At 36.9% G+C, this 144,179-nt stretch overlaps 1 protein-coding gene across 1 annotated transcript; it reads left to right on the forward strand.

Annotated features, from left to right (window-relative positions):
• The first annotated feature begins 9,678 nt into the window (after positions 1 to 9,678).
• FOXO1 (forkhead box O1) lies at positions 9,679 to 112,175 on the forward strand. The gene is made up of 3 exons (XM_051987394.1): positions 9,679 to 10,437; positions 106,559 to 107,904; positions 108,355 to 112,175. The coding sequence occupies exons 1-2, from the start codon at positions 9,766 to 9,768 to the stop codon at positions 107,888 to 107,890; spliced, it is 2,004 nt and encodes a 667-aa protein (XP_051843354.1). The 5' UTR covers positions 9,679 to 9,765; the 3' UTR covers positions 107,891 to 107,904; positions 108,355 to 112,175.
• The last annotated feature ends 32,004 nt before the right edge of the window (positions 112,176 to 144,179 follow it).

The following is a 144,179-nucleotide window of genomic DNA, read 5'->3' on the forward strand; positions in this document are numbered from 1 at the left end:
AGAGTGCTGGGTTTTGAGTCAGGAGAGGTAGGTTCCTGTATTTTACTTTGGACACTTGTGTGGTCATCTGTAAACTCCAATCTCATCCATAAAATGTGAATGATAACGTTTTTATTTCAGCAGGCGGCTAAAGAAAGTTTGGGCATAGTTCCAAACTGCTCTCCAAAATGGTTGATCAGTTCACAACTCTACCAAGAATGTATCAGTGTTCCAGTTTTCCCACATCCCCTCCAACATTTGTTATTATCTTTTCCTGTCATCTTAGCCAACCTGAGAGGGATGTAATAGTACTTCAGCGTTGTCTTAATTTGCATTTCTCTGATCAATGGTGATTTAGAACATTTTTATATGACTAGGAATCTTTTAATATGCTATAAAATATGAGCTGTTATCATGACTTTTTTTTAATGTAGTGATTGGAATTTTTAAATGACCTTTTTGGGCTATATGAAATAGAGTAAAAATTAGTTGGCAAATTCCTTATGAGAATTTGATTCAGAGTTCAGTTGTAAATGAAGAATTTCTTTAGAGTGATCAATTGAAATGATACCCTGGTCTCTTGGCTTTTTATGCCACATAGAAACGAAGCTGGAAAAAGATGCAAATGTGGTGGGGAAATGAAATAATCCAAGATTTTTTCTTTATAATTGCCTATAACTGACTGAAACTTTTTCTTCTCTATAATCTAGTTTGGCCACATATATAGTCTAATACAAGCTAATAAGAGAAAGAATTTATGAATTTTAAAAGAGACTCTAAATAATACATAAGAGATGTATTGGCAATAAATCCCTTAAAAAAAACAAAAACCTGGTTATGTTTGTGGCAGCCCTCTTTGTAGTGACCAGGAACTGGAAACTGAGTGGATGCCCAGTGATTGGAGAATGGCTGAATTGTGGTATATGAATATTATGGAATATTGTTGTAAGAAATGACCAGCAGGATGATTTCAGAAAGGCTTGGAGAGACTTAAATGAACTGATGCTGAGTGAAGTGAGCAGAACTAGGAGATCATTATATACTTTAACAACAATACTATTTGATGATCAATTCTGATGAACGTGGCCCTCTTCAAGAATGAGATGAACCAAATCAGTTCCAGTGGAGCAGTAATGAACTGAACCAGCTATACCCAGGGAAAGAACTCTGGGAGATGACTATGAACCACTTCATAGAATTCCCAATCCCTCTATTTTTGCCCACCTGCATTTTTGATTTCCTTCACAGGCTAATAGTACACTATTTCAAAGTCCAACTCTTTTTATGCAGCAACATAACTGTTTGGACATGTATACATATATTGTATTTAACTTATACTTTAACATATTTAACATGTATTGGTCAACCTGCCATCTGGGGGAAGGGGTGGGAGGGAAGGAGGGAAAAAGTTGGAACAAAAAGATTTGCAACTGTCAATGCTGAAAAATTACCTATGCATATATTTTGTAAATAAAAAGCTATAATAATAATAAAAACCTGATTGATTTCTAGTCATATAAAAATGTTCGAAATCACTATTGATCTGAGATACCACTACATACCTCTCAGATTGGCTAAGATGACAGGAAAAGATAATGATAAATGTTGGAGGGGTTGTGGGAAAACTGGAACACTAATACATTATTGGTGGAGTTGTGAACTGATCTAACCATTCTGGAGAGCTGTTTGGAACTATGCCCAAAGGGCTATCAAACTCTGCATACTCTTTGATCCAGCAGTGTCTCTATTGGATCTGAATCCCAAAGATAAAAAAGGGAAAAGGCCTCACATATGCAAAAATGTTTGTAGCAGCCCTTTTTGTAGTGGCAAGGAACTGGGAGCTAAATGGATACCCATTAGTGGAGAATGGCTGAATAAGTTATAGTATATAAATGTTTTTTAAAAGCTTTTTATTTTCAAAACATATGCCAGATAATTTTTCAACATTGACCCTTGCTTAGCCTTGTGTTTCAGATTTTCCCTTCCTTCCCCTCGATAGCAAGCAATCCAATATGTTATACATGTTAAAATTATATGTTAAATCCAATATGTATAAATATATTTATACAATTCTCTTGCTGCAATCAAAGAAATCATCAGATCAAAAAGGAAAGAAAATGAATAAGAAAGCAAAATGCAAGAGAACAACAACAAAAAGAATGAGAATGCTATGTTATGATCCACATTCAGCAAATGATCAGCAAAAGGATTTCAGAGAGGCCTGGGGAGACTCACATGAACTGATGCTAAGTGAAATGAGCAGAACTAGGAGATCATTGTGCACAGTAACATCAAATATTATCCAACGATCAATTCTGATAGATGTGACTCTTTCCAACAATGAGATGATTGAGGCCAGTTCCAATGATCTTGTGTTGAAGAGAGCCATCTACACAGAGGACTGTGGGAACTAAATGTGTATCACAACATAATATTTTCACCTTTTTTTCGTTGTTGTATGATTGTTTTTTGTTTTCTTTCTCATTTTTTTTTCCTGATTTGAGCTGATTTTTCTTGTGCAGCATGATAAATATGGAAATATGTATAGAAGAACTGCACATATTGAATTTATCTTGGATTACTTGCTGTCTAAGGAAGGGTGGGGGGAAGGGAGAGAGAAAAATTTGGGACACAAAGTTTTGCAAGGGTGAATGTTAAAACTAATTTTCATATATTTTGAAAATAAAAAGATGTTATTAAAAAAATCTTGATCAATGCCATTTTAAATGCTTCAACATCCAAGAAAGAAAACATTTTGCTATTTCATTTTCTTCACCAAGCAGATAATTCTTTATATATCTTGTGTCTTTCATTCCCACATCTACTCTCTGATCTTGGACAAAATCATCTGATTTCTTTGGACCTTATTTTCCTCATCTGTCAAAATAAATAAATAAATAAAAGAAGTTGGACTGGATCATCTGTGATGATTTCCAAATCTAAATAAATCTATGATAATTTCTTCTCCTTAGGCCTACTTACTTTATTTTTAGTGAATCTTAATTAGGAATGAAGTTGTTTAGCTCTCCCGATTACATTTCTTTGAAATTCAGGAAATTAGATTTTAAGTCAAAACTCATTGTGCTACGTTCTAGAAAAAATTGGAAAAAAAAAGATTTATCAACAGTTAAAAAATTAAAACAAGGTCTAATTCACTATATGTAAATAACATCATAACATCTAGTTCTTTTACAAAATAATAATGATGTTATGAATAATTATATTTATATAACTAAGAAATGATTTCTCATTATGTAGGAGCTAATGTATAGAAGGGGGTTATTTACCCCATTAGATGATAAACTTAAATGGAGGAACTATATTTTGTTTATTTTTGAATTTTCTTCAGCACCTAGAAGAATGCATTTCCCTAAGAGTAACTTTAGAAACATTTGTTATATGACTGAATGAGAAGAATGTTAGAGGAAGGTACTGAGTGCCTGGCCCAAAATGGAGCATATGGGGACACATAAAAAAATTTGCTTATTTCACACTTTTGCCTAAGGTCAGTCCTCATATAGAAGCAAAGAAAAAGAAGAAAGTCTGTCATTTGAGACATGATGCAAGAGATAGAGAACTCTGAGAAATTGTCTCTTAGTAGTAATGGGGTGACACTGGGATCATAGAGATCAACCCAAGTCAAACTTCTATATTTGAGGAAAACTATCAAAACTACCTAGAGATGTATTAAAAAAAAAAGAAAGAAAGAAAGAAAGAAAGAAAGAAAGAAAGAAAGAAAGAAAGAAAGAAAAGATTCAGACACAGTTTTGTCCAAAAGGAGATTGCCTAGCAGATCTCAGACTCAAATTATGGGTAGTGAAGAAGTAGAGTTTTAGGTTCACTTAGATAGGTAGATGCAGAAAATGAGAACCAATGTGGATAAATGATTTGCCCCACCTCATAGTGAATTGCTGGCAGAATCAACACCGGGAGATTTTCACTCAACATAATAACTTTTTCAAAGGGTTGCAAATCACTTTGCATACATTATCTGATTTGAGCCTTGCAATGATTCTGTGAGCTAGGTTCTATTGGTTTAATTCTCCTCCACTTTAATGATAATTAAATGGAAGTTTTAAGTGATTTGCCAGTTGGTCCCACTGCTAATTAAAGTCAGGGTCAAGATTCAAATCTGGGACCTTTCTGACTTCAAACACGGAATATCAACTATTACATCGTTACCTCTCTAGCAGGCCAGAGGCCTCGGAGCACTTGTAGGTAATATTTTCTTGAAAATCTTGTTTGCTCATCTGTATGGCTAGTAATCAAGACAGTAATTGGAGGGGACTTGGATTTACTGTGTCAACGCCAGGTGCAATGTCTTGGGTTACTGGGTGCCCCCTGGTGGCCCTGTGGACAAGTATTCAAAGGTATACTATTCCATACAGGGAAAAGGAAGACCAGGATATGTGTGTGTGTGTGTGTGTGTGTGTGTGTGTGTGTGTGTGTGTGTGTGTGTGTGAAGTAGATTATGGATTTTGCCTTTTATCCAGAGAATTTCAGGTGTTTTTTTTTTTTTTTTTAAGCATTGGTAATAAGATTTTCCCTTTATGTATCATTAACATTACTCACCCCCAAAGAAGTAACAAATAAGTATATTTTACTATAATTCTGAAGGTAAGTGACAAGAACCTTTCTAATATTCAGGAAGAACAAAACCAAGGCTCCCTTGGATGAAGGGGGATAGGGCATTACAGGAAATTTTCAATTAACAACTAGAGTGAGATGAATATTATTTATGTTTTATTTAAGCTTTGTATTTTTCCCAGTGCCTAGTATAATGTCCTGGATACAGTAGGAGTTTAGTAAATATTTATTGATTTGAATTGACTTTGGTTGTATCATAGTTTCAGAGATAGACTAGAACCTAGAGATTGTCTTCAGCATCCTTCCTGAACAGATTAGGGGGAAAATGATTTGGCAATATTTTAAAAATTAAAGTCTGTTGGTCTAATTTTATTATATAGAGGTTAGGCAGTTTGCATAACTAGTAGGGACAGGTAAAGTGGCTAAGTGGATACAGTGCCAGGCTCTGAGTTTGAAAGGCCTCAGTTCAAATCAGGTCTCAAACATTAACTAGCTATGTGATCCTCCCAAGTCATTTAATTCTGCCTCAGTTTCCTCATCTATAAAATGAGCTGGAGAAAGAAATGGCAAGTCATTCCTGTATCTTTGCCAAGAAAACTCCAAATGGAGTTACAAAGAGTTGTACACAACTAAAAAACGACTGAACAACAACAACAAATACAATTTGTAGTGATAGAATAGAGACTATTCTCTGAATCTTCTGGATCCTAAGCCATTGTACTTTACATGGGCCACTATTTCTAAGGGGTAGTGGGGTAAGAGGAATATTTGAAGGTGACAAAATATGAAATGTAATAAAACCTCAAAACTTTTCACAAGCCAGTTGGGAGTCACCAAATCCTATAAACACCTGGGCATAAGAATTTTGAGAACTGGTGTTGACTATATATTTTTAAAAATTTTATATTTTACTATTAATTAACAAATGACAAATATGAGTGTTTCATTGTACAATAAAAACAGCACTGTATATAAAATTGTTAATTATTCTAGGTGTATGTTAAATTCAACCTGAGTAATAAAACTTCATTGATTGTGCTCCCTTGAACTTCCTTATGTTCTCTTCTGCATATTTTAAATGTTTCTTTGAAAATCCTTTTTTCCTTTTTGTATCATTAACACAATTTGTCAATTTACCCTTAAAGAAGTAACAAATAAATATATTTTACTATAATTCTTCCTTGTGCTTTCTCTATTTTCTACTAACGCCATCCATATAAAGTATTTTATACACATACACATATGTATTGTATATACACACATATATAATAGATATATATAAACACCAACTATATACAGTACATTGTGGATTGCTACAAATAAGTATCATACCTAGTATCTGCACCTAAGAAACTTACAGAACAGTTGGGGAAGTAAGGAGTACCAGTTTGAAAATATAATATATACAAGAGTTAAATGGCAAAAAAGCAAACAACAGTGTAAGTGATGTCACAAGGCAGTACTATTTATAATTAAGTGCTAAATGACAGGCAGTGGAACAGGAAATCAGGGCCATGAGTTCAAAGGGAAGAGAGGTCACCACGGACTAAAGTTTTCAGGAAGTCTTCCTGAGTTTTGATCTAGGCCTCAAAGAATAGATACAAATTTGAAAGGTGGAAAGAAGGAAAAGTTCATTTTAGATATGAGTAAGAAATTAAATACAAAGTGACAAAGCACCAAGAATTAGTATTATTCAGAGGAGAATGCATGAGTACTTCAGATATTCTAAAGTGAACTTATATTAAGGATGATGAAAATAGGATAGACCAAGATTGTCCTTGAAAACCAGAGAGAGAAATTAAGATATGAAATATAGTTAATTTGGGCAGAGGGAGTGATATGATGAAAATGGTATCTTATTCTGGAAAACATCAAGAGAATGACTTGGAATGTGAAGAGATCAGGTTAAGTGAATTCAATAATGGGCTATCGCAAATAATATAGGTATGAGGTGATTGGAGTCTCCAATAGGGTGGAGGCAATAATAATGGAAATGAAAAGATGGACATGAGATTTTTATTTTAGTCTGCAAAAAAGAACCACAACATTCTAACCCTTTACTAGTTTCATAATTATTGGTAGGAAGAAAGGAGATTGTCTAGAATTGGCAGCTGTCAATTTAGACATGATATTAAAAAAAAAAGCCCAACCCAGCTGCTCATCTTCTATGTTAAGTGATTCTGTCTCTCTGGAAGGAAATGTCTTCCACACCCCCTCCTTTAAAAAAAAAAAAAAAAAAAAAAAACTTAAATAGAAATCTATTTCTCCTGCTCCCTGAGACACAAGGTCCATTGTCTTTCTACTTCTGGCCCCATTCACCCTCTACAGGACTTCCTGGACCTGTTACCCCGCTTGGGGAGAGGGGAAAAAGAGGAGAGTCATAATTTGATTGGCCTAGAAGACAAGAGGTCTTGTTACAGCCTAAGGGTCCTGAGGGTGGGGGGTTGGGGTGAGGGGGACTGAGACTGGATAGTAGGAGCCACAGAGATTTGACTATATTACCCATCTCAAACAAAACACTCAAAACTCAAACATTTTTAGCCTATTTAATTGGGACATCAGCAGAATGTTAGACCGTGAGAGCTGGAGACCTCGGAGATCATCGCGTCTGGCACCCTCATTTTGCAGATGAGGAAAGGGTTCAGAGAAGGGATTTTCCCAATCGGAGTGAGAGACCAGGATTGAGAACCCCAGCCTTCTGGCTCCCAAGTCAAAGCTCTTCCTAGCACACCGGCTGTCTCCAGAAAAGGTTAACCATTGAAAGCTAGAGCAAGTACTCCCGGAGCGTTAGTGCTGATAACATACTTTCTTTACCATCCCTCCTTCTATTTTCCATACCCGTTAGGCATTTCTTGACTTTCAATTTCGCTCTCAGGTAGAATTTCCCTCCCAAGTAAGAGAGTCCTCTCAGAACACGGCTGGAATTCCTTGCAGCCAACTGTTAATGAAACAGGGGAGAGAAAGGTTCTAGTTGATATTAAACAAATTATTCTGCTTCTTTGAGAAGGTGGGATAGGAATTTATTATTTCCTTTTCTTTTCTGTGACCAATCTCAGATTTTTAGGTGAGAGGATTGCGGCCCATCTCATCTACTTTCTTTCTACACTCTGTTCTGCCTATTCCTGCCTGGTAGGTGGAAGGGGCAGTAGAGACTGTGCTGAGCCAACCTGACCCCGGGTTTGACAGGATTCCGGCAGTCCTCCAGAATTTCTGCTTAGGTTGCAGTTGCCAGGTGGGTGGTTAGGTTCCTGGAGGAAAAAGAACGGAGTTAGTGAGAGGGAGGAAAGCAGAAAAGGGGAGGAGGGGAGGCTGGTCCTGGTAAATGGAGCTGTCAGTCAGTTCTCTGCACCAAGGCTAAGAGTTGGAGTTCTGCACGTGGCCCGGGTAGGGGGCGGAGGAGCTTGTAGAAGCAGTGACAGGCTGAGAGAAGGAAGGGAGGCAAGAAAGGGAGAAAGGGAGGGAGGGAGGGGAGAGGGAAAGAGAGAGAAGAGAGAGAGAGAGAGAGAGAGAGGAGAGAGAAGAGAGAGAGAGAGAGAGAGAGAGAGAGAGAGGAGAGAGAGAGAGAGAGAGGAGAGAGAGAGAGAGAAAGAGAAGAGAGAAGAGAAGAGAGAGAAGAGAGAGAGAGAGAAGAGAGAGAAGAGAAGAGAGAGAGAGAGAGAGAGAGAGAGAGAGAGAGAGAGAGAAGAGAGAGAGAAGAGAGAGAGAAGAGAGAGAGAGAGAGAGAGAGGAGAGAGAAGAGAGAGAGAGAGAGAGAGAGAGAGAGAGAGAGAGAGAGAGAGAGAGAGAGAGAGCCAGCCTAGTGCTCGCGGGAACATAGTCAACACTAGTGAGGTTTGTCACGAGGATCAGGGAATCAGCAACCCGAGCTGGCTTTTTCTCACTCAAACACGGAACATTAGGGAGGGAGGGGGAGACAGACAGACACACAGACACACAGAGGGACCGAGAAAGGCCTGACTTCATATCCCACCGCAAATAAATTCCGCGGGGGGCTGAAAGTAAGTGATTGGGTAGAAATCCACGAGCGAGGTTTTATTACCCCTTTTCCCAACACGTTTTACTAAAGCGCTTAGAATTCCTGTGGGTCTTGCACATCAAGGATCTTTCCACGTTATCATGTTCCCCCCCCCCCCGTTCCCCATCTTCCCCGAACCCCCAAAACGAAGAGGCGCTGGGGGGTGTGTCGAGGACCCCGGGGGAGGCTGCAAAATGAGTTCTAGAGCTCCACATCTCGAAGTCTTCGGATTCCTCCCAGGCTTCTCCGGTCCTCCGTAGTAAACAAACTACTGTCGCCGCCTCCACGCTGGTTTGCCTCACAAAAATCAAAACACTGAGTCTCATAGAAACACACTAGAGAATTACCAGAAAATAATGATCCAAAAAAAAAAAAAAAGAGAGAGAAACCACGAAAACCTCCCACTTCCCACCTCCCCCGCCCCCCCCAAACTAAACCACCGCCTCCTCCTCCCCTTGGAAAACTGGCCCCGCGAAATTGACAAGCAAGTCGTTTCCTAAGCAGCGCGCGCGCTCTCATTGGCTGAGGCGGTGCAGTCAATCAGCCCCGGGGGGCGGGAGCTGGTCCGGACTCACCGCCCCGCGGCTGGGTGGTGGTAGTAGATCCCGTAAGTCTGGTGTGGGCCGGTGAGTTGCTGCTGCTCACTCAGCCAGCCGCCGCCACATTCAACAGGCAGCAGGAGCCCGAGCAGCAGCAGCAGCAGCAGCAGTAGCAGCAGCCGCCGCCGCCACCACCGCCTCCGCACAACCGTACAAGTAGTGAAGGCACAGTCGCAGCAGCCGGACAGCCACAGCCTTCCGCGCTCACTATCTGGATACCTTTGCCGTGGATTCTGTCCCTTTTTCTTTCGCGGCCGAATCGAACCTGCTGTCCGGCGGCCACTGCCATTGCCATTGCCACTGCGGTCGCCGGAGCAGCAGCAACAGCAGCAAGTCGCCACCGTCGCTACAACTCGGGGGAAGCTTAGGCATTTATTAATAAGCCCACGAAGTTAAGTTCTGGTTTCTCTCTCCTCCGGCCCCTAGCTTCTCTTCTACCCCCCCTCCCCCTTTCCTACCCCCCGTTTTCCCCTCCCCCACCCCCAGCCCAGTATTTAAATCCCGAGAAGTCCCCTCCCCCACTCCCTTCCTCTGGTTTCTCTCTTTTTCGCTCTCTTGTGGCCGGGGGGAGGGGAGGGGGTCACCATGGCCGAAGCGCCTCAGGTAGTGGAGATCGACCCGGACTTCGAGCCACTGCCCCGGCCTCGGTCGTGCACTTGGCCCCTTCCCAGACCGGAGTTTAACCAGTCGACTTCGGCCACCTCCAGTCCGGCCCCCTCCGGAGGCGGCGGCGGCGGTGGCGGCGGCGGGACAGGGAATCCCGGGGATGCCGCGTCCGCCGCCTCGGCCGCTGTCAGCTCGGACTTCATCAGCAATCTGAGCCTCCTGGAGGAGAGCGAGGACTTCGAACAGCCCTCGGGTCCCGTGGCGGCGGCGGCGGCGGCCGTGGCTGCTGCTGCTGCGGCTGCGGCTGCTGCTGCGGCGGCGGCAGGATTGTGTGCGGACTTTCAGTGTCAGGAGACCACCTGCTTGCAGCAGCCCCAGCAGCAACCCCAGCAGCCCCAGCAGCCCGGGCCCCTCCAGCAGCACCCGCCCGTCCCTCCGGCCTCGGCAGGGCCCCTGGCCGGGCAGCCCCGCAAGAGCAGCTCGTCCCGGCGCAACGCCTGGGGCAACCTGTCCTACGCCGACCTGATCACCAAGGCCATCGAGAGCTCCGCCGAGAAGCGGCTCACTCTGTCCCAGATCTATGAGTGGATGGTGAAGAGCGTTCCCTACTTCAAGGATAAGGGGGACAGCAACAGCTCTGCTGGCTGGAAGGTGAGGTCGCCCAAGCCTGCACCCCCTGGAGCGGGAGGGAGGGGGCGTCTGCTCCTTGGGAGGGGGGAAACGAAGGCACCGGGAGGCCACGACGGTGAGAAAAGGCTTCTGTGGTCACTACCACATAGGGGTGTGAGAAGAAGGGGGAAGCTATAGGGATCTAGGCGTGCAGGTTTGTACCTACGAGGGGGCAGCTGTAGAACTAGCTGTCGTTCCCCAATGTCCGGCCCTTATTTGCCGGGAACTCAGTGGTAGTGCATGTAAAAGAAGTCTGAGATTTGCAGGAAGTGTGTGTCTGTGTGTGTACGTGTGTCTCTTTTGGCTGGGGGGGCTGCGTCAAGTGGGTCCTTTGGGGATTAAAGACGGGTGCGTAATGCAGTGATGATATACGCGGAGTGGGCGCTGGGACAGGACCAAGGAAAGAGGAGAAGGCTTGATTCCCATAGCCTCAGATTCGGCACCAGGCCCATTTCCTTGTTATGGGATCTTAAATTCAGAGCTGAAAGGGACCGTAGAGATCCAATTCCCTCGTTTTTATGACGGTGAAACTCAAAAGTTGCGCAGGTAATAAAGAGGGAGAGGCGGGAATTGAACCCATGTCCTGAATACAAATCCAAAGATTCGTTCCCTAAAATTGACAGGGAAGTGCAGGGTCAGAGTCTGGAAACCCCGGGTGGAAGCTCTGCTGGTGGGTAGGCTACAAATTGATGCCGAACCGTGATGCCATTTCCCCTGAAACTTAGAGGGGCAGCAAAATTAGGGGTTGTGTGTGTGTGTGTGTGTGTGTGTGTGTGTGTGTGTGTGTGTGTGTGCGCGCGCGCGTGTCTGCGTGCTGGGCTTCGGAGAGAGTGGGACCAGCAGGTGGAGGAAAAGAAGCCTGAGGAAGCTGATTTGGTGCGGGCCTTCCAGTTTTCTTAGAGGATCCAACACTTGTTTTGTTTTGATTTATCTGAACTGACCCCGGGTTCAGGGGGCTGGGCACTAGCTAAAAGAGCCCGGGATAACTCATCCGACACGTGCAAAGGGGCGGCCACAGCTGGCGGGGTTTACGGGCGCTGGGCTGCTTTAGCTGAGTTAAAGTTCAAGTGTGACACTTTGAGGGGGTGGGGTGAGAGGGAGGGGACCTCAGGGGTGGTTGCCTGGAGAGGGACCGAGCTAAGAAAGCCAGCATATTTAAAGGGCCAGTGCCTTTTCCCTGAGATCTAACATATCCTGTGGGTTAAATGCAGTTTTCGGGCCTGTGAGTTTGCCTTGGTGGGAAAAGATAGAAGATCTGTGTGGATGAGAAGGGCTTCCGGACTTGCACTGGCCGCATGCATAAATCTTTTAATTAAGAAGTGAGATTTTAAATTAGTTCATCTTGGGTTATACAACATCGAAGTGTGGTGTCAGGGACCTTTCTGTTATATACAATTTGGAGATCAGGTAGAGAGATAAATTAATTAACATGAAAAAATGGTCTGAAGTTTTTTCTCCAAAGAAGAATGGGTTTAACTATATCTTAAGCTATACTGTTATGGAGACTCAAGAAGAGATTAATTTACCTACTACATCTAGCTTCTGAAATAAAAGGTTGGCAGCTTTTGAAGAAGCAAAGGGTTGAATCTCAGAAATCTGCAGGGACCGTCTCTGTGGTGGTCCTTCCGGTCCTGTTTTCACAACTGAGTTCTAATGGCATCATACAGATTGAAAACATTTTAATTGTTCACTAGTTTGATCATAATTCTCTTTTGAGTCTACTCCCCCTTCCCCAGTTTGAAGTTTACGGCATAACTAAATCTAAGACTTGTCGAGCAATTGTTACAGCAAAGTTGTTTTATATAAAAGGGCATACCCGTAGTTAATTAATGTGTGACCAAAAGGTCGAACTACTTAATATTATTTTGAAGCTCTTCCTCAAGTAACTAGTTTTGTTTCCTTAACAATTTTCATTGTGTTGGATTTCAAAGTAATCACACCCCTTAAAAACTACTTGAAAGTGTATTCTGCATCGTTTTACTACCTCATATGTAACTATTCCTTTCATAAGAAAGTTATGAAAGACTAATGTTCTTTTAAATTAAAATAATCTGGATTACCCTCCAAAAGCATATACATTTTTTGTGTGCTCACATAAAAATCTTACTTGAATATCAGACGCTCTTGTCATTTATAACATTTATAGTTATTAAAAAAAAAAAACCCAAGGCCTATTATGCTGACATTCAAAGCACCGTGTGTACTTAAATCCACTCTTTTTAGACCTTGAGAATAGAAACAACCTATTTAAAACTATTATAGTACCATTCTATAGTAGAGTAGGACTTTATTTTGGATTTAAATATATTTAGTCTCACAGAACTTTTATTAAAACAGTTTCTGGGGATAAAGTATGTATTTTTATCTTTTACTAGAGCTAGAAAATGTATATGTGCTTTCATTAAGGAAATCATCTATGAAATACATGCTCTAAGAAACTAGTTCTTTTAGTTGGTTCAAGGTAGGCCATCATTTTCAAATGACTAAACCTTTCAGGTGTCACCAAAGTCAGTTGGTAGAAGTGAGATTACATCTAGTGCATTTTCAGTTTGAGTAAAAGGGTATTTTAGCAGCAAAGAAACAACTTTTCTCCCCCTCTTTCATAAATGTGTTACTTGTTAAAACCAAGCTTCCCTCAGATCTGAAAGACTCTCCTGTTCTCAAGGTCTATAAAGTGAAGTAATTTTGTTCCCCTTAGATTATAGACTTGTTCCAAAAAGACAAGCAACCTCAAACTTATTAAGTGATTGGATGCTTTAGGATTGCTGATAATATGTTGGAAATAAATATTTGACATAATATAATACTCAGCCCTGGCATTAACATGTCTCAATGTGATTTATTGATTTTTATGCACAAGGTTTCCCCTGAGCCCAAGTTAAATTCCATATAATCATTTTCATTAGTTGGAAAGTTGTTAAGCATTAATAATAATAATAATAATAATGTGAATAGTGATACTTTGACCTTTCTTATTTCTTACCAAAATAATGCTGCTTACATTTGTATCATCTCAAATACTTGTCATCTTTGTGAGATTATAGGCTTTTCATGTGTGTTGATAGAGTCTGTTTTATAACTTATTTTGCCCTATCATAGGATTTGTACCACAGTTAAAATTAATGCCTTTAGGAAGAAAGAGTTGTATTTGTTTTGTGGTGGGTAGGCTTTATGATATTTGGACTGAAAGCTTTGGTGTGTTGATTAAAAAAGCATTATCAATTTTTAAATTTACCTTTGAAAATTTTCATAAATTTTGCTACTGAAATTTTTAATATTAGGCTGTTAGTGGCTCTCAGAAGGATGGATTAACTTGCTGCAGAATATATGCCCTGTCCCAAAAGTCTCAGGGTAGATAAAAACTTAAGTAGCTTAAGTCTTCACTAAGACTTTTGAGATACCCTGTATTTGATTTGTAGTGTTAATCCTGATGAGAATGACTTAGATGGTTTGAGACACCTTCCCTATTTCTAGTTTGCATAAAGATATAATTATTTTAAGTAAAATAAGGTAGAGGAACAAGTTTTGCAGTATTTTTCAATCTTCAAAAACTTTTGTCTTCCTTTGGGTTGGGAGGCCAGAATAATACATCCTAACATTTGCCTGAGTTTGGAAATTCATTTGATGGATCTCTGGAGTGATAAATGGGGCTGGTTGTTCTGATGACACAGCGGGGATTTGAGTCTACATGAAAGGATTGAAAATAATGTACTTAGGAAAAGAACTTTATTGCATTTGAGCCATTATGTTTTCTGTGGATGTAGTTGTGTTGACTTTTTATCAAGAAATGTAATTTGGTTTCAGTGATGCTTAGAATTTTTAACATGTCCTTTTAAAAAAATAAAATTTTTGAACAATAAAAATTTGACACATAATTTCTTTCAATAGCATTTCATAAAAATTAAGATCTATTGTATAGCTATTAGGAACTTTTATTTCTTGGTGGCTGTACAGGATTAAGCATTGATGACTTTTAACTAGGTCAAGAATAATATTGAAGATTAGTATATAGGAAATTTCAGGGGTTTGGATAGGGGTAGAGAGTGGTGGGAGAAGTTGACTATCCAGTAGTGGGATCCTTAGATCCTATAGTAAGTTGAAAATGGTTTCCTTACTCCATGACTAACTCTTAAACTCTGCCAAATGGTAAATTACCCTAAAGAGCAGCCGGGCATTTGCCCAGTGGTTTGTTAGTCTCCTCTGTACTTTTAGCACTTTCAGGGTGAAATATGCAGCACCAAAGGCCTGTATGTTTCTGGAAATTGCCTAGAAACTTGCATCATCAGGCTATTTTCCTGGCCTACTTTTTGGAGAGGACCCTGTGATTTTACAGTATCAGGGATGGTTTTAATTTGTTTCAATTTAACAAACATTTGTCGGATATATATACTATGCTATGCTTGGTGCTATAATTGAATAAGCTTTTAAGGAGTTTATATTATGATATGGGGGACATATATACAAATAACTCTTAAGACCATATAGTCCATGAAGAGATGTAAATAGTGCACCAAGTTCCTTTGGCTCTGTGGGCGGAAGTAATCCAGAAAGGCTTCTTGGAGGAGGATGGGGACCTTGAGCAGCCGATTTGTCAGGTCAGGATTCTATGGTGATGGCCCAGAGGGGTTTGGAGGGAGGAACGCAGTGGCCTTGTTGAGGTCCGGTTGGGCAGGAACAATGGACGTTCTCTAGGGCAGGTATTATAGTGTTCTGGCTGGCTGTCACGATACTGTTGAGAACTAGGAAACGCCTGCAATGGTGTAGGGCCTGGACTGGATCCCTGAGATGCTGAGAGTGCTTGCAGGGACTTAATTGTGCCACCAGAGGGACCTCCTCTGGGTTTTAGGGCCTGCTCAGAACCAATGCATCATTTCTACAGCAGCTCCCCTTTCTTGGGCTGCTACTAGCCCTAGCCAAGGATGGAGGGAAGATGGAACGCAAGAAAATTCGTCCTTCTTTCTTTTCCTTTTTTCTTTCTTTCTTCTATTCTCAAAGGATCAAAGGCAAATGTGGGGCTGACAGATTCTCTTAGATATACTTAGAGTGGGAAACAACACTAGTCTTACTGGAAATTATACTGCTACTAAGAGTTTGTCAATCTGGATTTAAGTTCTTGTTCCACTATTTACAATCTGTAACTAACCCATAGCAAGTTATTTAACTTTTTATGTCTCAGTTTTCTCATCCATAGGGATCATAGACATTTGCTATTGCAGGTGTGGAAAGGATTTTGAATAAACCTTAAAGCATGATAGAAATGATTTATTATGTTGTCTCTGTATCATCCCTTCAACTTGAATCGCCTGGTTTCTTGAACAGTCAGACAAAATTGTCAGTGGCAGATAACTCCTTGTAGATAAATATTACTTTATATTCATTATCCTTTTCTCCTAAAGAATTCAGAATGTTAGATTTTCTTAGCAGTCCTAGTTTATTCAGTGTAGGAGGCAGAGGTAACAAGGACAATCAAGCTTTGGACTATTCATATATGGGTAAAAAGAAAATATCTAGTATTATTTTACTTTTAGCATTTTCATAATGCATTTTTCCCGAGGAACGCAAAATGTGGGATTTATTTAGTTTATCCAGCATACGAGGCAGCAGTAAGTAACAAGGACTATCAGATTTTAAACTATTCATTTGTGGATAATAGGAAAAGATCTACTGTTGCTTTACTTTATATTCAAAATACTTTTCTCCTCAGGAGCTCAAAATGCTGCATTCTCTTAGTAGCCCTTGTCACATATCCAGTGTGAAGCTTTGGATTTTCATTATCTTACTATGGATTCTTCCTTTGTGGTTAATTATAATACACTACTAATTTTAAATTCTAGGCTAACTTAACACTTGACATGGGAATACTTTCTTCATCATCAGGTAATGGATGTAGTTTTAGGATTAGTTTAAGTCACTTATACTGGACATACCTATCTTCCTTTCCAAGAAGCCATGATTCAGGAGTTGAATTATAAAGCCATCATATTTGGAGCTGGAAGTTACTGTAGAGATCACATCTAATCCAATTTTATTTTTATAAAGGAGGAAATTTAAAACCAAGGCTGTTAAATAATTTGTTCAATATCACAAAATGATTCCAACTTTGCTCTCCGCCTTCCAAATCTTGTGCTCTTTCCATTGTAACAGACATATTTAGAAGATTAGAAATGTCAAATCAAGTCTCTTAAAACCTGGAGTCAAGTTTACCAAGTCACTGCACGCGCATTAGGGATTTTGGAAAGCTATTTCCCAGACATTTAGGTTCTTGCCTTTTTATACTCCATTTTTTTTTTTTAATAGGAACAATGTTAAGTTTCCAGGTTGGAACACAAACACTTAGCTCATAATGAACCTGAAAAATAGTATTTTGGGCCTTAAGCATGACATATAACAGTGTATTTGTGGGAAAGTGTTCATAATGTGAACTTGGGAAACCAGGAACACGTCAGATGTCCAATGTTCATTGAATTGAATCAGATTCCCCTTGTGGTGAGTCTCCCTTCCATTGTTTGGGGGGTGTTTTCTGGGGCTTGCAGCATCTGCTAGGGAAAGGGATGAAGGCTATCTTGGGTCTGAGCCATGGAGGGTGGCTCTGGAGTTAAGGGGTCTTAGATGAGATAAGGCCAGAGTTTTGGTCAGGAGATTTGGAGGAGGTTTTGAGTAGTGAGAGACAGGGGAAAAGTTTCAGAGTTTGGGGAGTGAGGAGTATGAAGGATCTTCCTGCCAGGTAAACCTGTGGAGATATGTCCTGGTCTTGAACTGGTCAGTTCTTAGCATCAGAGATTTCTGTTGATGTTGCTTTTAAAGAGGGTTTGTTTCCTGGATCACTGCAGTTAAAAAAAAAAAAATGCAGTGTTATGCACCTTGTCCAAATTCTAATGTCCTTGAAGGAAACTGCTTTTCAGTTTTTTTTTTTTTTTTTTTTTAAGATTTTTTGCTGGTTTGTAGTTACAGTGAAGATAAGAAGCATCTCTTATGAAAAATCTCATTTATGTCTCATTTCTCAGATTTCCCTCTTCTCTTCTTCCTCTATTCCCTTTAGACATTATATACACTGAGGTTCTTAGCCTGGGATCCAAGGATATGTAAACCTCTGAATTCAGATGAGGAAAAAATATATCTCTATAATCTTGATTTTCATTATTTTGAGAAAGAGTCCATAGGCTTTATTAGACTGCCGGGAAAGGATAAGAAGCTGTGCTATAGAGAAAGACAAGGTTAAATTCATCTGTATTTCAGATAATAACCCAGATGCAGGCCAGCCTGAGGCATAACCTAAGTAGGAACTCCAGTGGAGAGTAAGACAACTTACAGCTTAAGGGGAGTGTGTGTGTGTGTGTGTGTGTGTGTGTATGTGATGATTTAAAATTAGTAGTATATAATTAGTCCACAAATTAGTCCCTAGTATTGATTTTACTTGATCCCGGCCTTCTACATCCTCTAATAATTGTGAAGGCTTTTTAGAGAAGTCACGATTTCCAATTTCTTTGAAGAAAGATACTCTGGATATATGTGTGATTGTGGGGTGAGACAGGATTTGGGGTCTGCTAAGGAACTGATGCTGAAGCTAAAGAATCAGACTGAAGGGAGTGCACTTAGGGAATAACCTTTATCTCTTTTCTCTTGACTTTTCCAACCACTAAAGACCTCACCCTGGCCCTGGACAAGGTAAGAAAGAGGACTTCGGTGGAAGTTACAGTTGAGAAACTGAGGAGCACTGGGGTATGCAGAGACTAGAGGGGTAGGGAGGCCGATCCCAAGGATATTCTGTTCTTGAGTGGCCACCAATAAGCCACTGATTGAAGAAAAACTGGCTGGCCACTTATGAGGAAGTTGGATATCCATAAGTTAGAGCCTGCCTATAATTAGGAATTGAAATACGAAACCCAAATTTCCCATGCCAGTGTTTCTTCATCACATTCATTTACTAAATTTTCACTTAATTTTTTTTTAAACTAGGAAATGTTCAATAGGTATCCTCTGTTTTAAGCATTTTCATTACTTAGAAAAATTAAGAAGGTGCTGAGAGTCAGAACTTGTGATGGTGATAGGAAGTGTAATGTGTAATCCTCTGGTTCTGACTTGGAGCCATCCTACTGAAATTACACCCTAGAAGGCCTTCGTCATAAACTCCTGTGATCTCTTGACTCTTCTGCAGGATTTGTTACTGCTAACCACCTTTTTCTTCTTAAAGCATCCACTGTCCAGGTTTCTTTAATGTTCTTCTGTGCTTCTTTTCTTCCTTTAATCAGTTAACAAGGCTCATTCTCCTGACTCTTTTTGCTTGGTTCTTCCCCTCCATCAAAATTTTCCTCCTTCAGAAAATTCATTCATTCCAATGACTTTGATTATCTCCTCTATACAGATGAATCCCAAATCTCAGATTTGCTTTAGTTTTACATTTGTTTGTTATGTTTAAATAGCTGCATAATGTAGTAGTGTAGTAGTAGCCTTGAAGCCAGAAAGAGCTGAGTTTAGTTCCCATCTCTTAACATATACTAACTGGCTTTGTCACCCTGGTGGTCAGTTGACTTCTTAGGACATTAGGAAACTCTCGAAGACTTAAGTTTTAGAGAAGGTTCAGACATGCATTGGTGGAGGGAATTTCTTCAGCTAAGGATTACGGGCATTGATGAAATCATGATTCTAGGCTCTATCCCTGTTCTGCTTTTACCTTGGAAGTCACTTCCTTTCAAAACTGGCTCCAATTCTCAACTGCACCGTTTTTGTCAATGTTCGCCATCATCTTCCAGTCACCTCAGAGACATGGCCATGTGATAAATGTTTGTTCTATTCTTTGAACTTGTTTCTTCTTTTCCCCTCGCTAAATTCAAGAGATCTGCCCCTGTTGTTTCATGAAGGTTCTCTCACCCATTTCCCACTCCTGTCACCTTAGTTTCATTTCCCCCATTTAAACTTTATCTCTTCTTTCCCCTGCCCCTTGTCTCTCTACTTCCATTCAGGAATTTCTTCTTCCTCCATTCCTGGTTGCCTAACTCAGGACACACTTTTTAAAGCTTTCCCTCCCCACTCCCCAAAGCTCCCCAAAGCTCTCTCCCCTATTTGAAGTCCTTGGGGCCTATCGTTTTGTAGTCTATTTTAACTTGTGTGCACACGTCTTGTCTCAACTAGATTGTAAGTATTTCAAAGGCAGGAGTAGTGCAGAGCATCGTGGAAGAAAAATCAGGGCAGGAGTCAGGAGACCTGGCTCTGTTCTGCCACTTACCAGGTGTGGGATGGAAAGAGCCCTGGGTCTGGAGTCCAGAACGCCTGAATTCAAATTTGAGTGCAGACACTAGTTGTGTGACCCTGGGCAAGTCACTTAATCCTGTCTCCCTCAGTTCCTCATCTGTAAAATGTGCTGGAGAAAGCAATGGCAATACCTTTGCCAAGAAAACCTCAAAGAGAGGTCAAGAAGAGTCCAGTAGGACTGAAAAACAACATTGTGTAATCATGGGTCTTTCACCTCACTTTTCTGAACCTCAATTTCCTCACTGGGAAAATGAGGATAATAATGTTTGCCTTGCCTACCTCATGGGGTTGTTATGAGGAAAAAGCTCTTTGTAAACTCTAAAACCATACATACAAAAACATTTATTATTGTTAGGCTGTATGTCATGCCGACAGTGTGCCTGGACAGTGTCTTTATAAGGGAGAAATTAAAGTGAACAGTGACTTTAAAATCACCTGGCTTAAATTTGGTTAGTAGAATTTGTTTGACTAATAAAAGTGCCTTACATGTATTCATCAACAAGAATAAGCACCTATTGTCTATAGAGCACCTTGCTAGGTTCTGGAGGAAGTTGAAAAGTTTAAATAAGACCAGGTCCTTTTTCTCAAGAAGGTAAAAGCAGGAGAATAAGATGTGCCAGCACAAATAGCTAGCTATACATCTTAGGCAGCAATTTGTTATTTAACAATAATATGGAAGACTGCATTGTTTTCTTTCTTTGTAAGACGGTGTTCAGCCTTAATAAAATCCTTTATCTGAAAATTGTTTAAGTAGTAGCCTTAATAATTTCATCAGAAATTTAATGTTTTTCTTCAGTACCAAAATGTATTAAATTTTGTATTCTTTAATTATTCCACTTCATAAACAAAAATACTTCTGTGAAAATACATATTTTTATAATATATCAGTGAAAAAATAGGATTTGATATATACGTTTTCCTTAGTTTTTCAGGAAACTTCTATTAAATTAAGAGGTGTTTATAAAGTCATTCAAAAGTTGAGTATTTCACACAAATATATGCTAATTTGCTGTATAGTTTACATTACCTGAAGACTTATAATCATAGAATTGATTTTTACTTTGTTAGTTCCAGAATATTGAAGTTTGTACTTAATTCCAGACCCGTATTTCTCCCTTTTATAAAGGAAACTTATAAATGCACTTTTCTTTGAAAAGAAAATAAATCCAGAATTTGAATATTAAGAAATGTTGAATTTTTCATGAATTTTATGCCAGATGTAAGTCAAATACATTATTACAAAATTAAATGTCACTGTAAACTTAACTTTTTTTATATGTTTCTGTAGAGACTAATATGATCATTACTAAATGTTAGATTTTGTGGTCATTTAGTCTCTTTAGGGAAGGAATTCCTATTTTGGCATCTATAAACTATTAAAAATGTTGATAACTTTTTTCAATATAATTTGTTATCTTTCCAATCCTATATATTTATTGTTTAAAAAAATTTTTTTTTATTCTTAAAAGGGGTCTGTAGGCTTCAGCAAACAGCTGAGGACCACATTGCAATAAAGTTAAGAATTCTTGCTTTTATAATTTATACTTATTAGCATAGGAATAAAAAGCAAGTTTCAGCCAACCAAAAGAAACTAAATTTGCAAGATCTGAACCCAAGTTTGATACCAAATAAAAGTGATTATTTGGGGAATAATCGGAATAATCATGATTAACTCATCATATACTATAAGACTACATATAAAGAAAATTCTAGGGTGTGGTTTTTCAGAAGCCACAAACACAGATTCTTAAATAGCCTGGAGCCATTTAGAAGTAACATGCAGTGAAGTGTGTATAATAATTGTTAAGTAAAGCTTTGCTACTGGTATGTTCAATACCTGTAGTAACAGACCATTATTTCATAAAAATAACCTCTGCTGAAAAAAAAATTAAAAATAGGTCGAATAGCTCACTACTTGAGGTTTTAACAAACATGTAATTAACTTCTACATGAAGAAAATAGCGTTTGAACCAAAATATCACACCTGCATGACTGTGGTTGGTACCAGCTCAGACTAGTCACGCTAACCTGTACAGTATGTTCAATCTGAAAGCAACCAATCTTCAATTTTCCCCATTTTTCATGGTTTGTGGATTGCAATTGTAGCTCTCTGTGTCTCCTCTCCCCTATCCATTCCTATTCCCTCTTGGGCAAATTGCCATCTTGGTAAGGAATGTCTTATGGAATAGGTGCTATTTAAATGTTCAGTGAAGTCTAAGATTACACTTTGATAACATCAGCTTGTCAGGTGTTCCTACACCATCCTTCGAGAAAGAAATCAAGAAATCAGAATGTGGGAGTATTCTTTTTTCAGTTTCTCTCATTAACCTTTTAGTTCTGATTTTGAAGTCAGTCAGGAAGTTGTGCCATCTTCCTGAGGAAGGCCCTGTGTGAACATTGGTGGGTGCACCCTCCCTCTGGCAATGAAGGGTGCCTCGGGTTCCTTAATTTTTCAGGGACTACTGTACTTCATTTTGACCTCTTCAGAAGAGCTGTCCTGTCCTTCTCTGCCTCCCAGGATATCTGGGTTTTTGTGGCTCCCTAGCCTGCACAGGAAGTGGTGATTATCTCTGGCCAGCCCTGTTCTTCTGACACACCTCCTCTGTGCATGGAAATTCCAAGGTTGCCTCCTTCACCTCCACTTATCTCTGTGCATCTTGAAGGCTTGATTGAGTTTTTAAGTTTTGAAAAGAAATCTTACTGTTTCTGACTTGATATTTTGCTAGATGATGTTTAATTACAGTGGTACTTGGTTGTTGCTTCTGTTGCAGGTCTGATCGTAATGATATACACAAGACCTTAACAGCTGCAAAGATGCTATTCTGGTTAATCAGATTAGAGAAAATCTATGATGGGGGAAGAGGATGTGGAAGAGAATAGAATGAAAAATCTTTATTTTTTTTGCATAATTTGGTTGTAAATAATTTCTTGCATAACCAAAGGTTTCTTTGTTGTTGACAAATCTGTTAAAAAGGTTATGATTTTGTGATGTTTTAACTGAATTCAATGTGTGTATATGATGAACATCAAGGTTAAACTGCTTATCTGCTTTCTCTAAAAAATTATAATTTGTTAGACTTGAAGCACATTGTTTCAATATTGTCTTTGGTCGAAGAGGAGACCGTAATGTTGGTTTATCCCATTTGTCCACTTAGAAGGAAAATAACATTCTCTCCGTCAATCAAGATTCCAGGGTGAGGGTAAAGATGGTCCGACACAGTTGTACAGAACAGGGAGGGGGCCTTTCCATCTCCTGGCTTTGAAGGCCGGGTTCTTCTTTCCTGGTATCTTTATGAGGTTCCCCTCTGAGTGAAGCTTTTTTTTTTTCTTTTTGCTTTTTCTAACGTCCATGCCAGCTTTTTTCCTTTATAAGAGGTCACAAGCTCTCAAGCTGTAACTGTCCTAGGGAACTGTATCCTTCTACTTGTGTTTGAAGTGCTTTCTCTGCTGCAGGGCACTATCTTTTTGAAAGATTCTATTTCTAGCCTCTGAGATGTCTAGTGGATCTTCCCTTGTCCGTTTTCCTGGTCATGTCACCTTGGTCTGCTTATTCATTTAAGATCAGGAAAGGAAGCAGGTGACTTGGGCCCAAGGATACGTGGTGACCAGTGAGAAGGAAGGCAGCTGCCCTTTATCCACCCTGAAGTTCACCGGAGTTCTCCCTTATTCCCCAGAAAGGAAAAGAAGCAAAAAAGAATATTAAAAGGGCAGGTCATATTTGTATAATGACCTCTCAGCTCCAGCTTGGCAAGTTATTAGCCATTAGACCTTCTAGTTCCTCAGCCAATCTGTGAGCTTTGTCATTACACAGTATTGACTCTTCAATCCCCTGCAGCCAGAAGTAGCCTTTCCAAGCTTCTTCATATGGAATTGGAGTGATTAGGGAATATCAGTGTATGTGCTATATAATCCATTGGGAAGGGTAGATTAGAGCATGCCCCAAGGATTTGGACCCTCCTTAGCTGCTTCTTTATTTACTTTATTTGCATTTTTAAAATCTGGAAAATAGGATGCAAATCCTTTCTGTTTGGAGATTATGGCAACGCCCTCTTTCAGAAATAAGTTTTACTTTGGAGAAGTGAAGCAGAAAATGTAGTGTAAACACCCCTAGATTTGGAATCAGAGAACCTGGGTTCAGATTTTAATTCTGCAGTTCATTATCTATGTAACCTTGATGAAGGTATTTCTCAGAGCCTTAGTTTACCTATCTGTAAAATGTGTGTGAATTGTTAGAATCTTCTTAAAGGACCTATAAGTTTTCTTTTCAGTCCCATACCTATGATCTTGTGAAAAGGGAAGGAATATAGTTGTTGAAAAGATAGATAATTTAGTGGCTTGCTAGGTAATAGAATACCTACCTGACATTCTAGAGAGATGCTGTACCTGACATTCTGCCTCCCTAAAAGGAAGTTCATTTGGATTACCTTTCACTCCCTTTGAGGAAGAAGTAAAGCAGCACTGTATTGCCTGACTCTAAAACTTTCTTCTATCTTCCTTATTCCCCCTAAATAGAATTATCAACTAAATGTTTGGGAATAATTTATGTGCTTTTGGGCATGATTTTGATAATTTGAATGCTTAGAAGCTGGGTTGAATGAAATAATTTGCATATGGTTTAACTAGAGGCTTATACTTCTGTCAGTGGAAAGGTAGTTGCATATTCTGAGTATGGTTTGCATTGTTTTAAAACAATTTAGCAATCATTGGATAGAAAATGCAATTTTCTATTTTGTGTTCTGTACAATTGTTTATCATATTAAATTTGTTGTCCGTATCACAAAATATAAAAATTAAACACACATTTAACAGCTTTTTGGCAGCCATCATTTTGTACCAATGATGATGTAGCTTAATGGTGTTCGTAGTTTCTTTTAATTTGGCAAAAGCCAGCAATTTAATATGATCCCACCAATATCAGTAAGTGATGTGACTGTAAAAAATAGAGAAATCATATAAGATTAGAAGAATAATGTTAAAATATCTTACATTCAGTTTATACATAAATGTTGGCTTTACTGTACAAAGATACTGTTATTTATTGATCCTGAGTTGAACTAAGGATTTAGAGTTAGGAAGAGCTGACTTCAGATTCTGCCTCAAGTACTGAAATGCTGTGTGACCCTGCATAAGCCACTTCCCCTCTTCCAGGCTCAGTTTCCTTATCTGTAACAAGGAGATAAAGATAATAATAGCACCTAATTCCTAGGTTGTTGTGATATTCAAATCAGTTAACATGTAAAAAGCCTTTGTAAATCTTAAAGTGATATATGTGCTTGTTATTATTATTATTACCATCACCATATCATTAATCATCATCATCATTATTCTGGGACTTCTATGTACCTTTGGCTTGTATTTGTGGTTTGACTATAAAAGTTTATGTGAAGATTGTGTTTGGTGAAGTATTTTTCATTTCGTCATTATATCAAATTAAAATGGATATCTTTTGTTTTTATATTATCTTTATTTCTGTATACATCTATTCTCTCCACTTCCCCCCTCCTTCAACAAAAGGGAAATCATTCTAACAAAGAATAAAAAAGAAAGGGGGAAATGTAAAAACCAACACATCAACTAAGTACTACATATGATCTAGAAAATATTCCATACAGTCTCCCCTTTCTGTTAGGGAGGCAGAGAGGCAGCTTTCAGGTTCAGTTGTGTTTCCATATTGTTGTATATATTGTTTCAGGCATAATAGAGTGAACAGAAAGAACACTTTCTTCTGAATCAAGGACCTGGTATTTATGCCAGTGTGGTCTTGGGTCTCAGTTGCCTTATCTGCTCATATCTGATCATAGAGCTCTGATCTCAGTAATGTTCTCATTTTTCTCTGAATTCTTTAGATTGTTTGTTTCTATTGTGAAGTATTATTTCATTACATTTATGTAAAACTGTTTAGTGGAAAGAGTGTTTGGTAAAGAATCAGAATGTTGGGTTCAAATTCTGGCTTTCCATTTCATAGGTATGTGATTATGGATAGGTTATTGGATTTCAGTGTATCTCATTTTCGTCCTCTGTACAAGGTTGACTAGGACTATATACCTTTTGATTTAATTGAGATTTATTAAGCAACTACTTCGTGCCAGACTCATTTAAGAACTGGGAATAATAAGAAAGGCAAAAGACAGTTTCTGCTTTCAAGGAGCTTAGTTTAATGGGGGAAATAGCTCTCTAGCTCTAAGTCCATATTCCTCTTATTCTTTGTTGTATTTCCCCAATAAAATATGGTCTTGTTGAGGACCAGGATTATTTCATTTTGTCTTTGTATTTCTTGTAATTCTTACAACTTGCTTGGTAAAGTGCTTAGGAAGTGTTTGTTTTTTAAAAATCTCCTTTAGTTATTTATGATATATACAAAATGTAGCAATTTACATATAATTTCTTCAACTCATCCACCTTAGCAATCAACATTTATCAGCTGAAAGGGAACAGTACTGCATTTTTTTTTTAGATATTGTTTCCAAATCTTTATGATTTTTTATTTGTATTTCTTGAAGAGCCCAGTTAGGCCCTGTGATGTTAGCTCTTAGCTCTATGAAAAAGCTTTTTTTTTTTTTTTTTTTTAATTACAGCTGAATTTAGATGAAAAAGAATTACAAAAAGCATGACAGCCACCATCTGCAGCAAGTGTATTTTGACACCAGATTGGTGCTAATATCATCAAAGCTCATTCATTCATTTATTCAACAAACATTAAATATCTACTATGCACAAAACCCTGTGCTTGATGAGGGGAAAGGAAAGAACAGATACAAAGGTATTAACTAAGAGAATCTCTGATCTTATGGAGTCAAATTTAATAAGCAGTTGATCTTATCAAATGAGGTGATGTATATAAAGCTTTTTAAACCTTAAAACTCTCTATAGAAATCAGCTATAATTATAATTACAATGATAAGATCTCTAATTTTGGATGTTTGGTTTCATGTAGCCTATTTTTGTCATATTCAAGATGGTGCCATGATCCTCCAGTGACTTGATCTTCCTCTTTACTTTTCCAGTGAGAGCTCTAATTTTTGCTCTCAAACCAAAAGTAAATATTCTAGAAGATCTTCTGTTCAGGCTGGTTGAGTTTTAAACTGCTTAATAATAAGTGGTTTGAATATTAAAGGTTGTATCATTGCATTCCTTAAGGTAACTTTGCTCCCTTGGCATGGGATTGAAAATAGGGTAATTTGTAATTAATGGGAGGGAATATAATGTAGAAACAAAGTTGTAGTGGTTATTCTCAATCTTTTTACTGTCCCTCCCCCCCCATTGTTTTTCTTAAACAACACTTTGATTGATGCAAATTTGGAATCATTAATTACAATTATTGGAGTAAATATGGGTAAATTTGAGTACTTCATGCTTTCTCTTTCTAAGATACCTTTTATTAAATACTGACAATGATTGGGTGGCCACTTTTTACCAATAAGAGTAGTTTTGGTCCTGGGAAAAAATGCACACTGAATGTATTCATACAAACAACAAATCCTTAATTTCCTTTTTAGTCAAAATATGCACACAATTAAAAGACAAGCATTTGAAAGTCATGATTCCCAGATTAACTGTAACTGCTGCATGTATTTGTGTAAAACATGAGAAAAGGATAAAACTCTGTTTAGTCATGTAAATGCATGAGTGCAGATTCTCTTGGTTTTGATTGGCTAATTCTGCCATCTTAAGTTAATGCTGTATTTTAAGTTTTTCATTCGTATTTCCATTTGTGTTTCAAACTACAAAAAAAAAAAAAAAAGAGGGGATGGTAAAAAATATAAAAAATGAAATAACTTTCTGGTCCTTTGGGAATACATTTATTATTTTCATAAAACTAAATCCATTGTGATACTTAACTGCTCAGAAAGCATCTTGAAATTTTTTGGAACTGAGAAATGTTTTTTCTTTACTCTCCCTTGCATTCGAGTTTCTAATTACTGGCTGGTTTCAGAATGCTACCTTTCTGACTACAGTTGCTGAAAAAGGTGCATTGATTTTTATCATGTAAACTTTTCAAGTGCATATATACGTATATATTCTTCCATTATTTTAAACATAAAATTCCAGCAATGACAATGAGTTTCAGCAGTCCTTGATAAATTATTCTTTCTAACAACAATTTACCAGATGCTCCCATACTCTAGTCTCTAAGCAGATAATGGGTGGAGTTGCCCATCACTGACGGTTTAAACTCTACAGACTGATAAGACTTCTAGTGAGTTGTTAGACCACATTTATTGTGCAAATGAGCTTACATCCTGAAAGAACTGCAGAAATGTTGAGACTTAGCATCATTGAATTTTAATAGCCTTTCTCTCTGATAATGAAGTGAAGTCCTTAGATTTATGAGTACCTATCCTGTCTATAAATATGTTAATAGTATTTCTGTCCCCAAAAGAGAGTTTGCCCTGCCAAACATGGGGCTTGCCCTTTGCTATCCAGCAGGCCCCACCAGGGAATTTGACATCCTTCAATTTGGAATTCCCTTGTTTTGCTTCCTGTGATAGCATGGAATGGGAATTTTGGCTCATTCATCCAGTGTTGAGGGAAGACAGGAAAAAGTCATATTGGAATGTGAGATTAGGAATATACAAAGGAGTTTTTAGTTCTTTGATTGCTGTTAGATATGGTCAAATAGGCTTGCATCTAAAAAGACTTGATTCTCAAAAACTGTTTAGTGAGTTTAAAAAAAAGTGTTAAGAGAATATTGTAATGGATTGCTTGGATTCATAGTCTTCCATCTGTATTTATTATATCTATATTTATACTAGTTTATTCTTTGGAGGCTTTTGAATTCTTTTCTTTTGTTTTTAATGGAAAAGGCTGGGGTAACTCAACATTTCTTTTCCTATCTAATCTTTTGGGATGACTTCTAGCCCTGAAAGGTATGTAAAAGAATTATTCCTTCACACCTTTGCTCCCACATCTCATCCCTTCTCTTATATCCTGCCACACCCCACCCCACACCTCCCCAAAAAGAGGAAAAGAAATAAACAAAAGGAGCTGCTGAATTGGTGTGGATATCTATAGCACTACCAACATTTGGCTTCTGTTCATGATTGTTGTATTTAGCACCACCATCAATAATTCTCACTTTTTGATTTGTTACAGAATTTGTTTGAAAAACCCAGAATTTGAAAAATTGGGAAGTTTGCTTCAGCTGTTGCTTAAAAAAAGTTCTTATTTTAAATATTTTAGAAAGAAAATGGATTTAAAATAAAGGAAATCATCCTATTTTGTGGGCTTTTTATTGATTAATTTCTCATTTGCTTATAAAGTTTTACCCTTAGGACAAATCAGTTGAATATATAGAGAGTACAGGAAGTTTCTTCTAGTCTCCATTAGTGGTAGTCAGTGAAGAATGCCACTGCAGTCTTAGAAATTGGCTAAGGTTACAGTTTTTATTTAAACAAGTGACTCCTACTAAAGAGATACTTTTCCCCCCCTCTATTCAAATTACATACTCTAGTTTCCTTCTGTATTAACTTTTTTTAACTTATAATATAATAGGGGGAGATTTAGGATGAAAATTTACTTTTTACATCCCTATTTATGTTTGCCTATTATAAGCATGCTACCCCCTACTTCTCTATTCCTTATTGATTATATTAGCTGTAACTATTTTTATGTCTTTTTTTAAAAATTGTTTTTGTGTTCAATGTTGACTTTAGAAATTAGACCAAAGTGGTTTGGTCTAATTATGGATTCAGGAAATAAATATATGGATTCAGGAAATGGAATTCAAATCCTAACCCAGACATGAGTTAGCTTCGTGATTGAGAGAAAGTCCCTTAATTTAGGAGATTGGGAGGTTGGATGTGATGACCTCTAAAGTTTCTTGCTGCTCTAAGTCTGTGATCCTATCAATCTGTTATTTCTCCACATTCTAGAAACCCTAGAGTCATCTCTTGAAATATACAAACTTAAGACAGGTATTTTATAAAATGAACTATTTTTGTGATATGAGGTGTTTTATTTGAAGTCTGGGTTTTGGTTACAGGTCTTTTTAAAATGAATTAAGATTCATTGTAATAGATTGATGAATTTCTACCTTTCCTTTATTGGATTGTAATACTTGTTTATTACTATACGTAATTTGGAGTCCCTGGAGTGAAAAATACATCTTATTTTGCTGTTGTAAGCATATTGAGCCATGTTCAAAGTATTGTGTCAACAAAGTGTATTGCTAGCTTTTCAGGAGAGCTTGGAGAGAGAGAGGGATAGGTAAAAGGGGAATCTTTGTCAATAAAAAACCAGGTTCATAGAGAGGAATTATAAGAGAATACATAAAGGAGACACCAAATTAAACTTAAAACTATACACTACACAATTACATAATTACTTTATTTTGGAATGTTGAACATTTTGGGGAGGGGTATAAATTTTTATTAATATAATTTATCTCCATATCTCCATCACCTTCATTTCAATCAGTCAACATTTATTTACTTTCTACTGTGTTCTCTTCACTGGGCTAGATACTAGGGATACTAAAGAGGAAAAAAAAAAAAAAACATCCTTTGCCCTCTAATGGGAGAGACAATGTACAAATGTATACAAAGTAGGCTTTACACAGGATGAAGTATGTGCTGAATCTTACTCTGACCTAGAGTACCTTTCTATCTTTCTAACAAAGAATATAAAAGAAAGAGGAATCAGTTTAGTAAAGCTAACCACATCAACTCAGTGTACATGCATTATTTCACAGCTGCTCCATAGGCCTTTATTTCTGTAAAGAAGGGAAGGAGGGAGTTTCATGTCAATTCTTTACAAGGTCAAGTTTGACCATTATTACTACACAGTGGTGAGTTTTTTTTCCCACCTTCAATATTACTATTCATTTTTTGTTCATATTCACCAAATTTCTGGACAGCTTAGAGTTGTTTTGATTAATGTTTCTCTAATTATAAGTGATTTGGAGCAATTTTTCTAAGATCATTAATAGTATATAGTTCTTTTCCTTTGATTACTTTTCATTGGGGAATTACTGGTCTTAGATATTTGTGTTAGTACTCTATATATCTATCTTCAAGATTGAACCTTTGTCAGAGATACTTGATGCAAAGATTTTTCCTTTCTGTAAGGAATATACTAATTTTATTCATGAAGAATCTTCCCAATTTCATGTAATCAAATTATCTTTTGTGATTGCCTATTTTTTTGATGTTGTTTGAAAACTGTCCCTTATACAGTTTTGAAATGTACCTGATCTGGTTCTCTTCTCATTCTTTTAATAGTATAACCTTTAATTTGTAGGTTTCATAGTTTATCTTGAATTTATACAATTTATAGACCTTTAAGTGATTTTTGCCAAACTAAGTTCTTGTCAAACAGTGAGATCTTCTCTAAAAAATTTAATACAATTAGTTTAAGACCATTTTTTAATGGTGTTCTGAGATTGTTCATTTGAAGAGACGGTTCATAGCTGCATTGGTAAAGGAAGGTTTCTTCATGAAAGTTCCCAGTAACCTCACAACTCTGGGAGGTAGTATTGGGACATTACTGCGGAGGACACTGAGGCAGGTGGAGATTAGGTGACCTCCTCTGGTCCCACAGCTAGTAACCGTCTCAGCTGGACCTGGACTCACCTTTCTGACTCCGGGCCAGGGCTGGAGGCTGCTGTACTCCCTCTGTGTTTCTGAGACAGGCCTGGGACCTGTAATTCCAAGTAAAGGGAGACTCTTTGGACAGCTCGGAACAGTGCAGACTCAGACTTTCCCTGCATCTCTGGAGAATCAAAGACCCCCCTCCCTCTCCCCCAGCATCAAACAGCTGATTCCAGGCTGGGCTGGCTCGAGGCCTTGTCAGTGTCCCTGAGGCACCCTGCCTCTGCTCCCATATTGCCATGGTGTGTGTGCAGAATACAAAATGCTTTCCACTTAGTCTTCCAAACTATTCCTGTGTGTGGGCAATGTACATTTTAAGATACCCCAGAAATCTGACCACACCTAGGAAGCCAGGATGATTTCTGAAATGCCATTTGGTATATATATAGCACCGTATTTGCATATTCAACAGGGAGGGGTCTTGTGTGACGGCCAGACAGCTTCCCCATGGGTGCCTATTAATTCCTGTCTGTTTCTTTATGAATCTTACTTCTCTGTTCTCTGCCTCTAGCCTCATTATTGCTCTCCCCCTCCCAGCCTTTAAAACACCAGGAAAAAATGTTCATCTTTGCTTCATTTAATAAAAGATTAGGATGTGTTAGTTTGTGAAAGAAGTCTTTTGAAGTCCTATACTTCTCTTTTTCACTGGTTATAGAAGAGAAGTTTATCACTAGTTGTGGGAGGGAAGCTTTTCTCCACTTATTTGTGCCCCAATTTTCTCATCGGTGTATGGGGAATGATAATGATACAACCATGGTAGAACTGTGTTTATAAAACATTCTTGGAGAACCTTTAATGAAAGGTGCTTTGCAGGATACCCATTATTAAATCATTCTGGGAGGGCAGAATGTCGAGGTCTGATATCCTGGTTCTGTGTCACAAGGATGTTCCAAAATTAAAACTGGTGTCATTGAGAAAGGTGAGGTGGAGTGGTGGGTAATGAGTGCTGGGGCAAGAAACTACAGGATACTTGGCAGTGGAAGCCAGGTGAAATGGTGGATGAAGAATTGAGTGGGCCAAAAAGGGAAGTATAAAGGAAGACATTGGGAGGAGTTTGATACTTCACATTCCAGCCCTTCTATCCTAAGGCAGGGGAGACTGAAGGAGGTAGTCTTAGTTAATTGAGTTAGCAACATGTTGATGATAAAGATAGGGAGATTCTCTAGATTGAGGATCTCCATGTAATTATGAAGAATTATACATTTTAACCTTAAATTCCATTGTGTATTTTAACAAATATTTTTATTCATTAATTAATATATTTACTTATTAATCTGGGGAATAATTTATTAACATAATATATTGACATATAAAATAAGTATTTATAAATAAAGCCATAGTTTAGGAAAACTAACAGTATGTGGTTTGCATTTTATAAGAGGCACTAGTACATTGAACAGGCATTTTACAATCACCTGTGTGGTATGTACTATACTACAAAATTAGTTTTTGCCCTCAAGGAACTTCCATTCTGTTGGAAATGACTTATTGTGAGAACAAGGGAAAAGAATCTGGCAAACAGACCAGAATGGAAATATTAAATCTATTGCGGTTTTGATGCTTTATTCACCTAAAAAGTTTGGAAATACTTTCCAGAAAACTTAGTCTAGTGTACTGGCCACAAATCCATTTGAAATTGAGGTTACTTCTCACATAAATTCCAGAATGCGTCTTATTGCAGCACTAAGTAATGAGATGATGGCAGTCAGCTTTTAGTTTGGATTTGTGAAATTGAAGAGATTAGGGGAAAAGATTACAAGATTATAAAGAAGATCTCAAGAGAGGAGCTGCCTTTGTAGAGTGGCTGAGAAGAGGCTGTTAGATTTGGAACCAAGATAGACAGAAGATTAATAAATGGGTTATTATAGGATGATAATGGATACGAATCTAGCTACGAAGTTTTTTGTTCGGAATTTAAAGTGTGGCATTTGCACTTCCCCTACACATCCTATCAGTTCTCAGGTGTTTGAGAAGTATGGAGAGTTCATTGGACATTTCCATCCCCATGCTTCTTTTGAAACCATTTAGAATATTAATGACTTGTGTCAGAAGAAGAATGAACTTGTTCAGCTATAATTAGGACTTAATTTTCTTTTTTGAGAAGCTGACTACAAGGGGCTAGCATAAACAAATCTGCAATTATCATAGCCTGCATGAACCTAAAAGCACAAAAATACTTATTCAGTGGAAATTAAGGTGCTAGCATGCACATGCACTATTATATTAATTTTAATTGTAGTCTTGCTGGCTTGACCGGTTGGTTAACTAGCTTTAAGAAGGTGACAAATCCAGAGGATGATAAGTATTTGGTTTAGTGAGTTTTCCTTAAGTACACTGTGGAGAAGTGTAGCGCATTTATGAGGATGATTAATGAGTGATAATGAGTGACTGGGAGAAACACAGCCTTGGGCCACTACTGTAGAATACAGAGGAAGTGTGGTCCAGGATGTGCTCACGTGGATGGATATGCTACTATTAACCTTCCTTCTCTGTCACTTGTAACCTTAAATAAACCATTCAAAAACTTCCTCCATTAAGTCCTTTGCAAAAAATCCCACAAACGCCCTCCCAGAACAAAAACAGAACCCCAAATCTAACAATCTCAAAGCAAAACAAAACCGAACAGGGAACCTGCGTCCCTGGCGTTGTGCTGGGATTGCTAGAAGAATCGCGAGAACTAATCCAGTCGGAAAGTTTGTCCTTAGGGATTAGTTCAACTCACTTTGTCCAGGCTTTGCTGGAAATGAAACTCCTAATCCCCCTGTTACTGTTAATTTGCGGTAAATGCCTTTGCATTTGAAGGTCAGCCCGGAAGCTAAGACGTGAACTGACACAGGTAAGCTCAGGTACAGCTGCTACCCTAGCCGCCTTGGGGCTTGGCTCCTCCCCCAAGATCCGTTCTAGTTCCCCGGAGGAGGAGGAGGAGGCTTCTCCTGAATCTTAGCTTAGAGAGGGAAGGGACGCTTCTCTGCCCGCGGGAGGAGCGGCTGGTGACTCGTAGGTCACCCAGTGAGACAGTTTCACGTGGTGCACTTTCCTCTTCTGAAGCTGCTCCTCCCGGGCTCCACCCTCCGCTGCCGCCCTTCTCTCCCCGCTTCCTCCTGTCGGGACGAGCCTTTGGAGGGTCCTCTCCCTCCCCCCCTCCGGGAGGTTAAAATCCCTCCCCTCCCCTTCAGCCCCCTCCCTCCCCCCAAGGCCTCTCCGTTAGTCCGGCCCGCTGCAGCCCGCCTCCGAGTTCCTCCGCTTTCTCCGGGTCGCTGCTGTGGCCCAGACCGGCCCGCTCCTTTTCCTGAGGCTTCCCCAGCCGGACTAAAGGTCTCTAGAGGACAGGGATTTGTGCCCTTTACTTCTGGATTCCTCCCGCTGGTGCCGGGCACCCGGTGATGGTGTAGAACATTTAAGCGGATTGAAGAGAAGTTACAGAATTGAAACAGCAGGCAAAGGAGCACAATGGATATAGTGTGGGGAAGACCTGAGTTCTGATGTTACCAAGGACACTTAGTAGCTCTGTGATTTGTAGCAAGCTACTCAGCCTAGGATAATAGCACTCCCACATTTTAAAGCAGCAAAGAAACGCTAGCTGCTGCTGGTGCGCCTCTTACTACCGTAGCCGCTGGCAGTCTCCCACTACTCCAATTCTTAACTCTTCCTCCTCCCACCACCACTCCTCCTCCTCCTCCTCCTCCTCCTCCTCCTTCTCTTCCTCTTCTTCCTTCTTCTCCTCCTCCTCCTCTTCCTCCTCCTCCTCCTCCTCCCACCACCACCACCACCACTCCTCCTCCTCCCACCACCACCACCACTCCTCCTCCTCCTCTTCCTCCTCTTCCTTCTCCTTCTCCTCCTCCTCCTCCTCCTCTTCCTCCTCCTCCTCCTCCTCCAACTACTACTACTAACACAACTACTACTACTACTCCAACTACTACTACTACTACAGTTACTACTGTCATCTTAGTGAGTGTCAGCTAGATTTGCAGAACTGGCTCTGGAGGAAGAAAGGATAAAAAAATGTAAAGGGCTGTATATTCTCATTTCAGAAATTCACTCAGTCATCTTTCTGACACTTTCAAGCCGCCCTTCTAATCTCAGTTCTTTTCTAAACTCTTGGCAGTAGTTGGAGCAAATGTCAGGTAATTCTTAACTTTATTCTTATTGTTCTTTCTTATCAACACCTTAAGTTCTAGCATCATTTAGAAGGCTTTATACTTTCCGAAAACGACATTAGATCTATTCTTTGGGACTCTCAGGGCAGGTTAAATTGTAAACCTCTGGATTTGATCCTTTTTATTCTCTTGTGACTCATTAAGGCGGGCATGTTATGTTTATAAGGCGGGTTATAATTATGTTGAGCCAGTGTCATTCTTTTTTTTTTTTTTTTTTTACAATTTATTTTTTATTTTATTTATTTTTTTAAATTTAATTTTATTTAATAATAACTTTGTATTGACAGAACCCATGCCAGGATAATTTTTACACAGCATTATCCCTTGCAATCACTTATGTTTCGTTTTTTCCCCTCCCTCCCCCCCCCCCAAGATGGCAAGCAGTCCTATATATGTTAAATATGTTGCAGTATATCCTAGATACAATACATATTTGCAGAACCGAACAGTTCTCCCGCTGCACAGGGAGAATTGGATTCAGAAGGTAAAAATAACTCAGGAAGAAAATCAAAAATCAAATAGTTCACATTCATTTCCCAGTGTTCCTTCTTTGGGTGTAGCTGTTTCTGTCCATCATTTATCCAATGAAACTCAGTTAAGTCTCTTTGTCAGAGAAATCCACTTCCATCAGAATACATCCTCATACAGTATCGTTGTCGAAGTGTATAATGATCTCCTGGTTCTGCTCATCTCACTTAGCATCAGTCCATGTAGGTCTCTCCAAGCCTCTCTGTATTCATCCTGCTGGTCATTCCTTACAGAGCAATAATATTCCATAACATTCATATACCACAATTTACCCAGCCATTCTCCAATTGATGGGCATCCATTCATTTTCCAGTTTCTAGCCACTACAAACAGGGCTGCTACAAACATTTTGAGCCAGTGTCATTCTAATGAAAGTGTAACATCCTTGAAGGTAGGTACTGTACCTTGTATTTTGGATATACATGTATGTGTTTGACATTTCCATCATACTGGGCATACTGTAGACACAAATATTTGAAGTAACTTGGAAATGAGGTTAAAATTCCACCTGCTTGCAAATGAGATTAAATCCCTCCCAAATTAGCACCCTGTTAGTGAAAGGTGATTTTCACTAATTCTAATGAGTAATAATAGTTTATTTTGGATATGGCCTTTGATGGTTTTCAAAACAGTTTCTTACATGATCTCATTTAATCTTGGCATTAATATGAGGCAGGTAAAGCAGGACTAATAACATAGTTACCACTCCTAGAGGCAGCTATTGGTGACTTTTCCAGTGTAATCAGAATACTTGAGAGCCCCAGGGCCTGCACAAGTAGGACAGTTCTTAATAAATGCTTATTGAATTTGTTGAATCCTTGCGTTTTACAGATGAAGATGCCTAGTCTCTGAGAGATTGTGACTGGCTTATGGTCACGTGGCTAGCAGGTATCTGAAGTACTGAAATCCATTTATATGCCATAGCTTGTTCCCGCCCTTCCCAAATTGATAGGGATTTCCTCAGTTTCCAATTTTTGGTTGTCACAAAAAGAGCTACTATAAATGTGTTAGTATATGTGGATCCTTTCCCTTTTTGTAGGGTCTCTTTGGGATACAGATCTAGTAGTGGTGTTGTTGGACCTGGGTCTAGACTGATTGTCCTTTTTTACTTATGGCTTTTACTCCTGTCTCCAGGAAATTCAAATGACTTTTTATTTTCCTAGTGCAGACAAAATAATAGGCCAGGAAGAAAATATGTATTGGGCCAAAAAAAAAAAAATTCCCAAGCAATTGGAGCAGTGGGGGTAGTAAAATGTAGGGATGTATAAAGGTGAAAATGTGTAGATTTAGTAACACCTTTGACTGTGAAAATAGGAAAAAAGGAGCTGACTGTTCTTGATGACCCAGCTGATGTCTCCTAAGCTGATAACAATTAATGCGAGCTGGGAGTAAGTGCATGTAATTTGGGAACGAAATTTAGAGTTTCCTTTCCTTCCTTTCCTTCCTTTTCATCCTTTCCTTTCCCTTCCTTCCTCCCTTCCTCCCTCCCTCCCTCCCTTCCTCCCTTCCTTCCTTCCTTCCTCCCTCCCTTCCTCCCTTCCTTTATCCATCCATCCATTTATTAATTTGTTTGTTTATTTATTAATTAGAAGTTTAGGTCCCTTATTTTCGTAGCCTCTTATTCTATTTCTCTTTACTCAAGTTTTTTCTTGGATGTGTTGATTGTTCTTAGAGGTTTTTTTTTTTTATATTACTTTTATAAAAGCAGATGGAAAAATAAAATGTCAGTTGCTCATATTAAAAATTATTTGAGAAAATGTTTGATTTTTTTTTTTTTACATTTTCTTACATATTTTCCCATGCTTATTGGACATGGGTATCAATATTTTAAAGTGAAACAAGTAACTTTCTTTTTCTTTTTATCTTAAAATGAACAAACAAACAAAACAAAACAAAAAAAAAACCCACTTCAGTCTGAATACCAGTTAAAATGTGGCCTGAAGTTACAACACTCTTGGTTTTTAAAAAATTTTAATAGTGTTTTATTTTGCCAATGACATGTAAAGGTAGTTTTAACATTCATTTTTGTAAGATTTTTGAGTTCCACTTTTTTTTCTCCTTTCTTCCCTTACGTTCCCCCTCCCCAAGGCAGCAAGCTCTCTGAAATAGGTTATACATGTATAATTTTTTAAACATTTCCATATTAGTCATGTAAAAGAAAAATCAGAACAAAAAGGCAAAACCACAAGAAAGGAAAAAAAAAAGCACACACTAAAAAGGTGAAAGTATGCTTGGATCCAGGTTCAGATTCCATAGTGCTCTCTCTGGATGCAGATGACATTTTCTATCCCATGGACTGGTGTTTTGTGTGAGCATGTGTTTATGTTCCTGTGCATTCCCTTTGATCCAGCAGTGTCTCTTCTGAGTCTGTATCCCAAAGAAATCATAAAAAAGGGAGAAGATCCCTATGCAAAAATGTTTGTGGCAGCCCTTTTTGTAGTGGCAAGAAATTGTAAACTGAATAGACGCTCATCAATTGTAGAATGGATGAATAAGTACGAATGTTATGCAATATTATTGTTCTGAAGGAAACGACAAATAGGATGATTTCAGAGAGGCCTGGAGAGACTTACATGAACTGATGCTGCGTAAAAGCAGAACCAGGAGATCATTATACATGAGAACTCTGGGGACTGAATATGGATCACAAAATAGCATTTTCACCTTTGTTGTTGTTTGCTTGCTTGTATTTTTTTCTCTCATTTTTTCCTTCCCTTTTTGATTTGGTTTTTCTTGTGCAGCAGTTTAAATGTGGAAATATGTTTAGAAGACTTGCTCGTGTTTGACCTACTTAGGGAGGTGGGCAGGGAGGAAGAAATAATTTAGAACATAAGTTTTTATAAGGGAAAATGTGGAAAGCTTTGAATTTATTTTGAAAAATAAAAAGCTATTAAAAAAAAGGTTTGATTCTTTCAGTTAAGCTTGTTTTTTTTTTTTTTCTTTTGACAACTTTGACATTTCAGTTTTGATGCCCATTAGTATATTATGTGGATGAAGTATTTAGCAGAAGGTGGTTCTTTGCTTTTCACCAAGATCTTGACCTCAGGGAGGTGATGCAGTGAAATGGAAGTGAGTTGGATTTAAGGGAAGGAGGGCTACATAAAGTCATCAGGCTTATTCTCCAGAGCCATCTGGGTCTAGCAGGAAGCTGTACTATCAGGTTGACTGTCAATGATTTTTCTGCATTTATTGAGATGATCATATGGGTTTTTTTTTTAGTTTGATTATTGATGTAGTCAATTATGCTAATAGTTTTCCTAATATTGAACCACCCCTGCATTCCTGGTATAAATCCTACTTGGTCATAGTGTATTATCCTGGGGATGGTTTTCTGTAATCGTTTTGCTAATATTTTATTTAAGATTTTAGCATCAATATATCAGGTTGACTCTCAAAAGGGTCGTTTTGCTAATATTTTATTTAAGATTTTAGCCTCAATATATCAGGTTGACTCTCAAAAGGGTCATAGCAGCAACACGGGTTTTGAAGTCAGAGGCCCTGTGCCTACTTCTGCCTCTACCTGTGTTACTTTTAGAGAAAATACTTCCCTTCTCTGTCCTTTGGACTCCTAATCCATAAAAGGAGAAGGCTGGACTAGATGCATTTAACCTTTGAGGGGCCTTCCAATTCTAGTTCTCTGATCTTATGATTTAATTTTCAGAGAGCAGGAACGAGAAGAGAACATTTCCAGCCCTTGAAAGGCATTCCATAAAAGACTAGGCTGTTCTGGGGTTTGAATATGTATTTAAGGGAGCTTTTGTGTACTCGTCAAGACCTTAGATTAGAGCTGATAATCAGTTCTATACAAAGGTGGACTTAATTTTTCTGAATAAACTGAAATTTTTGCTTTTTAGAAACAAAAATCTTCTGTGATGAATTCTTGTTCTTACCATGATAATCTTTATCTCTGGGTCATTTATAACTCTTTCCCTCTACCCCCCTTCCCAATGGTCTTACTCTGCCTGGCAGATCCAACAGACTTGGATAAAAGGATCATTTGCCGGCATTCTTAGTTAGTTGTTGCTCCTTATTTTCTTCAGGCATTTGTATTTGTCTATCCCCAAACAGCCTTAATCCCAGAATTAGTGGCTGTGACTCAATTAGAGAAGGATAATTTGGTTCTTCAGTTGCCATTTTATAAAATCTTGGTTCTGCAGTGGGAAAAAAATAAAATAAAAATAAAATAAAATCTCTGGTTTCTGGATAGTATTTTTAAAATACATATTTTTATTGCTATCTTTTGTCTTTATATCACCCATGTTTCCCAATGTATCTCTTTCCATCCTCCCAGATAACTACTTCCTATAATAATGAATAAAAAGATAATTAAAAAGCTCAGTAAAACTAATCAATAGATTAAAATAATTTGATAGCATATGCAGTGTTCCATACCCATAGTCGTGTATGTCTTCAAAGAAGCAGGGAATAGTAGCTTTTCGTGAAGCGTGGTCATTATAATTTTGTATTAAATCTTGCATTAGCATTTTAAATGACTAACTTGTGGTCTGCTTTGTAAGTTCCAAGTCCTTATAGCTGAAGTCCCCAACTCATTGGTATAGGACTCTCAGCACCCAATACTTTGCACCTGTTTGAGGGGTTGATTTTCACCAATGAGGAGAGTCCTATATCAATGGACTTTAGGATTCAGGTTATCTACTAATAATTGCACCTCTAGTATTTCTTTAGAAGTCCTGCATGAGGACTGGAAGCCTCCTTGTTGATATTTCTTAAATTTAGTTGGGGAGGCCGGGAAGAGAAGGAGTGAGGAAAATAAGACACTGATGAGTTGTGGGGGTTTCCAGGGGTGAGAGGAGGTAAATAAGTGAGTGAAAACATTTAAAATCCACTGGCTTAGAATTAAAGTTATCAATATTTATGAGTAGAGGTAGAAACAGCATGGCATTTTGGTGGGAAAGAAACAAAGACAGACAGGAAGAATACTGAGTTCAAATCCCATTTCTAGCACGTTACTGTCAATATGACTGGGAAAATCATTCAGCTTCTCAAGCAACTAGGATCTCTATTGGTAGAGGAAGTTTTTCACTGGAGCTCCTTCTCCTGATAGAATTACCAGTAATATCAAAAAAAGCAGACCAGTAAGAAGCTGATAGGCATATGGAGAAACAGATTCAATTGATTCCGTGTTTCTAGTTGTCAAGATGATAAAGAAATAGGTACTTTTGGCCCCATTTATAATTTTAAAATGCTTTTTTGTGATTCTTCTGGATTTTGATTAAATACTTGTTAATTCTAGTATCTGAGGGACCAGCCTTTTTGCACAATAATTTGATATAATAGCAAGTTTATGAGAAATCAAAGAGTTATGTCAGAATAGAGCAAGATTTCTCTTTATCAGGTGTTCTGTTTCCGACAGTGACTGATGATTGAAGACCCAAAGGAAAGCTCTGCCTTTTAAAGGACAGTTGTGCAATCCTCCAAGATAGATGACTCTTCTAAGGGGAGATTTGCTTATCACTTTGTGCTTTGAAGGAGGAGGTTTGATAAAGGAGTAATTCTTCTTATCTTAGTCTGCTAGCTTAACCACAGATAATATTCTTACTTTAGTGTTTAATCCTCTTTTGATAGGTCTTTTTGCCTCCATAATAATTTTTGAATAGAAAAGTTCCAAATTTTGTGTAATGTATTTCTTTTTTTGCTTGTTTTCAAAGAGCAGTTGCCCAAACCCCACTTGCTTTTGTCTGATGAAGGGGCAAAGAAAACAGGTTCTTGTGATTTCCCTTTTATCACTAACTGTTTAATTTTTTTCTGTAATTTTACCCTCTTCTCTGTGTCATTCTCTTCCTCTGTCCCCCAATCCCTTTGCAAGAAGTATTTGCTTGGATTTCCTTTTAGGTCATTGATCCCTTAACAATATTATTATTTGTTATAATCATGTTTTAACTAGCCTTAAATTAAACCCTCTCTTTCAGTATTAGTGAAAGCAATACAAATGGCTAGTCATCTAAACATTTGTTTCCTCGTGCAACCTTATTTCAAAAGTTAGAAAAGCTTTCAACTACTTTTAAAATTGTAAGAATACATATAGTTGTAAGGAGTGGTATTTTTACATACATGTAGATATCTGAAATATATACGAATATCATACAGGCAGAGGTTTTGATTAGTAATAACAATGTTGTTTTAACTTGAAAGTTGTCCAAGAATCCGTGATTGCACAACTAGGCTGATATGTAAATAATATGTAAACCACAGGTAAATATTAATTTTAAATTATCATGGCTTTGATAATCTGAACCGTGTGTTATCATTTTAATTATGAATCCAATAGAACATTGTTTTTTCTTTGGGGTCATGTAACATGGTGTCATTAACACAGGCAGTGGATAGTCTATGAATACTTGTTGGCTAAATGAGTGAATTTACATCTAGCTCCTTAGGAGGTAAAGTTTGGCAGGAAGAGATTGTGTCTTTTGGTTTCCTCCACACAACTTAATAGCATTCTGGGCAAAGAGTAGGTATTCTATAAGAACTGCTAAGGGGATTTTGTTAGCCAGGATTGTGTTGGAGAGCATGGGGAGAGTGAATTCAATTTTGGCCCAACGGAATTTAATGTGATGGTGGGACGCTATGTGGAGACGGGGGACTTCAGCTGGAGTAGGAGGTTGGGTCTAATTTAGAAATCATCTATGTTGAGAAGATGGTTGAAGTCTTGAATCAGGTACTACTAGTATTAAATACACTGGTACATAATAAATATTTGTTATAGAATGGTGCTAATGAGACCAGTATCAAAGATTCATTCTCATTATTGACTGGCTGCTAAGCTCTTTTACTTTGTGGCCATGGACTCTAATAGACTTTCCAATGAAAGTTTTTGTCTCTAGAATTATCACTTTTAAATAAATAGTGGGTTACTAGTATCATACACATAGTAAACAAAGGACCAGAACAATAATCTGTAGAGGCAAGTGATCAATAAATGGTTGACTTGGATAACAATTTTTCAATTACTGTTCAGATAATCCTTCTAAAAATAATATAAATATGGAAACACTGCTGTAAATAAATGTAAAAAAAAAACATCATCATAGGGTGATTTTTTTTTTTTAAATGCTGAGAAATGGGCTTACGTACAGGCAAAGCATAGCTATAGTTAGATGAAACTCTGTTACTAAGGGTAGTAAGTTCCATCAGAATAGTCATCACTTGGCTCACTATTCAGGGCTTCTTCTCCTGGCACTTCACTCAGTTTACATTTACATTGTGATTGAGACTTCAGATTACTTACAGTCAGAATTCAGGTCTTTCTGATTGGCAGCATTGCTTCCACTGAGCACCACCTAGCTATGGAAGGGATGGCAAAATGTGAGGGGAGATGGCTATCCTCCAGAAGTATTAATAATTAATTATAGCATTGCTAAACATTGTTAGGGACACTGTTAGGGTAGGTATGTCGGCATTCACAGCAGTTACAAACCTGAATTAGTATTCAGTACTGTGTGATAAGAAGAAAATGAAACAGTATAAAAATGAAACTGATTTTTTACAATCCCAAGAAACATGAGATTTTTTTTTCCCACCTCTGAAGTATTAATATGGAAAGTGAATCTTTAAAAATTTGCTCTTTCATGTTTTTAGTAATCTTAATAGTAATTTAAAATTTCATATTTTCTCTGAAATATAAAGAAGTTTGTCTTCAGGGACCAATAAATAAACATTAGAAAATTATTTGCTCTCAAAAATGCATCATTTAAATCTTTGTCTTTTCCTTCACCTCCTCCCTATTCTTTTTTTTTTTTTTTTCTCTCATTTTCAGGCAATATATCAGTATTAAGCAGCATTAAGATCTGTGATGTTTTTCTTTTGAAAGATTCTCTCTATATAAGTTTTGAAGGTCATCATTGTATAATGCTATACATGTAAGAACGTGTTTAATGTTGTAGGAACAGATGTTTCATATAAATTGTCAGAGGACAGTTAGAATACATTATCAACATTGGCTTGAGTTGTCTAGTTAAATTCCATTGAATAATGCTTGTAAAGTGCCTAGTTTTAGAGGACCCTGAGAAATAAGGATTAATTGGATAGTTTCATAATAACCAGAGTCAGGTTTATATGTTAGTAAGCCTGGGAGAATGAAAATATCTGTTCTATCCTGTAATTTCTTAGGATTGTGTCCCTTTTGTGTTTAGTTTATCATACTTTGGTCTGTTTCCTGGGCATGTTATGGTATTATTTTGCCATTGTTTCAATGAGATTTTGTTTTCACAATTCCAGTGGTATGTTGATTTATATAGTAGTTTTATTAGGAAAGGATGTATACATCTGAACCTTAATCAGAGAGTTCTAAATAGTCCTGTAATTTTATAAAAACAATCTGGGAAGGAGAGAAGTTTTGAAAATGCCAAAGAATTTTATTGAAAATACGTGCTTTCTTTCAATTTCCTCTGTATCATTGTATGGTAGATGAAATCTGAAATTCATATATCATCTTATACATATGTCTGTTATGTGGGCAGAGAGGTTTGTTACATGAGTCCTAGATTATAAAGCTGCTTATTAAGAGGGGTGGTGGCTGTGAATTAGTTATGAGTTATCTGTCTTTAGGAGTTTCCAACTTTGATGCTCTAAAGTTTAAAGGATATTATACTTTTACAAAACTTCCTTTTTTATGTCCCTGAGTAGTCTGCTGAAATAAGTACAATGTGGCCTTGGAGGGCAAAAAGAGAAGCAAAGGGTAGATGTTTCAGAAAAGTAGCACTTAGATCGATGGTAAGAAAAAATTGTTAACTTTAAATTCAATTATGTTCAATGAGTGATTCCTCATCATTGATGGTTTTAAGCAGAGGGTTGGTAACCATTTGGGTGGTATTCTATAGAAGGTATTCCTCCTCAGCTATCATTGAACTAGTAACTTCCTCCAGTTCTTCTAAACTTGAGATTTATGAATCTGTTTAGAGTGGCAGCAGTAAATGATGAAAGACCTCTAGAGTTCTGGATTCAAATCATACTTCTTAACATTTATTAGCTTTGTGAGGCTGAACTATTTCATGAGATTTTTGTGTGAAAAAAAAATTTTTTTGTAAACTTAAAGGAGCTTTTCTTTACTTGAGTTATGTCTATCAAAAGATTTTGTGTTAGAATTGAAAGCTGATAAATTATTAAAATAATTATTAATTCATTAAAAAATAATAAACCCTTTCATGTTGACCCTGCATTTTAGGCAACTCTAAAGTCTGTTCTCAGTTGGAGAAGAGGTGCTGTTCTGCATTGGTTGTAGAGTTCCCTATATCAATCTAAGTGCTTCTAGACCCTTTTTTCTCCCCCATGTAGTGATGGTAGAAGTGATGTCTCTACCACTGGTGATTGAATAAGCTGTAGAGGCACCTAGATGACAATTATTGCATAAAAAATAAGCTCATTTTTCTGGTTGCACTTTCAAGATGTTTCTCAGAGGAGCCTCTGTCTTTTTCTAGTACATCTAAACTGAATGCCTTAGCTGTTTGAATGTTTTAACCTCTTGGGTTTGAATATCAGTCAATCAATCAAAATATTTTAAAAGCATTTACTTTGTGCTAAGTTCCAGGGAAACCAAGAAACAGAAGTCCACAGTCCCTGCTCTCAGGGAGCCCCAAATTCTTTGCCAATCTCACTCCAATTGCCTTTTCTTTCTTTCTTTTTTTTTGGGGGAGGGGGCGGAGAGGGGCTGAGGCAATTAGGGTTTAGTGACTTGCCCAGGGCCATATTTGAACTCAGATCTTCCTGACTTCAGGGCTGGTACTTTTATCTACTGCACCACTGCCCTCTCTAACTGCCTTTCATCCAGGCATCTCTAACTGGATGTATCTGCCTAAGACCCCTTATCCTCAGGATTTCTTTAGTGTTTTCCCCATTCCTTTCCTTCCTCCCTTCCTATTAATGTAAAGGGGCAGCACCAGCAGGTTAGTAACCTGGCAGTCATCCTGGATTCCTCACTGTCCCCCCACCCCCATTCATTTTGTGCCCCCTCTCTACCCATGGGAGGCCTCTAGGAGCCAAATCTTTTTAGCATTCCAAGTCCTTTACCCCTTCAGCCCTTCCTCTTTTTTTGTTTTTTACACCTTACTCTACCACAGACTCCTATCACCAGGACACAGGCCTCCTGGCTGTGTCCTGGACCTAGACACTGCATCTCTTGGCTCTGGGCATTTTCTCTGGCTTGGAACACTCTGTTCTCTGCTCCCCTCTTAGCTCCAGACCTGCCTGATTTGCTCAAATAACAATGAAGTGCCGACTAAAATCCCACCTTCTACAGAAAGTCTTCCCCAATTCTGTTGAATTTTAGTACCTCCCTCAGTTAATTGTCTCCCTATTTTATTCTGCATTATATTTACTTTGTATATATGTTTGTGCCATCTAATAATAGCAGTGCTGCTAAATAGCTGACATTTATATAGTGCTTTGCAAAGTTTACAAAATACAGTACTTTTAATTTTTCTTTTTTAAAAAATGAACTTAGTAATCGACAACAAACATGAACCTGAACATAGAAAGAACAAAAAAGAATTGTATATGCAACTATAAAGTTAACATAATTAAACTTACATTTAATAAATTAACTGTACTTATTTAACATAAAGTATATATTAAATTAACTTGTTAGTAAAAATTTTTGTTTTATTTAGGTTCTTCCTAAAGTTCTTTTTTTGGTGTGTGTTTTAAGAATATTTTATTGATTTCCCTTCCCCCCCCTTCATTTTCCTCATCCCTGCATGTGTGGACTGATTTTTCCCTTCCCCAAATAAAAGACCTCACTTATATCAAATAAGTGTAGTTGATTAAAACATCCAGATGTTGACTGTATTTGAAAAAGTGTGTCTCCTTCCCACCTGTAGCCCATCACTTCACTGCCAAGAAATAGGGGTGTACACTTCAGTCTCATTTTTCTGAAATGATGACAATGGATAACTTTATTTTCCTTTTGCTAATTATCCCCCTTTTTGTTATTTTCTTCAGGGTTTCAGTTCCTCTTGCTACTAAAGTAGGACTGTAATACAATTTTTTTGAACTTTGCATTTTGACAGAACTAATGCTCTTTCTACCTTTGGTGGGAGTGGAGGTGGAAAATTGGAGGAAGACTCCCTTCCACACTTGCAAATGATGCTTACTCAGTGTGTAAGCCATAAAGCAGTAAAACCCAAAGTCACTGAGTAATTGGGGTTTTTCACAGAACGATAGGTACTTCTGCCAGTATTTGGGAAGCCCAAGCTCTCAGGATGAGGAAAGCCCAGGGCAGGCCACCCAGAGTGGCCAGCTAACTGCCAAGGCCCTGGTTTGGCTAATAGGGCTTTCCTTCTTCCACCTTTTAGTTTCCAGGTGGTGCCTTGCCCCCCACCCCCTCCTGCCATTCCTTTCTGTTATCCCCAGCCACCCGGTCTTTTCAGATTTGATTCCAGAACCTTTCTGACTGCCTGGAACACTCTGCTTTTAGTTTGTCGGACCTGATCTCCATACACTCCACCCCCTCAAGCTCACCTTTCCCCCTAGATCTCATGTCCCAGGTAGGAGTGTCAACGGTGCAGCTAAAGAATTCCCTTAAGGTTTTCTCTCGGATTATTATATTCATGTTTGTGAAATAGGAAGACCTTAAAGGAATGGTCCCTAAAAACAAAATTTTGAGTAGACTTTGCACATGCTTGCATAAGCTTTGGATGCAGGCTCTTCTGGGGGAATTGGAGTCATTGTCACCTTTTGGACGCAGGGTTGCTATTATTTAGTGGTTTTAACTTCCCATTTTCCATCGTCATTAACTAGATTCTCCAGCCCGTTCTGCTGGCCATCTGTGCTCAGGTCCCTGTAGTTGGCCACATCATGCTAATTTTTAACAAGGCCTACCATGGCCTACCAGAAGGGGCCAGAGAGCCGGCTCCTCCCGGCAAAGTCCCAGACTACGTCTGAAGTTGGTAAAAGGGGCCCAAGGGAAGCAAAGAGAGGGGAGAGATCCCCACAATAAGGGCAGAGTAGCAGAAACCAAGAAGCTTGTTCCAGAGAAAAAGTTGGGGTTTGAGATGGCTTGGGCAAACCACTTCATCTCGTTAGACCGGTTTCTTCATCCTTGAAATGAAAGGATGAAGTTTAGGGAATCGTTTGCAGTTTAAACATTTTCTTATTCTAGGAATTCTTGACTCCTGAATTTCCATATGGGGCAGCTAGGTGGCATAGTGGTTAAAGCACTGGGTTGGAGTCAGGGAGACCCGAGTTCAGATTCAGACCCTAACTGTGTGACCTTGGGCAAGTATCTTAATTTCTTTGTGACGGTTTTATCAGCTACCAAGCAGGGATAATAACATTTACCTCACAGGGTTGTTTTGAGGATTAAATAAAACCGTATTGGTAAATCACTTAAAACAGCATCTGGTAATTGCTTAACACAGTGTAGGCACTATATAAATGCTTATTTATTCCCTTCCCTTTTCCTATAGGGTAGCTATAGTTATTGTTCTACTCTCTGCTTTCAATTAAAGTTCATCCCTTTTTTATCATTTGGAGTCCTAGGAAAGCAACATTTGTATGCTTTTTTGATTCCTTTCACGCAGTATGACACCAGTTCTGGAGTCTCTCTAGTTTGCAGGTCACACCTTTTAGAAAAATGTTGCGTGCGCACAGTCAGAATCACCAGAAGTTTGAGGTCCAGAGGCAAGTTCTGAGCTCATAGGAGTTATTAGCAAAAAAAAAAAAAAAACTGTTCAGAGGGCCCCTATGTCATGTGTCCACAGTCCTGCTGGTAGCTAGTGACCTTTTAAGTCTGTATTGTGAAAATTCTGTTCTTTGGATGCAATCAGTAAATGCTGATGTAATATGGGGAGTAAAATGTGGAAAGGGAGTTCAGTGAGTTTGTATGTGGGTGTCTATGCAAACGGTTATCATTAGTCAGTTAACCTCTTAGGCCAGGTGAATAAAGGACAACAATCCAATTGAATTAAAACTCTATCCAACAATAAAAATATAGCAAATAGCTCATATTGTGGTTGCTTATGCACTTCAGATAGACAATTCACAGATATTGGGAGCTTCCCTTGATCTGCATAGTAAATATGTTATAGTAGATAGATGATAGATAAAAAGAAAAGAAGGAAGTAAGGAAGGAAGAAATAACTTATTGGGATCATTCTTATTATGAGATTAAAAAAATTCAAGTACATCTGGTTATGAATTCATTTAAAAATCATTGATTTTATTATTCAAAAACTTTGCAGTTGTGTTGATCTTAGATATCTCCTGGTGGTAAGATAGCTTATAGAAATACATATCACATGTTGCATAAGCATAACTTTGGACAATGTGATTTTGAACACATGGGACCACTTCATACTAATTGAGAGGAACCAGCTTCAGTATCTATTGCATTTTAGCCTAGACATGAAAACTGGTCTCCAATTCTGGAAAATGCCTAGTGAGTATACATTAAACTACTGTGATTGCTGACAGAACTGACTTTATGTAATTCCTCCCTTTCCTCAATTGCTTGGTCCCTTTGCCAGAGGAACTTGTTTATTTTTTCTTTCCATGTTTTTACAAAGGAGAAGGCAGCATGAATGAGAGGAAAGAGAAGTGGATTCCAAGTGAGAGCTGCAGGGTTCAAATTCTGGCTCGGCTTCTTAGCAGTTACGTGATCTTGGTCAGGTCACTAAATCTCTTTGGGTCATGATTTCCTCATTTGTCAAATGGAGGAGTTAGATGGGCTGATTTAGTCTCTTTCAACTCAAATCTCATGAGAATGCTTCTGTAAACTGGCTCATTCCCAGTACTTTATATTTTATAGCTCTTTCCTCTGTTCCCTATGGCATTCTTCCTGTATGATGATCTTTGAATTACTTAGCGACATTATCATAGTTCTTTATCACCTTGTTCTTCCCCCACACCCCCTTGTCTCTAAATATGTTGTTTGGTAGCTTTTATTCCTGATTCTTACACAGCCCATCCCCATTGTCTTTGCCTAAAAACGCAGTAAGATTTTTGGGATGCCCTGTGCACTTCATTTTCCCAGCTCTTAGGGATTGTTCTGGTGGGCTCACAGCCAATCTCTCCAGGAAGGTAACCTGTCTGTTGAGACATGGGAGGGTTTACAGGCACTGGTTAATTTTGTTAACTTTATCTCAGAGCACCTCAAAAGTACGAGGCCCTTATTAAATATTTGTTGAACTTCCTAAATATTTGTTGAACTGAGGATGAAGCTAATTGTTGATTTTAATCCTCACCTTTCACTTTCTTCATGAGGGAAAAGGACTTTCAAATCAGAGCTTATGGATGAGACAGCTCTGCTCTTTCTTTTCCATTGAGGGAATAGACCTTGATTTTTCTTCAGTGTTAAACCATTCAATGAAAATAATAATGCCAAAGAGATGCATTCAGAGTGGTTGCCTTCACTGTTTTATTCTTCTTGCATTCAGTTAAAATTTTTTTTAAATATATACCTATGTTCTAAACTCAGTGTTTTAAAATAATCATTTCTCCACTGTATGGTTATTCTCTCTAAAAAAATTAATAAATATAATATTTTGATATTTGCAGAGTTCTTTACAATTATTTTTTCATTTGGTCCTCAAAACAACGGAGGCTAAATGACTTGCTTTGAATCATACAACTATTGCTGTATTTTTTGTTTGTTTGTTTGTTTTACAGGTGGTTAAATAGGTTATTGATATTTAAATTGCTGCTACTACTGTTATCATTCATATTACTTCTTGGTAAAGGAAAGCCATTTTGGTGTTAAAAAAAACAGGCATGAGTTTTGTTGCATGGCCCAGCCTGCTGCGAGGTATGTTAGAATAAAATCCTTGTAGTATTTTGTACTTTCTGTTTTTAAAAATTCTGCAAGTCAGGACAGGGACCTAACAAGTATTTTTCATTTGTTAATTACTTAGGCTATAGAAATAAAATAGTTGTTGCTTAATATTACTTCATATTTATTAGCGTTTATGATATTTAATTTTATTTAATAATGTAATATTAAACAGCATGATTATGCCCTAAGGCATTCAGTTATTTAACAGAAATTTATTTTCTTACTGTATAATGGTTGTATGAAAATATATCAATAATGTTAATTCCAATAATCTTTGAATATGGAAGGATCTTAGTAGTAATTCCTATCTAGGAAAAAAACCAAATCTACCTTTCAGAAGTTAAAGGCACTCAAATACCAACAGTAATTTTTAACCTTCCACTAATTTCCATTAAGTGCTATCCCTTATTTACAGGGAAAGTTGTGTGGGACCTCTAATCAGGAAGACCTGAGTTCCATTCAGACTTAGACAATTACTATACTAGTTGTGTGATTCTGGGCAAGTCCTTAGTTTTTTTTTTGCCTCTGTCTCCACAACTGCAAAATGAACATGGTAATAGTACTTACCTCTTAGTATTGTTGTGAGCATCAGTTGCGATAATATGTGTATAATCCCTAGCACAGTATATAGCTGGTACTTATTAAAATTTAGTAAATCCTCCATTTCTCCTTTCCTCTCTCCCTCTTCCTCCTTCCCTCCTTCCTTTCATTTCTCTTTTCCTCCCTTCTCTCCTTCCTCTCTTATACCAATAATAGTAAATAGAGGAGATGAATTTTAGCTTGTTTCTCTATACTCCTAAGTCTTTCAGTCTTTACCTAGAAGTGAAATCTTCACTAGATGCAGATACAAATAGATAGAAGCATACTGAAAAACACCCAACTCAAAGGAAGATTAGTGTTTTGACAGACAGTGTGTGATGTAAGGGAAAGACATTGGACTTTAAGGTCACAGATCAAGGTCTTAGTCCCATGAATTCTGTCATTAATTCTGGCTGACCTTGGGCTCAAGCCATTTTATTCTTTGTCCCTCAGTTTCATGTAAAATATGAACTAAATAGTCTCATCTCCAAAAATGGAATTTATCCATGATTAAACCCACAAGAATTCATAGTTAACTCTTTTCTCTCCTGCTTTCCCTACTCCTTGGCTGATTTTTGGTCTTACTAATTTTAGTCTTTCTAATTAGTCATATATTTGGAGAACTTTTTTTAAAAATTTAGAATGAGATATAAAAGTCTTTTATGGATTAGATTGACACTACAGAAAGAAATTCAAGGACATTAACCAAAACATAAATCATTATGTAAACTTTTATAATAGTGGAAAGTGACCTTCTGAAAGAGGATGTAAACATTTAATATGCAATGTTAGTTTTAAAAGTGCTTCACAGAGGCTAAGAATTGGAAGTTGAGGGAATGCCCATCATTTGGGGAATGATTGAACAAGTTGTGATATATGATTATAATGAAATATTACTGTCCTATAAGATATGACAAGCAAGATGATTTCAGAAAAACCTGGAAAGACTCGTACAAATGGATGTAAAGTGAATGACCAGAACCAGCGAAATGTCCACAGTAACAGCAACATTATACATTGAAGAATTGTGAATGATTTACTATTTTCAGCAATTCAGTGATTCAAGACAATGCCAAAGGACCCATGATGAAAGATGCTATCCACCAGAGAGAGAACTGATATCTGAATACAGGGTGAAACATACTATTTCTTCCTTCCTTCCTTCTTTCCTTCCTTCCTTCCTTGCTTCCTTCCTTCCTTCCTTCCTTCCTTCCTTCCTTCCTTCCTTCCTTCCTTCCTTCCTTCCTGTTTCTTTGCACAAAATCATTAATATGGATATGTTTTATATGATTGCATACATATAACCTATATTAGATACTTTATCATCTCAGGGAGGGAAAAGGAGGAAAGGAGGGAGGGAAAAAAACACCAATGTTAAAAATAGTTTTTATGTATAATTGGGGAAAAACAAAATGTACTTTGAAAGCGAACAACAGTCCTCCACAGGAGTCATTGTCAAGTGTGGCTTCTTTTCCCTTTGATGAAGAAAGCATGGAATAGAGTGGCTATATATGTGACTTGTCCAGTGTCGTGTGTGTGTGTGTGTATGTGTGTGTGTGTGTGTGTGTGTGTGTGTGTGTGTTCGTTTGTGTACTTACTGATAGAGATGTAGGATTAAAAAAGTTTGAAGAACATGCTGTAGTATAAAACATTTAACTTTTTGTGCAAGGAGACAAAAGGAAGGAAAGAAGGGAAGGAGGGAGGGAGGACACATTTAGACACATTATACATATACATTAAGTCTGATGTATAGTCATAAGTGCATCTTTTATTTTGTTATTTAAAGTTAAATGTGAAATTATTATCATTTATATTATTTTTGTTTTAAAGGCTTATTTCCCTACTAGGACCAAAGGACCACACACTGCTAGCTGTTTGTATGTGAAGGTGGAACTAAGCTTATCCGAGTACCTACCATAGCAGGGGTCTGCCACATGCTTGTTGTTGAGTGATTGAATGAATGAATGAATAAACTGGCCCATGGAAGGAGGTGATTTGAGCATTTGGTTGAAATGAAATTACTTGAATTGCTGAAAGCCAAATGCATTTTGCTACCTTAATTCAAAAGGAGTGAGAACTTGTCACATAAGGCACTGGGGCTTTTGCTAGAGCATATCTAAAATCAGTAAGATTTTATCCTGTAAATTTGGTGTATAACAATAATTTTAACCAGCTATTTTAGTAGCCTTCCTATTCTATCCCTGTTGACTCTTTATCTTATTTCCTCATTCCTTAAGCTCTCAACTATACCCTATGACCCACACTTCTAGAAAAAATGACAACTACCTAATACACCCAGAAAATTGAAGCCATGGGGCCACTTTTCTCCACCTCTCTCTCTCCCAACCCTCAAAAATGATCAAGATCCTCTTCCATGCATTTATTTCTTTTCCCTCTTATTTAATTACAAAATTAGACAAACTTTTCTCAAAGGACATTCTTGGCTTCCAGCCCAACAAATCCAATGACTTTTTCCCCCCTTCAAACCTCATTCCCCTTCATCTAATTGTTAGGTATTTCTTGCTATCCCAAAGGGCTGTGGAAATCCTTGGATTTTTCAGGTTGCATTCAATACAAACCTTGACTCTGAATCATTTCTAGCTTACAAATTGCAGATCACGGGTTCTTAACCTGGACTAGGGACTTTGTTTTTGAAAAAATATTTTGAAATTTATATTTCAGTATGATTGACTTCCTTTATAATCTTATATATTTTATTTTATGTATTTAAAAATAATTTTCCTGAGAACAGTTTCATAGGCTTCCCCAGACTGGATTAAGAATCCATGTACTATGGAGACATGTAGGAAGCATAGAGACAATAACTTAAGAATCCAGGACAGACCAACTTTGAGAAGCAGTGGAGATCTGGCAAGGAAGAACTTTTATTAAAAATGATCATTGTGAGGACTATATAGCTCTGTGTTGATTGCCTGGGACTTTTCAGAGTTTTAGTCCTGGGGTTAAATTTGCATATATTTTTGAACCAAAGTAGCCACTGAAAGCAGGAACTAGAGGGGCTGGGAAATACCTTTGGAAATCACTGAAGGGAACATGGCTATGGTTAGAACTGGCTTAATAATAATGATAACTAGCATTTGTGAAATACTTTTAAGGTTTTCAAAGTGCTTTATATATAGGTCATCTCATTTGATTATCTCAGCATTCCTGTGAATTATTTGCTGTTGTTATTCCTATTTTGCAAATGGGGAAAGGCTAAGAGAAGTTAATTGGTTTGTCCTGGATCATTGGACATAGACTCAGTATCTGTGCTAAGATTTGAACTCAAGTCTTATTAATCAGCACTTTGTAGGGAGAACTGTGTGGCTCAGTGGATAGAGCGAAGGGGCCCAAAGTCAGGAAGACCTGAGTTTTAAATGTGGCCCCAGACACTTACTAACTGGATCACCTTGGGGAAGTCATTTAATCTGGGAATTAAGATGGAGATAATCATAACTCCTACAACTCAGAGTTGTTATGAGGATATCATGAGATAAGAACTTACACAGCCTGGTACATAGTAGATTTTATATAAATGGTAGCCATGATGATGATGATGATGAGGATGAGGATGAGATAAGAACTTATATAGCCTGGCACATAGTAGGCTTTTTATAAATGGTAGCCATGATGATGATGAGATAAGAGCTTATGCAGCCTGGCACATAGTAGGCTCTTCATAAATGTGAGTCATGATGGTGATGACATAAGCTCTTATACAGCCTGGCACATAGTAGGCTCTATATAAATGAAAGCTATTATTATTATAATACCATTTTATATATTGTAATTAAAAAGGAAGATAATTGGTTCATGATCATTTCTGACATTAACCAAGAAGTGAACCACTGAAATGACAGTTGGATAGATCCCACATTCTCTTCCCCTGGCATTTGGCATTCCTCTGGCATGTTATACTTAGAGAAGGGCAGAGCAGTAAGAGAAAATCCGTAGCTCAGTGTGTGTAGCTGACACCAGCCCGAGTTCATGTGCATTCAGATAATTTGTGGGAGCTTCCTCTTGGGAGACCTGCTTTAGAGGCTGGTGCTCCTTCTCTGTAGTGGGACTGCTCTTCCCCAGTGCCGTCAGGAAGTTCACTGACTTGGCCACACTGCCCACATCTCAAGGCCCCAAATCTGAGAGAATACCCTATACAGGAGCTTTAAACTCGCAGAGCTCAGTGGCTGTTGCTGTGGAAACTGCAACTTTGAAGTTCCAGACTTTGATGTGATTCAAGTTATTTCAGCCCTCCAGTCTGTGGTGTGCACACGTGTGTTCTTCCAAACCCAAAATAAAAATTGATTTAGATTTCAAGGTGTTAAGGGGAGACACCTCATTTGTAGCAAACAGTGATTGGCTTCCTATCACATCTTTATGGATCTAGGCAAGGAGAAGAATGGAGCTCACCGCTGATTTCTTTACATCTTTTAGCCCTCCCCAAGGGAAAAAAGAAACTCTGGATTTGATGACTCTCAGAATGTTTATGTGATCCAGTCAGTGGCAGCCCCCCCACGGAGAATAACTGTCTTGTTAGGTGTTCTTATTTTAGAAAGGCTTTAAATTTGAACATTTGAAGCAAATAACAGTTCTTTTAAAAAAATGACTTGATGAATGAGTGCTTCTCATAACATAGTTCTTCTCAAGTGGGAAATTCTCACATGCCTCAGTTGTTTAGTATGCTTTGCTGATAACAACAGGGGAAAGGGAAAGCCAGACTTAGGATGGTACTTTTTCTTCTTTTTTTTTTTTTTTCTCTAGATAGTTATTGCATTTTACTTTTCAAATATATGTAAAGAGGGTTTCCATTTTTCTTTTCTTTTTTTTTTTTTTTTTTTGCTGAGGCAATTGGGTTAACCCCAATTGTGACTTGGTCAGCGTCACACAGCTAGTAAGTGTTAGTGTCTGAGACCACATTTGAACTCAGGTCTTTCTGATTTCAGGGCTGGTGCTCTATCCACTGAGCCATCTACTGGCCTCTTCCAACATTTATTTTTGTAAGATTTTGTGTTCCAAATTTTTCTTCTCCCTTCCTTATCTCTCCCCTTCCTCAAGACACCAAGCAATCTGATATAGGTTAAACATGTACAAGGATGTTTCTACTCAAAGGTTGTTTGCACTTAGAATTAATGCTGGAATCAGCAAATAGACTAAAATTATTTGACTTTAAAAAATAGAGGGTTTTTTGGAGCTTTAAAGTGACATGTGTCTTTATTTTTCTGGATTTTTTTTTTTTTTTGTAAACAGTTGAATGGACATATATTTCTCAGTTTTAAGTTGGAGAACTTAAATATATGGCTATTCTCAAAGTGCTAGGATAGAATATAAGAATCCCACATTCACATCTTATGTCCTTTTGCTTTATGAGTGGTAAGATCTGTAGTCAGTTTCTTTTTTAGCATTATTAATAAAGAATAGAAGAAAAGTCAAAAGAAAGGTCCTGAAGGTGTGTTGAAGCATTAACCAGACTATTAAAAGTTTTCCTTGACTGTTTTTGTGCCCTTTCCTTTTTCTGTCAACCACTGATGATGGCCTTTGATTTTCAGAGTTACTCTTGCTATCTTAGTAATTTTTTTAGGAACCTTGAGAAAGTCTCATTTATCTTTTCAGACTTGTGATTTTTCTGTTGATTTTGTTTTGGGGCATAGAAAAGGAGCAGGTAAAGAGGAAGATTCTTGGTATTAGCATACTTTCTGGCACCTAGAAAGGTAGTTTGCAAATCTTTGCCAATTGATTAACTCAATTGAATACAGCATATGGAAATCTCTAGTCATACATTCAGCAAGTGCTTCTCTTAGACTCCTGCTTTGTAAACTGTGGTTTGAACCCCATATGGGATCCCATAACTGAATGTGGTATCAAAGATAGTTGTAAATTGGATAGTAGTCTTTAAGGAAAGCTTGAGATAAATGGACACCATATATTATATTTGTATTAATTTTGGAAATAGTGAATGGCTGTGATTTTTCTTTTTAAGATGACTCCTGTGTGCCAAGAACTATGCTAAATATTGGGGATACAAAAATAGTCAGAAGACAGCTTCTGCCCTTAATAAGCTTATTGTTTAATGGTGGAGACTTTGTGCAAATAAGTATATATGAAGCAAGATATATACGGATTAAATAAGAAATAATTTACACAGATAAGGCACTATAATTAAGAGCTATTGGGAAAGGTTTCCGGTAAAAAGGTGGGATTTTTGGTGGCTGGAGATGTGGAAGGAGAGCAGTTCAAACTTGTGGAGCAGCCAGAGAAAATGTTCAGAGCTGAGAGATGGAGTGTCTTGTTCCTAAGCTCCTTGACAGAAGGGACTACCCAAATCTTTTTGTATTCCTAATAATTAGCAAAGTGCCTGGCACATAGTAGTTTCTTAATAAAAGTTTATTAATTGAGTGGAATAGGCAGGAATTGATCATTGGCTCGATGAGTGCATGGCCAGGAGTAAGGTATGAGAATCCTCCCTCTTTGGTTTGCACTTTGCTTCTGGATATGCAGAACCCTCCTTGAATCCAGTTATAGGTTGTAGTGTTGTCCATGATCTTGAAGTTTATGTGATTTATAGCATAAATTTTTTTTATTGTTTGTAACTATTAAATTCTCCCATAATATATGTGTTTATTAGGTTATTTCTAAAGATAGATGGCAAGCAAATATTAAGGTGTCTAAAAATTCTTACTTAGAGAAGTACAGCTTTATGTGTCTTCTGCATAATACTTAATTCCAATGAGAAGCTGTGACTTATTGTCTAAGGTTCAAAATTTCAAACACACCTGCACACACACAGACACACACAACTTTGTGAAACAAAATGAGTCATTTTGGTGGTCTTTTAAATGTTATCAACTGTCTAGCAATAGACTTGGACAGAATTCTGCTCATTTCAATAGATAAGAGTAGACTTAATTGGTTATCTTGGCAAACTGAAGTATATGACTAGTAGAATATTATGACTTGTCAGGATATTTATTGTTCATAAACTCAATTTTCTTTGAGTGTTTACATAATTTTTCTTTTCTAGCTATTACTAGAGTATTGTTTTGTTTTCTATGTGAAAAACATGTGTTTTTTTTTCTTTTAGAAATTGATTGTAGTAAGGAACTTTGTTAATTAAAAAATATGAACAGTAAGAGAGAATGAGCTGGTTATTTTTACATTTTCCTGTAAAAACAGTCTCAGTTAAGTGAGCCACAATGAGCCATGATGTATTTCCTCCATCAGGACGGAAAATAAGCCATTTATTATTTCAGTTCTGACTCACAGTGAACCTGCTGACACTGGGATGTTTTAAAATCATAATCATAAGGAACAGGTTAGGGCAGAAACTTGGACGCTGGGCTGAGGATTACCTGCTTATTACACTGTTTTACAACTTGGATGCTTTGGGTTTTCTGGCAGAAAGTCTTAAACCTCATACACTAAACACTACCTTGTTGTACAATTGCTGTTTGCAGGTTTTAGGTGGTGCCATGGACAGATGCCTCATCATAATTACCATTTCTTAATTTCAATGTTACAGACATACAAGAAAAAAAAATGGATGTTATCTGCTCCCCCCCTTCAACTCACTCATCTTTCTCTCTACCAATGAAAAAGAGAGACTGAGACAAAAATGCAAAGAGAGAGAGAGAAAGAGAGACAGAGAGAGAGAGAGAGAGAGAGAGAGAGAGAGAGAGAGAGAGAGAGAGAGAGAGAGAGAAAGAGAAAGATTCCTGTGTATCATCAGTAGTTATAACTGGAACCAGAACATATTTTTAGAAGGGCATACTAAAGAATGATTGCTATAGTATATGGTACACATGTCTTCATTAGATTTTTGGTGTCTTATTTTTTATATTTGGGGAGAATGCAAATAGAAATGTAAAAATCCCATAGAATCATGGTATCCCTGTTTTAGATTTGTAGAAAATGTAAGTAGAAATAGAAAAATTCTATTACAACTTTAAAGTAATGAAATTACACTCTACAATACCATAGATGTTATCTACCATTCTGGCCAAACTCTAACTGGATAATTATGCCCTGACTACCCTCCATGACCAATGGAGAAATTGGCCTTTTTTTTTTTTTCCCCCCTTAGAAAGACTCTGGCTCTTTGAGCGTTCTTGGGATATCTGTCCCAAACCTGTATTTTTTGTGGAACTGAGTAATGCAGTATGTGTGTGAGTATAGCTACACCTTCATGCTAAGATTAGTACAGTGTTGCACTTATATGTATTATGTGATATGTTTATTTGATATTTAATAGCAAAATATAGAAACTCACAAGTTTAATAGCCCCCTACCTTTTTTTTTTTTTTAAACATTTGTAACGCTTTGTAATTGCTTCACCAGAGGTAGAAAAACTTTGTGTATTCCCCATGGGACAACAGATATATAAACATGAAAGATTGATAAGGGGTTTCATAGGTGGTTTAGTAGATAAGAGTGCTGGACCTGGAATTAGAAGGGACAGGACCCTCTCCTATTGTTATAGTGAAGATCAAATGAAATAATATCTGTAAAGCATTTAGTTTAGTAGTAGGTACTTAAATTGATACTTGTTCTTTCCTTCTGCCTATTATGGTCTTTTGTTAACTTTGAAATACTACAGTGATGTCTCCTTAGTAATAGTTTATCAATTCAATAAACAGAAGTTATTGATGGACTTAAAGCTGAAGGTCTTGGGGATACAGAGACAAAAATGGAAATAGGTCTTGCCTTGTAGTTGACCCTCCTGTAAGGGAGGGATAGGGGATTAAGGCAGGAATAATAATAAGAACAGGGAAACTTGAGGATGGAGAGAGCACCAGCAGTTGGGGAGGTGGACTTTTGTGGGGGAGTTGGCTCTGAATTAGTTCCTGAAGAAATGCAGTGTTAGTGAGGAACAAGTGTGTTCTAGTCATGAGGAATGGTCTGTGAGGATTCTTGGAGGGGAAGACAGAACATTGAGTTCACAGAATGGCTAGTAGTCCAGTGTACTTGGAACGTAGAGTTTGTGAAAGGGACTATTATGAAATAGTCTGGAAAGTTAGGGGGAGACAGACTATGGCAGGCCTCAAATGCCAGGCTAAGGAGCTTGGCTTTTGTCCTAGATTTACTAAGAGGGATGGAAGGCATTTTGAGCAGAGATTTGACATGGTCAGAGGTGTAACTTCAGAATATTCTTTTGGTTGTTGTGTAGGGTGGATTGGAGAAGAGAAGCATGAGCCCAGAAATGGGGAGATAAAATAGAAAGTTATCACTGTAGTCCAGACAAGAAGTGTGGCCTTATAAGAGTGTTTGAGAGGAAGGAGTGATGGTCAACAGTATCAAAAGCTGGAAGGTCAGAGAACAAAGCCTGGGGAATAGCCCTTGGCTTTTGTAGTTCCACTATTTCCCCATCTTGTCTGTCCAGATGGGGACTGATTTTGTTGAGTTATCACATTGCAAGGAAACATGTCCCTCAAGACTTAATCTGAATAAGATCATATAAGGAAGCACAGTAGAAAAGCTTGGGTTAGAAGTCAAGAGACCTGGTTTCACATTAATAGCAAATAGCTTATGTTCTCTGGGTCTCAATGTATTTGTCATTAAAATGAAGGATTGATTTAGGGGGTCACCAATGTGCCTCTTGAGTATAAAAACCCTATTATCCTGTCTGTATACTTATAACTTCTTATATTATGAAGGAAAGGCAGAATGGAAAATTGAAATGATTTAAGGGGAACTAGGAATCTTTGAAAAGATGAAAACAGTGAATGTGTTAATTTAATTAATGGTAGTTTGCCATGCTTTTGGGAGCACGAAGCTCATTTCCAAACTGGCCATGTTTCTAGTATGATTCTGATAACAATCTCATTGTAGGATTAACCAAAGAAGTTTGGAGTTGTGCATCATTTAAAGATTGATTCCTGGGAGATGATTTTTGTTGCTTCCATAGGCAGACATACCTCTTTTGAAGTATGAAAAGGGCATGGAACTTTGGTCTAATTTAAAATTACTTAGCTTGGGATAATAAGTATTATGGTAGGAACAGTGCCATGAAATGAAGAAGCTAGAAATAGAATCTTTTTGAAGGAAGAAAAAAAAAAGCCAACTAGGAAGGCTTTCAACTAGTATAAATAACTCCCAAGAAAAGAGTATTGAAATCTTCTTTATTTTATAATTTTCTTGAGTAATTCTTATGACTGTTCTTCTGTCATTACTTTGATCTTATTCATACAATAACAGTTATCTAGAAACCCTAGGTTGTGAGTGGCAAAAATGCACCCAGATCCATTTTCAGAGATCTAGAGCCTTCCCTCTTTTCCCTTTATTCCGCTCATTGTGAAACCATGCAGTCACATGCCACAATAATCATAGGTCCTTGATATAATGTGCAAAGCACCAAGTTAGGTGATAGGTGGTAGGATGCAAAGATAACAAAGACATGTTTTTGCCCACATGCAGTTTATATGATTGATATCTAATGCTTGAATTGATGTGAAAACATGATAGAACTCCATTTCTACAAAGTAAAAGCTTACACACATTAGTGAAACCCTCTTAATCACTGAAAGAAATCACATTGGCTTTGAGCTCTATTTTCACCATTTACTTTTGTCTCTTATTGGTCATGACCTTAATTTTTTTCTCTGTAAGTTTTTAGGATTTTGACTAAATGGGAGAGGTAGCAGCAAGTGCCACAACATTATTAGGATTTTTTTTTTAAGTGCTTAGAGTATATGGTTTGTTTAAATAACTCAGAATATATGGTTTGCTGGCCAGGGTTCAATTATGTGTTATTATGAGTATCTTAGTACAGTGGTTATTTTCTAAAGTAGTTAAATAATACTGGTTATTTGTTTTATCATTTCCATCATGGTTTTATAGTAACATACCTAAACATATTCTTAGCTCCATACTTTTATTGTGATGGTAATTTTATCAACTGACATAGGAAAGCTTGATTGATATTGTTTAGAGATAGAGTAAGAAGACTTGGGGATTAGTCCCAACTTTTGCTTTCTAGATTCTACATTTGGTACAAAGTAACAGTCTCCCATAGCCTCAATTTTTTAAATTGGAACAACAGGGAATAATAATTCTTATATTAACTACTAACTACTTCAGGGGTTGTTAAGAAGAAAAATCTTCAAAGTTGTATGTACATGTGTATATATAAAGGTGTAATACACATGTGTATATATGTACATAGTCATGCAATGCATATTTGCAAGTGAAATTATTGTATTTTTGTTCTGCCTTCATATAAGTTTTACATCAAGGAAAGTAGCATATCTTTCTCTAGTGTTATTCTGTTGCTTTATTGGCCATATATCCATATCTGTCATAACCTTTTTCTGCCTTATTGATGGATTAGCTCCTAATAGCTATCCATAGTAATTAGGATGTTCTATATATATCCTGTATATGTCTGTATATATCACTGATGAAAAGAAGACTGGATTTGGGATCAGGAGCCTGAATTTCTCTTGGGTTGGTTATTTTACTTTACCACTTTATGATTTTGGGAAAATAACTTGAATACCTCTTAAGGTCTCAGTTTTTTCATCTTTTGAGATGAGGGGATTGGAGTAGGTCATGAAACACAAAAAGTATTCTCCTACGCCTGTTCAGAGTGGAATTACTTATTTAAGAGTATTTTTCCCTGAGTGATTCTTTGGAGTTTTATTTTTCTATTTAATTATTTACTTCTCTAAATATTCATTTTTAAATTGGACTTAATATTTTCTTCTGCCTAAAATGTGTTTGATTTCCATCATTAGAAAGGTCTGGTGAGTTTTTTTTTTAATTACTTTTTTTTAGCTTTGCAAATGCATATGTCTAAAATATTCAAGTTATAAATCTTTTTAAACATGAGGGAAAGTATATTCAACATTTTTTAATATTGACATAATTAGCAAAAATTACTTTTAGAAATGCCTTTTTGTAAGGAAATGGGGACATGAATATATTAAAAAATAGCTGTTCTCTTTTTTAATAAAAAGTAAACCAAGTAATACATGCTGCTCTTAAATTATGAAAACATGGGTTTTTCTTTTCCATAGCATTTACCAAATGAGAAAATTAGTAGCAAAATTTTTGTCCCTGAGATGGTCCAGGATCCAAGAAAGGGTTTATTTTATTGCTTAGGAACTTATCAGTTTTTACAATGGAGAACTAACACATGATTCTAGAATAGCTATTTGTCTCCCCACATAGATAACAGTTTTAGTATTTGCTTGAAAAACGAGTACTTTCTAACAGAGAGACATATGTATAGTTGTTATTTTAAGGAGGATAGTTTAGGGATGAGACTTTTTATGACAACATGAATGAATATCGAATTCTGTGTGTACTGTTTATAAGCCAGATTTTTCGTTTATGGAGCTGATGAAACTGGGGTGCAGTGTCTTTGGAAAAGTACTATGCTGATTTGGAATCAAGGATTTTATATTCCTGGTTTCTGTTCTGATTCTATGCTTTATATTACTTCTATGAACTTTTTTGCAAAGTTACCTAATTTCTTTGAGCCTCAGTTTACTTACCTGTAAGATAAAGGGACTGGACTATGTGGTCTATAAGGTTTTTTACAGTTCTCAAGTCTCTCAGGACTCTGTGTTTCAAGGAAAGTTTCCAGGTTTTTGGTTATTCTAATTACTTTAGGAAAAGTTTGTGATTATAGTAGTCAGCTATTGGTTATAGTCTTTATGGGTCATAGCTAAGTTTGAGATTCTCCCCACCTCCAGTCTCTACACATCAAGCACATGAGAATTTGGTTACAGCTTAATACCTAGATGATGTATTAGAAAGTTCTGGTGTCAGAAATTCCTGCATTTGAGCTTTACTACCTGAATGATCAAGAAACCTAATTTTCCTCGGCTCCAATTTCTTCTCCATAAAACGAGAGGGCCAGAACTAGCTGTCCTCCGAAGGCCTTTCCAACTCATTATTTCTGATCCTATAAATTTCATTTTCATATTTGTGTTATTAGTAAAATATAATTAGGAAGGCAAATGTGCTAAAAAACATTTCGTAACCCAGTAGAAATGAATCGGGAGGTATCTGTGCTGTATTAGTGAGGTAGTAGAGAGCCAATACGCAGAAACATGTGAGTATATAAATAAATGAGTTCCTCTATAAATATTTGAGCCCTGTACACAGATAGCGACATCACAAATCCCAGGTCGCTAGGTGGCATGTTGGCTAGCTTGCTGGACTTGGAGTCAGGATGATGGGAATTTGCATCCTGCCTCAAGGCACTTGACCTCTGTTTGTTTCAGTTTCTTCATCTGTAAAATGGGGAGAATAATAAGCACCTACCTTCCCTGAGGTCATTGTGAGGATCAAATGACATCATTTTGTAAAATGCTTTGCAAACTTTCAAGTACTGAAAGGGCAGCTGCTGTTTTATTGTTTTGGAGCTGCTAAGCTCCAGTGCATAGCCCTGGCAAGAGTGCGGGGTCTCTGACCTTAGTAGCCAGGTGCCCCGCGGGTCTTCCTGCCATTAGGGCCGGCTCTCTATCCTTCCTACCTTTCTGCCACCACTGACCAAGTTGTTATTGTTCTTGAAGGAATCCTTTAGATTTGTCCAATAGCTCCCTGGGGTGCGCCCCCTGGCCAAGCCTCTGCTGATTTCCCTTTCCCTTTTTGGGGGGTGGGAGTGGGGAAGTGGTCTCAGGGAAAGGATATGTGTTCCATGACCGATTGGAGCCGTCAATTTACATGGATGGTGGCCTTGAATGTATAACTGAAAAGGACTTTAGAGGTGCTGTTGCTAGGTAGAGATAAAACACGGAAATGATGTCATTTAAGAGGTCTTCTTCTTCCTAAAAATAGTAGTAGCTCTGTGCTCTTCTGTGTGTCCAAAGGCAGGGCAGTATGTAAATCAGCTTCCCTTCTCCTCCCTATCAACATACACAGTTAGAATTAGAACTGTCAGCAATTGATGTCAGATGCTAAATGCCATAAGCAAGCGGTCCTGTGTATAAATTATGGAGAAATGGGGGGTTGACACGCCATGTCTTTTTCCTTATTTCAAGTAACTGAGCTAGCAAGTTCACAGCGGGTTTGGGATTTTGGCTTTAATCACGCGTATCAGCTGAAAAGGGCATTGATAGTGGGAGCCCGGGGGGAGCCTCTCATGGGCTCTGGTGGCGCTCCTTGCTAAGGGAGTTGTAAAATGGCCGGTCGTCTGTGACAGAGGCGGGATGGGTAATCACGCCCGGCTTACAGTAGGGCCATTATGCTGGGCTGGATGGGGACTATGGCCTTCACCAAAAAGAATTCTCCAGAGGATCTTGGGCAGGGAGACTTGGGAATTAATGGGGCTATGGCGGCCAAAAATGTCTCTTTCTGTTATGGCTGTTTGGCCCAGTGTCTCCCTCTCCCTTCTTTCTCCCTTTCCCTTTCTCTGTCTCTCTCACTGTATCTGTCTGCCTCCATCTGTCTCTGTCTATCTGTCTGTCTCCAACTGTCTCTTTTTCTCTCTCTGTCTCCATCTGCCTCTCTCTCTCTCTGTGTCTGTCTCACCCTCTTGCTGTCTCTGTTTTCCCCTCTCTCCTTCCCTTTCTCCCTCCCTCCCTCCCTCCCCCTTCTCTCTGTCTCTCTCTGTCTCTGTGTCTCTCTGTGTGTCTGTTAATTCCATTTTCATTCTAGTTTTGATTGAACAAATACTCTGCTTACGTCATCTTTCTTCCCCACCTCAGAAACATGTGTTAATGGGCTTGATACTTTGAACTTTTATACTTCTTATTCTGGGAATGGTTTGACAATTGAGAGAGACTTTCATATTCTTCTGTTAAGCCTTTCTTCATCCATCTCTTTCAGTAGCTTCTTAGCATCCATAGTGGAGTTATTATTTTGTCTAAAGCACTGTTTGATCACAAAATACATCCATGTTAACTCTGGCTCTTGGCTACATATGTCCCAGTTTCTACAATCAGACTCATCTTCAAAAACATGTTTAATAAATTAAGGCAAGGGCCTAATGTGCCTTTAAAGTTGTAGGGAACTAATGACGAATTTTGCTTTAGTTTTTAGTGTCTTGCATTTTATTTGAAAGCTAATTTGGTCCTACTATGGTAGGATGATCGAAAGAAAATAAATGAAAAGAGAAATCTTTATCTCTTAGAAAGGGTTTGCAGACATTTCTTTGGGTAGTATCTCAGCTCTGAAAGCCTCACATCATTTACATTAAGAATGAAATAGGAAGAAGTATGTCACTAGAGAAGGACTGGGATGGAAAGGGAGCCAAGCTCTGATTCCAGTTTGTAGGGTCAGACCCAGAATGGAGACACTCTGTTCATAACTCTCAGCAGCTTCTTTGCAATTTGTGGTTTTAAAGAATTGCCCAGGGCACTGAAAGTTTCAGAGTCTTGCCTATGGTCACAGGTAACATGTGTCCAAGGCAGGACCATTTGTTCAGATGTTCCTGACTCCCAGGGAAACCTTGAATCATACTGGGCCATGCCATCATTATTATAATTATTTTTTCATTTTTTATTTTTGCAAAGCAATTGGGGTTAAGTGGATTGCTCAGGATCACAAAGCTAGGAAGTTAAGTATCTGAGTCCATATTTGAACTCAGGAACTCCTGACTTCAGGGCTTATGCTCTATCTACTATGTCACCTTGCTGCTTCCTTTATTGATTATATAGTACCATGTTAATTCTTTTAAAAGGATTTCAGATATCTGAAAACTTAAATGAATTTGCTATAAGGATTTAAATTATCATTCATTAATAGATTTGGAGTGATTAAGGTCCTTTCCTTTCTCTTGGAATGCTTAGTGTTTTCTTCTCCTACTTAATGATTTGCCCAACCAACTGAGCTGATATTTGCACCATGATACACTCCCTCCCTCTCTGACTCCAGATCCAGGGCTTTTTCTCCTACTGAAACCTATCTTCATCTTTCTCTGCAGATTCTAGGTTGAAAGTATTGGTTGGGCAGGTGTGTAGGAGGGATCCTTTTCACTGCTTGCTTCTATATTAAATAGCAGTAGAAAAATGAAAGGGCTTTTGTAGGACTCTTGTGATGAATCAGGAAGGAGAAGCTCTGGTTGTAGTTGTACATTGTAAGTTGTAGTCTTGAAAGGGGAAGCAGATGGACCCATTTCCTGGGCTTAAGGAAGGAAGAGTGACTGGGGAAGAAGCTGGGGTGAGGAAATGATATAGAACTTTTTACTCTGAGAAGCTCCAATCCCAAGTTGCCTCTCATACTCTAATTCCTTGGAATCTACTTTCCTGCTCCTCATCCCATTTGCTTCTGCTGGTACCTAATTGGGCCAGCTAGATGGCTCAGTAGATAGAGTGCTGGGCCTGGAGTCAGAACGGCTCCCCTTTATTGAGTTCAGATCTGGCTTCAGATGCTTATTAGCTGTGCAAACCTGGGATTCACTCTGGGATTTTTTACCTCAATTTCCTCATCTGTAAAATTATCAAGAAGGAAATGAAAAACTCCATCAATATCCCTGCCGAGGATACCCTAAATGGGATCATGAAGAGTCAAACAGGACTGAAAAATGACCAAATAACAACATGTACCTAATTAAGTACTAACTGTCTTAACTGAATGCAATTTGTATAAAAGAGGGTATGAGGTTAATTATTTCAGAAATATAACTACTTGTAGGTATAGAGCATTTCAACTTGCTTTGAAATACAACTTGCTTCTTGTCACAGAACCTGTTTGGAAAACCCTCAGTAGTAATCAGTTCCAATTTGTAATCTCCTTTGCTGAATCTTTGACAAGTAAGCATAAGGCTCAGTGGATAGAATGAATGCTGTCAGTAAGACCTGAGTTAAACTCCTGCCTCAGATCCTTATTTGCTCTGTGATTTGAGCAAGTCATTTAGCCACTGTCTGCCTCAGTTTCCTCACCTGTAAACTTGAAGTAATAATAGCACCTACCTCCCAGCATTGTTGTGATAATAAAATGAGATGGTATTTGTAATTTGTTGCTGTTGCTATTGAGTCATTTCAATCATATCTAACCCTCTGTGACCCCATTTGGGTTTTCTTGGCAGAGATACTGGAGTGATTTGCCATTTCCTTCTTCAACTCATTTTATGTTTGAGGAAACTGAGGAGAACAAAGTTAAGTGACTCGTTTGCTTTACAGCAAATGAGTGTGTAAGGTCAAATTTGAATTTAGGTCCTTATGATTCCAGAACCAGTGCTCTATCAAACATTATATAAATAATAGCTGTAACTCTCAATAGTAATTATCATCATTGTTAGCATTATTATTTTTATCATCCTAGGCAATCCATTCCACACTTGGTTAGCTCTCATGGTGAGAAAGTTTTTGCTTAGATTAGCAGCCTTGCTTGTCCTGCCCTTGTCCCTGGGCTAAGAATAAGTGTTTCTACAGGGCAGTCCTATGGAGTTTGAAGACAGGTGCCCTGGGATGGAGCTTGTAGGCTCCATTGCCTAGTCCATTGCCTTCATTTTGCTGAGGAAAACCCTGAGGCCCAGGGAAGTTCAAGAGACCCTAAGGTCACAGCCAACAGGTGTGGCAGGGGTTCAGAGCTGAACAGGGGCATACAGGGGGGCTGTCCAATCCCATACCATCTGTTATGTGTCTGTTAATTCAGTCTCAGATTGCATTAGCTCTTTTAGTGGCCACATCACACTGTTGATTCCTATTAAAAATCCGGTCCACGAAAACCTATAGGATTTTTTCTCATGAATTCTAGCTGTAGTCTCCCCAATTCTATCCTTGGATAAGTGGTTTTTTGGATCTTAAGTATTAGGACTCTGGATGTCTTCCTTTAAGAAGGAGTCATCCTAGTTTTAGTTCATTTTAGTCCTTAATTCCAGCCTGTGAAGATCCTTTTGGATGCAGATTCTCTCGTCCAGGATGGTGGTGAGTTCTGCCTGTTGTTTGCAGGTTTCCTAAGCCTTTCATCGGTGGGTTCTTAGCAGTCAGACATCAGCGTTGGACTGCACAGTTTTAGAAATCCCTGGGACACCTTGCACCAAAGAGTTCTCTCCTGGGTGCCATCACCACATGTTGAACCACTTCTGATTTCTAGGTAACTGGATGATCATCTGGCCTCTCTTCCCTTTTCATCTAGTTCATGAGGACAGAATAAGAGACTTTATTAAGTGTTCAAATCCAGCGAGGCTGTGTCTGCTCTGGTCCAAATGTAAAATCAGAATTCATCTAGCCTGACCCCATTGTTTTACAGATGGGAAGGCTTTGAACATATGTCCTGATGACCTATCAGGGAACCACCCCATCAAAAAATGGAGAAACTTATCAATGCTAAGTTGGCCACCAGGTGACAAATTCTTTGGACATAGTAATAAAAATAACCTGAAACTGTCTGATATATTATCTTCTACATAGCTCAAACATGCCTGCATATATTATCAATCCTATTCAGATATGTTACTATATCATAGGTTTATAAGCTTCAGTTTTTGTTTACTACTACTATTACATCATCATCATCATCATCATCATCATCATCATCATCATCATCATCTCACTGATAGATGTAATAGTGGAAGGTTATTAACATCTGCATTTTTACAGGGTGCAGGATACTAGGAAGCTTTTGGTAGGAGATGGGACCAAAGCAGAGTCTTGGCCACGTGAAGGGAGACGCAGCCTTTAGAGCTAGAAGGGGAGAGTCTCTGAAATAATGTAATTCAATCCCTTCATTTTGGGGATGTGGAAGATTGCAACCTACAAAACTTAAGTGACTTGCCCAGTCACATTGTAGTAAATAACAAAATTCGTCTTTCAGTATAGGAATTGCAACTCCAAATTCAGCACTTTTCCTTTAAGTCTGTATTGGTGATATGCAAATAGTTAGATTCTCCCATTTTATAAGCTATTTGCTAGGAATAAATTACATAGTTTGGCAGCAGCATTAATTCTTAGAGGATGCTAGGGTACTATTTAGTATGCTCAAACATTCATTTACAAAGTTTAGTGTACTGAAGTAATAATTTCTTAAGTGGTACCTTGAAGAAGCTGCAAAGAGTTAATGGTGCTTCCGGAGTGCCCTACATTTCCTGGGACACACTGAATCAGCATTTGCAATTATTGGACCAAAACAATCAACTGTTTAGAGAATGTGTCCAATAGGGCGTGTTTCTATCTTTATACCATCTTGGTTTTCCTCCTGCCTCTCTACCCTTTCCTTCTTCATCCCTTTTATGATTTCTTCTTTCTTCTCTTGATCCCATGTTTTGGCATATTGATTCTTCAATTTTCTTTCCTAATTTTTTCTTCTATGGAGATTTTAATATATCTCATGGCTTCAACTATTTCATCTATTAGATGTGTCCCCAAAGTACATTTTCAGTTCTGACCTTTATACCCCCAATATCATAGTTGTTTGGGTATCTTTTTTGGATGCCTTATTGTTCATTTTAAACTTAATGTGTTTAAAGCTGAATTTATCTTCTTCTTTCTTGACTTCCTTTTTCTACTAATGCTAAGTCTTCAAACCTTATCTCTGATTCCAGATTTTCTCTTGGTCACCCATATGTAATCAATTATTTTAGATTCGTTAATTCTTTCTTTGCAAACTACTTAATTTTCATTTCTGCAGTTTTTTTTTTTTTTTTTTAGTTCATTTGTTCTAAGCCAAATTTTACCCATCCTTCAAGAACCAACTCTTAATGATATAGTACTTTTAAATTCTTTCCTAACCACCTGGACCTTTACCTCTTCCCAAATCCTATGGCAGTTATTGTCCATAAAGTACACATGACATTAAATAATAAAGCAGTACCTCATAGCATCTATTTATACATCTTGAATGCATCTTTTATGATTTAACCTTTAATGTGTATATCTTATTTCCCCGTATATAGACTAATCTTTCCAAAATACTTAATTATGCCAGCTAACATCTTTCTTGGAGCATGTAACTAATTAATGTGTTGATTTATTGATTTGTTTGGGGGCACTTAACATAATTTGGGGTCCTTATTCAAGAAATTTGATTATTAGTAATGATGCTATAAGACAATGTCCCAGCCAACTTGTAATTGATTTCAAAATAAATTCCTGTGGAAAAAATAATTAACATACCAAGTAAGGACTTTTTGGTCTTTTGAAAAAATATATATATATATGTATATATACATATATATATATATATATATATATATATATATATATATATATATATATATATATATATATATATATATATATATATATTCATGTGTGTATGCATATATATCAATCAATTTAAGATGAAATATTTTATGTAAAGGAATGTATTATAAGTCTTTTGGTTATTGAGCATTCATAAACATTCTCCTAACAAATTTCTTTCTCCACCTTTTAAAGATGCTAGAAATATTAGAAGATGATTTGCATATTAGAATACTGAGTCTATTGTATTGTCTATAAATGCTGGATTAACTGCTTAGTTGACACTTTCATGAAAAAATGTTTTAAAAGAAGTTTTGTACAATATAGAATACCATGCCAATATCAAAATGAATTATGAGAATTTGCAGTTTACATGCCCAGATGGATTTCTGTGACTTTGTAAAATCTCAGAAAGCAATAAAACCACTTAATCTGATGAAATGAAGTTTTCTTATTGTGCTCTCCATAAGGTACTTTTCCTCCCCAATTCTGTATATATTGCAAGGTCGCTCAGTTCCTCTATTCTTTCATTCTTGTGGGCAACTTATCCATACCTTAATTTAATAGGCATTTTTTTGTATTATTTGTAGTCAAAAGAATTCATCACTTGGTGGCCTTCTGGTGATGAGCCTTCTCTGAAATATGGTAGGCTGGTCCTTGGAGGGTGCGTATACACACACAGACATATAGACACACACTGGGAGGGTGCATATACACACACAGACACATAGACACATACATTCTTTGTCTCTGTCTCTTTTATGAAGGTTTCCTTTTAAGATGAAAGAGAGGATTACTATCTGCATTGTTGAAGGGAGCATTCACACCCACAGAAATCAAGGCTCCTTAATATGAAAGTAAATAATCACACAAGAATTCCATCAACTCTTCTTTATAACCACTGGTAATAATAGATTTTTACAATAAGGGTCTGGAAAAGACAGAATAATTTTGTAGAAGCTGTCTGTCTGTCTCCCCTCCCTTTCTTTTAAAAGAGGGATATTCAGATCTAATAGGCTCATGTGATCCTAAACAAGTCATGTAGCCACTCAGTGTTCTAGACAAGCCTATTAAGATTGCAGACTGAAGGCCCTGACCCGGAATGACAGGAGATTCTTTTTGGAACTCCCTATGTCACTGAAAACATAAGTTCCATTCCTATCCTTAATTTCTTTTCTTTGGAACTAGAGATTATTAGTATTTTTTTGTTTGTTTTATTTTAGTTCATTGTTCTCCTTTGACCACACACATATTATATATACACATATGTATATATACATATGTATCTATGCAAACATGTATGCACTATATATTTTAATATATGCATATATGTATGAGCATGTGAAGAATACACACAAATTATGTCCTGTATTATTATATATTATATGTATCATGCATTATATGTATATGTATTTATATATCTATATATCTTTCTGTCTGTCTGTCTGTCTTATATTTTCCCTGGCTGAAGGTTGACTTATCCTTTCACCAATAATTTGACTTGTGGCTTAGTCAGTTAACAAGTATTTATTAATCATTTCCTATTCACTAGGCCTTCTGCTAAGGGCTGGGGATCCAGAGAAACACAAAATCGTGGCCTTGCCCTCAAGGAGCCAATGGCAGACACTACTTGTTAACAGGTAGCTACTCTAAGGTATAAGGGCTGTAAATGTGAGGTCATCTGAGGGGGTGGGGTGGGGAATGGAGCCCGAGGATGAGAGAACAAGTCCATCTGTCAGTGCTCTGGAGCTTTTTCCTCCTCTGCAGTCAGGCCTCTCAGTCCCTTCCTTTCTGTTTGAGGCCTGAAGTCCTAGACGTTTAGATGATTAAATTACTTAATGAAGATTTTCTAACACACCTAATGTCTTTCAAAAGGCCCTTTCAGCTGAGGAAGGTTCTGTGGGCTGGGAGAGAGAGGAGCTTTCACGCCTCTGAACAGAGCCCCTTAGATACTGGCTGTGTTTGTAGGGAGCCTTCCATGGCCCTCTGCTGTTTACTTTTTGTCCCTGAATCAGCAGAAGAGACTCATCCGGGTTCTGGGCAAAACCCTTCCCAGCACAAGCTCCCTTCATCTGAAGGGGAAAAAATAAGATTTTCGTCCGGGAGATAGCCAGGCAATCTCTACTTGGACAAAAGTGATCCTTTAAATTCTGATGCTTAAATCTGATAGAGTTGTTCCTTTCCTGGGGGCTTGGAAAAGACCCGGCATTTATTAAGGGGTGATACTTTTCTCCTGGGGAAGCTTGCAGTATCTAATTGTGTCCTCCTTACTCATGATGTCAGAAACTAGAATTTAGCTGGTTTTGCTGTCTTTCGAAGTTCATAGGCCTGGAGTCATCCTGATGGCTTCATTAGGAATCATTTGAATGTTTTTTTATACCTGATTTAGAGACTCATAAAGCACACCAAAGTGAATGTGTCTGTCCACAGTAAATTGTTCTGCCCTCTGATGCTTCAAACCCGTTTTGAGGGAGTGGGGATGGGCTATAGGGAGATCAGCACTAATCCATCCCCATGGAGAAAGTTGGCCATTGTGTGTGTGTGTATGTGTGTTTGTGTGTGTGAGTGTGAGAGATTATCTATCTGTATGTATGTGTGTGTGTATATATGTGTGTGTGTGTGTGTGTGTGTGTGTGTGTGTGTAGAGAGAAAGAGAGACAGACAGACAGACAGAGACAGAGAGACAGAGACACCGACTCTTCCAGTCTATATAGGAACATTGTTCTTTTTAAAATATGGTATTCTGTGTTCAGGCTAGTCTGGGGGCACTTTATGAAGAATTTGAGCAGATGAGAGAGAGATTTTGTAAATAGGGTTGGAATCTATGGTGGAAATGAAGAAGAGGAGACCAAAAATTTGGAGCAGACTAATAGGTGAACAAAAATTGATTTAAAAAGTTATCAGTGACAAAAATGTGATTTCAGTATGTTAAAAGGCAGTAAGGAAAAGCTGTGAAGATTAACATTGTGTCCTACTTGATGGACTTGAAGGCAAAAAAACCTTATCTTGGTATTTCTAGTATTGGTCAATCTAGTGGCTTGAGTCTGCATTCTGCACTTTTAGCTTTTTATGGTGGACATTAAGAGTATATGAGTATGAGAGTGTGAGAGTTCAAATAAATATCAAGGAAGCTCTTCACACTTTTTTCCTTGCTTAAAAAACTAAGCCATTTGAAAGCTATATTTTCCTTTTCTCTGAAGGGGTCATATCCAGGTGAAGGATGGGGACTGGGGGAGAGAGAGATTTTATTTAGAGCTCAATCCAGCCTTAGATACCTGTAGCAAGTCATATAATTTGAGGATAATAATAGCACAGTTGCTTGTTGATTGTTGATTGTGAGAATCAAATGTGATAAGATTTGTAAAGTGCTTAGCACTGTGCCTGGCACATAGTAGGTGCTATGTAAATTTTTTTCCCTTGTTTTTCCTTTCTTCTTCCGCTTCCTTAAATTTCAAACCAGTTTTGATTTTCTTTTACCCATTTGTAAAATGAAATTGTAACCAGGTTTTTTTTTTTTTTTTTCTGGTGACTCTCAGTTGCTTATATCAAAATCATAGTACTGTAAATCCTAAAGGTACCATTTTTTATGCAAATATCATTGAGGATTGGGTTGTTAGCCAAATGGTTATTCCTTCCCTCACACATTATCCTGTCCTTCATTCTATATTCTGTTTTTGAGTAGAGGAGAACAGAAAGAGAGGGAGAGATATTCCTTAAGGGTCTAAGTTTGCACCTCCATATATTGACTCTTGCTAGAAAGTGCAATGGGTAAGTGCAGGATGCTGGAATCAGAAAGACTTGAATTCAATATCCTTTCTCAGACTTTCTCTAGTTGTGTGATCGTGGGCAAGCTACTTCTTAATCTTTGCTTTAGTTTCCTAATTTGTAAAATGGGGAGAATTTAGCATTTCATAGGTTTGTTGTGAATAGCAAATGAGATAGCACAACATTTTGCAAACATAAAAGCATTATATAAATACTAGTTATTGTCATCATTGTTATTATTATCTATCTGTGCAAAGGGGCAAGTAGATAGTGTATTGGATACATCTGGCCTGGAAGATCATTGTGCATTTGATCCAGGAAAAAAAAAATTAAAGGAATCATGTTCTCATTTTGCCTTATGAAGAAAAATACAGAATATCTACAAAGTAATGTAAAAAACCATCTGGAGGGCCAAGTCTTAATAAAGAGAGGAGGGTGTTAATAAAGACCTCATTATTCACTATTTAAAACAGTAAATTACTCAGCTAAGAGTTCCCTCTATTTTAAAGACCATCAATTAAAAAGGTGACTATTTTTTTGTGCCTGAATTGGTGTGGGTGGAAGGGGGCCAGTGAAACCTTGGAGCTTTGAAGTATATTTGGAATTACAGGTTTTCTTGAATACATTTTCAGTGAAGAAAATATTAGGAATTATTGGTGGAAAAAAGTTGGGGTCACTTAATGTTAACTCCTCATTGTCATCTAGACGTCCTTGTCTAATGGGCAGTGCACAGTCTGCTAATTGTGACACTTAACTAAGTGAAAATTCTGTCAGATCACATATTAAAAGTTTCCTTCCAAAATCTGTCAAACATTTAATTAAAAAGTGCAAGTAGGTAAAGTAGTTGAGTGGTACAATGCTTAGAGTATCTGACCCAATCCCATTCAAACCAACTCAGCAAATCCCACCCTCAGTGACCTAAGCAAGTTAAGTTACCTTTTGGTCAGTTTCTCTGCCTGTATAATAGTTTTTTTTTTTTTTTTTTTTTTTTTTTTTTTTTTGGCAAAGATACCAGAGTGGTTTGTCATTTCCTTCTCTAACTCATTTTATTACTGAGGAAACTGAGGCAAACAGGGTCAATGATTTGCCCTGGAATCACACGGCTAGTAAGTGTCCCAGGCCACTGGGTGCCCTGTCCATTGAGCCACAGTTGTCCTTACTTACTAAGAAAAAATTATATATATATTATATTATCATTAATTTGTTAGAACAATGAAATCATATTCCTTTCCCCCAAAAGGGAGGGGGAGATAGCCTATTTTTTTTATCTGTACAATGGAGGTAAGGATAGGAGGAAACGGGTTTGGAGGGGCTGATGTAGATTGTCTCAGATAATGCCTATAATTCTAGCTCAGGGTTCTAAATTGGTACAAAAATGAACTTCATTTTGAGGTTGGAAGCATTGTAAGGAGCTTCAGTAACTGTAAGGGGCTTCCTTAGGGCATAAGAAAAGAGTAATCCTTGAAATTGGCTTTTTAGGTAAGATCACAGAATCATAGATTTAGAGTGGGAGGGGATTTCTAGACATTATCAAGTGCAACCGCTTCATTTTACAGAAGAGGAAATGAGACCAAGAGGGCATGAGTGACTTGCCCAGGGTCATGTTGCTAGTGTGTGTTCGAAGTCAAATTGAAACTCAGGTCTTTGAGACTTAAGTCCGTCCAGTGTTCTATACCAAATAGTATTACTTATCAAAATAAACATTTATATGGCACTTGAAAGTTTACAGAGTTTTTATTATATGTAATCTATCTTTCCATTCATCCATCTCTACATCCATCTCCACTCATCCATCCATCCATCCACCCATCCATCACTTCATCCTTCTATCACCCCATTTATCTATCCAGCTCCAACATAATTTCTCCTGTAAAGAAGGTAACAATATCCCCACATTGGCAACTAGTTAGCGATGTAGGCAGGGCACTAGGATTGGAGTTAGGAAGACTTGAGTTCAGATCTTGTCTCAGTAACTGTGTGATCTTGGACAGTTATTTAACCTGTTTCTGCTTTAGTATCCTCAAATATGAAACAGAGATGAACTAGCACTTACCTCACAGGGTTATTGTGAGGATCAAATGAGCATCTGTAAAACAGTTAGTACAGTGCTTGATACATAGTTGACATTTAATAAATGGTTTCCCCCCCTTCCTTCTCATTTTACAGATGAGTAAACTGAGCCACTGAAAGATTAAGTGACTTGCCTATTGTCATTCAGAAGGTATGTAGTTGAGGAAGGATTTAAATCCAGAATTTTCTGACTGCGAGTCCAGCATTTTGTTTATTTTGTTATATTCCTTCTCAGATGTAGAAGAGATAACATTTACTTTTTAAGAACAAATATATACATATATGTATATATAGTAGTTGTAATTTCTCTTTTCAAAAAATACTTGATTTCTGGCCTATATATATAAAATGTAGTAGTTGCAATTTCTCTTTTCAAAAGTTAGACCTAAAGACTAGAACCAGGCCTCATGATTCCTGGTACAGTATTCTTTCCAATATATATATCACATCACCTCTTCAGGAAATACAAATTAGCTGTTTAAGCTTTAATATACTTTTATATAAGAAAATTGGAAGCAATTCAGTTTATATTGTGTTTGTGTGTATGTGTATGTATGCCCTCTTGAATGTGTATTTGTGTATAACTTGCCTTTTTTAAAAAAGGAGTCTCATGAAATCCCAGCTTTATCCTGTGTAGTTGTGACTCCATTCTTCCTTGGAGTTAATTTCATTTGATTCTATACATTGCTATTTATTAGCATCCTTTAAACAGCTGCAGCTTCTGGTCTTGTCCAATCATGCTCTAGTGACCAAACCCCAGAAATCTGACGACTTTTCATGCCTTAACTCATGCTATTCTAGAGCAGCTGTCACCTCCCACAGTAAGAAGGGAACAATGAAATTCCTGAAAAACTGTTCACTGTTGACATACAGAAGCACATGGGCCGATTTCTTCACTTCCAGAAAGACAGCTAATGTAATGACTTTGCAGTTTGTTTTGAAATAATACAAACCTTGAAAGGCTTTCTTTAGGCCACACTGATGCATTTAGCAAACAGCAGTTTTGTTCGTTTTTCTTAAGTTAATGTTTAATTAACCAAACTGGAAGAGAGTTGCTTTCCTCCAGAGTGACACCAAGACAAAAGCCAAATTTCATCATAATGATGCTTTAGTTTTTGAGTTTGGGGGATTTTTTTTTAAGTGGGGTGGGGAGTGGTGGAGGGAGAGAAAGTGGTTTTGTGGTAGCTTAAGTTTTTCAAGATCTGTTTCAAATCCTGAATTTCAAGTTTTATGTTTTTAATGAATTCAGATTTTAAAATGACAGCTATTCCTAAAAAAACAGACCATACTTGGTTTTTTTGATATCTGTTTCATAGGAAAGATCAAGATTATTATGAGAATTTGTTTGAATTTTGTGTTATTTAAGAAAAGACAGTATAAGTTTATATTCCCATTCTTTTTGCTTCTATTATAAGCTCTGTAAGATCCTTAAGAGAAGGTCTGACCTTGCTGGCTTGCAGTAGGTGCTCAGTAAATGCTTGTTGAGTTGAATTGGGTTTAGCTATGTCCAGGATACACGGTGATTGTTAACAACGAACAGAAAACTGTTGGAAGTTCCCTTGTATTTAATAGGACGAAGCATTTTTGCTCACTGTCTGGCACACATGGACATTATGTAAATGCTTATTCCTTTCATTTTCCTTCCCTTACCCCATGCCTCTTGTCATTAAAAACACATACAGTGACCCCATAAGTCTTACGAATCTAAGAAGTAATGATGTAATTGGACACATTTTATAATCAGTGCCTCTTTTACTGGGAGACTTTTCTTTTCTATCTGCTTTTTCCAGCCTGCTTTAGTCGACATTACAGAGGAATAGGAATTTTGATAAGGAACTAAAAGGATGCATGAGTGAATGCAGCTTTTCTGTTCATGGACATTTTTCTTAAAATTTGAAGAAAACATTGAAAAGGAATTCTAAGTCAGTTTTTGCCCAGAGTGTCATGTTACAGGTACAATCAATAATCAATTAACAAGCATTTATTTATTAAGCACTTACTATATGCCAGGCACCATATTAAAAAAAAAAAGAAAGAAAGAAAAGGGGGGAAAAAAACATTTCCTGTTCTCAGTTACCTTGTTGTTGTTCATCCTTCAAAGAAGACCAATGACATCAGGAGAGTTCTGTCTTGACTTGCAAGTTAATTGGATTTAAATGAGGTAGAGCTGGGCTCTCCTAGCTGCACTCTCTCCTCCGGTGGCTAGACAGAGGTCTGGACAACTGGCAATGGCTCAATCAAGAAGCTTAAATTCTCATGGGAGAGACAATATGTATATATGTTAGTTTGTACAAGATATAGAGTGGATGGAATGTGATTCTTAATCTCAGCTCTGGTTGAAAAAAAGGTCACTTTAATGCTTTAATATTGCCTAAGCAACAGGTTTAGGCTACTTACTTAACTCTTCTCTCCATTTATGCTGTTTTCTCTCTGCTTTAGGTGCTGTTATTTCCTATTTGCATCTTCATCCAAAAGGTGTATGAGAAGAGCTTAGTCTATTTTGGTACTTGTTGACAGCTTAAATGTCCAAAATAATTTGTATTTTCCCTGTAAATAGGCAAATCCTATCACCATGGATAGTTAAGAATTAGGTATATGTTTACAACTGTTTGTGTATTTTCAGGGATTCCCACCCCCAGCCTTTTTTCCCCTTCTTTCTTTACTCTTTGCTCCCATTTGGCTGATGGAGGTCAAACAGATACGTGTTCATTTGGGAGGAGGTGTGGAATAAAAATATGTAATAATGAGCTCCTTTGGCTTCAACAATTTAGCTTTGGAACAGTGGGTGGAGTTATTCTTGGAGCCCCAGTTTGAAGATTGCTGTGCAGAAATCCATCTGTGCAGCTGGTTGCCAACATTTCTGGTACAAATATTGTCATTTGCTCTTGAGGCAATCTGCTATTTCAGTCCTGGATACAGTTTTGTAATATGCTGGGCAAAATAGCAGGGAAAAAAATATCTTAAGTGGTGGTATAATCTTCAGTTTAAAAACACTTAAGCAGTGTTTCCAGTAGAAGATTGTTCAATGTGTCTCCTTCACTGCTCTGGCAGCAAACACATTCTAAACACTTTTTTTTTTCTTTCACTTGACTGAGCTGTGGTTCCCTCGTGTGTCTCTACCCCCTCAGCTTCTGCATCCACCAAAAAAGCAGATGAAGGAAAATTCACAGCATCATAGAGGTAGAGCTAGTCACCTCATTTTACAGATGGAGAAACTGAGACCCAGAGAGGTTGGAATTTGGCTCTTGTTGCACATGCTTTCTCTCATCCCATCAGTGTCCTGTATCCTGGCGAGGCTGTTCCTGAAGTCTTGAATTCTATTCTACTTCCATCACTGTCAGAAAAATAGACTTTTCACAATTAAAGGGACTAGATTTTGTATGATTCATATTCTCTTTAGAGAGTTTAATATTTGTGACTTGTTTCTCACTGTAACTGTGTGAGGGTAAGAGCATCAATTCCGTTTTACTGTTGAGGAAATGGGACTGTTTTTAGCTTTGATTTTTCCAGCAGTTAACAACAATAGCAACAACGACAGAAATAATAGTGAAGGACTTGAGTTTAAATATGGATGTTTCATTGAACTAATGGATGAAGGTACTTAGAATTAGCTCTCTATGAAATTGCCAGTAAATGCATCAACAAAGAAGCATTAATTAGGCTAGTGGCTGATTTGTGCAGATTTGTTTGTGGAAATAAAAAGGCTGTGACAAGTAATTCATTGACACTGAAAATTATAGAAGGGTTATCCTTAAGAGCCCAAACTCAGTATTCAGTGTAGATTGTAGATGAGAGTGGGGAGGAAAACATGGTGGCTGTGATGATTTAGCACGTACCAAATGAACACTTAACAAGATATAACCTGGTGGCTGTAATCATACCCCAGAAGCTTGCTGTCTTTTATGGACTAACAGTTGACAAATCTCCAAACTATAAATACAAATTTCCTAGAGAACAAAACTAATAAAACATACTGGAATGGCAGCATTATCATTGATAAAACTGTTACCCACAATCACTCAGACATAACATTGAGTCATAAAAATTTAAGAACAGTGTTTTTAATGTCACCACAGCCAAGACTCATATTCTCAAAACTTCTTGAAACAGAAAGTTTTCAAAGTATTAAGAAGACACAGCAGAGGAACTCACAGTCACGTGGAAATGGGATGAAAGGTACACATCATCCGCTTTATCCCGTGTTCTGGAGTTGCATGGTGTATGCTTTCAGTGAACCAAAATAGCATGGGCTTACAGATTAACTCTTTTATTCATATGTAAGAAGTAACATTTTTTAATTCAATGATTAGTACAATGCCTGGCACATAGTAGGTGTTTAATATTTATTGACTGTAAGAAAAGCACACTTAGCTGTGGAACATTAAGTATAGAAGACAAGTAGTAGAATAAGAACTTGTCCTGGAACCATTTCTGTTTGAATCCCTTGGGAAAAAAAGATGAGAATAAAGTGATAGAAGTGGTGCTGGTGATGATGATGATGATTATAAAGGAGCTTGGATTTAATGATCAATGGAAATTCTGCGAGGAAATGGTAGCAACTATGACACATATCATTGCAGGTTGCAAAGACTTAGCACCTATTCCCTACTGAGACATATCCTGGTGGCTAGAATTATACTGCAGAAATTTGCTGTCTTTCATGGACTGAGAGTTGGCAAATCTCCATATTACATATACAGACCTCAGAATGTCCCTGAGAACTCAACCAACAAACTGTTTAGGTACAAGAGCATTATTACGGACTAAACTGTTGCCCACATTTGCCTGGATGTAACACTGATCCCACAAAACTTAAGAATGATGTTTTTAGTAAATTTGCCATACCAAATAGTCATACTCTCCAAGCTGTGTGGAATGAAAAGATTTCACAATCAATAGATCCAGCAGCAAATATCAGAGTCAGATGGGAACAGGCTGAGGATGAGGTTCATATCATTCCCTTTGCCCTGTTTGCTACTGGCATCATACCAAGAATATGTTCATGTGCCTGGAGAAGATGGGCTAGATGTTCTAATACTTTTATTCAGCTATAAGAGTTAGTCATTTTATTTGCCTGTGGAATAGTCAATAAAACATCCAGTATAAAAGAATGATAGGAGAGCAACTTACCCTAATCTGTTTTGAACTGTGTTCTTTGAAAAGATGAGAATGAGATGATGATGATGATGATTGAAGTTGTCCTTAAAACACTTTCATAACATTAGCTCATCTTACAGTACTTTTATTGGATTAATAAAAAAAGTCATTTTATCCTCCATGGGGTAATAGACAGAAACATCATCATTTTACAATCCTTTAATGTTTGCAGAACCCTATACATTTTATCTTATTTGAACCTCACAGCAACCTTGTGAGGTAGGTGTTATTATTATTATTCCCATCTTATTGATGTGAAAACTGAGGCTAAAAGAAGATTGTATCTTGCCTAGAGTCACCCAGATATGAAATGTCCAAGGTTGGAATTCTTTCTTCCTGACTCCAGCCATGTCGCCATTTTTAACTCTTGTGCTATGTAGCTATTAAAACAATATACAAACATGATAATTATATAACTTCCCCCAGAAGAACCATTTCTTTCCAGACTCCATTGAAAAAGAGGAGGAGAATGAGAAATCATTACGATTGATATTTGTGGTTTGCAAAGTGCTTTAACTTACATTCTCTCCTGGGAGCCTGGGATCAGTTCTGGAAGATGGGTTACAACTGTTTTAGAAAGAAGCCCACTGAGCCTGAGACCTTAAGGGAACAGCCTTGGTCCTGAGAACTTCCTTGTTCATCAGGGCCTCGTTTAAAGACAGAAGCCTCTCAGTGAGAAGGTGACAGGTCTCTTCTGAGTAGTGTCATCATGTCCTGCCCTGGACTTTCAAGAGATTCATGATCCTGGCAGCAGCCTTGAACTAGGGAGAGAACAGTAAGTCCATCCATATATGGAAAATTGGCTCCCAAGGTAAAATCAGTAGGGGAGCTCCCTGAAGGAGTGTGTTTGAGTAATAAAATCCACGAAATAGCTGTTCTGAATTGTTTCCATGCATTGATCTTAAAATCAAATATCTCAACATATAGGACTTGCCTCTGAAATCCTGATTTGACAGAATAGTTAAGATGGTTTTCTGCTCCATTCGTGGTATATTTTGTCAGTTTAGGTTTTACTCTCAGGTCCTGGAAACTGTGGCAGCTGCTTGGATTCATTTACCTGGGTGTGAGGTTTTGTATTCTTTCCTACAAGATTACCTGAGTCAAGTTGACCTGACTTTTCTCAGATTCAGCTGTCTACAACTACAGGAGTTTTGATCTCATGAAAGTACACTTAACTTTTCTTTTTGAAAGCAAATAAAAAGTTCACCTTCATATCCAAGTTTAGATGGATTGTCAAAACTGTCAAAAGAAATTCTAAGTGATTAAAAAAAAATTTTACAGCTCTCTGCAAATGGGAAAGAAAGTTATTTAGTTGTGCTTAATCACTATATTATGGAATTGACCAAATATTTATCCTTCTTTGATTAAGCTTCTCAAGTAGCCTTCTATGACAAAACACTAACATTTTGTTGTAAAATTAGTGCATTCCTTCTGTTCCCCCCCCCCCCTTTCTCTGTCTCCCTTCCCTCTAACCCCCCCCCCCCCCCCAAAAAAAAAATTTCCTTTTGTGGAGAGAGAAAGGGGATAGAGAAAGAGAGAAACAGAGACAGAAGTGGGGGGGGGAGGTTTTGTGTGTGTGTGTGTGTGTGTGTATTGCTGGGAATAGTTGGGGAGGAAAGTTTAGGAAATTTGCAAGTGAAGTTGACATTTCTTTATTTTTTGACACTGCTTCAATTTTTTTTTCTTTCTAGAAAACAACCCAGTGAATTTTAAATGAAAATCATGAATTTTAAGCCTAGTTCAATTTTATCTATGTTTTATCATCGTGTTTTCATAAATCCCCTTTTGAACTTACTGCTTTTGTGAATATTTATTGGATATCTATTACAATTTTATTTGTATCTATAAATAATACAAAATGCTCCCATTAGCTCTTTGTTAGGCATGTTATTTTTATGAACTACCTCTTTCTCATGTTTTAACCTGTAGATTAAGCATGTGGGAATCTATATAACTTGAAGGAGAACTGAAATTTAAGAATACTTCCAATAATTGCAATATATCAATTGATATGATTCATTATTTTTTATCCATAAGCAAAGAAAATAGAGAAGAACGCAAATTTTTATTTCAAAGTAAAATTCTATCTTTCTAATTGTATTATTTTAAATGCTTTTATACAGATAGGAGAAATTATGGTAAAATTACTTTTAAAATTATGTCAATTGATGCTCCTGATCCTTCCAGTATTACATTATTGATTTAAATTGTAAGAAAATGGAAGAAGTTCATTATATTTGCACATAATAACTGAGCTGAATTGATGTAAATTCAGATATCTTATGTTTTTATTATAGGACATTAGTTACTCAGGGAAAGCAGTTTAACAACCCCATGTGATTTTGCCCCAATGTTTCACAATAAAAAACCAATGTTAACATATTATAACCATACCATAAGGCATTATTGTTAAAATCATGGTGATAACATTATTTGGCTGATTGCATTTATGATATTGTTCTTAAGGTACCTACCTACATCCTTTGATGTTATTTTGCCCATATTTTCACAGAGCAAATTAATAATGTTACACAGGATACACTTGTATGTTCTAATTATGCATTATTTGGAATAAAGTAGTGTTGTAATATTATCTAATACATTTTAAAAATGTTTTGTAAGAAATTTTTTAGTGCTTCTATAAGTGTGTTAATGGATCCATCCTCTCATCTTGAATACTCTTTCCAGTGGTGCATTTTGCAACCTACACACATCTTCTTATTCATTGTGACACATCCTACTGGTTCCATAAATCCCCCATAGAAGATAGTACAAATCCTGTTCTGGAGACCTCCTTCTTGAGATTAGTCCACGTTATCTCCCTCCCCCCCCCCACGCCCCAAATATAATCCCTTTGATATTATCTTTTATTTAATCACTTAATTTACTCTAACTAGTTTATTATTCTACCATACTTCATTTTGTTTCTCTTTGGGTGATCTGTAATTTTGATTATTGAGAGAGTATTGTATTTCATGATTCACTACTACATAGCATTTCTGACAGAGCATGAATATTAAGAAGGTTAATTTGAATTAAGGAGAAAATTGAGGGTCATTGAAATTGCTGTATAGACTTCCAAATGCAATCTAGTTCTCCCCCCCCCCCCTTCTTCCCCCTCTCCCTCTCCCTTCCTCCCTTCTTCTCTTCCTCTTTCTCTCCCTCTCTTCCTCTCTCCCTCCCCACTTCTGGACCCAAATCACTATCCAACCACAGAATCTGTTTAAAATACATCTACAAATAGCCTGACTCTATGAGGTGTCCATTTAAGGGCCTATGGGGTGGAAGTATATTAGTCACTTGGTTTTTTTCCCCATGTAGAACAAACATTTTTGAGTTACTTTGCATCACTTTTAAGAGACTCTGCTTGTTCTTGGCTTAATGCAATCACAACAGTGTTATCTGTAAACCTGACCACCTGGAAGATCTCACAATCTTTAGAGAATTCTTTAATTTGTATTCTCTCCTGGCCACCATACCTGATTATGGTATCCTACTTTGAAGAGCAAATGTGTCTATTTGATTTCTTATTTGACATTACTAATCAAAGGATCATGAAACAAAGCTGCTTTCAATTGCATCTTCCAGGTAATTTTGTTATGATCTTAACATATATGCAGGGGAGAATCCATGTTGGATGTAGACATTAAAACAGAATAATTTATTTCAATTAAAAAAAACCCCACAGTGTAATGTTGTATTCTCTTTACTTTTCAAGCAGTTGTATGACTATAAAAATAAATATCACATTATTGGTATTATTTGTGAAAGCCTGCCTGTTTCATTCTCATATTCAACCAGGTTGCTTTGATACATGTATAAATTATCATAAATCTCTTATGGAAAAAATTTATATGCTGAAGTGAAATAGAAATTTACTCTAGAATGCTCCTTGGGGGCAGAAACAATTTCATACTTGTCTTTGTATGCCCCATTCCTTGGGAATAACAGGTGTTTAATAAATACTAGTTGATTAATTTTTGTAAGAAATTATAAAAGAACTATATAATTGAATTATTACTGATCTCTTCATGATTCCTTCCCCTCTTCTATGTATGGTAATATCTGTGATTTCTCTCCCCAATTAATTTAGTTTTTCCTTTCCTTTTGGAGATTTTGAATATGAATCTTCCACTGATTTCAAAATGGTGCCTTCTCTCACATAAACTCCCTTCTCCTAGATATTTGTTCTGTTCAGGTGTTTTTCTTTCTTTTCTTTGGTGCTATTTCAGTAAACTCTTTGAGCACATTGGGGCTTGTGGCATTACAGTCCAAATATAGTATTTCCCATTCTTTTTGGTGGAGAAGAAAAAGTTGCTATAGAAATCTCAGGAGGCTTTTTCCATTTTTTTAATCTGTTTATTATCCTTGCAGTTTCATCCTTAAATGTTCTGAATATTACCTGGTATAGTTAGGACTAAGCTTTCTGTAAATGTTTTCTTTCCACAACTTCTCATAATTTTATGAAGTGATGTTCATAATCTTTCCCTGTTCTTTTCCAAAAGATTTTTTACAAATGAGTTCATAGTCTAAGTTGCCTTGAATGCTCTCTCTCTCTTTGGTGATTATTAGCTGTTTGAGGCAACTTCTCAAATTTTTTGCCCTTATTGTGGTGATTTTATTATATCAGTTAAACTTCTGTATGAATTGTTGGCAATCAATATTAATTTTTGTTTCTTTATCCATTTTTCATTTTTCTGTCTTGATAACATTAAGTAGGCCAAATTGGTGCGGTTCTAAGATAGACTTAAATGAAATCTCAGGCTAAAGCTTTAACTCAAGGAAGGACAGCAGAGGTGTCATACTCACAGACTTCTAAACTCAGCCCCAAATTGATTAAAATGTAACTGGAAAATGTTTAACAAAATCGCTAAAAATACAGTACAACATAGATAATGTTAGTTCACCATTTTCTGAGTCAATATGCAGCTACAAGGATCCATTTTTATTTGACTTTGATACCTCTGCTCTACAGGATAGCCAAATAGCTGGTCATCCCACCTTTGGAGACTGCAGGTAAGCAGAAACTGATTATTTCATGTGGCAGTCCATTCTACTTTTCCTAGCTTCTGGGGCTAAGCATAATAAGTGAAATTCCATGTGTTAGCCAGCTATCCTGTCTCCCCATAGCTTTGCCCTTCTTCAGGCTGACCTTCCTCAGTCTCTTCTGCTGATCTTGGACAGTATGAAATCAAGGCCTTGTGGTACTCACATTGCATTCCAGTGAACACTCTCCATCCAGCTTTTCTGTTTACTTCCTAGCACGTTATCTAGAACTGAAGATAGCATTCCAGAAAAGCATTGCATCCTTCTCCCTATTTCTTTGCTATTTTTTCTGATTCAGCTTTGATTTTTGTCTTTTTGACCACAAACTGATGAACTGATATTCTAAAGACTGTGTGAGCCTTAGCATTCTCTGGTCTCCTTACCACCATACCTTTACCAAAGAATTCATCATGAATGGTAGCCTCTTAGTCAAGAACCTTGCCATAGTCAACTTCGCTGGTCTTCAGGAAGCAGGTTGGGATCGTGTTTTTTCCCCTAAATGGCAGAACTTTCTAAGAGTGCATGTGCTACTTTCCTAGCATAGTCTGGGAGAGTCCAGAGTTGCTTCCATGCCACATGATATATCAAAGGACTTTTGCAGTGAGTGAAAGTATTTTTATTTACTATGAGTATAGTTACTGTAGTTTTGCCTGAAACAGGTGAAAGTTAGATTTTTTTTTTTTAGAATGAAACAGGAAGCAGATGGGTACTAATTAAAGTCATGTTGATGATAAAAGGGCGACTGATCTTGGAGCAGCTGTTTTCCTAATTTAAACACATTTTGTACTTTTTTTTATAAGATAGTCATCTGCATATCCTCATTATTATTTTTTGAAGTTGAAGTGTGTTTCAGCAACAAGTAAAGACCATCCCTTATTATTTATGATCTTCACTCTTCTTTTTCCTTCTAGAATTTCAAACAGTATGTCTTCAGGGCTCTTTTAAGATCTAAGACTACTTCCAGACAACAACAGGGCTGAGGTTTTACATATAAGTCTCATGTTTGTATAACTCTATCAGATACATGGGAAAAGAGCCTTAATTTCATTTTGATGTTTTTGTAATTCACTCTATGCCCCCTAGATGCTATGTTTCCCAAAAGTCTTAGTGCCATTTTAAGCTACTAGAGCAATGTTACATTTATTCTAATTCATTATTATGTTCATGGATTTCCAAGTGTCCTTAAATTATTCTATATTTACCATATGAGAGAAAGGTTGATATTGTGGATAAAGGGACTCTAGTGTCAGAGCTCATTGGAAAAGAATAGTTTACTGCTGTAGTAATAAATGTGAATATTTAGAGGGTCTTTGGGATAAACTTAGTTCTGTTCTTCAGCTTTTATATTGTTGTCTAACATTTGAAATTGAATTCTTGGGATATAATATAAAGTTTGGTTCTAAAACTTCAGGCTTTGAAAGAAAAACTGTGAATAGTTTTGTTTCTGTGTTTTTTGAAATTTAATTTTGAATACCATATAAGAAAAAAGAAATTATTAAGTTCATATATTAGTGGTAACAAAAAAGGCACCATTTCTTCCAGTTATAATCTATACTGTATAATTTTGTGGACTTAGTTGACATTGAATATTGAATTGTATCCATAGACCAGAGGAATTCCTCTAATCAGATGGTGGTATGTGTGGATTTTTATTTATTTATTTTTTAAAGGAGACCAGATATCCTTACTCTTACTATGCTGGACAAGCAACAGCAATTGATCAGCATAATTCCACTATTCATTGGCCCAGGAGCTTTGACCAACTCCATTTCTGACTCTAGACAGTGTCCTCCTCTAACACGTTTGTACCCCAGTTCTGACATCTCATAATATAGTCAGCTTAGTTTATTCCTGATTGAAATTCCTGAATTTAGGATTTGGTTTCTCAACAATAGAAATTGGTTTTCTCAATTAGTTTCTCAACCTTGGTTTCTCAACAATAGAAATTATGGGTATGTGTCAACACACCTGGCTATGCGTAAATTTTCAGATTTTGGGTTTGCATCTCATCTATTTGTAACTAAGCTTCAAATTTAAGGAGAAAAGGCAGATTTTCTCCTTTAATATGCTGCCCTCCCCTTTTTTTTTTCTAGTTGGTATTCCCTACATTCTCTTCTACTTCTACTTTTATTTTTCTATTTCTTAAACAGAATGAAGAGAGAAAGTGGAATTCAAGAGTACTTTAAATGATTCAAGTTTAGTAGCTTATTTTAATTGGTCTCTTTTCTCACCCTACCCCACCTCATCTCTAACCTTAGTTTACATTCCTTCAGAGAGGCTAATGTTGAATGTTGTGATGGAGTTGTGTGTATTTGTTTTCAGACTATTGTGAGATCTGAAATTCTTTCTACAATTATACATCTATACAATGTGTGTGTGTGTGTGTGTGTGTGTGTGTACACACACACATTGTATAGGTGTATAATGATATATATGTATGTATACATATTTAATATATGTATAATTTGTCCTCTTGCTAGATTGAACCTATCAGTTGCTTGTTATATTGAGTTCTGCCAGTTAACCTTCTGTGCTTTTGTGCTAAAATTTACAGAAAAAGAATCATGATGGAAATTATTTTCATTGGTAGAATCCATGAGTGTACCTGGTCACTTGAGATTTCAGAGTAGGAAGCTTGTGACAATTCTCCCAATTAGCCTCTGAGATCACACAAATAAGGAAGGTATTATTTGTCCTTTGCCATTTATAACAGTATTGTGCACCTGTTTAGCATTAGGGTTGGGATGAGGAAATTTTATAGGAGTTCCCTCTCATAAATCATGGGTCTGGTTTCAAATACCATTACTTTTCTTTTCTTTTTTAAAAATTTCTTTTTCTTTTATAGGTAGTTAGGTGGCACGGTGCTGGTCTTGAAGTCAGGAAGACCTGAATTCAAATCCAGCCTTTGACATTTACTAGCTGTATAACATTGGGCTAGTCATTGAATTTTCTACCTCAGTTTCCTCAACTGTACAATAAGTATAATTATACCACCTAAGATCCAGGGTTGTTTTGGGGATCAAACATATTATTTGTAAAGTGCTTAGCATAGTGCCCAGGACATAGTAGGTACTTTATGAATTCTAGCCATTATTATTTTGTAATTTTCAAGCTAGGAGATACACATCATTTATTTGAACCTTATAGCAAACTAATTGATCATTAAGATCATTGATCTTTTTACTCCAATTTTATATAAAAATGAAGAAAATGAAACACTTGCCAAGATCACAGGGAGCCGCATTTAAGACAAGAACTTAATTCTTGTGATCCGCTCATTGTACTATGCCATCACTGCCTCCTTTTCCCAGCCCTCTGCAGTGGGAAGAACTGCAGGAGAGCTCTGATTGGGGACAAGCTTAGGCTTTTTCTTCCCCTCCTCCTTCCCTCCCCCTCCTCTCCTCTATCCCCCATCATGTGCTCTCTCCCTCCCTCCTTGAATCCCTCCGTTAAGAACTGTGACATTCCTTTGATGTGTTGACTGAGATAACTTTCCTTAAGCAAGCATACGTTTTAGGACTGATCCCAAGATCCTGATGTTAGGATTAATTTTTTCTCCTTTTTCATTTAAGAAAGAAAAGGCTGGTTCTCCACTTTGTCTAAATGAAGATCTTAGAAATTCACAATCAGTGGAAATTAAATTCTGTTTTTTCCACTTCCAAATTTGGTCTTTGTGTGAAAATTTAAGCATTTTGGGAAGTAATATAGATCTATAAAATGAGTGTTTGACTATGGGATTGACTTTTAAAATATTTGAAGTATTAGTAAATAGTTCTTGATTTCCTTTTGTTTTTATTAGACTTCACACTTTTTAAAGTTTGTCGTTAGAATAAGATGCTATTGTAGGAAAGGGTGGAAACTGAGGCAGAGGAAGCTGGACAAAAAGTCGAATAGGCCATGGACAAACAACAATTTCTCTCTCTCTCTCTCTCTCTCTCTCTTTTTTTTGTTGAACTCAGGGATCAGTAATCTTTCAAAAGTGATGAGCCGATGTCCTCTCCCCTTTATCACTGACTTTCATTATAGGGTTGAAACATGGACTGATGAATCTTTTTGTTAGGAAAGGAAGAAAAAAGGTAAAGAGCCGTTGAGTCTGGGCCAGTGATGGGGGAAGGGGAACAAAAGGGACATAATTTTCTGGTACGCTATCTTGATTTTGTACTTCTTTATGTTTTCCATCCTCGAGTTGACTGTGTAATGCTTACTTTATGCCTCTGTAGTCATTTACCTGCATTGTTTTATCCTCTGATGGTGATTTTATTTGTTTTCTTCTTCAAACTAACCTCTCTATTTAAATATTTTGAACCTTGGCCCTTCCAAAATTTCCTTCCTTGACTTGACCATCTTGTCTCCATATTCTTTGCATTCCCTATTAGAATGTAAACTTCTTGAAGATGGGGGCTACCTCTCTTTCAAACCTGAAGAGCCTGGTTTCTGGCATGTAGTAGGTGCACTTACTACTTATGTAATTTTTGTCAAGTCACTTATCTGTGTCTCAGTTTGTAAAATGAAAAAGTTGGAATATGACCTTTTGGGTTCTTTCCAGCTCTAAATCTGTGATCTTTACTTTATCCTGTTGTTTCTTCTTATTCAACTTATACAAAAGAACTATTACATTGTCAAGCACTATTTCCTTCAATTTCCTCTTAGCTATTCAAAACAACCTTAAAGATGTTATGGTCAGGCCTAGACAATGACTTCAAGAAACAAAAATAAACTTTTAAAACTTAACTAAGTTTGTTAGCCAAATATTGCAATAATTGATGGATAAATGTGTGAAAACACACTCCATATAAAGGGGGAGGGGAAGAGCTTGTTTTTCTTTTAAAAACTCCCCCCTCCTGTACTCCCCCTTTTGACCTCTCATGGGAAAAAACCACCTAACTTCTAAGAACCTAAGAATTGTAAATGTGAAAACAAAGGAGGATGCATTTAGGCAATGAAAGAAAAGTCAAATAACAGCTTTAAGATGCTGTGCCCTGGCCAGGCCCATGACCGTCTGAGGCAGGCAGCAGCAGCCCCCCATACTTTAAAAAGGCAAATTAAACTTGATATTTGAAGATGACTTACCTTGTCCTATTAGGCCCAGAAATAGACCTTTGAGAGAACCCTGTTGCGTTTTGGCCTAAGGTTGTTTGCTTATTTGACTTAATTTGCAGCTGTGGGGAATATAGAATGATACACTAGATAATATCTTTCTCAATTATTTCACTGAAACATAAGATAAATTTTAAAAATTGTTATAATGCAGTTCTTCTAATTCCAGTCTTTTGGTTAGGGCTCCCCAGGAGGATTTCTTTTTCAATCTCTAATGGAGATAGGCCAATAAAATAAAAACTAAGCCAACAACAACAATAAAAAGAGAAATTCTGGGTTAATTGTCATTATTTGTTTATTCTTAATTTTTTTCAGTATCCTTTCAGTGCTGTACAGTTAATTCATTTTCCTTTCTTCTTATTTATTTCTTACTGTTAAGTGAATGCCATCTCAGGACCATTCATTGATTCACATAAAAGTGGTCTTTATATATGATGTCTTCTATACACATTTCACAACTTCTTTCTGAACTAACCATCAATTCAGCACCTGCAACACTGAAACCGATGATTTGAGATTGTCTCTTCTACTCAAGAATATGATTGACAGCAGTATCTATTGATGAATCTTTGAATCTTTCTATTTCAGACATTTATATTTACCCAGTAGGAATCTGCCCACCAACATAAGGATGATAGGAATTAAAGTAGGAGAGGACCACAGAAATCATCTAGGCTAGCTAGGGGTATCAAATATGCCCACCATGCTCCTCCATGTGGTCTGAACCAGATTAAAATGAAATTAGAAAATACTGAACAAAATAAATAAAAATATAATCAAACACAGTTTTTTTAAAGTTATCTTAAGTTGGAATATCATTTCATTCTGTCACTCCAGAATCTATTTAAAGACTAAATTCATGTTTCCTGGTTTCTCACCATTATCTTAGTTCCATGGGTGACATGGGGTTTTCTAAATCAATATGCACCCTGCAAGGGATCTTTTTAGATAGATAGATAGATGGGTAGAGAGATGTTAAATAGATAATGTGTCCTCCCCTCCTTTCTGTTTGAGTTTGTTGGTGCTATAGTCCATCTGCTTATTTTATAGATGAGAAAACTGAGACCCGGAGGTCTTAGAAATTTTTTAAAAAGCATACAGGAAATAACTAGGAGAATGTAAACCTACCTGGTCTCTACCTGTGTTTCCTATTTGCTCTTTCCATCATACCACACTTAAAATGGAAAAAATTGAGACAACTTGGATCTATATCCTGTGTATGCTTTTTAAAAAAATCCTTTTCTATTTGTTATCTCATTTAATTTTCACAGAACTCAGTGAGGTAGAAAAGACTTGTATTACAGATAACCTCTCTCTCTTAATTTCCATATGTGACTGGCCCAATGCTCTACAGCTAGTGGTAGCAATGAGACCAGAAATCTGGTCTCCTAATTTCTAATAAAGTATTTTTTTCCTCCTGTATTACACTGGGAAATATAGGTTCATAAGAAAGAATTCCTCTGGCATTGCTACTTAAAGGTACTATGGCAGGAGCTATAACTATGAGCCATCATTTTAATAATTTCGCTAAATGAGGCAATTGAGATGAAATATGAAATTCCATTGAAAGACTTACTATTAATGGTTGCCTTTTGGAGAGGTATAATTTAAAGGAAAGACTCCCCCAAAAGATAACATTAAGGAGCCATTGAAGTTGGATTGTTATTCATTTTGGCTTATTCTCAGAACGTTTCAATTTTGCTTTTTCAAGGTTTTGGATTTTCCAGAGACCATATGTGAAACAGTGTTACAAAATTGGCTGACTAGTGTATTTTTTAAAAGATGAAAGTCAAATTTCTTCAAAAAGTGATATTTATATGTTTCCAAAGAAGCAATAAAATAGTTGTATGTGGAGATTATAAAATTTGCTCCTTATTGCCTTTAATTAAGTCATGTCTATCATCCTAGATCTAAGTTGCCCACTGTTGATATTTCAGAAGAGAAAATGCCCTCAACTGCAGTCTGAGTTAATGAGGTTAATTAAATACAAGCAAGACTTCCCAGTTGTTGAAGTTTGAGGACTAATTAATTTCAAACATTTATTGAGTACCATGTATAAAGTACTAAGTTACTTGTAATATATCAGACATGCAAAAAATTATAGCTAAAAATGCACTAAGATATTTGGGATGGCCTGTGAGGCACATTTGGGACACAGTTGTTTAAAACTGACCTGGAACTTGGGTTTTACAAAGTTAATTAGTATCATATTACCACTTTATCAGTCAAATGATTGGTATACATGTACTTGGCACATGCTAAGCATGGGGCAAGATAGTCCCTGCTCTCAAGCAGCTTATCATTTAAATGGGGAGATGACACTTACAAAGGCGCTGCAAAGGGGTGTCTAGGAAGGAGGGGACCTGGCCTGAGGACATGATAAAGTCCTACAGCTGGATAGGAGACGATGGGGTGACTGGCCTGGTCTCCTGAATTGGAGGCTCTAGGAAGAGTTCTCTGTTGTTCACCTTATATCCTCTCTGCTGAGATGGAGGTAGGGAGGGGGCCCAGGGACAAGGAGTACTCAGAAAGAATAGGTTTCTTGATATACTGCAAAATAGTTTTACAATAAGAGAGAATGGGCAACAAGTTTCACTTAGAAGAGCACATCTTTTCCTTAGGATGGGTAATCTGATATCTGAAGTGGAGAATGTGTGGAGTTATTTATCTGTGACTTTTTTTTAAAGGTAGCTCCAGATCATTTCCCATTTTCGGGTACTTGTATTACATTTGTCACACTGAACAAGCCAAGTTGGAAAAATATTCATAATGCAAAAAAAGAAAAAAATTATATATATTCTCCCAAAATGTTTATAGATAAGTAGATTTCAAGGTGCTATATTCTGCTACATTTTAAATGTTGTTTTTAGTACTAATGTATAATCATATGTAACTAAGGAAATTAAAAAATACATGTGAACCTCATAGCAGGCTCAGTACTTCAAATAATGGTATTTGTTGTAAGCAGTTTTAAAATTTTTCATGGATACTTTCATGTTTTTCACCAGTTCTTTTCTGATGTGCTTCTCTCTTCTCCCTCCATCAACTCTCCCATATAAACAAAATGAAAAACCAATCTACTTTAAAAACTTTTGAAATGGGATTGAACATTCCATGTCAGTAGTCCCTACTCCCTACTTCTTACAGAGAGGAGGAAGATATGTTTCATCATTTGTTCTCTAGGACCAAGATTGGTCATTATAGTTACTTTTAATTTTAATACTGTTTTAATTTCACTGTTGTTAGAATTGTTTATTTTGCTATTAATCATTTTAAAGAAATGGATTGTGCAAAAAAAAATGGAATGTGTATTTAATGTGTTTAATTCTTTAGGCAATACAAACAAGTTCAGGATAAAGGTAATCTCAGAACTACGTATATCAAGGTGAAAAAATAATCTTAGAGATTTTATGGGCTGAATTTTCAATGTCCTTATCTCACCTCTGAACTTGTGCCTATAAATTTGGGTGTGCGTAAGCCTTCATTGGCTTCTGCAAACAATTCTGCACACACAACTTGGATAAACATTTACCACTTGAGCAAATTTAATGGGCTCATCACCAGTTCTAAGACAAAATAGAATAAAATCTCTCTTTGTAATTAAAAAAAAAAAACCTCCAGAAACATCTATGTTTATTCAGCCTTGAACTGGAAATATTTTGTTTCTTCATATAAGGGAAAATGCAAACTAGTTCTTTTATGTTTTTCTTCTTCTCACTATTTGGAACGATGAGAATTAATTGCATTGTAATGCTATGTGTTTATAGAACCATAGCAGAAGAGGTAAGGCCTATAAAATAGACCATAAAATACCATACTATTCGTATTTGGAAATAATGGGAACTACTTTAGTAGCAAATTGCTTTTAATATTCTCATCTCATTTCCCCCCCATGTGTATCTGAGAAAACTAGTCCTTAAGTGGTATAAGTTTAAATTGTGGCCCTCGAGTTAAAATTTCAGAAAGACTTCTTCTATAAATAGAGAACATTTGAAACTGGGACAAAGAAGTGGTGATGGTGATTGTGATGGTGATGGTAATGGTAATGGTAGAGGTGTTCGTGATCATGATCATGGTCATGATGATGGAAAGATTATACATGCAATGGTGAATGAAGAGGCCACTCTCTAGTCCAGGTCTATATCTGGACTTGAATCAGAGAATTTAAGGGTAGAAAGTGGCTAGACTATTTTAAATTGTTGCACAACTAAGTCAAGTCAATGAAAAGCAAGTAACAAAGGGTAGGAAATATGTTAAAAAGAAAAAAAAAAAAGACCACTGGAATGAATTCAGTCTCTCTTGTATCTCTTAATAAATCTTGTAGAATGTGTAAAAAGCCATTACTACCGAACAGAGGGGATTATGAGACTAGCACTACCCAGCCTTAGAAAGGTTTTGATTGGAAAATCATCTTTGCTTTTAGAGAACCTAGAGGTTATATTCGAGTTGAATACGTGTTTTGTTGTTTTTTTCAGGCATGTTTGGCCCTACTTGGGATTTTCTTGGCAAAGATCCTAGAATGGTTTGCCTTTTCCAATTCATTTTACAGATGAGAAAACTGAGGCAAACAGGAGTAAGTGACTTGCCCAGGGTCATACAGTTAATGTGTCTGAGATCAGGAAGATGAGTCTTCCTGATTCTGGGCCTAACACTATCCACTGTGCCACTCAGTTGCCCTCAAATATATCTCATTGGGAAGCTGTAACATTTTTTCCCCCGGGTTCTGCTGATATATAGACCAGTTTTGTCCCCATATCGTTAATTTACATAGACTTATATATAAGCAAATAGTGCTCATATACAGTGCCACTGTGAGTAAACAGAAGATCCTAAAAGTCTGGATGTACTCTAAGTAATGTGTTATTGAACCATATTTCTTGCCATTGAGGGACTCAACTCTTATCTCAGCTTGAAATGTATACCCTTGATATCTGCACATAGTAAGTGTTAAATTAATTCAAGTTCACTGATAGATTTGAGTTCAGTTTTAGGTCTATCAAATTGAATTTCATGAATTTTCATGAATCATGAATGAAGTACCCCATTTCAAATAGAGAACATATGGCCTAGAATGATAGCGAGAACCAGACTTATGTTTTCCTAGTCAAAAAACTGAGGGCTTTGCCTTTCCTTTCACAAAACTAGTTTCCTTTGATATAGGAATTTCCTGTGGGACATAGTTAAACTACAGTAAGGGAAGCTTGTTGCTTCTCTTTTAATTATGTGTTGTTGAGAAACAAAAATCTCTGTGTAGTTTTGATATCTTTAAATAAATTTTATATCTGTCCATGAAGTGCTTTTTTTCCCCCTCTTTATCTTAAGGGTATGAACTTATTGACTTTGCTCCTTTGAACTCCTTGTAAATAAGGTTATATCTTAGCAAAAATCTAGGCTTTTGGTAAGGGAGAGATTTAATTAAAAATCAGGCAGTCTCCATGTTGCAGTTTTCTCCCTTTGTGAATTTCCCCACCTATTCTTTATCTTAGCTTCGACAGCAAATGGGGAACATCCTTCTTTTCTTCTTTGTTTCTTCATTCCATATAATAACTCCTTCTTTGCAAATTGTCTCTACAGATTTTATACAAGTGCTTCTTTAAAGCTTCCTTTATATTTTAGAATCACTTTTGTCCTTTAAAAAATACTTCAGGGAAGATATGTACCTTATCATTCTGTCTTTATTTATGAATTTAAGAAATTTTTACATTAATAGTGGGGGTCATTTTGTTTTGGAGCTCCTGCATAGATTGTAATTCTTAATGATTCATTTGTGACTGAAATTGATTTGGTTGTAGAGTGAAAATAAAAGTGGAATGGATCTCAAAGTAGGAAGAGTATGATGTGTCTTTTTCAGTCATAATCTCTCCTGGGAACAGAACAATGTGTTACATTGTCTTCTCTAGTTAGTTTTTCTGTGAACTTCTAAAGACAGGTTTGTGTTCCCTTCTATTTTGTGTGTGTGTGTGTGTGTGTGTGTGTGTGTGTGTGTGTGTGATTTTCTACACTACTATTTTAGGATCCTAAAGAACCTAATTCCATTTTTTCCTTTATAATTAATGATTGTCATGGGTAGCTTTTAAAGTCTTTTTTACATTGAATGACCAGTCTTGAATGGAGCTTTCTAGCAGTGGAAAGCTGAAAAATGCTTTTACTGTTCTGTTGTTCCATAGCTAGGGTATTGATCATCTACACATCTGGGGGGAGGAAGAGAAATGGGAGATTGGGAAAAGCAAGAAGGGTTTGCTGTTAGTTTCTCACTTTGCTTAAGCCACACACATTTTTAACATTTTCTGTTGTCAGGAGTTGCATTTTTGTCACCTTCTTCATTCTCCATTGTAGATTGAGATAGAGGAAAAGGGACAGTAGTCTTGGAAATAAGTGACTGGAAAAGGTTGAGAAAAGGGAATCATTAGTGGAAATAATGAAATGATTGTCTAGGCATGTTGGTGAAGGGCTTGATGTGATACAGGCCTACAGTTTAATGACAATAGTAGGCTGGACCTTAATGTGTGTTATTTAGTATATATTCTGCCATAAACTAGCATGTGTATAACTAACTCTGTGTGTATGTGTTGCTCCTCAGTAAATGGACTGTTTTTCAGGGGAAATCCTGTGTTTTTCTTAGCAATCAAAATATATTTTCCCCCTCTTTGTATAACATTGTTCTATTAAGAGCTTAAGAAAAAGAAAAAAACCCTACACTATTAAATAAAGATTATTCCTACCGGGTGTTTTTTTTTTTTTTTTTTTTTTTTTTTTTTTTTTGAGCTAGCTTACATTTCATGTACTGAGACGAAGGCAGGAAGAGATTGTGTAAAAGAGAGGAAGCAGGAGGAGGGAATAAAGGTCACTTGGAGACTATGTAACAATCACATCTATTGAGAAAGTTCACAGAAATTCAATAAAATGCTATTGGAAGAATCTAGTTTGTCCAGCATTTTGAAAGAATTTCTAGAATTTCTAGAACAGCAAGCTCTTTTAGTTCTATGTCCCAGTCTCTAATTGGAGTTTACTTGTGGATGACTCAATGACACTGTTGCCCCCAACCTGATGAATACTGATGGGAGTTCTAGGAAGCCAGCCCTTTGGAAGTTTGTCATTTTCCTGATTAATCCCCAAAGCCTCTTTACATTACCTCTCTGGAAGTAACACTCACATCATAAATCCAAGCTTGGGAAGCTGTTAATGCCTCTGATGATTGGGTAGCCAAGTAGAACATTGGAGTGTTCTTTTCTATAAATGAAAATACCATATTTTGTAATAAGTGCATCCATTTTGGAATATGATGATATGTGACTGGTGACAAGTTTGGAATACTTAAAACCAGGATTCTTATGATCTAATACACTTGCCCTGTATTTGTATACTGATACATCAATGTATAACAAAACACTGTCTGAATGGAAATGATTTTCTATCATCATGTGAACAAAAATGTAACTTCTTTTGAAAGTATATTTTTGGGTCATAGTTTTAAAAAATAAATCTATGGAACAGTGTTGTCAAACTCAAATTGAAATGGATTTGTTGGCCACATATGGAGTTGGAAAACTTCAAATTAACATTATTTGTCTTATATTTTTATTTATTTCATTAAACAGTTCCCAATCATGTTATAATCTGCTTTTAGCCCCACTTGGGAGTTTTACAAGTGCAATTTTGACACCTGATCTAGAATAGTATTTTAGCTGTCATATGTGAAGATGTTTTTGGCTACTTTGAGGCATGTCCTCTACATTCACCAGTCCTTATCATGCTGTCTGGCACATAGTAGGTACTTAAATGTTTATTGACTAACTCACTAGAGATGGGGAATTTGTGTTGCTTTCTCCTCATTCTTTCGCTTGGACTCCCATATTATCAAAAGCACATATTTGTTAACATAGTCAGTCTAGAATTTGGAAAGCAATGAATGTGTTTCATTCTTGTATAAAGCACTGGACATGATACAACAAACAAGGAGCAGGTATTTCTCAGGTAAGGGACTGATTAAGGTAGAGCTCATGGGATGGAGGGTTCAGCTCAAAAGCTCAGATATAGGAGATCTAAGACGCTAGGAAGTCAAGATTTCAGACCTCTAGAAGGTGGTCAGTAGAATAGAATGAGGATTTTGAAAGCTAAAAGATCAGGGGCTCTGAGGTAAGAGCTGAGTTTTGCCTTAGCACTATTCTAGATAAACCACTGGTTAATCAGATACCTGAGGCAAACTACTTTCCCCTGATGTTAGGAATACCAGGTACTTAAAGGATTCTTGGGAAGATTTGGATGCTTTGAAGACTGTAGTCATTTGAGAAAACTTATAGCAAAAATAATGAACATTATTTTTCAGTATTTTTCAGTGCTCATTCAACAATTTTTTGGAAACTAAACTGTATTTCTTGGTAACTTGGTAATTTTTTCTATATGGTACCCCAAGAGTCAAAAACTAGTTCTTGAAGTACAAGTCTTACCTTATTTTCACTCAAACAACAGTTATTTTTTTCATACCTGCTCTGTGCTTCAGCACTGTGAGGAATTAAAAAAAAAATCAGGTATGATTGTAGAGTAAATAATAAAATTAATTCCCATACGCCACACAAAACCATTCTCCTTACTTGGTCTGTGTAGGAGTGAGAGACAGAGAGACAGAGAGAGAGAGAGAGAGAGAGAGAGAGAGAGAGAGAGAGAGTGTGTGTGTGTGTGTGTGTGTGTGTGTGTGTGTGTGTCTGTGTGTGTCTGTGTGGGTAAAAAAAAGTTGGATGGGAAGCTAAGTTGCATAGTGGATAGAGCACCAGCCCTGAAGTTAGGAGGATCTGAGTTCAAATATGGTTTCAGATACTTAACACTTCCTAGTTGTGTGACCCTGGGCAAGTCACTTAACTCCAGTTGCCTTAGGGGGAAAAAAGTTAGAGAAACTTCTCAAAGATAGCAGAAGCATTATAAAACTATCATTCCCAACCTATCTCTTTTCTTACTCCATACAACAGCAAACTTCGAATGTTTATGCTCTCTGAAAAAAGCTAGTTGGAGTGCTCCAATGTGTTATTTCCTTATGGATATATTGTTGAAATCTTGTCTTTTTTTTTTTTTTTTTTTGAGCGCATGTTGTATTTGGAACTTGTAGCACAGGGGAGGAATGGAAAAGCAAAGTAGATGTTTTAGGGATCAGGGAACTTTAGATTAACATATAGGCTTCTTGAAGTAACTGAGTTTTTGTTGTACTTATTTAATACTTATATGCTTTAAAGATGCATTACCCAGAAAAAATACTTCCAGAATGCAGTTCTTAAAATGAGTGATCCTAGAATGTTTTATAATTCATTTCAACAAGCAAATAGTGGGAGATTTTTTTTTTTTTAAATAGGAAGGAAGGAAGCAATAAGCCTTTACCTTTTTATCAATCAACCAAACACCATGTTAAGTACTGGAGACACAGTGACAAAAAAGGGAAATATTTTCTGCCCTTGGGGAGCCTACATTCTATCAGGGAAACATCTATATATAAAAATATATGCAAAACATATGCAAAATACTCTGTCATCTATAAAACAGTTATTGCATAGCTTTTTAATATCGAGGATAAAGAGATGGGACTTGTAATCAGAAAAATGTCAGTTCTAGTTCCATCTGAAAACCAGCCATGTTACTGTGGGCAAATCGCTTAAATACCCTCAGCCTCAATTTCCTCATTTGTAAAATGATGATGATGATGATGATGATGATGATAGCAATAATAATAATATTCAATATCAAATGAAATAGCATATATAAAGCTCTTTGCAAACCTAAAGTATTGTAGTAATGCTAGTTATCATCCTCATTATTTACGAATGAATGCCACTGAACTACATGTAAAAGAAAAAAATTTTTATACTATGATTCACATAATGGTTATTAACATTCTTTAGGTAGGATTAATAAATTAATTAAGAGGAAACAAATTGAAGAGCTCCCTCTGAAAAGAAATCCACAAGACTTCATGAAGAAAAATTAGAAGTAAAAAGCTTGTACATTGTTGTGGGATGAAGCTGTCAGATAGGGTTGTCTATAAGCTTGGTTAGATGAATACATGTTGAGAAAAATGAATTTTAGTGAAATGAAGAGAGGGATTTGCTGACTTGGTTTCTTTCAAATTAGATTATGCAGAAAATTCAGTATTTGGATAAGGAGTCTACTTTCTCTTCATTCCAGTCTCTTACTTAATGTGATGCTAGTTAGTAGTTTTAAAAAATGATTATCTCAGAATCCTGACAATCAAGATTTGCTCACTGCCAAGTTCCACTGGTGAAACTCTTACTTTTGCCATGTCATGTCTGTGTTTGGCAAAGATTTGCAGACACAACATTATTAATAGCAGTGCATATTTTGACAAGCTTTACCGCTTTAACACTCCATGCACCCTCTTCACTATTCCCTGAACCCCCCGAGTTAGTAAATCATAGCTTCTTTAATGTCCTGCTGGCTGTGTGAAAAACAGGAATTTATGTAACAAACTCAGGGCTGCAAACCTTTTCCTGTTCGGAAAATTTTTTTTTAACTATTGGCAAAGTTAAGAGACAGCTCTGTTACTCAAAGAGCGACCTCAAATGTCCTCTTACAATAATATTAGATTGTAATATTTTTGATGACTAAGGGATTGCTGTAAATTCTGAAGGCAGCATATTTAGAGAGAAGGAAAATGTAGGTTAACTGCATATGGGCTAGTTGATGTGTGGACAGTTTTTCTTGGGCTTGTTTAATAGCCACCCTTTCAAGACGCTTCATCCAAACATCAAAAATACTTCCAAATGCAGTTTTGACAATGATGTGACCCAGGCATATTCTGTAATTCAATTCAAAACTGTTGATTAATTCTATACTTTGGGGAGATTACTCTGGGGCATTTTTTCCTCCTTTAACTGGTCCTGTAATTTCATCTTGCAAATTCCTTTTGCCAGCGCACATTGGTACCTGCTTCACAATTTATAATCTTAGAAAAGATGTCCGGATTCTCTGAGGGGTTAAGCAATTATTCCAGGGATACACAGCCCTTATGGGTCAGAGGCAGGATTGAGCCCAACCCCACCTCTCCTCACTTTGTAACCATTATCCAGTGTTGCTTCTACTATGGGAGAGAGACACAGTATGGTAGGTGGGATGGACACACAGATCAGATTGCAAAATAAAGCACAGAAGTGTTAGGAGAGGGATTCAGTGCCCTGCCTCATTTTATGTGCTGGTGAGAGGCAAAACCTCCCTTTCCTGCCTTCCTAATTTAACATAAGAAATCAGGAAGCTACTATCTAGGAAAATCTTGCTTCCTCTTTACTATTAAACTAAATATAAACAGAAGAGGAGTACAGAAATTGCTTTCCATTATAGATTTCATATTAATTTATCTCTCTATGTGTTTAGGGCAGTGAAATTCAAAATCTTAAAACTGTTACAGGATAATATTCTAGGATTTAATCCATTTATATTCCAAGTATTCCAACAGTCAGAATGTCTGGCTTCTGCCTTTAAGGCAAGATTTAAAACTTGGTATGTTAGTTGTTGATATAGCTTTTAATCCTAAAATGCCATCTGAAATGACCAGAGATTTGGGTTTTGATAGAAGAAGAGCGGTCCTGAGGGCTTGGAGATGTGCAGTGGTATCTGCAGTTAGTCTGTGCATATAAAGTGCTTTGTGTAAATCTTAAAATGTTAGATTAATGTAGGTATAAAATAGTACATTTGTTAGACAATCACTGAGTAGTAGAAGCTTTGAAACCCCAATTCCTTTTCCCAAAGTACTTTCCCCCTCATTTTTCAGTGAAAGCCTGGTAAATAGGAAGGAAGAGGGAGAAGAATTAGTAATTTTCAGAATATATCTTCACTAAGCTCTATTATAAAGTCTCCCTCTCCTGTACTCTTCTATCCCTTACTTAGCATGTTGATATTGTCATAGTCCAAATGAAACTCATATTAAAGATTGGAACTCTGACCCAAGGTCCCCGTGTGGTTGTTCTGGAGATCATTTTCACATAGTTCTTGTTGTAATATTTGGATATGATGCTGTGAATTGGAGAACACTTGAAATTTGAAATTTCTTAGATTTAGTTAAGTTATAGCAAAGCTGTGGGGGGGGGATGAGAGGGGTTTCCTGGGGAGGGGGTTCCCCATGCTTTTTCTGGCTTAAAAGGAAAAAAAATACTCATCTCAAAATTTGAAGTAAAATATTTAAAGTTCCCTTGTTCTATGATGTCCTTCAGTAGGAGTATTTCTTTTCAGACAAACTATGTCCCAAGTTGATGACTTGAGGATGTGTGTACTGTGGCTGCATCCTTATGTGACCACAAACTGAACCAGAACCTCTTTGTGGTTAGAAGGGGGAGAGGGAGCTAAGGTACTAGGTCATCTGAATCTTTTTCAGATACAGGGGGCTAAGGAAAGTCTCAAAGCATTTTTGGAAACTCAAGACTATTGTGGTTGTCACAATATGTGGCCACTTTACTTCTAGAACAGCAGAAATCCAGCAGGGGCCTTGGGAGTCTGCAGACCAAGCTGTTAGGACAATTTGAATTTGGGTACTTGCGATGATGTTTTCTCCTTTCTTCCTCTAGCACAGAACCATGAAATGTCTTTTTTCTTACTTTTCTGTGCTTTATAGATTTGGCTAGTAACTGAATCTAGCTGAGACTGCCTGATGTATCCCATAGAGAAAGACAAAAAGCACAATCGCAGATTGAAAATGTTCCCTATGACTCTGAGGTTTGACCATATCTCTCCTGTCCTACCCCTCGGCAGCTGCCCTCTTATATTCTGGGAACCTTACAAATGATCTTAATCTTATTACCTAAAGTAACTTTAGGCTTTCCCTAAAGGGTATATATAGCCCAGTTAAGATTGTGCCTTAGTGGATGGGGTCCCTTAGGTTTTATCCTATACATTCCCTTGTCAAGTATTCTTCCCCATTCCTTTTTCCCTTCAAAAGACAAAATCTAAGAAGATTCTTTATCAGTTTGGCTTCTGACATTTTCTCTTAAGTATATTTTCTTCTTATAATATTTTCTTTTGCAATTCAGTTTTTCAATCTCAAATCAAGGAAGGGAAAATCAAGAAATCAGCTGTTATTTTCCTTTTACCTTCATCCAAGATTTCACTAAAGTTATAAAAGGCAATTAGTGCAGTTAATAATTCTAATTGCACGTATTAATTTTAGAGGCTTCCTGGCAAGGGTTACAATTTCTTTTAGTAACTTTTCCTAAATAGGAGAATTATTTGATAGTGGAAAATTTTTTCTTACATTGAATTTATGTACTTTCCCAATATTATTTAAAGCTTTATCATACATGTGAAAGTATGTGACATATATAAGACCTATAATATATATTTGTTCATGAGGCATTTGTCATACAATTTTAGACATCTTTTGTTATTACCAAATAACAATCACCTATTCACTTTACCCCCACATACTCAATGATATAAACCATCTACCATTTTTTCTCAAGTTGTCAATTAGACATTGGAGATGAATTTGCAGTAAAACTGAAAATAAAGTAAGAGTGGCATGAAAACAAGTTTTGGAATTTTGCATCTGCATACTATTTGCATTATTTTTGGTCTTAGGGGCTTTCTATTTAGGTAGAACTAAGGTAGAAAATGAATTAAAAGGCATTTTGTATCAGTTCTGTATTCTTCACCATTAAGATAGACCAATCTTCCTGTGTTTAAAGTAGATTGGTTAATAGAACTTGCTGTCCTTTTTGTCCACATTGTTAGTTTGTAATACTAATAGTCCAGGATAATTATTTCTTACAGTTGAGAATAAGTACCTGTGGGGGGGGGACACAGCTAGGTGGCACAGTGGATAGAGCAGCAGCTCTGAAGTCAGGAGGACCTGAGTTCAAATGTGACCTCGGACACTTAAAACTTCCTAGCTGTGTGACCCTGGGCAAGTCACTTAATCCCAGTTGCTGGGGGGAGGGCGGGGAGAATATGAATATGAATAGGTACGGAACTTATACTGTAATGACTTAAAATTATATTGTTTCTAACACATTTATTTCACTTTTGCAGAATTCGATTCGTCACAATTTGTCCCTGCATAGCAAGTTTATCCGAGTGCAGAATGAAGGAACTGGGAAAAGCTCCTGGTGGATGCTTAATCCGGAGGGAGGAAAGAGCGGGAAATCTCCTCGGAGAAGAGCCGCCTCCATGGATAACAACAGCAAATTTGCTAAAAGCCGAGGCCGAGCAGCCAAGAAAAAAGCCTCTCTCCAGTCTGGCCAGGAAGGTAATGGTGACAGCCCCGGACCCCAGTTTTCCAAGTGGCCCGCCAGCCCAAGCTCTCACAGCAACGATGACTTCGATAACTGGAGTACGTTTCGTCCCCGCACTAGCTCAAACGCTAGCACGATTAGCGGAAGGCTTTCTCCCATCATGACTGAACAGGATGATCTTGGGGATGGGGATGTACACTCAATGGTCTACCCTTCATCAACCACTAAGATGGCTTCTACCTTGCCCAGTCTGTCAGAGATAAGCAATCCCGAAAACATGGAAAACCTCTTGGATAATCTCAACCTTTTGTCGTCGCCTACATCCTTAACTGTGTCCACCCAGTCTTCTCCTGCTGCGATGATGCAGCAGACGCCCTGCTATTCGTTTGCACCTCCGAATACGAGCATGAATTCACCGAGCCCCAATTACCAAAAATATACTTATGGTCAGTCCGCCATGAACCCGTTGCCCCAGATGCCTATGCAAACCCTCCAAGATAATAAGGCGAGTTACGGGAGTATGAGCCAGTATAACTGCCCCGCGGGCCTTCTGAAGGAACTGCTCACGTCCGACTCCCCTCCTCACAACGACATCCTGACGCCCGTGGACACAGGCGTGGCTCAGCCCGGCAGTCGGGTCATGAGCCAGATGATGGCACCGAGCTCGGTGATGCCGGCCTACGGTAACCAAGCGTCCCATAACAAAATGATGAGTCCCAATCCCCACCCGCACCCGGGACACTCTCCGCAGGCCAACGCCGTCAACGGGCGGGCCCTGCCCCACACGGTGAACACCATGTCTCACTCTCCGGGCCTAAACCGCCTGACCCCCGTGAAACCGTTATTGCAAGTGCCTCTGACTCATCCCATGCAGATGAATGCCATGGGCCCGTATCCTACTGTGAACAGTTGCAATGGTTATGGAAGGATGGGCCTTCTCCACCAGGAGAAGCTCCCCAGTGACTTAGACGGCATGTTTATCGAAAGCTTGGACTGTGACATGGAGTCCATCATCCGCAACGACCTCATGGACGGAGACACGTTAGATTTTAACTTTGACAATGTGTTGCCTAACCAAAGTTTTCCGCACAGTGTAAAGACAACTACACATAGCTGGGTGTCGGGCTAGGAGTTAGTGAGCAGGTAAGTTTCCCAAATATTCGGAACCCAACCTTCTGAAAGCAACGACTGCCGGGTCTCAGCACCGGCTAGGGAGTTTTTCTCCTGCTTTGGAAAGGGCAGCTAAGTGACATCTTACCATTCTCTGCCCTTTTTGTAGCTTGTTATGTGTTCCCTGTCGAGCAGAAGTCTAAGGAGGATTCTGTTAACCACCTTCAACATTTTCCTTAGACAGTTAAATGGCTGCCTTTTTTAGTAACTCTTCAATAAGTGAGTGCATTTGGTACACATCAAATGCTGATTTTAAGTAGAATTTTCCCCACTGAGTGGCTTTGAGCCACTTTTGGTACTATTAGCTTTCTCATTTTTAGAGTGGTGGGTTTTTAAAAAAGTATATGTGTATCACTGTAGTGTGTTAAGCAAAGTCGATCCCATTTTGACTATATTTTCATTGTTTCTTTTTGATTTTCCTAGGCTACACTTAAAAGTACTTCAGATTTGTCTGACAGCAGGAACTGAGAAAAGCAGTCCAAAGATGTCCTTCACCTTCGTTTTAGTTTTCTTGATAGAAAAAAGCAAACCAACAGAACGCAACAAAAAGCAAAAATCCATGTTCCTTTTTTCCTTTCGTCAGACTTGGCAGCAAAGATACTTTTCCTGTACAGGATGTTTGCCCAATGTTTGCAGGTTATGTGCTGCTGTAGATAAGGACTGTGCCATTGGAGATTTCATTCATTACAATGAAGTGCCAAACTCACTACACCATGTAATCACAGAATAGACTTTAAGATCATGTAGAGCTTTGGAGTTTTGTATATAAGCAATAGATAAAGAATCTTTTGTGTGTGTGTGTGTGTGTATGTATGTGCGTGTGTGTTTATATGTTTTTGTTTTTTAAGAATATCCATTTGGTCCAAGGAAAGTTTATACTCTTTTTGTAATGCAGTGATGGTCTATGCCCTAAGTAAGTTACACCTTTTTTTTGTTTGTACTACCTATGTTCCTCTGAACTGAACTTGATGACTCACAGTGAAACAAGATCTCCATTCAGCGGCTTCAAGATGGCTTCGGACTTTATTCATGTTGCCACATAAATCATATGAGAACGAAATATCCTGTTAGGAATCAACTGTGTTAATTGACTTATCAATGGTTTTGAAACAATAGATTAAATATCAGATCACACAGGTCTTTTCTATTGTTTGGGTTTTTTTTTTTTAATTGGAGATGGGGTGGATAGCACATTGGTGCACACATTTAAATGGTTCTCATTTCCAGATGAATGATTTTTATTGCTGTTGGGACTTGAGATAATTTTTTTTGGGGGGGAAGGGGGTATAGATATTGAACTTTAATGTTTTCTTAAAATTAGAGTCTACTTTGTTACATAGTCAGCTTGTAAATTTATGGAATCACAGGTATTGGGCAGCATTCATAATGTTTGTTTTGTATTTTTAACTGGAGTAGTACTAATTTTATATGTGCTTAACTGGTTTGTACACCTTGGGATGCTACTTGGTGATATTTCCATGACTAATCTAAAAAGAAATGAAGTCATAATTAGGATCTTAAATACTAAGCATTTCTGTTCTATTTTTGGGATAGAAAAGCGATGTATAGTTATAGACACTTGGCATTTCATGTTTAGGAGGATCTACTCTGCTTTTATATATACATTTTTAGAAACTTCATCTGCTTCTTTCCATGTTAACAATGAGTACCACAAAGTGTTAAGTATTCTTTGATAGATGCTTGTATGATGCTTCATCACCTTTATTTCCTAGAGGTCTCATCATGTTTTAGACCAGGAAAGGGGAGATGCAGGACCTTCATCTGAAAGGCCATAGAGTTAGAGATCTCAAGCAGAAAGGAGCCCCAGAGGGTCCAATGGAATTCGGCTTTCTGCTTTTACAAATGGGAACTTTAGGCAGAGTAAAATAAAACGATTTGACCAGGATCACGTAGCCGGTCAACATTGGAGATAGAATCTGGACCCAGGTCTTTGCCTCCAGAACCAGCATTTTTTTTTTCCTCAGTACCACACTGCAATCTTATTTTTACAAACTGGAGTTTACAAAAAAAAAAAAAGTTAGCTTTCAGTTTAGCTTTAAAAAAAGTGTCAAATATTTTAATTATGATCTCCTGCCCCATATTTGCTGTATTCCAAAAGGTTGCGACTGTAGTTCTTCCTTGATGTTTTGTTTACACACGTACATGCTTGCACATGCTCACACACATACACACACACACACACACACACACACACACAGAAACACATACATGCCCCTCTTTCTTTTCCTCAGATTACATAGTGCGCTATACACATTAATTTTGGGGTGAGAATTTTTAAATGGAACAATACTGATTATTCATAATACAGGTGGGTTTTAATTACCACACCAACACTAAAAAGAAATTGTTTCAGAATTTCTAATTCATGCCTCTTAAAAAGAAAAATTCTTTGTATAAGTGAAGAAGTTGAAGATTTCTTTAGCTTTAAGTCACTTAATTCACCATTCCCATCACTATATTTTAACACTTTCTAATTACCTGTAACTTGTAGGCTAAGTTAATTGGAGCTTGAGTCCCATTTAGTCAATCAGTATTTTCAAGTCATTCTTTGAATGTTCCAAGACAACAAAATAAAAGACCAGGTGCAGAGCAGTGTTCATTTTGGCTTATTAGGAACACTGATTTCTTTGCATTTGTCTGTGTATTTAGCCCAAATCACACTTGCTTTGTCTTGCATGTTAATTGCATCTCTCTTGGCTTTTCTCAGCCTTTCAACTATGCTAAACAAAAATGCAGCGACTGTAGATGATAGACAGTCTATATAGGCCGGCTCTGTTATAGGCCCCCCACTGTGGCATTCACCATCTGAGGCACTGATGATCTCAAGGCATGGAAAAGCCTTCCATCCACCATACATAGCTATCTCCATTGATGGCCACTTCAGAAATTGGTCTTTCCATCTGCTGAGTACTACAATATTTGCAGTGTGCCTGTTTACTTACTTTAAATCTTAGCTCCCTTAATTAGTAGCCTTATTCTATCGAATATAATCTGTTAAGCCACGGTGCCAAAGTATCTCTTAAATCTTATATTCCTTGAACCACCATAGTACTATTTTGCCGCAATACACACTTCCCTCCTCCCACCATAGCATGAACCAAAACAAACAAATAAATAAATAAAACCATTCCTTTAATTAGAGAGGCAACTAAAATTACTTTGTGAACTTTTTTGACTACTGGGTAGACTGATACAATTGTTTTTTTCTACTTTCTTGGGCCTATATCTTTGAATGACTTTTTCTCTTACAATTTGTGTCAAATTTCTGATACTGATCCTATACAACTCTGGGATACCATGAAGTCCGATGAAGGGCATTTTGTCTCTTTTGATAGCAAACATTATGTGACCTCTAGTAATTTTTTTTTTTTCAGTTAAGAATACTGAGTTTCTGGAATAATTTAGTTTTGTCAATTATTGTAAATGATTGCTTTGTGAAATGTGCAAATGATCTTACCTATGCAGCCATGTTTGATTTATTTTCTCTGGTTTGTACTGTTATTAAAAGTATATTGTATTATAGAACTATTCAGATATTTTAAATATAAAGATGTATTGTTTCCGTAATAGATGTATGGAATATATTTAGGTAGTAAATGCGTTAATTGGAAAGCTCTGCTTTAGCAAACTGACAAAATGCTTAAGTTGATAAGCAAAAGTTGTAACCTAAAAAGTGGTAAATGAACAGAGCATCCCTAAGAAGAGGACGGGAAATCTAAAATTGGACCAATTTTCAAACAGTATAAAATTTGCACTTGTTAAACCACTGGATGTATGTTATCAGTACTTTCTCCCTTCCCTTTCCCCTTCATCATCCCTTTATTGGAATTCTTCCTTTCAATTCTTTGGTTTCTTAATTTATAACTAATTTTAAATAAGATGAATCCTTGTGTTTTGTTGTTTTGTTTTCATTTTGGTAGTCATTATGTATAAAAGCAGCATGATTTATGTAAACAAAACACAACTTGGCATTAAAACTGGCCTCCAACTTGAGGGTGTTCCATAGACCAGCCATATCACCAAGGGTAAGCATAGAAACTCATTGGCTCATGGCGGTGGTCACAGCCTCCGTCTCACCACTCTGGTTCAGTAACATTGCAGACTTCAAGTTCATACTTAGCTATTTTCTGAGAAGTGCCTGATGATGATGTACTTACAGACACAAGAACAATCTTTGCTATTATTGTATAAAGCCATAAATGTATATAAATTATGTTAAAGTAGTTTGGTGTCTTTTTTTTTTTTTAATCCCCATTGTGAAAGATAAACTAGGGTTTTTACATTTAGTAATGACTGCAGATGGGCTCTGATGACCACCATTGCATAGTCAGTTCAAGTCTGGAAATTCCTTTACTATTACCATAACCTGTTCTATCAAGAAACATTTTTTGCTAGGGCCAAATTTGAGCCTCAGGAGAGAACAAGAGCAAGTAAAACTTCTAACAATAAACTACCTTTGGAGTGCCTCATTTGAGAGATTGCTTGGGGTGAATGTCTCAAATGCTGTCTGGTACTTTAATTACTGAGCTTGTTTAAGTCTACGTGGAATTGAGAAGTAAGGAGCATCTCTCCATGGCTAGGTGTGCTTGAGGCAAAAATACCTTTTAGCAGGGTCTATGGAATAGCTGCCTTAAAAGACCATTGTGCATTGGAAATTCTCATGCACTGAAGCCCACCTAATTTAGAGGAGGATTGTAGTTTCTCTTGAAGTGGTAATAAAAGAGCAATTTTTAAGTATGCACTTTGCAGAAGATACCTCAAGAATCAGTTGCTTTTGGTTGATTAAAATATAATTTGATTTGGTTTTAAAACCAAGATATTTAGTATTTAAATATTACTATTAGCCTTTATTTTTATTAGCTTAGTGAGTTAAAATGGCAGGGAAATAGTTGAGTTCTCCTATCAGTGTGCATACATATAAACACAATCTAATTTTTTTGGAAGTTCTTAAGTATTCCAATTAGAAGTTCAAACAGTATTATACAACCTGTGATTTTGCCTAATTGTCAGGTGTGATGGATTTACCTATTCCACTGGTAAGGACCTAGCAGGAGAGAGGCAGACTTCTTAGTTGGAAAGATAATTCTTTGAACAAGGTACTTGTTCCTCCTGATTGGAAGAGGGAGATGAAGTAGAATGTTGGTTCCAGGCTTATTTCATTGACACATAAAAGACAAACCAGGCCAGGAGGAGTAGGATGCTAGTGGGTACCATAAGGGAAGGGTGAGAACTCTGCTGTGATTCTTTCTCCATGTGGTTCAGGTATCTGCATCAATGATCTTATCAGTTAAACTTATACTAATACTATAATATAATTATATATATAATATAATTATGCAAAGGTAGATGGGATGCATTGGGGGATGGGTGCAAATTAATGAAGTATAATCAGCACTCTTCAGGGCTGAACTTAAAGTGATAGAATAGTGCTCACTGAGAGCTTACACTCAATACTATTATTGATAGGTAATTGTAGGCAGAATGGTTCCATTTTTTCCTGAATAATTGAGGTCATAAGAAAAAATTTTAAAGCACTTTGATGATTTATAGATGAGTGTTTTCTCCTTGAAGGACAGATGCTAGTCAAGCTTCAGAGGAAGCTGCAAGGGGAGGAGACCCTTGGGAACAAGAGGCCTGTATTCTTGGGACACAGGAGTTTATCAGAAACAAACCATAGAGTGTAAAAGTCTGGGCCGTAACTGAAGTGTTCACTCATGGTTTCTGAATGTTTTTTCTAGGATAAAGGGTGCCATAGGATGGGTTGAACCTTTAAAAGTTGAGGAGGGAGGTGCAATGGCAAGGTTGTTTGTACAACATGTGTGCACACACATGTATGTCTTACTAGAATGGAAAACAACTATTTGGGTTTATCTGCTGTGTACTGATCTTGTTGCTAAGTAATGAAGTCACAAAAGATAATACAATTCATCCTCTTGTGGAATTTAACAACCTAACAAGGAAACTACACAAGAGGTCAGCTTGATGGCAGATGGAAAGGTCATAAAGGCCTAAAGCCTTGGGACTTAAGATCCAGAAGGCAATTGGTAAGGGACCCAGATGGGCCCAAGGGTGGCAGGGCAAGAGGGCTTTTGGTTAAGCAGAGGTTAGGATAGGGTTTGGGGAGAATGGTCTGCATCTGATTGAGAATAGACGTCCAACACCCAACTGAGGCAGGAGAAAGGGAAGAGTTTCCACGTTCCTCATTTGATCACATATTGCTCCCAATCCCATCTAGTTACCTTTTTGCTGGGTTTTGAAGATGACAATTTTGAAAGTTGAATATGAAGTGACTTAGACTCATAGAAGGACCCAGGCAAAGGCAAATGTGGATACAAGATAGCCTTTCTCCCTAAAGACTGTGATTTCTGAAAGTTCATAGAATCATAGATGTAGAGCTAGATAGGTACCTCTGAAGTCTATGAGGCTGCAAGTGATGAAACAAGCCCGGAAGGTTTAAGGGTCTTGTCCAGGCTTGAGATTTTGAAATAGAATTCAAATCCAAGCCTTCAGTCACATTCAGAGTGCTATCCCTTATACCAAGCTGCTTCTGAAAGGTCTGTAAGCCACACAGGTCAGTTGAGGAGGGTGAGCCTTCCTCAGGAAGAGATGAGAGGAAATGACAAAAAGTAATAAATCCCCTCTATCCAGCATTCCCGAGTGTCGTGTGGGCAGTGGACCATGAGACAGAAGTCAGCCATCATGCTGCTGCCCCAAGTCAGTACCAGCCTCTGGTAAGATGTCTTTAAAGAATACTTTTTCCAATAGCATTAGGTTTCCTGGCTTGCCAAGTGTGTGATGTACAGATAGACATATAAGGCAAGATGGAGCCTGGCTGATGAGATCAAGTCCTGCCTTTGGACATGTGATCTTGATAAGTCATTTAACCTAAGGACATTTTAGGCAATTTTTTTTATGATTTTAGATTAGAGAGAAGTGGCTAACCTGCATTTGATAGAAGGGAGTTTTCTCCCTAGGAATCCTTGTCAGTGAAATCACAAGCCCAGTTGCTAATCCTACATATATGTATATAAAATCAAAACTTTCTATTTTTAATTAGAAAATAGAAAGGTTTGACTAGGTTCTATTAAGGAGCAAATGTTATGAACATAAATAATAGCTAAAAGTAATGTGTGCAACATACAGGAGAAGTCGAAAATCTTTGTAAGTTGTGCCTCTGCTTTTGAACTTGTCCACTGTGAAAGAAGGAATTTCTAAAAGGCAGTTTATTGTAAAATAGTATGGACAACTGGGAGATTAGTCTCCTAATTAAAATTAGTTTCCTTCTCCCTCCATCTTGCCACACTTGGATAATAGGTTCAAGGCACTCCAATAAGTGATTTTGTCATTTATCTTGTGTAAGTATCAAGTGGGGCTTATTTTTGCTTGATCCACAAGGTAACTATCAGAAAGAAACAAGGACTTTTTGTCTTTTGGGGGAGAAAAAATTACTTTTTGCGTTTGTTTGATTTTGTGGTTTTTTATCAGACTGAATCACCTCACATTCAACTGTCAAAATTATCATAGAAGGCTTAAGAGGAGGTTAAAGATACTGGGGCTTAGGAGTAGAATGTGGTTAAATGAAGACTCAATTGGGAAAGACTGGAAAGGTGAATTCTTCTTGATAAACTGAAACTTCTCTGTTACATTCTTGGGGGTCACTGCTAAGTAACTTTTTGGTGTACAACCACTGAATATTTCTTGGGATAGCTTTTCAGTGAACCCCTTTGAGAACATATTTTACTCCAGGTCATATTTCTCATGCTTTTGCCTTACCCGAGGGGTTTGTGTTTAATATGCTGCTTTGACACAATCACTCCTTTTCAGATGTCTCAACATTTCCAAAGAGCTATTTTTGGTGTTTGAAAATCCAGAACTGGGAGCATTTCACCTCTAGGTCTCCATTTTCACATAGTTAAGGCAGGGACCAAGGTTATGTACCACTACCTGCCACAGGTTTGATGTGAAGATTAGAGAATGAGGTAATGTCTGTAAATGGCTTTCAGTGCCTCAAAGGAAGGCCTTTTACAAATACATGGTGGTATCATTATCTCTCAGATGATAGTGGACTTGTCTCTCGTATGAAGCTTTTTAAGAGTCAGCAGATGCTTTGAAGCTGAAGGAGTCAATCTTGCTACTTTGCTTCTCCCATTTTTCCTTCAGTTCCCTTTGTCCTGTCATCAGCCAGCCAGAGGTGTGGGGAGACTATCCTGAAATGTGAGCTTGGCATTTGGTAGATATTTATTTAAGAAATCACTATTGACTGAGGTGGCTCCTTAATAGCATTTTGGTTTGAAATTGTCTTTTCTGAGTAAAACTACACTTTTTAGATGCCTACCATGTGCCCTGTAATATGCTAACTAAATTTTGAATTCTGGGGATTTCTCTTCCACTTCAGATGCTTTCCTACTAGTCTACAAAGAAAAATTCAGAGGAAGTCTGGCTAGCTTATTTTATCCATGGTTCTCCTTGCACATATTATTATATCTTGATAAATAATTGTTCAATTCAACAGGTGTTAGGAATCCACTAAGTATAAGTGACTTTGCTATAAATACACAAAAAAGGAAAAAAAAAGAAAAAAATCCCCAACAACGACAACAAACCCCCCAAAACCAAAACTGCCCCCCAAAGTTCCTACTTTCAAGGAGATTGCATTCCATTAGGTGAGGCTGTGTCTCTAGGGGAACACTCACACAAAAAGGAAGTGAATTTTAGTGAAAAATCATGGTCTCAGTGCAGATAATCCAGAAATATTCAACCACTTGCCACCTTCATGAATGGCCTTATAATAATTGGTCAAGAATATTATTGAACATTTTGACTCTACTGTGGTTAAATGTATAATTGAGCAATCACTGCCAAATCACCTTTTAAAAAAATGGAGAAGGTTTCTTTCTTGCTTCCTCTTCCTCTATCACTTTCTCATTCTGTTTTTGTCTCTCTAGACCTAGTTTTATCACTGGAAGAGCAGTGTTTTGAACTTGTTTAACATGTGACCAAAACAAGGATCAAAGACTTTGTTTTCACTTTTTACTGTTCCCATGCCTGCAGAACAATGTAAGATGATTTCACTATTGTTGAAGGCTAATTCAAAAATTGGGTAGTGAGAGTTAGTTTCCCCCTCCCCCGCCATGGCTATCCCAGCATTTGGATTTCGGTACTTATGATCAGTATTTGGGTTGAGAACTCTCCCTTCAGTTTCCCCAGGTTAGATTTGGGCTTGGTTATATTCTGAAGGTGTCCCAAACTTAATTGTTATACAGTGATAAAATGTGAAGAAGTTTCTTGGGTGTTCCTTTTCATGACAGAATGCTATGTAGACACTTGTCCATGGAACTGAATTTTTCTATAGCAGTAACTTTCCTTCATTTCTGTTAAGATTTCTGGGAGGCTTTAGGTACTTTCCATGACTTCTTGCTTTGGAGAGAAATGATTTCTCATGGCATTCCAAACATTCTGCTGGTCCTCTAGAATAGCAAATTGTCCCCTTTCCAAAAATGAAGAGAAAAGTAGATCTCTTCTATGATACTCTGCAATTTGGCCCTTTTACACATGTCTATTATTGCCAGTCCCCAAATCATCTCACTTCCAGGAGAAAGTTCAAAACTACATAAATAAATGATCAAGTTGGTATAAATTTATTTTCTGTTCTCACAGATCCAGTTATGAGTTTAGAAATAAAAAATGGAGCCCACACTATTTTAGTGGATTAATAAGAGCAGGATATATTTAGGATTTGGATGAAAGTTCAGTAGAGAAGGGAGGTTGGTCAACCTTTGCTTTGACTTTAGTCTCAGAGTTGACCTTCACAGAAATCTCACAGAGACTTCACAAAGAATTTTAGTTAACAACTAGTATCCTTAGGGCAATGATGTCCTGGATAATGTAGTTATCTGCATGGGTATGATCACTGGACATTTCAAAAACCAAGGAAGTCATGAAATTTTCAATCAATTAAGCAATTTGAGAGAGGTTTGTGCAAAGTTCTGGGAATACAAAGACATAGAAAAATGTTTCAGTTTTCAAGGAGTTTACATTTCACCAAGGGTGCAGATATATTAGTTTACTTTTCAGTCACTTTCCTTAATAAGAAGGTTCAAAAATAGGAAGATCTATAGATCTAAAACTGGTAGTTGTCAAGATTTCAAGAAGGGAAATGCCTAAGCATAAGTCAATAAACTACTTTCTGTAATATTACTATTCTTACTGACAATTAAAATGATATTCTCCACATTTACTATCACTACATTCTAGATATATTCAGATCACTGATCTTTGAATTCCCTTTTCTTCACTAATGGCAGTTCTGGAAGTGCTGGCAAACATTCAGTCAAAGTGCTTATCTACTAAAGAAGTTCCACAAAGTTAGAAACTGCTTGCTCTAATTTTTAAGTGATTACCTTCTCGCACAGTGACAATGTCAGTAGCAGGTTAGCCTGGCTTTAACAGCTCCTATACACTCTTAAATCACGTTATTTGGAGATGAAATAGTTGTTTTTCTTACTAATGAGTTTTTTTTTTATTTTTCAAAATACATGCAAAGATAGTTTTCAACATTTACCCTTGTAAAACCTTGTGTTCCCAATTTTTCTCTCTCCCTCCATACCCCTTCTCTAAATATGAAGTAATCCAATATAGGTTAAATGTACAATTCTTCTAAATATATGAAATAGTTGTTATTTAAAAAAAAATGTTAAGTCTATCTATGGATCCCTGAGTGTGTCTGCTATCCATATGGGATTGGATAACTACTGGGAGAGGGGCAGCTATGATGACAAAGAACATAATCTTTGGAATCAAAAGACCTGTGTTCAAATTCCAGGTAGGTTCTTATCTGTGTGACTAAGTCACTTCACCAATAAGAAAGAGAGGATCTGGTTCAATGCTTCTCAAGGCGCCTTCCAGGTCTAAATGACCATGTGGTTTTTAGATATTTATTTTTAAGGGAAAATACTAGATTTTCTTTTCAAAAGTAGCCAAAATTGTCTTTTTCTGTTTTTTTATTCATTAATAACAAGAACTTCTCGGTCAATAATGTACTACTATGTACTGGGCACTTTACTAAGCACTTGGAATACAAAAAAAGTTGAGTTATGATCTCAGTGAATTCACAAGGAGACAGCATGCAAACAGCTATGTGCAAACCAGACCTATCAGGCGAAATTGAAAATAGTCCACAAAATGAAGGCACTAGAATTAAGAGCTTAACTTTTAGGTTGTCATTGGCAATATAGAGAATGAACAGGATTTCTGTCATTAAAAATAGTTCTGTGTTGTTCTCACATAGATATCACCTAAATTAAAGAGCTCCATTTATTTATTCAGATAAATGTGGTCCATGAGACACTGGAAACTCTAGAACTGACTAGAAATTTTTTTAAATTTTTACTTTATCAAATACATGTGACGATAGTTTTCAACATTCACTTTTGCAAAACCTTGTGTTCCAATGTTTTCTCCCTCTCTCCCCCTACCATCTCCTTCCACAAGCAATCAAATGTAGGTCAAATGTGCAATTCTTCTAAACATATTTCCATATTTATCACACTGCTTAAGAAAAATAAGATCAAAAGGTGAAAGGAAAAAAAAATGAGAAAAAAAGCAAGCAAACAACAACAAAAAGATAAGGTGAAAATATTGTGCTTTGATCTACATACAGTCTCCAAAGTGTTCTCACTGGGTGTGGATGGCTCTCTCTATCTCAAGTCTATTGAAATTGCCTTGAATCAGGTACAAGTTCATCACAGTGGATCATCACATAGTCTTGTTGCTGTGTACAAGGTTCTCTTGGTTCTGCTCACTTCACTTAGCATTAGTTCATGTAAGTCTTTCCAGGCTTTTATAAAGCCCTGGCTAAACTTTTTAATGAGATGATCAATCATCTCCAAAGCTTCAGTTCTTTTCCATCTAACTTCTGTCTCCTGTCATTGTTTTTCCATGACATCTCTATTAAAGAGAAAGGACTTTAGTTCTATTCAAAACTTTGAATAGAACTAATGGGAATCATTAAATAGTTGAATGGAAAAATCACATAACTTTCAGTTTTCTTTTTGAGAAATGAGGTCTTATTTAAAAAAATGTGTTAAAAAAAATAAAAGATCACATCACAAGGTAATATTTGGATACTGGAAAGACTCAAGATGGAATGAAAGATGTAGAGAAATAAAATTTTCAATCTCTTGGTTGCACCAACATGCAAATTATTCTAAGGTAAATAATTTTCATTGTCATCCCTGAGCATCCATGTCACTGTACTTTGAAAGGCCTAGAGACATTTCCAATGGAAAGCTTTTTATTTTATACAAATTAGAAGTCTGCATTTCCTAACTCTGCCTAAAGTACCAGATCAAAATCCATTTGGTTTTTCTCCCCTGCTGTTTATAAGCATCTGAGAAACAGATAGGAATAAATGAAAACTCCATTTCTATTATGGATAGTTAGAGATTGAATTTTCATTTATCAACCCTGTTTTGTTAAGGTTTTCTAAATGCATTTTGTGCCAAAAAGAAGCTTGAATTTTTCATGGATAATTCATGGATAAATAGCATTTATACTATGCTTTAAGGTTTGCAGAGTATTTTACTATTTCACTTGTTCCTCACAACTCTGGGAGGTAGGTGCTACTATTATCATCTCCATTTTACAGATGAGAAACCTGAGATTCAAATTAAATGGCTTGCTCAATGATTGAGGGCAAATTTGAACTCAGGTCTTCCTGACTCTTAATTGTAGCACACTATTTAATTTACCATTTAGATGTCCTTTTTGGATCATTGTCACAATAAGTGTCCTGAAGATCAAGATTTGCTTATAATGAAAAATAATTAATTCACCAAAATTACAAGAGAAGGAAAGGCATTTTAGGATTTTGGTAGATGAAGTTACTGAGATCCAGAGATTTTATTTAATCTCTCTGCCTAAATCGCAGAGACAGCAGACTGCAAATCAGTAGAGATTTGGGTGTGATGCTATCTCTGATACCTAATTTGTAATCATAGAAAATGACTTAAACTTTCTGAATCTTAAGCTTCTCATCTGTGAAATGGGGATAATACTAACTGTAACTATCTATGTCTTAGCACTGTGTAAATGCCAGCTATTATTACTATTCAAGATTCAGATCCAGGCTTCTACCTTCACGATGTCTCTCATCTATGTCCTCTTCACTTCACTCATAACAAATGCTACCATAGAACTGGCTCTTAGCACTTTTCACCTGGACTATTATACTATCTGTATAATTGGTTCCTTTGCCTTAAAGTTAACAGTAAATTTAATACTTTCCCCACAATCTATTATTCGATGTAGCTTGCAATCTAGTCTTACAGAGCTTAATAAAACTTGGGGCTCAAGAAAGCCTTCCAATGATTTCTGAAGTTTAGCAAAAGAAGAGCACAATAAGGTTTAGGGAATATGAGATAAGACACAAAACTGGTTTTAGGGGTTTAGGCTACATAGTGAGATGAGAAGGAACACGTAATCTTTCCAGAATAACTAGAAGACTGTGGAAGGAAAACTATCATTAAGAAAAAATGCATTATTAGAAAAGTGGGTTTTTTTTAATCTAAAGGTGGTTTTTTTTGTGTGTGATTATAATAACACTTGGCATTTGTGATAACTTTTTGTGCCCTTTTTGAGGATTCTGGGGATACTTTGCATACATTGATTCAATAATTCTTGTGATTATCCTTTGGAAAAGACATAAGAAATACTTTCAAACCACTAACTGGCAAGGGAAAATTGGTATTATATTAGTGAATTTCACATCTTTTTCATGATATTTTACTGAAAGACAACCATAGCAATATTCTTTCACAATAATGTTAGTAAAAAAAAAATTGTAACAAAGCCCCCATGTGAACATTGCAGAGTCTTAAGTAATATAATCTGACTGATTGCCTAGTTGTAAGATTATTCCCACAAATGTAACTGCCTCCCCTTTAATATTATTTCACCTAATGGTATGCTTAATTGAAATTGGGCCTTCTTTACCATCAGAGTGATTCTCTCTTCAGTTGATTTTCAGATCTATTTATTGGACCCTACTCTTTCTCCTGACATATAATAATACAATACAATAATAAGATAAATAAGTCTTTGCCTAAGATTTTTCATGCTAGTTGATTTTTAGATGAGGAAGTAGAAAAGGGGAAAAAACCTTGGATCTGATTCAATATTTGGTTATTAAAACAAGGGAGAAATAATTTCTTTCACAACTTATTGCCAAATCTTATCATTTCTACTTTTCTACTTTTACAATATCTCTCCTATGTGTCCCCTTCTTTTTACCACACAGATGTCACTATAGGATAGGTTCTCATTACTTCCTGCCTGGACTATTATAATAGCTGTCTAATAATTGATTTCCCTCCTTCAAGTCTCCCTACTCCAATCCTTCCTCCACTCAGCTACCAAAGTGATTTCCCTAAATTGGGGTCTAATCGTGTCATCTTCCTATTTAATGAAATCAAATCAAATAACAACGGAAAAAATAACAAAATAAAAAAACCCAAGAATCAAATAAAAAACAAAACAAAACAAAACTCTGTTGGACTTTTAAAGCCATTCACACTTTGATTTGCTCCCTTCCTAACTTTCTAGTCTTTTTATATTTTATTCCCTTTCATGTTTTCTCTGATCCACTTATATTGACCTCCTAGGACAATTGCAATGACATTCCTGATTGCACCTTTGCATTGGCTGTGCAATATTCTTGCTTTTTTCTCTTTAATTCTTACTTTCCCTGCTGTCCTTGATAACTAAGTTCAAATGCCACATTCTACAGGAGGTGAATCTCCATCACCCAGAAACCACTCTTTCTTTGATACCTATTCTATTTATATCTAACTCTAAAATCCATAAATTCTTGTAGAAGTTGTCCATAGACTCTGCTGGTCATTTGCCTTTCTTCTTCCATGAATGTGGTCGATCTCTTATTCCTCTCTTACTCCTGCCCTCATTAACTAGGGAGACTTTAATATATATAGACTCTTTCTCAAGTGCCCTAATCATTCATTTTCTCCACCTACTTCTACCCCTCTTCAGCCACACACAAAGAGGATTATGGCTTTGATCTTGCCATCACCCGCAAATGTACTACCTATATGTTAAAAAATTCCAAAATTTCTTTATCAGACCATAATCTATTGTCTCCTCTTGTCCTAACTTCCCTTATTAAATGCTATTCTTTGTCTGCATAGTCACTTCCAATCTTTTTGACCACATTGTTTCCTGGCCATCTCGTCTGCATTTTCTCTCCATCTTGACCCTTTGGTGAGCCACTTCCATTCTACAATATCTTCTTTTATTGAATTCTTTATGATAACACTGATTATACACCCCAAAACTTCAGCCTTAGATAACTCCTGCTTTCTGTGGCCTTCACTCCTATACATGGACTGCTTAATGAAGGTGAAGGCAATCATGTAATTATTTTGAGTCCACTGCAAATTTATGTTACACAACTGGGCCCTCACTGCTGCTAGGCAATCCTACTATACTTCAATTATCAATTCATTATTGTGCTTTCCGTGGCAGCTCTTCCAAACTTTTCAACCCTCCTTAAACCTCCTATGGCTCCCCCTATCCCAACTCTCTCACCTGAGAATCTTTTTGCTGAAAAAAAAATTTGAAGCCATTCCTTATGAACTCTCTTTTGTCCCCTCATCCTCACTGCCTGTCACCCTGCTTCTTCTCTGTCTCCTTTGCTGGAACCTCTTCCAGATCATTCCCACTAACTATACGTGTCCCTCAGGGTTCTATTTTGGGCCACCTTCTCTTCTGTCTGCATATTACTTCACTTGGTGATCTCATCAATTCCCGTGGATTTAATTATCATCTTCATGCTGATGATACTTGGATTTACCTGCTCTAACCTCTCTACTGACTTCTAATCTTGCATCTCCAAGTGCCTTTCAGACATCTTGAAATGTCCAATAGGCATCTTAAACTCACATGTCCAAAATAGAACTCATTATCTCCCCTCCTCCCCACTTTCCTCCCTCTTTTCTTCCCCTATCATTATAGACTGGACTATTAAAATAGCTTTCTAGTGAGTCTGCCTTTTCCAATCCATTTTCCAATCAGCCACTGAAGTGATTTTCCTGAAATGCAAGTTTGATCAAACATGATCATGTCACCTTTCCCCCTTACTTAAACTCTAGTGGATTCCTACTGCCTCCAGAAGCAAATACAAAATATCCTGTTTAGCCCCCTCCTACCTTCCAGTCTCCTTACATCTTACTCCCAAACACATATTCTTCAATATAGTGACACTGGCCTCCTATCTCTTCTGTAAACATCCCTGGGCTCACGGTATTATTCATCATCTATTCTCTTGCTCTCCCTCCTCATCTCTACCTACTGACTTTCTTGGCTTCCTTCAAGTCCCAATTAAAATCCTACCTTTTATTGGAAGTTTTTCCCAGCCACTTAATTCTAGTGCCTTCTCTCAGTGGATTAATTCCAGTTTCCCCTGTAGTAAGTTTGTAGGTAGTTATTTGTATATTGTCCCTCCCATTAGACTGTGAGCTTCTAGGGGACAAGGACTGTCTTTTACCTTTCTTTGTCTTCCTACCATTTAATATAAGTGCCTGGCAAATAGTAGGTGCTTAATAAATGCTTATTAAGCATTGATTTATGATCAACTGACTGCTTCTCTGGGCATTCTTTATTTGAAGAATAATAGGTTTAGATTATATGAATTTTGAGATTCCTTGTTCTATAGTCCAATGTTTGTACTGAAATATTCCTTAGAATTATTGAGTTATACAGTTTATTCAGATAATTAATGACTTTTGAGTTTTTGCATCTGCTTTTTATAGGATTTCAATCTTTTCCCTTCCTGTCAGTGTCATTTACTTGCTGTTCCCAGTCCCACTTTCTTCTAAGTCATTGCTTTTGCAGTGGACAGAGAAATCAGAGAACCTGATAAGTTAGAGTGATGTTTAAAGGAAGAATAAATAGGCAGAGTGAAAGTCTTTAAGAGTATAACAAAGAGGTTTGGTGACATCAGTCGTGGTTTTCCAGAAATCTCTGCTTGTTTCTGAATCCTTGGTGTCAGTGTTTCAGGGAGGTGAGGTTGCCAAAAAAGTGATCTCTGGGTAGATGAAGTGTTACTGTATAATTAGTGACAAATTGAATAGCTTTACTCTCTAATTCGGCATTTATTTGGGCAGTTTCTGCTTTCATTTATCTCTAATCAGAGGAGGGGAAAAAAACACAACCCAAACTCTTTAGGATCAGATTTCACTTACATCTTGTTTTCCTGGGTAGTGGAGGAGAGGAAGAAAAGAGCACGTTTCTATCATTCCAAAAAACCTACGCCTTTCAAATATCTTGAAATGATGTCTAATAGACATTTTAAACTCCATATGTCCAAAATAAAACTCATTATCTCCCTTTCCCCCAAACAAAATCCATTATTCTAGCTCAGAAACTCTTGTCCTTTTGCTTTAAGGAAAAGTTGTTTTGCTTTTATTCTATCACTTTAAGAAGGTGCAATAGAAATAGCGGAAGAAAGAACAGATTTGTTCTTGGCTGTGTATGTGTGTGTGAGAGACAGAGACAGAGAAACAGATACAGACAGTCAGAGAAACACACACACACACACACACACACACACACACACACACACACAGAGAGAGAGAGAGAGAGAGAGAGAGAGAGAGAGAGAGAGCGAGAGCGAGAGAGAGAGAGACAGAGAGACAGAGAGACAGAGAAGGGCAATAGGAGAGTCGACATTTTTTCAGTGGGAGTTTCTGCAGAAAGTCTTGAATTATGTCACCTGCAGATTCTTAGATTCATGGGCAGAAGGTTATAGGCTGGTCCTATTTTGGCCTTCTTTACAGTGCATTATATCAACTAAATAAATGTAAGGCTGCATTTTTTTCTTATTCTTAAGATTTAGAATAGCTTATGCTCAATATACACTATTGAAGAAAATGCCCATTCCATGTAAAACCATCTAATCCAAAGAGACACATACTACTAGGTGTTTAATCAGTGTAATTTCTCCATCTAAAATATATTGAAAAAGAAGGGCCATGGCTATTGAATGAGTAGTCCCATTTTTTTCGACTGGTGGATTCAAGGCAAGAAGTTGTATCCTTGCTTGGCTTTTGATAAGAAAGAACTGTTTCTCTTCTGAGAAATTGAGGATAATTGATATTCACTTTGTGGTGTCAACATGATGCTACTCTGCATATATCTAATAAATGCTCAACTTTGATTAACCAACTAAAAATATTCTGAACAAAATCATGTAACTTCTGTTTTCTAATGAATGAAAAGATTAAAATCCCTGAGAATAGCCTATGGGCAATCTTGAGGCATAAGTTTAGACTTGACACTGGCTTTCCCCCATGTTTGGAATATAATCCTACTTCATTTATACCTCTTAGAATCCCTAATTTCCTTCAGATTTCTTCTGATTTACCTCCAATTGCTAATACATCTACCCTCTCCATTTCATTTACATTTATACCCATGTATTTATATACATAAACGTATTTATATACATATACACCCATATGCAAACATGCCCATTTCCTCTTTCTCTGGGTAGGCTTATTCTTCCAACCTGAACTCACACTAACAGGTCTAAGATTTTCAGACATGGATCATCACTATTTAGCTCAAATTTTCTTAAAGTCCTAGAGGCAATGCTCTCTCTCTGTGTATGTCTCTTTGTGTTTCTGTGTGTGTATGTGAATGGAGGGGAGTGTAATTGTAGCTCATTGAATTACCAGGAACATGATTCCCATTTACATAAAATCAGTCATCATGACACTATTAACTCATAAATAGAAAACTTTTACTTAATGCTAAAGCAACTTCCCCCCAACCCCAATAATTGTTACATCAGTTTCTTGATAGAAAACAAATGAAAGAATTGTCAATAAATCATAGTCCATACCTAAACATGGATGATACTTTCCCACTAATACATGCAGTATCAATGGGAAAAAAAAGGACACATATAGAAATCTATCATGGAGATATATGAAGAAAACCCATGTACACAGGGAAACTCTCAAATCTAGACTGCAAGCATTGAGGTCCTTGATTCCTTCAGAATAATCTATACTTCCACCTGAAGCCACATATCTCTTAGTTGTTTTCCATCCTGTCCTCATCATTTTCTTGTTGGGAATTTCACTCCCATTCTCTCCTTGAACTGTTGAAACAGCAACAAGTTCTTTTAGCTCACAAATAACCTTCAAAAATTGATGAAAAACTGTCATATTATATAGTGATAAACAGCTGCTTTTAAGCCAGAGAACTACAAAATTTCCCAGGATGACATTCTGGGCAGTACAAGTTCAGCTCAGCCAGCTCTTCACTCAGTGGGATGCTGCATTGTCTAATCAACTCCCAGCTTCTATTATAGCAAAGCAAACACAGAGCTTGTCCTGAGCTTTCCCAGTCACCAATGGAGTGAAACAAGACTGTGTGCTTGCTCCTATGCTTTTTAGCATGATATTTTCAGCCTTGTTGTGAAACACCTTCAGTGAAGACAAACATAGCATCAAAATCAGCTACCACAATGATAAATTCTTCAACTTGAAAATGCTACAAGCCTAAACCAAAGTGGAGGGAACGGAGGTTCATGATATTCTGTTTGCAGATGATTATGCACTTAATCAAAGTGAGATTCAATAAAGAGAGATGCAATAAAGTGTGGATCTATTCTTTGCTGTTTGTATTAATTTTGATCTAACAATTAATAAGAAAACACAGGTGCTCCATCAGCCAGCACCCCACCATCCATATGTGGAATCATCAGTTACAACAAATGAAGAAGTTTTGAGTCTGTGGATAAGTTTGCTTACTTTGGCAGTATACTTTCTAGGGATGTTCCTATTGATAATGAAGTTGACACGTGCATTGCCAGAGCTAGCTCAATGTTTGGAAAGCTCTGAATGAAAGTGTGGAAAAAGAGAGATATTACACTGACTACCAACCTGAAGATCTTATAGATCCATTGTGCTGATCTTATTGTTGTATGTCTGTGATATCTGGACAGTGTACTAGCGCCATGCCAGGAAGATGAATTACTTCCATTTGAGTTTTCTTAGCAAGATTCTGAAAATCACCTGGCAGGGGTAAGACAGGAGACACTGAAGTCCTTTCTTGAACTAAACTGCCAGCCATTCCAGCTCTGCTGCAGAGAGCACAACCCCATTGGGCTGGCCACATTGTTTGAGTGCCAAATATACTCTTGCCAAAAAGATTATTTTATGGAGAACTCATGCAGGTAAAGTGCTCACAAGGTGGTTAGAAAAAGTGAGACACCCTCAAGGTCTCTCTTAAGAACTTTAGAATTGATTATATGCCATGGGAGATACTGGCACAGGACCACCCAGTATGGCGACCCTCATCAGAGAAGATGCTGTGCTCTATGAGCAAGGCAGAATTGAATTAGCCCAAAGGAAACATGAGATGTACAAAATTAGAGAAGTCACTCAAATGTTTATAGGGACTATTTGTTTCCGATCTTGTGTCTGAGCTTGTATTGGTTTAATCAGCCCCAGTCAGATACACTGTAACTTGACTAACATAGTGATGTCATTTTGGTCCCCTTTGAGAACAAAGGACAACAACCAACCACATTGCTATGTCTTAAACCAGGGGCAATTGAAAACAATGGCACCTCTGAGAAGATTCAAGTTGCTTAAACCAGAGATGTTAAACTCACAGCCTGCAAAACTCCTGAGCCCAGATTAAAATGTAATTTGAAAATGTTTAACAACATAAATGAAAATATGATACAAAATAGATATTGTAAATCTGTGGTTTTCTAAGGGAACATGTGGCCAGTGTGGATCAATTTCTATTTGAGTTTGACACCACTGTCTTAATTACATAAAAATACTGACATAATTTGCAGCTAATCAACAGGCTTCTAGCCTGTTCTTCAGTCAATATACAAAGAAATGCCATTTTTTCCCCCTAATCAGAAGCCTCCCTCTCAAGTTCAAGTACTGAAGCCTTCCTGTCAGGTGGCTGCTCCTGCTGGTATATTTTTCATTTACCTCCTTCTGGGCTCTAAACTCTCCTGATGAGTTCTTCATTTCCCCTAATGGCTCAAATCAAAGCCTCCTATTGGCATCTTTTCCTTATTAGGTAAAATCAATGAAATCTAACTTTCTGACATCTATGAAACTAATAGTTCTTATTGAATCTTTCCACATTCTCCAGTTAGTTGATTTACTGCTTTGTCAGTTTTAAACTTTTAAAATCTAAAAACAATCACCTGCAGATGCACTGAGGGAACTCAAAACTCCTTTGCCCTTCCTCTAAAAGTCTTTAAGATCCTTTCACCCAAGGGGCTATTCTCTATTTAATACTTACAATTGGTACCTTTTTTAAAAATAGATTTTCGATCTATTTTTTTAATGGAAAAACTATATTTCTTCATGCATGGATTTAAAAAAATTTTTTCATTCAAAGATGTTCTTTCTCTACCCCTTTCAGTAACCAAACTGGTTTTATTTTGGGATTATTTTACATAACTTATGAGTTGGTTCTATCCTTTTTTTTTTTTTTTTTTACATAAAATTTCATTTTTAGTCTCAGGAACCAAATGGCTCACATGCCACAATAGGAGTACTTATATACATATACACATGCACATATATATGAGTATTATATATGCCTGAGTACATCTTATGTACTAAAACAGAAGGTAAACTCCATGAGAACAGAATTGTTTCATTTTTGTCTTTGTATTCCTGTTATATTTTAAGTCAGGAAGAGAAAGTGATCCCAGCAATTGAGCTTCATTCTCCTCTGTGTATGAGCACATCCCGAGAAAAGGTGAGATAGTAGACATTTTCTAAAGAAAATGCTAAAAAAGCCTTTGCTTTTAAAAAATTTATTTAAGAAGTAGATTTTCAAAGTTCAGTAGATAAATGTTCACCACAATAACTCCTTCTGGGGGGGAAGCTACCCATCATTCAGCAGGATCTTTGGGCAGAAGGATTTGTATTCCAGAGGTAATTTACCACGATCTTTATAGTCTGGTGAAGTATTGTCCATGTTATATTATTTACTTTTTTCTGTTCCCAGGTCCTTGCCCATCTCTCACTCCCTTAATCTCTCAGTGTCTCAGTCTTTAGGACTACAAATTGAAGGCAAAGTATCAAACTCTACTAGTGGTAGTTTTGTATTATATTGAAATCAAAAGTTCAGTCCTTACCCCCAATCTCTTTTTCCTTTAGGTAATTTCCTCTAGTATTTTTCCAGAAAATGTCACATTTTTACTAATCACTTAGTCCATCCATTAACCTTTTCAGCAATAGATTTACATTTTTCCCTATTATTTTTATTCTAGTTTATGTTGTCTGTGTAAGGAAATAGTTAGGAAAGGATTGTATGCATCGTGTGGGAAGAAGACTCAGTAAGATTCCTTGAGAAGCTACTTGACCTAATCTTCATAGACCAGTTGATCATGGGAGTTAAGACTCCTAAAAATTGGTATGGGTGCTCTGACTTACACGTAGATGACATTTTTGTTCCTTTACTTCTGGATCTGATAACAATAGAGAATTGTTATCCAGGGTAAGCCATTCTAAACCAGCCATGATGTCATTCAGTTTTGACTATTCTATTAACAATGTAACCAACAGATCACAAGTCAGCATATCTAGACCAGTCGCACCACTTCCAAATGAAACACCTGCAGAATGGAGCCAGATGTGCACATCTGGTGATACTATCATAGAAACTTATTTGGATCCTGTTGGCTGGGATACCAGGAGTAACATAAAGAGTGGGTGATTCTGCCTATTAGGCAGGTGTCTCAGCACTTTGAGAATGGTGAGCCAAGATTGCCAATACTGGTTAGACAGGATTGGTGCTGAAATTTCAACATGGCTTGCAAAAGACCAAGTGGATAAGCCACTAATAACCAGTATAACATTTCATCTGGACCTATGTTGGTAGTAATCAGTGAGTGTAAGGTGTTGAAACAGTTGAAATAAGTATTTTTTCTAATATAAGATCAATAGCATGTCTAATACATATAGGAAGATGGAAAAAGTGCCGAATCCTGAATGGATGATGAAGGCAGTGTGGATCTGTGAAAAAAATGCCAGCTTTGGAGTTTGTGGGTTTAGGTAAATCATTTACTTTATCTTCAAAAATAAGGGATTGAGCTAGATCTTCTCTAAAGTTCTTTCCAATCTAAATCTCTTATCCTGCCAAAGCTTTTCCACTGAAGTCAAGGGAAGAAAATGGAAAAGGAATAAATGCTTATTAAATCTTTGTGCTTGAAGAAAATAACTTGATAGTTGTATAAAGGTAGATTAGAAAGGAGGGAAATTTGAGGTAGGTTGACTAAGAAAGAGGCTCCTTCAAATGCCCAAATAATAGATGATGAAGACTTGAGCTCAAGTACTAGAAATAAGAGGAAAGAGAAGGGGATGAATGTGACAGATGTGGAGGTAGAAATCTTGTTAGCAATGCACCCTTTGCTAGATACTTGTCCAGCTTTTGAAGAGCATTACCAGTGTAGTAAGTAATGTGTTTCTAGGTCTTATTTTTACTTGCAAACTTGTAGAAAGACCTAAGAGACGAATTGATATATTTCTAGTGTTCTTTGTAGAGAGAACTGCATTCCAAAGAGGAAATTTGTGTCAAGTGAGACTTTGTCATTCTTGGGAGTCATTTAGAAAGTGTGGTTTGCCTCCAGGGTCTCAAGATTTAGCTCCCGTCTGCTTTAGGCTCACATGTGGTACCACAGTGTTTCCTGTTTTGTCAAGGAAGAGAGGCTGGTTGGGTGCCAGTCCTTGACAGTGAGCTGTGAAAAACCAGTGGAGAAAATCACCCCGTTATGTTGACTCCTCCACTTGCTAGACATTAACATGGCTGGTCCAGAGACTTTCAGTACCAGTGGTCAGGACATGGTACGTGGCCATATCAGAGGGCCTCTTTACCAAGGAGAAAAGCTTTGGCAATAGACTTTCTGACTCGTGGGGATACTAGAAGTGAAGCATTTTTCCTAAGTGTTTGTAAAGGAGGTTGGGATTTGGGGATGAATGACTCTCTCTAAATATACTCAGTGTTCTGCCTGACATCTTATGTCATGGCTAGACACTCCTGCTGTGTGTATTTGCTGTCCCTTTTCCTTTGCTAGGAAGCTCAGAAGCTTGGGGGAACTTTTGACTCATCCCTGTCAATGACTCTTGGTCTTCTTGCTGCTGAAAACCCTAGTCCTCAAGGGAAGCATCAAGTATACCAGAGACAGGTGCAGCTGGTCACACTATGGTGCTTAATGAACAATTCCAAAATGATTTTGTGGCTGGCACAATTGTGCCCCCAACATTTAATACTTGGGAATCATGCAGCATTGGGATATTATTTTGCTTTGCTTTTCTGAAGCTGATGGATGCCCTCTGTTTGAACTGTCTGCTAACGGGCCATAAAGCTCAGCAGCTGTGTGGTATATCAGATACTGGAGGGCCTTTGGACTTAGCTAAAGTCTGGTGTCTTAGGATTGCAACCCAGCCTTGGAGACTTTAAATCACAAGACCACATTTGTTGGAAAACTTAAACTCTTAAGCTCCCTGGGAGTGTGGTTGTCTGGAGATTTTACATGCAGCAAAACTCAGCTAATTTATTTATTTATTTTAAATGAGGAAATGGATTTTCAGTGTATCTGTAATTCTCTCCCTTCTCTCATAACTAGAACCACTATTACCAAATCTGGAATTCCCCTAAATTAAGAGCTGGGTACTTTTGGCTTGTTCTCACTGAATTAATCCCACAGTGACAAAAACTATAAGGTAAGTCAAAAGCAAGACTGAGTAGGGAGCATATCACTTAGCCACTTGTGCTATAGATAGGACCTGGTTCTGTGATTTCCTTGCTAGAAGCGGGTTAGCACCTCTGCAATGAATAGTCTTACGCTGTTGTTTGAATGCTAAGATATTAAGTGACTTGTGTTGGCTCACTTAGCCAATATGGATCGGGACTTAAACTCAAGTCCTTCTACTTATCCATTCACAATCAGATCTCTCCTATTAGTATTAACTGCCCTAATATACTCAACAGTCAGTCTTTCCATTACTTTCAGTGGAGAGAAGTAAATCTGGAATTAGTCACAATTGACTTAAATTTATCCAATCTTAGTCTCCCTGTGCCTTGGTTTTCTCTAATACAACTTTGTTGTATTTATTCTATTAAAACTGGGAAAAGTCCCTAAGTAGATTAAATTAAATATTTTATTAAAAAAATAATAGTTTTTTATTTTTCAAAATACATGCAAAAATAGTTTTCAACATTCACCCTTGCAAAAACTTGTGTTCCAAATTTTTCTCCCTCTTTTCCCCCTTCTCCCTTCCCCTAGATAGCATGTAACCCAATATAGGTGCAATTCTTTTAAACATATTTCCACATTTATCATGCTGCACAAGAAAAATCATATCAATAAGGGAAAAAATGAGAAAGAAAAAAATCCAAGCAAACAAACCATAACAAAAAAGGCGAAAATATTATTCTGTGATACACATTCAGGATGGCTTTCTCCAACACAAGTCTATTAGAACTGTCTTGAATCACCTCATTGTTGAAAAAAGCCAAGTCTATCAGAGTTGATCATTGCATAATCTTGTTGTTGCTGTATACAATGTTCTCTTGATTCTATTCACTTCACTTAACATTAATTCATGTAAGTCTTTCCAGGTTTTTCTGAAATCAGTCTACTTATTTAAATGAAATATTTTAAAAGTGCAAAACATAGTATTAGGTTCTGGGGAATGAAGAACTAGAAAATTAAAGTTAACTTCATGGAGTTTACAATCTAATAAGGAGGGTATGACTTCCATTTTAAAGAAATCATAGGTGCCAAAGGATTATAGTTGTTTTTTTTTTTTAATTTTTATTTGTTTTGACAATGAACATTTATGTCTGCATTTATTTAGGTAATGGCTGGTAAACATTTGGAAAATGGTTTTAATGTTCAGATCTTATTCATTGACTCATCTGAATGCCTTCAGTACTCTTCCCAAGTATTCTTATTTTTTATTCTTATTTTTTCCTTTTTAAAATTATTTAATTTTCTTTATTAATTAATCAACTTATTAATTACATTTGAAAAATTTTTTTAATTTGTTTTAAAAACTTCTGGGCTCTTTCCCTTATCCTTACCCCCATGGATTATAGATTTAGATTTGGAAGAGGTCACTAAATACAATTCTCTTATTTTAAAGATAGAAAAATAAGACATAGAAAAGTTAATTGACTTGATCAGAATAATGCTGCTAACAAGTAGTTGAGGCAGAATTTGAACTATGGACTTTAAAATTCTAATTCTAGTACCTAGCCTACTACAGATCAGGCCTTTATTATCCCATGGAAGTTTTATGTATTAAAATTGTGGTGGCCTGTATGTATCTAACAGTTTGTAAATGGAAAGGCAGCTAGATGGTACAGTAGATAGTGCACTGGTCTTGAAGTCAAAAAGAACTGAGTCCAGATCTGGTCTGACAAGCTTAGTCATTGATTGCCTAAAAAAAAAAAAAAAGAAAGAAAGAAAGAAAGAAAGAAAAGAAAAGGAAAAAAAAAAAGGTAAATGGGTAATCTCAACAAGATGACTAGAAAACAAAACAAAACTCTAGGACAAGATTGCTTTTATTTGGAGAAATGAGGAAAAACTTCATGAAATAGGTGGCACTTGAGTATGGTCTTGAAGGAAGAAAAACATTTGAACAGATGAAAGTATGAGGTAATAACATATTTCAGTCTGAGATGGGTGGATGGAAGATGAAATTGGAGGCAGGGTAAGATCAGGAAATAACACCATTGTTCATTTGGAAGGTAGGGAACCTGAAAAGGAAATGGATTTGGAAAATTCACTTAAAGCCAGATTGAGAAAAGGCTTAATACCAGACTTGACAAGCTAATGAGTTTGAATTTTTTTTTCTTGGAGGAATAGGGAGCTATTGAAGGTTTTTAAGCAGTGAGCTGAGTGACTTGAGCAAGCCTTTGCAATTCCATTTCATATGATGAAATGGCTTCTTTTAAAAAAAATTTCAATATTGTTTTATTTTTCCAATTACATGTAAAGATAGTTTTTCTCATTAATTTTTTGCAAGATTTTGAGTTCCAAAAATTTTTTTCTTTCCCTTCCCAACACAGCAAGAAATTTAATACATGTACAATGATTTTAAACAAATTTCCATATTTGTCATGTTGTAAAAGAAAAATCATAATAAAATGGAAAAATCATGAAAAACAAAAACCAAGGAAGCAAACAAAAAGGGTGAAAATAGTATTCTTTGATCCACATTCAGTCTCCATAGTCCTCTTTCTGGAGGCAGACAACATTTTATACCCCATATCTATTGGAATTATCTTGAATCACTGTATTGCTGAGAAGTGTTAAGTCTATCATAGTTGATCCTTACATAATTTTGCTGTAACTGTGTACAATGTTCTCTTGGTTCTACTCACTTTACTCAGCATCAGTTTGTGTAAGTCTTTCTAAACTTTTCTGAAATCATCCTTTCTTATAGAACAATAATATTACATTACATGTATATACATTTTACATTCATAGAGCAATAATATTCCATTATATTCATATTAAGCCATTCCTAGTTAATGAGCATCCACTCACTTTCCAGTTCCTTGACACTTCAAAAAGAGTTGCTACACATATTTTTGCTCATGTGGGTCCTTTCCCTTCTTTTTATAATCTTTTTGGTGTACAGATCCAGTAGTGACACTGCTGGATCAAAAGATACCTTATATTACATACACAGTTTTATAGCCCTTTGAGCAGAGTTTCAAATTACTCCCCATAATGATTGTATCATTTCATAACTCCACCAACAATGCATTAGTATTCCAGTTTCCTCACATCCTCTCCAATGTTTATAATTACCTTTTCCTGATATTAAAGCCCATTTGATAGGTGTGAAATACTTCAGAATTAATTTGCATTTCTCTAATCAATAGTGCATTTTAAAATATGACTATAGATGGCTTTAATTGAAGAGATGGTCTTGATGTATTACTTTAGACCTGATAATAAACATCTAGCATGGATTTTTCTTTCTTGGCCCACCATATATATATTTTTAGATAGATTTAATATGAATTAGTCATTTCCTGTTAGAGAAAGTGATTGTCTGTCCATAAAGCAATTAATTGTATGAGATGTTCCCTTATTTAGACATGCTTGGAAGTTAGAAATCAAGAAGACTCAGAGCATAGAAGAGACCTGGATTTGGGAATTTGGGATAAGTAAAATCATACCCCATTAACTTCTATGGTTCCTCCTTCTGATCAGATCTTAAATCCAAACAAAGTCTTCAGGAGTTTAACTTTTGGGAGGCTGTGTGTGTGTGTGTGTACATTTGTGAAAAGAGAAAGGAGTGGATGAAAGAGTAGTTACTTCTGAGGTCATCATGACCTAAGTCACAGAGAGATGGTTGCCATTCTCAGTAGATCTTTTAAACATCTTTTCAAGTTTCAGAACCACTGGTGGAAAATTCAGCTTGTCTGAAATGCTTGCTGCCAGGTCAATAGTCAGTCCAACAGCATTTTTTCCAACTGTAGCAGCCTTCAGGTCTCTCTCCAGCTCACCCTTATTTTAGTTCCAGCATTTAGTGAGATGGACCCAGGAAAAAACTCAGAAGGTTTCCTTATTGCTGCTCTCTTAAATTTGGAAAAAAAAATGTGTATATATAAATATATGTGTATATATATGATAAACTTACCAGACATACCCAATGTAGAACAGGCCTTTGTTGTCCCGCAGAGCTAAGGATAGCTTTGTGAATTAAAATTGTGTGGCCTGAACGTATTGAACAATCTGTTTTCTGGAATTAATGTCATACACATGATTCAGAAGAAAATAAAGGAGAAAACAAGCTGTATTAACTAATAACCAACCATTATGTGGAGAAGGCAGAGTCAAGTCTGTGCAGGGCTCTTTTGTTAAACTTTGTTGGGAAAACTCCCACTCAAGCTCTTTCTGCTATAACAGTATTAAAGGCTGCAGAAACTCCAGATTTTATGAAGTAATTTCAAAGATTTCAGTTCAAAAAGAACTTATTCTCTGGGGATCATGAATCTTCTCTTGCCAGCATAAATGTGCTCAACAATTCATTTCCAAGGTACAGTGTCATTAGGAAACTCAGTATGCATATAAAATATGGCTGAAACACATCTGGGCTATTACTTTAGCAGTCCCATTGCATACAGAAAAGGTCACTAATTGTTAATTTCTCTAATTTTCTCTGCAGTCTATAGAGGTAGCTATAATTTTGATATATTTTTGCAGCTTGAAAAACTGAGTCACAGGATTTAAGTGGTATGGAAGGAAGAATGCCTGACTTAGAATTTGGTGGTCAGAGTTTGAATTCTAGATCTTCTGGTTACTTCTTATATGTCTGGAGGGACCTTTTCTTCTCTCTGAGCCTCAGGTTTCTCATCTATAAAATGAAGACACTAGATTTGATGATCTCCAAAACCCCTTCCAGCTCTAAATTTATATGGTTGTATCAGACTGTCCTTAGATTCCATAGTAATCTAAGCTCAGGAGGATACCATCTCTTTGTTTCTGGGTTATGTAATATCTAAAGTGATGTAGAAAGAACAAACTAATTGAAGGAATTAGAATAAGCAATCAGTCAACAAAACTATCACTGTTAGAGAAAAAAAGTTGAAGTAATTAACAACTTCAGCACAGTTGCAAGATGTAAAAAAAAAAAAAAAACAAAAAAACAAAAAAAAACAACCCTCCATAAATCATGAACATTTCTATATATTACTAACAAAGTCTAGCAGTGAGAGATAAAAAGAAAAATTCCATTTAAAATAACTGCAAACAATATAAAATACCTGGGAATCTCATTGCCAAGACAAACCCAGGAACTATATGAACACAGTTACAAAATACTATTTATGTAAATGAAGTCAGATCTAAACAGTTGGGAAAAATATTAATTGCTAATAGGTAGGCTGACAATCCTACCTAAATTAATTTACCTGAAAATTCAATGCCATACCAATCAAAACTACTAAAACCTTATTTTGTAGACCTAGAAAAATATTAACAAAGTTCATTTGGAAGATAAAAGGACAAGGATATAAAAGGAATCAATAAAAAAAAAATTGTGAAGGAAGGTGATCTAACCATGCCAGATCACAAAATGTATTATAAAGCAGCAATTATCAAAACAATCTGGTACTGGTTAAGAAATAGAGTGGTAGATCAGTGGAATAGATTGGCTACACAGTACACATTAGCAAATGACCATATTAATCGAGTATTTGACAAACACAAAGATCCAAGCTTTTGGGACAAGAACTCACTATCTGACAAAAATTTCTGGGAAAACTGAAAGAAATTTGGCAAAAAATAAGTATATACCAACTCTTACACAATGTATCAAGATAAAGTCAAAATGGGTTTATGATTTAAACATAAAAAGTAATATCATAAGCAAAATAGGGAAACCATGGAATATAGTACTCATCAAATTTTTGGATAAGGGAAGAATTTATGACCAAACAAGAGATAGGGAACATTATGGAATGTAAAGTGGATACTTATTGATTATCTGTAACTTAAATTTAAAAGTTTTACATAAACAAAACCAGTCAACGTTAGATGGAAAGCAGAAAACGGGAAAATGTTTACAGCAAGTTTGTTTGTTAAAGACAAATATATCCTCAAATATATCAAAAACTGAGCCAAATTTATTATTTCCAAATGATAAATGGTCAAAGGATATGAACAAATAATTTTCAGAAGAAGAAATCAAGGCTATCTATAGCCATATGAAAAAAATGCGCTAAGTTGCTATTGATGAGAGATTTACAAATTAAAATAACTGTGAGATACCATCTCATACCAATTGTATTGGCTAATAAGATGGAAGAGGAATATGACGAATGTTGGAAGGAATGTAGAAAAATTGGGACACTAAATGCACTTGTTGGTAGACTTGTAAACTGGTATCCAACCATTCTGAAGAACATTTTGGAACTATGCCCAAAGGGGTATCTTTCTACATATCCTTTTGTACCTCAGAGAGGTCAAAGAAAAATGAAAATCACCTTTATATATATACAATATTTCTAACTTTTTTTTTTTTTAGTGATGGCAAAAATTGGAAATTGAGGGGAATGCTCATCAATTGGGGAATACTTGAACAAATTGTGGCTTTATGATGGTGAAGAAAAAATATTTTGTTATAAAAAAATGAAGAGCACAGTGCTTTAAGAAAAATCTGGGAAAACTTCCATGAACTGATGCAAAATGAAATGATTAGAACAAGGAGAACATTGAGCATAGTATTAGCAATATTGTACTATGATCAACTGTGAATGACTTCACTTTTTTCTACAGTACAGTGCTCTAAGACAATTCCAAAAGACTTATGATGAAAAATGCTATCTTTCTTCAGAAAAAGATTCAATGGAATGTGAATGCTGATCAAACTTTAGTTTTTAAAACTTTATTTTTCTTGGTTTTTTAAATTTTCTTCTGCAATGTTGCTAATATTGAAATATGTTTAACATGACTGCACATGTATAATCCATAATAAATTGCTTGCCTTCTCAAGGAGTTGTGGGAAAGGGAGAGGAAAGGGATTTAGAGCTCAATTTAAAAAAAATTAAAAATTGTTTTTACATGTGAATGAGAAAAAATAAGATAAAATAAAAAAGAAGAAATAAACCCTTGCATGGGGATGGATTATACATCCAGAGGTGTAAAGGATCCTAGAGACCATCTAGTCCAATCTTATTATTTAACAGATAAAGAAAGTGGACCCAAGGAAGTTGTGATTTGTCTGTGGTCATACAGATAGTAAGGGCCAGAGATAGTATTTGAACTTATAATTTCTAACTCCAAAGCCAAGCTCTTTCCATTATAATTAATGCAGTCTCAAACTTATAGTCTTTCCCTTTTAGCTAAATGAAGCATTTATAAAGATGGACAAAGTAGCATTTCACCCAGAGAAATAAGAGAGTAGTGGGTTTGTGAGGTATGTTCAAAAACTCAGGTTGCTACTAGCAAAGAATTCTGAAACATGGGAATTATATAGTCCCATTGGAAAGGACCTTCAAATATTGGAAAGACTTGTCATTCTCAGAGAACCATCACATGGTAATATAATTTTAAAATGGCTTCAAATTTTCTTTTAAGATGAGTCCCTAGAAATATTATCTCTTTTTTCATTTCAAATCAACTCCACTAAAAGCGGTATTTCTTTTGTGCAGAAAGGAAGCTGAAAGAAACAGCTAGGTGGCCAGTTCTTATCTCATTGATTGCATCAATTGTCTGACCCTTAGAGAATAAGAAATGCTTATTGGACTTGTTCCTGGGTATGGTTCTCCCTCATCCTCTCAGTCATTCTGACATGGCCGTTCAAAGTCAACTACCTCATCTCTAGCTGCTGTCCCTGGTCTTATCAAGCTATAGATGTCAATGTTCTGGGCTTACAGAAAACAAGTAAATGTTTTTTCTCTCCAATTTTCTCTTCCTCTCCCTCCTGTCTGTCACACCCTCCCTCCACCCCTCTGAAAAAAAGATATTTGGGGAAAGTTAGAGATTAATTAGCACCATTTCCTATATGCAGATAAGGAAACTGGAGAAATGAAGTTGGTGCTTGGATATTTTCTTTTAGAGCAATGAACTCAGCTGCTAACCTTTGACTTTCAAATCCTCCAGTCCCAGCCCAGCTTGCCAAAACTACTTGTGGGACTAAGTCTGAACACATCATCCTCCTGAGTGGGCAGCCCAGACTGATCATGATCTCATAGCATTTTTTTGTTTTTGGTTATGCTTTATAAAGCTACTTGCCCCCATTCTCCAGTTCAGCCCCTAATCACCTTATATCCAAGAAGCAAGAGCCACATTATGGGGGTGACATTTTATGGGGTCAATTTTCCTCTGCATTTATCTGTGAATTTTCCGGAACAATCACCTGGGGTGCTCTTCAAATCTTTACCAGTCATTCCAGCCTGGCTGATTGGGCTCTGAGGGATGCAACTTCTCTGAGTGTTTCAAACCCCAGCTGTTCCTTCTCAGGAAAGGTAAAACTTTTACAACTTAAAAAACTGTGTTCAGGGAGAGGGATGGGGTGGGTGAGGTAGAAGGTGGAATCTCCACTAGTGAGTTCCAGGGAAGAAGGAATGAAACATTCAGTAAATTTCCTATACCCGTTCCCCCATTAGCCTGAACTTCCACCCTTTAATTCTTTTGTGCTAGTTTATTTGCCAGTGGACCTCTGGGAACTTGGGCCAAGAATGTGAAATACATGTTTATTTTAAACAAGGATTATGTAAAGGGATTTAAGTTGCTCAGTAATCTTTTTACTGCTGGGTCATGTTGGTTCTGTCTGTGTATTGTCTTTGCAGATAGTGGCTTTTGGTTTGAGCTCCTTTCTACTCCTAGTTGCTAAATGTTTTGAGTGCTATAGCTACCATTTTATAATTTGCAGATCTGTATCTCTGAGACAGTGAGTAGGGGGTTTTATCTTTCCCAGGCTACAACCACCAGCCAAAGTGGGTGGGGTTGGAGAAGCCTAAGTCTCCTGCTTCATGATCAAATAAGATGAAGTGTGTAAAAGTGCTTTGCAAAGATAAGCATTATATAAATGTTTGGTATTATTATTCCTTGACCAGGCTTCTGTCTAATCCCTTCCAATCCATTAAGTACTTATTAGTTTCAAGAACAGACTGATTTATCTTGTTGTTCAGTTGTGTCTAAATCTTCTTGGCAAAGATACAAGAATGGTTTGTCATTTCATTTTCCAGCTCATTTTCCTGAGTGATTTTAGTTAATTAATTAAGTGACTTTATCAGGGTCACACAGCTGGTAAGTGTCTGAGGCCAGATTTGAACTCAGTTCTTCCCTAATTTCAGGTCCAGTGTTCTATCCCATGTGCTATTTAGCTGCCCTGATTTCTGTTAGTAGAAGATTAAGTTGGTGCTGAAGTGGATATTGGGGAGCCTGTAATTCAAGTCAATTTAAAACACACAAACACTTATTTAGCATCTTCTGTAGAAGGCACAATACTAGGCATTGGTGGAGACTGAAATTAGGCTAAAAGAGTTGAGATATAAATGAATGAAGTGGAGACAACTATTTGGCAGAAAATTTTATTCAGCTGAATTGAGCAATTATCTATTAAGTTTTAACTATAGGAGGGCAGCTAGTAGGTACAGTGGATAGAGCACCATTCTGAAGTCAGGAGGACTTGAATTCAAATGTGACCTCAGACATGTAACACTTCCTATCTGTGTGACCCTGGGCAAGTCACTTAACTCCAATTTCCTCAGCAAAATAAATAAATGAAAAATTAAAAAAAATTTAAACTCTATTCTAGGTACTGATAATACTACCCAATATTGAAAAAGAAACCCCCAAACTTAAAAAAAAAAGTCTAGTCTCTCCTTTTAAGGCTCATAACAATTCTTATAAAGGTAAGTACCATGGATGTTATCCCCATTTTAGAAATGATGAAACTGACTCACCCAGCTTGAATGACTTACCCACAGTAAGGAAGGATTTGAACCCAGATTTTACTGACTCCTAATTATGGATCTTTTCTACTATACAATGTAAAAAGGAACAAGAAAAGGAAAAGGAGGAAAGAGATAAGACAATGGCTTGGGAGAATAATAAATCCTATGGAAGATTATGTATATATGTGTGTGTATACATGTTTATAGATATATTTTTATACATATATATTTAAATATATGGGAGAATTTTTCAAAAAAAATTTTTTTTAAAGAATGGGGAAAATCTACATTTCTCTAGAGTAAGAGAAAAATTCATTAGGAAGGGACAGATTGAAGGTGTGTTAGAGAAAAGAGATGATAAAAATGTCTTCCCATATATAGCATGGATTTAGCATTGTGTGATTCAAAGGAAGACCTCTTCTCTCCTCACCTGTCTCCAAAGAAGACTTTAGTTCCTGCTAGGAGAATAAGTAGGGATCTGGAGCCAAATGTTTGACTATTCTACTCTCCCCTGAACTGGGCTAAAATACATTTATCTGCTCCCTTAAATATTATTAGACTAAGGGATATGTTTTTCACAATTCATGTTAAATTAATTTTTTTTCTTAATAGTATTTTATTTTTCCAAATACATATAAAGATAGTTTTCAACATTCAATTTTATAAGACTTTGTGTTTCATCTCCCACTCTCCCTTCCCTCCTCCTTCCCAAGACAGAAAGCAATCTGATATAAGTTAAATTTGAGCAATCCTTTTAAACTTATTTCCATATTTGTCTTATTGTACAAGAAAAAAATCAGACCAAAATTGGGAAAAAACACGAGAAAGAAAAAGCAAACAAATAAACAAAAGGTGAAAATACTATACTTTGATCCACATTCAGTCTCCATAGTTCTCTCTTTGGATGCGGTTGGCATTTTCCATTCCAAGTCTCTTGGAATTATCCTGAATCACTGCATTGTCAAACTAAATTTCTAATTGCTATTTGTTAATGGAGAAAGGAGGACTCAAGTTTATATCCAAGACTTGACTCCCTTCCCACCAAATGCCAATTTCACAATGAACACACATAGGAAAGAGCAAAGAAGCCCATTCATCTAGGTCAATAGCAAAACAGAAATTAGAGCAAGTATACAAGAAGAATATATCCTGGATAATACAGAGTGAAAGAGCCCTCTCATTGGAAATGAGGTAACTCAGGTCAATCAAGAAACAGAGTGCTGGATTTCACCCTAAAGAGAAATTTCCCCAAATCTCCAGTGGAGCAAGCAGGAATAGGAACACACTGGAGACTGCTATCTTTTCTCGTGTCAGCTTTTCCCCAAAATTTTATTCTCTCTTCAACAAACTGAGGTAGAATTGGTATCTTCCATCTTCTCTCTTGAAATTGGAAGCCAGAAGTACCCAAAGCAAAAGTAGAGTCCCAAAAAAACATCTCACGATCTGGAAGAACGTCAAAGACTCCAAAGCAATTTACCTCTTCACAATTGAGAAAAGAGTCTTACACTGATAGGACTCAGGATTTGAATTTACAATAATTTAAATTATTTAAATCTTTATAGTTCTTTTATTTCCACTTTTTTTCAATATTTATGTGTTCATTTATGAAATAGAGAGTGACATAAGCAAGTTGCTTCATCTCTCAGTGTCCCTAGGAATTCTCTAAATCTATTTATAAGTTGCAAAACAGGCTATTGATCTGCAGTGGTGGAGGCAGTTTTCCTTACTTGGGAGTT

The sequence above is a fragment of the Antechinus flavipes genome, chromosome 3 (genome assembly GCF_016432865.1).
Source record: "Antechinus flavipes isolate AdamAnt ecotype Samford, QLD, Australia chromosome 3, AdamAnt_v2, whole genome shotgun sequence".
In the NCBI taxonomy this organism is placed as follows: domain Eukaryota; kingdom Metazoa; phylum Chordata; class Mammalia; order Dasyuromorphia; family Dasyuridae; genus Antechinus; species Antechinus flavipes.

Coding starts and splice junctions, on each gene's coding strand:
- FOXO1 (XM_051987394.1), top strand. CDS start 9,766: ATGGCCGAAGCGCCTCAGGTAGTGGAGATCGACCCGGACTTCGAGCCA. Junction 10,438..106,558: donor ACAGCTCTGCTGGCTGGAAG/GTGAGGTCGCCC, acceptor TCACTTTTGCAG/AATTCGATTCGTCACAATTT.